Raw genomic sequence first — 139527 nt, forward strand, 5'->3', positions numbered from 1 at the left:
CTAAGGAAGAGGAAATAGTAGAACTAATTATAAAAAAAGTAAAAAAAAAAAAGAAACAAAACAAAAAAAAAAAAAAAAAAAAAAAAAAAAGGGAAAGAAAGTAAACAACCATCTGAAAACTCAGTGTTAAGCTCTTCCAGTAAGTGTTGTCCTGTGGACAACAGAAAGCTAACAAGGTTTTCTTATTCTCTTACACCCCAAAGTGGAGTGTAATGCAGATAAGGAAACTGGGTTCTGAATTCTTCGAGAGGTTTTAACTTGGTGAAAGATAAAATTTTGCRTCTGTGATCTGATTCTGATCCCTTTCTCATCTGATTCTCTATTACGGAAGCATTAAAGTTTGTAGTTGGAAAGCTTTATCTACCACTAAMATTGTGGAAGAGCTATGAGGAGAATGTCCGCAAAAGCAGTTAGTTTTCAGGTGATGGTTACTTCATGACTGTTGGTTGTCTTCCGACAAGCAAATTCTCTCCTCCCTTCCTTCCCTATTTGTCTCCCTTGGCAGTGATGCACTCTGCTTTGTTATTGTATGATGGAGAATCGCCAGAGTTACTGTCAGGAGGTGCCACTTCAGAGCAGAGTATGTGAGAAGCTGTATGAGTGTATGAGTGAGGTGTGTGATGCTGGCAGAATTGATGAAAGTGAAGTGAGATGAYGACATGTGGTTATGAAGGTTAGGGCCTGGTGCAGTTTTTTCATCAATGTATTTTTCACTTAGAGCTATCCTCAYAGAGGTGTTTTGCACTAATGTGAACTGGCTTTTACCACAATATAGCGTATTGCCGCTGTTATACGCACAATGATAACATACAAGAGTTTAAATGCAGCTTCTTTGTAAACCTAGCAGCTTCATCCCCTTAGGGTCTACCCAGTGTGCTATTGGAACAGAGAATATCTGACCTCATTTTATGGCAATGGCACATTTTTAGTAACATTTCTTCCCTTCAAAGTGCTGTTTAAAAATAAATGACACTATGCTCAGCAGTTTTCTTCTTTTTATTGTATTAACACTGTTATAGCCTCAGGTAGGCACTAGGCAGAGCCTTGCTCGCATGGAGCTTACACACTAGCTTTCAGAACTCAATTTGATTATAAACTCTCCTGTACATCTCCAATCTACATAGTCTCAGATGAAACTAACTCTGAGTTAGGTCTTGATTCTAGTACTTCAACAAGTCTGCACCTAGATTCAAGACCAGAATCAGGTCTAATTATAACCTGGGCTTGCTGAAGTTATTCCTGACTTCTTTTGCTGCAAACACTAACAAAAGCACATGCTGAAGCCTGATCAGGCTGAAGTCTGATCCATTGCATCTGTAAATTGCTGTTTTAAAAAAAAAGGAAAACTAAAAAAAGTCCTTGAGCATAATACAAAATATACATCATATTTCCATCATTATTTGCAGCTGTGCCAACTCAAAAGTGCAGTAAACTTTCCATTACAAAAACTGATTTAGCCATTTAAGTAAAACTACTTAAATACAAGTAAAACTGCTAACCTTAAGTGGTTAGGTGATGGATACAAAACTTTACCCAGTGCTGTGCCTTCCCTTTACTCGGGAATAGTTTTGTTTCCAGGCAAGGGGGAAAGTCTTATTGTCTTGGACAAAATAAAATCCAGTGAAGACAAGTGAATTGAATCACTGCTGTCTACTTGATGAATTGTTTAAATTCTCCAAAAATTTGCGGGTGGGATACAGACCTATACCTTCTACTGAAGGCATAAGAGGGAAATCTGGCAGAATGCTGAATTCCCTTGCAAGCAGCACCAGAAGTGAAAGATGGTACCATCTGCTTCACTGTGAAATTCCCTTTCTGGCCTGGAGTGCATGACCCTGGTTATACAGCAACTTCCCACACATATGGGTGTAGGGCTTTGCATTTTTCCTCTGCAAGAATTGAAGCAGATTTTTTTTATCTTTACTTTTAGAGAATTTGCCTTCTGGGTTCATAACTACAAATCAGGAGCTTATTCTTGAAATTTACACAATTGCTACATTTCTTTATTTTTTAAATAATTGCTTTGGCCACAGACTCAGCTGGTGGCAACAATCTTGTTAGACAATCAAGATCAGTATCCAGATTGTTTTTCAGAATGTTTTAAAAAAACTCAAAAATTAAAACATGGCATTTCATAGATATAAGTCCAAACATTCTTAAGACTTTACTGAATGCCGTCCAGTGCAACTGAAAATTAATCACTTGCCAAAGAAGTTGGCTCCCAATTGATTATTGATTAAAAAGACTTAATAAAACTCTTAAGCATGCTGAAGTCTTATTTTTGAAAAGCTCTCCAGAAAATAATTTTAAAGGTACCTCAGCAAAATGAAGAACTAGCTTTGTGGAAGACAAGGCTTGATGTTCTAAGTCAGTTAGGCATTTTTACGTATTTTGCTCCTCCAGTGAATCACCCCTAAGTCAGAAACAATCTTAACTGTAGGTCAGCATACATAAAGACAACACACACTTGTCTCACAACAGATCATTGCTGCTAGCCACAAGAAGGGAGACAAAAGGCCAATTATCTTGACTATTACCTGTCTTAACAGCAGGAGCCTTCCCCAGACTGAGCTGGCACTACAAGGGAAGCAGTGTAATAAACAGAACGTGAGGAATTTGAGATGTTGGTAACCAACACAAAGTCACCCAAGTGCTGTGTAGTTAACAGGGCTCAATCCAGAATAATAAAGTAATTTACTGTTTAAGATGCAAGTTATCTTCTTCCAGACATGGAATCACATGTAACAGGCAAGTTGGTCATATTGAGCCTTGTTCTCCTGCAGGCCACTAAGATGCTAAAGGAAGAAGTGCAGAACACAACTGCTAGAGCTTAAAGCTTCACTCTCCTCAGGCCTAGCAGCAGCTTTCTTCTTTGGTTCAGCATCCACTTATGCTTGGAAAAATCTTCCRTTGGAGAGTTAAAGACAAAATCTTGACTATTTCCCTATTTATGCCAAAAGCTAATCTGCGGTCAGATAGACTGCTAGGTTAAAGCACAGTGCAACGGTATTGCTAGTGCTCCCCAAGATGAAATGTGAAAACAAGTCATAACAGTGCAGAGACCATGTTGAAAGTGGTTGTGAAATTCATAATTTCTTCTTATAAAGACAGTATGCAGAAGGCAGTTATATATTTACCTRACAATATTTTCCAAAAACGGTATACCTGTGATTTAATTGTGACCTTAGTGCAAGGAATATGTGATCCTTTGGAGCCATAACGCCCATCCAGTTGTCCTGTAACGCATGGATAGACATCTTGATGTGCAGTTTCCATTTTGTAGTTTATAGATTAGTTAAGACAAAGGTTTGCTGGTGCAAATCATTTCTCTAAAACAATAAGGATGGAGCTAGKCAATGATATATTGAATTTTCTTCTCCCAGGCTGGAAACAGTATTCACCGCACATTCATCATGAAGTTAATAGAAAATGTCCTTTACACATATGGTACTTGTCAACTGAATTATGAACTGATGCTGCCCCACAATAATCTGAAATAAATTGCTCTGTTTCAATCTGCAGTGGGTCAGGAGAAGGGTTGCTGGCACAATATGTTACTGTAAACTCCGGACCTGCCAGTTCTAAAGGGCTAAGTTTGTTTGAAAGGCAAAAATATACAAGAAAAAGCACTATAAATCATTTGTGGAAAAAAAAAAAAAAAAACTGTCCTGCAGTTACTCTTACAATAGAGTAGAATTTGTAAAATATTTCCATCTATAAAAAAGACACTTTCATTAAAAATGTTTAAATGTTATTAAACTTTAAGGCACTCCAGCTGAAGAACTGATTGGATCACACTACTGTTAGTGGCTCAGATGTCCTCTCTGTATCCCCATCACTGTATCTTCAGTCCTTGTCCTTTGTGAGTTCTGTAATTTCATCCATATCTTCTATATCCTGGGTCATTTTTTCATACTGTCTCTTGAAGAAGCCAAGCTGTAGGAAGATTTAAAATAACATGTATCATTAAAACTAGCTCTCCCTTAGTATAATTGCTAAAATAGGATATTAACAAGAACCATTTATTTAGTCATTTRCAGCTACATTTCTCAATTGAGCTAATGTTATAGTGGTAGAAAATGCAAATCTGTATGTATGTACTCACATGTAGTGTTTAATTTGTTGCACTTTCTTAACTAAAAAGTGAAAAGAGGTGGGACATAAACTGCCTGGCATAACCAAATACCAGTTTATATATTTAATAACAAATACCAAGACAATGCTGTTGCCTCTCTGCTAAAATACAGGAGCCTGAAGACCTCTCCAGGGTGTCTTGGCATGCCATGGAGCTGTTTAAACACCARTGCCCTGGCACAAAGACACATTTTTCCCTGCCCTTAAACTAGTTGCTCTTTGTACACCACATATAGCTCTATAGGCTTTCTCCGTTCTCTGTTCAGTGCATATCCTCTGTCTCCTTGGTCTCCCTCGGTGATTCCTACTCCCCTGCCTTGCCTGCCAGGAGTATCACGGGAGCGCCTGGAGTCCAGCTGGGCGGTTGTTGATGTCAGAAATGCCACTGTCCTTGTTTTGAGCCACTGGCAAGTCAATTAACACCTTTGTGTGCCAATATCTATGGCCACTTAGTAGCTTTTCTCTCTAAATTTTTTAAAATACACGTACATGCTAGCTCCAGCATGCAGGACCACTGCAGTATTACTCTTACTGCCAAACTGCATGGGCAGTTTTTTCCAGCACTAGAGAAAGATTCCAAAGAAAAAAGCCCAAGCGCATTTATGATGAAACGTTATTTTCTGCTTTTCTTTGCAGGAATATAAACACATACTTACTTTCCATAAAACAGCAATCAATGCTAACAGCAAGAAGAGTCCAGCCAATATACTGCCAATCACAACACCAACTGGTATCTCAGCCTTCTCATCCGGCTTCATTATTGTAATTGGGATCTGAAAGCAAACAGATATGCATGTTATGGGTTAACATTAACAATGTCAAAAGGTTTTTCTTTGTAAGGCAAATCCTTTACTTCAARGTTCGCTGGGCTGTACGTATGCCAGGAAAAAAAAAAGCGCCTTTGACACCCCAGGCAGTTGCAGCCCCTTACACTAGTGTCCCCTGGTACCAGTTTGCATCTCTGTGGCACACTGGAATCCCTTTTAAGGACTAGGCTCCCTCATCACTGCTGGCCATACACTGGTAGAGAAGCAGGAACTTCCCATCAGTTTTCTGCTTCTTCAGTAAAAGGAATTCTTTTGGTGTCACCATACTGCATAGACTTTTCCGTCACTGGAAAAGCTGGATATGCTTGAACATACACTGGGAAMAGGATCATGCAGATCCACCATCTGCTCAAAACAGGTTTCCTCTACGTCAGCTAGAGAAGAACTGTGCCCACTGGCTGCTGGTGGAGTCTGATATCTGTGGTGGCCAGCTGTGACAGGGCAACCTAGTTACAGAGTCCACACTCTTGTGCATTCATAGTGGCTGCAGACATTTCTGTCTTTCTCACTGGAGATCCTCTCTCTCTTTTGCCTGCTCTCCTGATCAGCTTGGAAAGGCACTAGCAACTTGTAAGGTTCTCCCTGTCCTTCATGTTAATGTGTGTTCTCTTGAGATGACTGCATGATTTTGCAGCAAGATGTATGATTCAGACAGAAATATTTCTAACACACTTATGCTTCCTGCTGGTCAGAAGGAATAAAGTCAATACCAGAGAGCTCTCATAACAGTATATACAGTACTTGGAAATTAGTTTTCTATCTCTTTGCATTGGGTATTACCAACTATATAGTTACATGTAGCATAGCTGCTAAAGAAGATATTTACCTAATATTTATGAACTGACAAATCTTTGGATTTAATCGTGGAATAACATTCATTCAGCATGAAGATTTTTTTTTTCCCTTCCTGAAACATGATAAAAGGAGRCATGTCGTTTTACTTTGTCAGGGTTGCTTGCTCAGTGCATTTGTCTGGTGTAATTTAATCTCAAGCTTTCTGGGAAACTTGTGCTCAACTGACATCTCAGTGATTTAAGTCATTTCTGCTGGAAGGCTCTAATGTTGTGCTAGGTGTGGCCATGTGTATTCATTTCACAGGGGCAGGCTTTGTGTATTTTCTAGTAAACTGGCCATAATGATGATTATAGCAGGTTAACATACTGTCCTCCAGCTGGCAGGCCTTACAACTTGGAAAAAAATCTGAAGGCTCTTACGCAAAAATATCTAAGCAGCTTCTCCACATCGATGATATCAGTTCATTTGGCTACAYTGCAGCCCAGCTCATCCAAATTAGAAGAAGCAATTTCATATGTGTGTGCAGCTTGCCTAGTAACATTCTCTCTAAGAGAAGATCAAGTGTGTAGACCTCTTCAAAATATATCTTGCTCAGACATCTTTCGGGGCTGCTTGTCTCAGAGCTCTAAGTGTCCCAGCTGCAGATGGCCAGTTGAAGAATTACTTTTTACTTTTTAACTGACAATTTCATCAGTTATTTGAAAGATACAGCTCTGGTTCTCCTGAAATCCCTAACAAAACTGCTAGTACTATAAAATTTGACACTACCACGGTTACAACTATGCAATATTGTGCAGTAATAGATGTTTTGTGAGCCACCTAAAGGCTTGTAGAATTACTCAGAATTTTTGAATGGTGTATAAAGAATTTCCATCTCCTGTAGAAATAATGTCATGAGGCTCAGGGCCCTGAGCACGCTTCCCAATACTGTTATTCTGTTATTCTGCAAAATCATGGCATTATTTTCAGAACTTCAAATATATTCCCTTTAAGTCTTCAGGAACTGGAGATTTCCCTGAGTACAAATGGGCTATTCACAGATTCTTTACAGAAACCGATACATGAGAAAGTAATAATAAAAATAATACTGAATTACAGCCTTATTTCTATTTTGAGATAAGTTAATCAGTAATTTTCCTGGTACGTATTTCACTGAGTTTTCCATTACCTATGACAGGGCTATGCTACCTTTCCTTGCTCTTGACTTCCTTGCTAACTTGCAGCTTGCTCATCAAAGTTCTTGATTATAATTTTATTATCTAAACTCATTATTGCAAATTGAAAAGTGTTACTCTGTAGATACATAAGAGAACAAGGATTTTTTTAAATTACAATAGCACTRTAGCAGAAAATTATTTTTCAGTGCTGCTTAGTTTGTATTTTAGTGGGTGGAATGCTGGGGAGAAGGATTCCAAACCATCAGGGTGGTGTGTTAGTGACTTTTCCTGAGATTACCTGTTCCATATGGTCCACCCACCATACTGTCCGCATTACTGTCATTCTGTATTCAGAAATACTCCACAATGTTTTACAAATGAGATTAAGTACATTTGCTGGTGAGCTGTGCCAAATATCTGTTTACAACTATCAAACCAAATACACTTCCACAAGTAGAGCTATAAATCAGATTTGCTAAAATAGTTCCCAGAGCTCATTTATCTAGGACAATTAATTCTTTTGCAGAAAGAAGTCTCGATTTTTATTTATTTGTTTTTTTAAGAACAGGAAGCTAAAGTGAATTTCAGAAGATTTCAATTGAGTTTTATTCATAGTAAGACAATCTGAGATATGTAGATTAAAATTCAGCTGATTGCTATTGTATACACAAAGCATAGATAAAAAYATTTTGCTTTCTTAAAGGGGATGTATATAGCTAAAGGACACTTCAGTTCAACATATTTGAATATTATCAGCACGTAGTTTGCTATATGCATTTCAGAGACGTTTCAGAGACATCATTTTAATGCACTAAAAGGTAGAGAAGTTAAATGTCTGTTTATCCATCACTTACAGTTAAGCTATTCTCTCCAATTACAAATAACGTAGGGTTATGCGTATCAATTTCTGCCTCTGCTGAGAGCTGTAGTGTCTGGAAAGTTGACTGCAAAAGAAGCGGAAAAGAAAAAAAAAAAAACACACCTGTAAAGCTTTATCAAAGTGCTAATCAACCAGAATATAAATATCCCCCCAAATTGAAATGAAGCCTTCAGAAGTAGGAAAAAATTGCCGCACTGAGAATACTAAAATTATTTTTCTTTATCTTGCGCTAACGTTTCTATAAAAACAAAAATGTATCCGGAAGAATTCTGCTATTTTTATTTATTAGTGATGAAACCTAGGAACTGTCTCTGCTTATTCATCATATTGTCGAGGTAAAACAGAAGAATTTGATGATATATGCATTTTTATAGCTATTTCAAAGCTTTCAAAGCTGTTAACTTTGAAAAGATGGGAAGAGGGGGGAAGAGGAAAAAAAGACAAAGCCCAGTGAGAAGGGCAGGAACAGCCTGACGCTTGAAGGAAGTGGGATCTGGATATTCTTTCCCTGCTTTCCTTCCCTCACCTCTATGCAACGCTACTCCATTTTTCCCCATTTAATTTTCCTATCACTGTCGGTTCCTCTCCACTGCTTCAATTCTGACATCACTCCGTCAAGTTAAAAAAAAAGAAGGAAAAAAGCCTAAGGCCGTTCCCACCGAGAGGGGGCCTGCGTGCCGGACCCCGCTTCCCCTGCAGCCCTGTCCGAAGCAGCGAGCAGAGCCGGGCTGGCGCTGCCAACATTCCCRCGCACTGCGGCCCCTGGGAGAGGCCCCTTTCCTGGGATACTGCAGGACTGGGATGTGAGCAGTGCTGCCAGCAGAACGAAGAGCAGCAGAGGCAGCGGCGCTCTGTCCTTTCACCTCCTGCATCACCTCAGGGAGTGTCCCTGCCTGAGCAGGGCTGTTGGCCTAGGTGATCTCTGGAGGTCCCTTCAAGCTCACCCACTCTGTGATGCTGTGCTCTCCTTGCAGCTGGTTCTAACAAGCCTGCAGCACTGGCAGGGCAAGGCACAGGCCCCTTGACAGGGGGAACACGAGCTGCCTTAACCAGAGCAGCCACTGACCAGGCAGGCAGCGCCCAGCTGTGCGCCCATGCTGGGGCCGTCTCTGCACCCATCCTGTCCCGGGCTGCTGGAGACTCCCCTAGCTGCTGTTCCAAGCACCTGATTAATTCCTAAACACCTCTTCCTTAGCTTTGGTTTGCAAGCACCAGCATGCCTGCTCTTCTCCTCTTGGAGAAAAACTGATTGCCATTAAGTAAAGCAGCTAATTGCCTGTAAGGTTGGGTGCCTGCAATGTTGTTTGTACTAAACATTGACAATTAAGCAGCAACTAAGGAAATGGGAGGTAAGTAGAAAACCGACATGTAATCTTCCCACCTCCCAGCAATAAACAAAATATTTCCAGTCAGTTTCTTGCAAAAGTAGCAGCCTTTTATTCAGACCTCTCACTTCTGTGTACCTGTCAGCACTTTTCCASCATTCTTGATCCAATCCTTTTGAAACCTACATACTTTAGAGACAGGCAGATGCTTTCCTTCAGACACTAGCGTAAGTATATTACACTATCAAACTGACCTTTTCCTTTTTAAAAGCAGAACTTGACAACAACCCCGCTGCTAAATGTCAGTACCTAGTCGTAGGATTTGGCAGACAGGCTACCAAGACTGCGTCATGTTCCTGACGCTCTAGACAACCCCAGGGCTCTAAGACAGTTTGGTCGGTTGCCTAGCTGAGGCGCAAACATGGGCTCATTTCAAAAGTCTGGTAAGTCATGACGAATTACATCCTGGAGGTCACATGGCGATTTAAAATGACAGTCGAGATATTATTGAAGGACATTTTTACATATCCTACAGGATGCTCTTAAAGCAAGGACTCTTTCCTTGACACCAAGTTTAATAAAAACAACAAAATCAATAACAACAAAATCAATAATAATAATTTCCACACCTTGTCTAACAAATGTAACTGGCAAGACTAGCATGCTTTTGATATGATCACTGGATAAGCTGTGAAGTTCAAAACCTAAAAGCAACATTATTTTTGCACTATGACTAGACTGTACTGCTGTGCCACATTGAGTTTTGTGGAAATATTCATTTTTGATTCCTTGAATGAGTTCAAGGGTCACAGCAAGGATTYTTTCTCCCCCAACTATGAAGAATTATCCCAGCATTTTCTTAGGTTTTGTCCTGGACTAGAGGTTATCAGATCTGTTATGCAGACTTACTRTTTATTTTACTTTTAGATTAAAGACACAATAAAGCAAAAGATGATCTTATATTTGGAAGATTTCTTTACCCACGTTTAGTAAGTGTCAGACACTATGAAATATTTGGATATTGGGCCGTTCATGAAAATAGAGCTGATACTCACAGCAGCAAAGGTTCCATTCCAGATTCTGGTGGACACATTCACAAAATACTCCCCCTTCAACACAAGGTCTTCCAGGCTGCACGTGATGGTGCTGCACTTGGCATTCTTGCAATTCTTCCAGTAAAAACAGTGAAGAAGTATGCATTAAAAACTACATCCTTAACAAATTTTCCTTTAATAACCAGGTATATTACCCTGGCCTTTGTGTGCATATGAAGYATTTGCAAGTGGTGAACAAGCACTTCTCCTCCCCCCTGTGGCAGATGCAGTGTGTTTGGAAAATTACACAGGCTCCACTCATGTGGAGTTAGTGAAGGCACCATCACCTCCACAGCACGTCCCACGGGCACAGCAATSAGCTCATAGGGATCAGACCTGTGCCCTCGTCCCATTGCACTATGGTGCTCATCCCTACTCACCAGTTCTTTGGAAGCTCTGAAGTTCTCTTTCTTGAAAGATGGAGAATAAGGTCTTTTTCCTATTTGCAGTGGATTTACCTGAGCTTGACACCTGACACCTCTGGTCTATAAAAGATAGCAGGAATTAAATTAGGTAACATCATACACAAGCATTTACAGATCTCATCATAGTAATATATATTTTTGCAATCAGCCATTGACAGTCAGTGCTGACTGATGGGGTCTAGATTGTGAATTATACAATATATTGTATAATATATTGTATATATACAATTGTATATACAATATATACCGGATACTTTTGGAAAATAAGAAAYTGAATGTGTTTTAGGGCAGAATTACAAAATTAAACTGCTCTTATGATAATTTGTTTATCCTAGCATCCTAGGAGAGTTTTGTCCTAATCTAAAAACTTCATTTGTACTATACTGCTCTTCCTAACAACTTGGAAAAGGACCTAGGTGAAGAGTTCCAGGGTCATATGAGAAGTCAGCTATGGACTGGAAAGATACTTCTGCCAATCCTAGAGACAGCAGAGTGTACTGCTGTCTTGATCATCCTCCCCCTTCCCTTTGTGAAACAGAAAGAGAAGGAAGGAAATAGCTGATGTATATGGTGCCTCACAAAACACAGCAGTTTATGCTCTAAGTTCTTCACCTGATCTGTGCTGACTGCAGTTATATACATCAGTGGGTTGTCTTTGCTAGTACGTTCTGGGAGATGGAGTTTTACAGATGCCCTTTTTACTGGAATACTTCCTGTTGTTACCTGGAAAGCAAATAATTCATGATTAATTGAGATAGTTATTCTCACATAAGCAAGAACTGTTTTGGTGAGCAAGAAAATCTTAACTCCAGGATGAATAAGAAAGAATTGGATTCTTTTGCAACAATCTTTTTTGTATTAGTACACTTACTGAAGTAGCAATTACATTATAGCAATACTACAGCAAAAATTACAGTATATTGTTTCAGCTCCCAGCCTATTTCCTTACCAAGCTCTTATTAATTGCATGAAACACTTTTTTGAAAACCAAATATTCTGTCATAGCCAAAAAGCCTATTATTTAGTCATTTAGCATACCATCTACATCAAATTTAAAAGGGGCCTAATTAAAATCCTCCTCCTCCCCCTTCCCCCTATTGTTTTGGAACCAACATTTTTATGGGTTATATAATAAAGGCTGCATTCAGCCTAGTTCTTCCCTCTAGTTTGAGCATTCAACTCTTAGCCAAACTTCAAATTTCAAAGGCTAAGCCTGAGAAGATTTATTTTTATATATCAAGTTAGCAGAAGACAAATACACACTGTGTTTAGCTGGCCTCAAGTTAAGCATTAACCACGCCATAAAGATATAACCAGTGCARGGCCAATCCCTCCCCAACCCCACTCACGGGCAGGAAGTACAAATTTCATCCTTAAGCTCGTAAAGGCTGTGAGTGTCTATTCCTGAGCTGCTCAGCTGTTTGGCTCCCTCATAAAGCATCAGAAAAAGACAGTGAAATCCGGATGTTTTTTTTAATTGCTTTTGCTACCAGGAGGAGGTAATGCAGCTTCTCAAACTCAAACCAGAAACTTCTACTGACCTTAACTGAAAAGTTGAACGCGGGGCCAATTTCTCCAAAATTATTCACAGTGGAAGGAATGCTACGATCAGAGTACACTTCATAGAAGTTGATGTTGGCAAGCCTAGTTAACAACCGTAAAACAACACATTTCAGCTTGGCAGCTGCTGAGAAAACATATGCAACTGGATACATTTTGCTTTGCTATAAGGYGCTTATAAACAGAGGTCAGAAACACAATCAACAGGAAAAAAATCACTTGTAAAGCTTTCTGAGTTTTATATAGCTGGTTAAGAAGCACGGTGCACGGGCTGGGGCTCGGCGCRGCCTCCTGCTCCGCTCCGTGCCTCGGGATGGTACTGCAGGCTGCTGGCTCTGCTCTCCTCCCCACCAAGAGCTGTGGGGCAACCCTGGGCATAAGGAMTGGCTAGTTCCTGCGGTGCGTGGGTGCTGAAACACACACGGCAGCCTGGCTGGGTGCGTGGTGCACAGCACGTGGCCCCCTCTGTCCTCTAGGCTGCTTTGTGTCTTGTTGATGCTTTCTTCTGCTCACAATTTCCTAAGTAATGTGAAGGCTGTTGCAAGCCACCATGGCATGCAGCTGAGGGTGCATAGTGGAAGGATGCAGCAGGAGGGTCTGTGGATGCTGGCGGRGGCACAGCCAGCAGGACATTGCTCAGACACAACACGAGTGCCTGTGTGCACAGCACATCCATATTGCTTCTTGTGAGCGGCTCCTGGGGTGCCAGCCCGAAACTGCTTCTGCTTKTTATCCTAGGCTAATTTAAGCAGCCAAAAAAACAAACTGGGGAGCAAGTGAATGAGGAGCGTGGACAGYCACGACTCCAGTACATTAGGGCTTCTGGTAGCACAAAGCACAAATCCCTCTTMTTTATCCCTCCCCGCTTAATCCGGGCAACATCCAYGYATACCACTGCAAGTCAACACATTCYCTCTTGCAGCGCTATTCCTGATCAATCCATATTCCTCTACACTGCATCTGGGATCCTTTTCAGTTCTCCATGTTTTCTCCCATGGGAAAAGACAGAAAGGGCCTCCTTACGAGAACTCCCAGAAGAGCTATTTGAAACACTTTTCACTGCTCAAATTTCCAGTCCTACCTGGATGCATCACCAGCTTCCTTGTCCCTGCAGAAGTCATCGACAAAACTGACTCCCAACTTTTCWCCTGGGAACTTACACTGGAAGAGTCTCTTTTTAGGGAGACTCTTCCTTTAGGATGAAAACATAGTTTATCTTTTATCTTTATCATTTATCTTTTAAAAAGTTGCCTTTTGGCTAAATTATCAGCCTCAAGAAGGAACCATGAGAAGGTGAGTTCTTTATCTTCCAAAAGATATTTCCTAAGTGGAGGACAAGGCCAAGCAAAAATGATCCTAGATAACCATTTTCAATTGTACTTTGGCTTACTATGTATTCCCCTTAGTTCTTTTAAACTGAGTCAATTCCAGAATCCAGGTCCTTTTGTGACTGAAGTGGTTCCTTCAGGCCTTGTGTACGAAATTCCATTTTCTTGTACTGCAGGAGATGCATCTGAATTCTAAATGTTGTTTTCCTTTGAGTAACTCTTTTACAGACTCCCTGTCTGGCCTTTTCTGAAGCAGCGAGCTTATATTGGCATTTCTTAGCTAATTAGATTTCCAGATTCAAATATGCATCATCTAGTTTTCCTAGGAGGCTGCTGTGACAGCTGCCATCTAGAAACCTCTGTATCTCTACTAACCTTAAGTTACTACAGTGTCACTGCTAACTTARGTAACAAACAGAACTACTTCTAAACCTCATGCAACTTTCTCAGTGAATTGAAAGAACTTGTGTTGCTGACCCAAATATATACTTGTCCAACTGAAAGAATCTGAAAAATGTTAAAGCACTCCAAAATTGGTGCACCTGGGCGATGTGAATCCAGGGCCTCAGAATATTTTGGAACAGCTGCTGCAAAGCAGGTTATTGAACTCAGCATCAAGACTGGGGTCCACATTCCAATGCAGGTCACTGCATACAGCCTAAAGTTTCCTGTGGTTATGCTAGCCTTTGAATATTCATTTCCCAAACTCGTTCATTTTTAAGAAGCTTCTTCTTTTTACCTCCAACAATTATGCTTCCATTTCTGTTAATCTTTGAATAATTGCTGTTTATCTTCTACCAGTTTCGATTTATAAATTTTGGAATGCTTTGGCATTTCTTCACCAACAGTTGGTGACCAAGTGCATGAAATCTAACTACATATTGTTTATCCCAGAAATTCAGCAATYTGGAAGGATAAACAAATCTTTTCTTTGATTAAACTGAAAACACCATATGTTATTTGAGAGTCAAACCAGTGTATTTTTGTTTCAGTTCTAATTTAGCTAAACTGAAATTACTCRTTTGGAATAGTAACAGACTGATTACTCCTCCAATACATCCCAAGTGACTGGGAAAGTTCAAGGGCTGAAGAGATTTCCAGGGCATGAAATGCAGGTCAGTCTGATAGGGATTTCTGTCCGTCTCTTCCCTCCCTGTCTCCTTACAAAATGCCCCTCTTGGGCATAATGGACCTCTTGGGCAACAAGTTAGTCAAAACATGCAAGGCGTTGAGAAAAGGATGATGCCAGAAGGCAAACGAATAAGTGAGAACCAGAGGTTGAAGGAAGAGTGAGAAAGTTTGTTCTTTTTAGCTYAACTTAGCTTCAGATTTGATTTAAATTCAGTACATTTTGGCCTAGAGACCCATTTATAACATATATTAATAAAGTATATATTAATTATATTATTAAAACCACAATTAATGGTTTTTGTTGTTGTTGTAGCCTACATTCAGGTCAGCAGTTGATCCCCTGTAGCAATTATACATGTGGATCAATAATTGCTTCATACACATTTTATTATTCTTTACAGGTAAGAAGAAATGTATTGGAAGAGCATAAGTTTCTCCTGGTGCTGATGAAAAGGGAATTTCTTATGACAATTAAAAAAAAAGCCAGTCAATCAAACAAACAAACAAAAAGGCATTATTTTTCAGAGGCTGTTCAGATTTTTCAGAGGCTCTAACTATATTTAAATACCTTATAAAAATGTCTTTTTCATTATTTAGCATACCTTGTGAAGTGGATTTCTGCATCATACCGCAATGGAATTGATAAATGGACCTCGTTGTCCAAGTCTTGTTCTTCCTTACTTTCACTGTTCATCAAAACATATTTAATTTTTAACATATGTTAAAAATCATTCGATATAAATTACAACATTAATAACCAATTTGCTTTCATATAGTAACATAGGTTACCTTAATGCACGAAAACTGAGAGTTGCCACATTCTGAAGATTTTTCAGGTTAAAATCAAAACTAATATCAAAAGAAACCTACAGAAGAAAGACAGGGAATAAACAATAAGTGAGTTTTAGAACATGCAAAGTACTTACAAATAGAAACATAATTATATGTGCAAACACCKGGAAATTTCCTGCAAAACTGAATTCTCTACTCATTTCTGTGTACTATTACAATAATCTCTATTACTACAGAGTTGTTTTGTTCTCACTTTTACCTGCAAATTAGCAGATACATAAACATTAACTATTTTAAGTGTGAAACCATCTGCAAGCTGCAACAAAAGGTGTTCAGGGTGCTTTGAACTATCTRCTTTTAAACACTAACATTGACACATGCTTTGTTTTCATTCTTGTATTCATTCCAACAGGTCCACTTTCACCAGTGACATTAAAATTATCTAATTAGAACAAACTAACGTTTCATATCTAATTAGGTGTTTTGGTTTTGCTTTCTTTTCCTCTGCAGAACATCATCTTTTTGTTACTTTTTGGCAAGTTTCTTATTGCTCCAGTTGATTAGGTTAGAGGCTGGAAGTCTGTTTCTGTTCTGCCCAAGAGGAATAAGAGATTAAGTTCCCTAAGACCATGGATATCATGAGATTTATGCTGTATATGACAAAAAGGATATACGATCCATGCTAGGGCTGTGCGGGCCACCCCTGTCCTCTCAGGACAGGTGTATTTCCTTGCAGCAATTACATTCACAGAGCAGGAAAGGGACAGAGCTCCAGGCTCAGTGAGCAGTAGGAGCTTGACTGCATTTCAGTTCAGGTCCCTGGAGAGTGTTTTTCATAAGCATTTTCCCCTTATTCTGGTAAAGATCACTAAAGTTCATCCCTTAGTTCGGTTCTTTTAATGTCTCTGAAAACCAAAGGGAATTCAACCACAGCTAAATCTAAGAAATCCTCACCAGCAGTGAACGCAGGTGGTGGTGTGGGAGGTAGAATATAAAGCTTATTTAGACATGCTAGCTGTACCTGTTGTCCTGTTCGGAAAACAGGATAACTGATTTGGCAAATTACTGTAGATTGAGCTGTGCCGGTTTGACAGGAGACTTCAGTCCCATCGCTCTGCAAAAGACAGATGGAAAAGTCATTTTAATATCAGTTTTTGATAAAACAGATAGGAAATCCCCAGGTTTGTATCTTCAACAGGGCATCTATTACATTAAGGAGCAGCCCAAGCAGGGGTAGATTGCAACTCCTGGACGTGCACCCAGTGGGGCTTCAGAGAGACTAGCGAGAGGTGGGAAAGGCCCAATGCTGTGCAGTTTCTTGTGGGCTGTCATGGCCTTGTGAGATAGTTTGTTGGACAGTCAGCATCACAGATCACRTTGCATTAATTGGTACAGTTTTTCCTTACAGCACTTTTATAGAACTCRTGCTTTTTATAAAATTTGACTGAAAGTTAAGTACTCTCAGAGTACTTAGAGTACTTAAAGTACTTTACAGTACTCCAAGAATACTTAGAGACTCAGCTAAGTACCATAGAAGTTAATGTGCAATTAATGTACCTTTGTAGGAAAAAATTACAGTGCATAGGAGCTTATATACCACTTTACAGAAGATTTAACATGTCATCATCTCATACCAAAGGAAAGAAAACCTCAAAGGCTATAAGCAGTTATCATCACACTGAAAAGAATTTGTTAGAACATACTGTCTTTTGACAAAATACATCCCCATACATTCATGAATTATGTCTCCTCCCTGACACATACATTCTCAGATAATTCCTTTTTTTCTGCATTGAAGCAGGCACATCTGGGGGCAAAAGCTTCACTTGCAGGCTTCTAAGTGAGAGAGCTTTTAAAGCAGAGGAAAATCCTAGCTCCAGTGTGGTCTTTTGGCATGAATGGAATGAATAATTCTGCTGTGCAACAGGAAGGGGAGGTAGAGGGGCACCCTCAGTGTTGTGCAGAGCACTTCTGCCAGCTCATTGTTAAGAAAATACTGCTCTTGGGTGGTGATGAATGCTCCCATTCCCTCTCCCTTCAATATGGGGATTGCTCTGGATTTCACCCTTAGTACTATCRTGCACCTCTCCAGTAGCGGCCTGACAAAATAGGCCAAACACTGATGTCTGGATTTCATCCTACATCAATTATCCAGGAGCAACAGTTCAGATTAAAGATTTACTGCACTCCCCAAAATAGTCTGCAAAATGCCTTTCTTTTCCTTTTCTAAGATAAAATTCATTAGAAGTCTAGCTTCTGGTAGAGCGATATAAGAAATCACTTCAACCTGATTAACCGTCCAGTTGGAATACATGGCCTTGGCCATAACACTGCTTCTAGATCCAAAGTCTGTGCTTTAAAGCTTTATCCGTGCTGCATGCGTGATTTATCATATATGAATCCCCTCTGGCACAGCAACTGCGTTCAGATGTTGGGAGTCAAGCAGACGACATGGATGCCAAATTCTAAAGCAAGGAAAAGATGACTGAAATACTGAGGTGAGGTCAAGCTCAATGGATGGCCAGCTTTACGCTGAGTTGGCAGTCTCTCTCCTTGACCTAAATAAACTGATATACTGAAGGGAATAATTTTGGTATTTGAAGAAATAAGTTGGGAGAGGTGTGTATACATTCCCTCCTTTTCAGGCATAGGCCCTACTAGAAAGTGAAAAAAAAACATTTTCTCTAAGAAACCGGAAAAGCAGTGGCAATAACACAAACAATTAGGGCGGGTATCTCTACATACTGGTAAAGAAGATGAAGCAAAAAACAAGTTGTCCGAAAAGGTAGCCTGGATTCTGGTGTTGTATGCATTTTCCTTTTTATTTCTCAGTTTCACGTTGAATGTCAGCCTTCTGTTTTTGCTGCTGACAATAAACTGCTGTTTGCTGTTAGAAAATAAAGTTCAGTGTTGTAAACAGAAGTACTAGAACAGTTGTGGAACATGAAATGTATGATTATTTGATTGACTGTAGCCAGCAACAAATGACAAGCAAAGCACGCTCTGTTTTGTAAATTCTATGCACCTAGATTCTCTATTGTCAGAGAGTTTAGACATAAGAAACTCTGTGATTGTGTTTCTTAAAGTTGAAGGGAACGCATGTTTTCTTAAAATGAAGGCTCTTAATTATGTACCATTAAAATAATAGCATTGAATTTACAAAGGTTCCACCACAGCAGAAACATTGGCATAGCATGGGCAGCTACTTAAGATGACATCTCCAGGAAAAGCAGCTGTATTGCTGCAAATGCAGACATATATTTGTGTACTGATCGGGAAGATGTGCGGCCCAAGCAGCTGATCTCTGCTCTGGAGAGGCACAGGCCTTTGTGAGCATCCCCACTGCTCCCTGAGAGGGACGAAAACGGCCACTGCAGGGGCTGCTGCTTCTCCCAGGACTCTCCCCTTCACAACAGCAGCCAGACAGACATTACAGCTCCGAATGATTACCGTGCCTTCATCCCTAAGGGACCGAAATCGGAATTTGTCTACGTTGATGAAAATCCTGTGCTTATACACAGGATCGTCAATAAACTTGTACTCCTGACATTCCACTTTTTACCTGATTATAACATAAATACCCTTTCTATTCCCGTTCCCCACTCCGACCAGCTAATTTGAAGTAGGCATTGAAATGGAAAGTCATGTTCAACCAGAAATTCATCCAGAGTCTACAGACAAACCAACTTTTGAAAACTAACCGAATGCCAACCCCAACAATTCCCTTTATTCATCTTACCTGTCATCCGTCTTCTGCTGAACTTTAAGGATAAGATCACAGATACAAAGTTCATCTTCACCACAGTCTTTAATAAAAGGAATCTATGACAAACAAAAATATTTCCTGAATAATAGGGCTCAATCTTAAGACACCACAGTCTGTAGATAATTTTAAACTAAGTAGCATGTTACTATGTCAGATGATCTAGACGGGTGTTCTTAATCATGACAAAGATGATGTAGTTGAAGGAACTACCTCGCTTTTATCGACTCATTTACTGTAGGTTAAATTAACTCTAATTCCTTCATCTTTGCCATCAAACAGCAGTTCCCATGAACAGTTGCTTGATCTCAACAAACATGCTTTTTATGCCGTTCTACCTGATGGATGTGACTGAGTATATGTGTATGAGCAAGCCACGCAATACAGACAGAAGCATAAACGGAACAGGGAAACACTCTCAGGCATGTGTTTCATGTGCTTYTTTGGTGCTTGTGAGGTGCTACACATTACATATCTGTGTATAGCCATTTGCTTTTCAAAAGGAAGACTATATACTTACACTATAGGCCACAGATGCAGGAGAATATATATCAAGAACAGGACTAGAGCCAGGATTTGCAAGACCAATGTCAATGCGCATATTGAGCGAATTTACTGCATCAGAAGGTTCCTGTAAAACATGTGTTCAGATGACAGCTGGCAGCATWGCAAAGTGTAGCTTCAGTAATTCTATTGTAAATTGATGATATATAGCAAAATAATGTTTAATGTACTGTAAATAAGACAGAACAACTAATAGGAGACAAGTCTTGTAAGATTACCTATTTTGACAATGCTAATCTGTTTTTAGTGTCAGTTTCCCCCCCCCCCCAAATATTCTTAGAAATGCTTAGAAATGGATACATCACAATTACTTCTAACCCTAGGAAACATACAGATTCTCTGAGACTACAGAAGCTAGTCCTCAGAACTAACCATCAGGTCACTTCCATTCTCACCTGGTTGCATAAGTCAAATTTTCATTCCGTTCTGCATTACTATCACAGACGGTAGCTAGGCCTCTGAACAACACTAAAAACGAATATGTTTCATGTCTCCTCTCTTTCTTTGCACCATTTGAATTCTCTTCTAGTCCTATAGTTCATGGCTCCATAACAACACAAAATGTAATCAACTAGTTCAAGACATAGTKATACTGATACTATTGATACTGATACTATTCAGGAATGCAGTAGAGAGAGAAAAAAAAGATATTTAAAAGGGAGAGAAGTAAAAATGTACCTGTTTATTAATTTGCCTGATTTGTAAAATTTGGAAAGCAAAGCAGGAACTAACTGCAAGACTCTGTAATTACCGAATATAGCCTCATGGACAGGGCTGACAGTTCTCTGGGCTGCATTTGGTTTCTGGTTCTGGGGAAGAATGGAGTTCTGATTCTTTTCATTTTTATTTTTTCCAAACACTACCTGTACTGACCATAGGCTACTATGAAGTCAGCAGAAGTATCAAATTTTCAGTCTGAGATGAAATTTTGCATGAAATGTTTAGTTCCTAAGGAAGAGCCTACTCAGAGTAAAATTAAAAACTACTGAAACTGTGGTCTCTGTGTTAGGGCAGACCTGAAGCATGCAATTACAGTGGCCTCTCCATCCTTGAAAAAAAAGGAAAGTCTGTCCTGTGCTGAATAGGAAAAGGTCTTATTACTTTCTTGGACATCAGAATCTCATTCTGCATTTTTCAGTTGCGGAGAATTTGAGAGAAGTAAATCACTGAGAACACCATGCACGAAATACTTCTTCCACATGTTCAACTTGTTCTTCTGATCTCTTCTACCAAATGAAGCTGTTTGCAACTGCACTTACCTGTACACTGAAGATGTCATGAACACAGTTCTCCTCATGACGCACCACAAGATCCCTCTGCATGTACCGTTCATTATTTTCCTTGAATAATCCTCTAGAAGTCACTCTAGAGGAGTGGAGATCAGCATCCAGTGTTGCATTGTATCTTATAGCTACAAGAAGAACAACAGTATTTCTTACTGGAGTCTGACTGCCAGTGGTCTCACTACTGCAYTCTTCTACATTATAGAACAGCCAAACTTTCCAAACCACCCTCAGTATTTTACTTTTTCTGTAACTCACTTAACACAGAACATTCTCAAAATGATAAAGTTTTCTCTTGCGTTTTCCAAAGCAGTTAAACAGGTTTAAATCTTGAAATAAGTTCTCATCCACAGAGAGCACATTAAATGGCAATCAATCCAGCCTGCACTGCAGATGTCTGAGCCTGTAACTTGGGCAAGGAGCCAGTCAGCAGGGCCAGGATTATACTAGATAAAGAGGCCTTACAACCACATCCCTGAATTCTAAGGAGACTATAAAGAATCTGCATCTTCTCTTCAATCACATAATAATTCCTGTCTTCTCTTCATATTATGACTAATACACTGTGGAAATTCATTGTTATTTTACAGCTAACATTTCTGAGTTCCTAAAGGCACCGTATATTGCAYTGAAGCAGTCCAGTGTTACCAAAGCTGTGTACATTTAACTCAATAGCTTCATGAGTGGCCAATGTTAGTCTCAGAAATATTTGGTGCTTTTGTGTCCTCCAAAAAAAAAGCACTTCTCCCCAGTGACATCTGCAGTGAGTTTATGGAAACTCTTTTTTTTTTATTGTTGAAAAGTGTGCAGTCTGCTGTTGTTGAATCCAGCAGTTCACAAAGGCTCTCTCCCCAGGAGTGGCATCTTCCAGGGATATCCAGTTACCCTTCCTAAAATTTCTTGGGGTATCAGCCAAAAAACAAGACTATAGAATTCGGTGAGCAGAAGATGAAGAAAAATTAGTTTCTCACTAGCGATATTTCCTGGGGTTTGCTGGAGAGTGAGGATATAGTGCTCCTGAATGTTATTAATCCCTCAATTTTCTAAGATTAATGAGATAGTGATGACAGTGAGTTACACTGATGAAGTCAAGTCTGAAGTATTTCCTCAAGCATTTAGATTTTATACTGATTACTCCTATTCTTGATATTCAATTCAGTATCAGAATTTCTGCTACCTATTTGAATAATGGGTTTTTGAAGAAATTAATACAAAACATGCCATTGAAATAATCTTACCCACTTGATTATTTCTCTTAGCAGGTCTAAATGTAGCCTCAAAACATATTTTGACGGTTATTTCTGTGTTCTTGTTCAGCAGACTGATTTTCTCAGGTTTAAAGGAGGCAATTATGGACACATTTGCAATGCTCTGTGACCTGAAAAATAGTTTTAAAAAACTATGTGTGATTTTTAAAAGGACCAGCTAACTTAAAAATGGTTTTCTAAGGTATATTTCTAAATGCAGCATTAATATGGCTCCCCACGTAGACAATTCTAATGCTACTGATTGATGKTTTTTCCTTTACATGTAACTGCATTTGTTATATGATAGCTTTCAATATTGACAACAAATCATTTATCATKTCAAATCAATAGATAATCAGTAACTTCTATTTTAATGTCCTAATCCTTTTGTTATGATAACAGGAAATAAAACTGTTGCCTTTTCCCCCTCCAACAAATAACCTTCTTAAGCTCATTCAGGGAAGTCATTGAGTTTCTCTGGAAAAGTGAAGAAAAGTTATTCTTCATTTTTAATTGATACTGTACTTTTTCAGAAAAACAACTTCCATGTAATTAATCAAGATTTAGAAGAATAGTTGCAAAGGAGCCCTGCATGTAAACACAAACACTTCAATCAAAAGTGAAACCCATTAATCAGATCAAGTGCTGGAGYGAAAGTGAAAAACGAGCATCCTCATTAATCAAGTACACATAAATGCTGGAATTCTAAGCAGCATCATTTTCCTTAATGCAATTACCACGAGCACCTGCAGGAGTTCTGCTGCGGGCCAAAGGTCCAAACTGTCCATTCATTTTTAATAACCTTGTTTTATTAAATAAAGTAGCAATTTAGTGATGTTTTTCTTGTTACAATGGGAGCCTCGGGTGAGAATAAGGGTGACAGATAGGAAAGCAAGCTGTGTTTTAATTTAGCTCCACATGGAAGTAGTGGAAAATACACAGCTCGGGGAGCACAGGTCTTAGGTTTTGAGAAGCCTTTCTTCCTTCGTTTGTGAAACTACTCAAATTGCTCTGGCAAAAACGCAAACCCACATGCCAGAAAAGATGTTTCCTGCCAGGGACGGGTGCCAGCTCTTTCACTGCTCCGTGACCTTACCCTGCAGGACAAGTCGCCCATACAGTTGCATGTGTCAGCTAGCAAAGGTCACGCAGGCGGTGGGAGAAGTGTTTGCACTGTCAGTGCTGCACACAGCAGACCCGGCCCGCAGAGTTATAGCTTGGCTGTTACAGGACCAGCTGTGACAAGTAGTCCTGGGCAAGCAACGCTGCCCGCAGCAGCCTCACGTGCCTGTGTGGTGGCCACCAGCAGCTTCTCCTGGCCCTCCCCTGCCCGCTGGATCTCACGCTGGCACTGCCACCACCACCACCTAGCTTCACCCCACGCTCTCCCATTCCCATGCCAAAAGGGGCTCTCTGGGGCTTGACAAAACATGCTTAAAAGCAGTTTAGCCCAACACTGTTTTTCAATCAGCTACAATAATAGCAATTAGACAATAACTGTTRGCCCTGAACACACAGATGGGAAAGAGCTGTTTGGTTTGTTTGTTTTGCTGTTTAATTAACTAAATGCATCTGAAACATGAAGTGCTGCCTTTCCAAAAGGGTGTACTAACCAAAGTAGAACCACATTTCCTTCAGCACCAACTGAGACATCAGTAATGCCATCGTCATCTAAGTCTCTATGGCCATCTACTGATCTTCCAAAGAACTGGAGCCGTTGTCCAAAGGCAGAATCCGATCCTAAAATTTTCTGTAAAAGAGAGTTTGATTACTGAGCAGACACAAGAGTGCTTGAGCTTTTAGACAGCAGCTCAACCAATCGATTTTTGCATATATTTTCTGTATATGGAATGTACTGTTCAAGCAAAATACTTTTGCAGATGTTTTCTCAATTTTTAAGCAGTTTATTACTATTACATGTAATACTGTATATTTATAATTTACAGAGCTGATTTTTATTTAATCTTCTTTGTTGTGCAACAGCCCTAAAAATARCAGCTTGTTTAAAATATGCAGGAAATTAGTTCACTTCATACACAGGTACCAAAAAAATATATAAACAGGCTCAGATGAAGCATCCGGCAAGTCATTTTTCTCTGTACACTTCAAATGTAAGAACCATAACATCATTCAGGATATCCTGGCAGCTGAAGTAAAGAGAARGGCAAAATGTGAAATTAGTCATGAGAAGAACCATATTCTTTTAAGAGAATGAAATAGTAGCCGATAAGAACGCAGCAAATCCTTCAGTTTTCCTCTAGCAGATCTGAAGGCACTGAGCACAGCATTAGGCAAGTTATTTACCTGAGAATATTTGGTACGTATAGTCTTTTGGTATCCATTGTAAATATAAATTGCTCCAGAGTTTTGGCTTTCCAGCGGCGCGCCTATTACAACATCATTAAAGCCATCTAAATCAATGTCTGCAAGTGTTGTGATCGCTGATCCAAAGCGAGAATTCTCCAACCCTTGTGGGCCTTCCAAGAGTTCTTGTTGATCCAAAATTCCCTTTGGGAAAGAAAAATAAAGAAAAAGAAAAAAAATACAACTGTCACTGCAGAAAAATAGGCATAGGAACAGTATCTCTGTGCATTGTTTTTTTTTTTTTTTTTTTTTTYCCCTAACGCGTTCCCCTTGGACTCTCAGCCCCAAATTCCTTCCCCATTGTATTGCCCATTCAGTTTGCATTATATCTCAGAATCTTGGCAGATATTGCACACCAAAATTAAAGCATGCTATGCAAAGCTGCAGTAACAGCAAATATAACCATATGTATGAAGCTTAAATGCTCTCACTGTCCTCATCTGACTGTTCTGAAAATTTCACAATACATTGAAAAATACAGTTTCCAGTTTTGGATTACCAGTTTTTATGCAGAGGGAATGGAAATTATGTAACTGGACATAATTCTTTGAAATAGAAATGGAATTTCCTAACTGAACTAATGCAAAAAACATGTGTCCAAACGTTAAACTCCTGACCTCTCTAGTGCCAATGAGGAAAGAAAGGTTGGAGAACTGTAGAGTTAAATAGTCACATTTACTTTAGCCTAAATTCAGCAAATACCTTTCTCATCCTTAACTTCACTCATCACACTACTTAATTTTAGAAATATTAGCCAAACTATTTATTCAAAATGAGTTGAAAAAAAATTTGCCCAACATGGCAAGTTACACAAATATATATTAAATAATAATAATAATTTAAAAATCCTTATTTTTAACATTTCATTTTAAATAATTTTAAATCTACATTTAACAAAAACTACCCTTATAAGGATAGTCTTCTTGTTCAGTTTCCAAAATGGGGAAAGAATCCTTCCATTTTTCTTTTCTTCCCTATTTTGTGCCCAATGACACAGTCACAATGACGGATATCTGTTGCCAATAGTTCAGCTTCCAGTACTTCTCTCTACCCTGAATTTCTCCAAATTGCCCAGTTTCACATAGTTTGAGGATAATCTAGCACTGCACTGCTACTGAAAAAGGTGGTSCTTCCTCTCTACTTATTTCTTTGCAGTTACCTAGTAGAATATGCCATGTTCTGTTTTTCCTGATTAACTTCAAGTGTTAATTTACTTCACTTATTCAGATATGCATGATTGTTTGTGAGGCTGTTTAAAGCTGCCATCACATTAATACAAATATTATGAAAATCTGCTCACCAGGTCTGAATAAAACAGTCATGCATCAGATAAAATAACATGGCCTTGCTGACAACAGCAGCAATGTGAGTAAAAGCAACCATTTAGTGTGAAAGTCTGCTAGCAGAAAAGCACTCATTAGTACTGTTTCCAGAATACTCCTAGGTGCTGAACAGATTTGCCAAAAACAATTGGCAAACAATCGATTAGCTTAAGCTAAGCTTTTCAGAGAAGTGGTCAGGACTGTGTTTTATTTGTACATAGCGTATATCACAATGCCTAAACTCTAACCACTGAACGTTTAGTTATGTCTATCTTGCTAAATAAAAGGGAGCTAGACCAGCAGACTGGTCTGATCACTAATATTGCTTAGCTACCAGCTTGGATAGTGGCTTCATTCTGGACTGCTCCAGCTGGCTTATTCCTGCATTATACACACAAGTGTTTCTGGGGAGAAGCCACTTGCTTCTAGGAAGAAGGGAGGAGACTGCACTAGGAAGATCTCTGTGGACTGGGAAGAGTCCACAGGCCTCTATCCCTTTGTAGACTTTGCACCATTTTCCCCTAAGATCCATCCCTAGGCAAAGTGCACACTTCATTTCTCAATATAAAAACACCATTCACTCTTTAAGCACTTCAAACCAGAAAAAAATAAAAATAAAAAGTGGTCTTAGGGTCACAGGCCCATCACTGGGGTCCAGGAGAGATCTGGGGCCAAAGTCGGTGCTATAGATGTGGTCAGTCTGTTTTGGAAGACAGACATCATTCTCTGCTCTTCTGATTTAAGAGAACAGACAAGGCTGGTAAACACTATTGAGGTTTGACCTGCTTCTTCCCTGGCAAGACTTCAGTCCAGGGGACACCAGCAAACCCCTTCAGCTGCTAAGGAAAATACCTAGACTTGTACCCGATCCCAGCATCACAGTAGTTTCATTCCTACCTTTGTTATGGAAAACATGTACACTCTTCCTTCCTCTTTCTTCAGGTCATTCATAAACATTGGTGCACCTACGAGCAGCACATCTGTAACAGAATCTCTGTTAATGTCCACTGAACACACCACACTGCCAAAGTAGGAGCCAATCTGAAATCAATAATAAGAGAGTCATGTTTGCATATGGACTTTGTAAAGCAAAATGTTTTAGCATCTCACCCTGCAAATTCTTACACTCAGAAAGAGTCAAACAYCAATAAATGAAAGTGCTCATTGGAATTAAATTGTCATATAATATCCTAAAGCATCTGAAGATGCTCATCCATCCACTCTTTTCACCCAGTAACTACTGCTATAGTTTTACCACTAAGCAAGAAGTATGTAAACAGAGAATAAGAAATGCAAGACATACTTTTTTAAAAATTGAATTGTACACATAAAACTACCTGGCTTCTGATTTACTCTCAGATTTGTCTGATTGAAACAAAACAAAAAACATAACCTTCTAGACTTTTATCCCATTCTCAAATGTGGAAAATAAGAAGAGATTCCAAATCTTGCTTTTACTGTCATCTACTTCACAACTTCCTGGGCAGGGTGGAGGTCACTGAGCCTCTACTAAACAGAATCGTTGACAGAATAACACATTAAGTGGCCTATTACTTTATCTTTGACACTAAATGAATAATTCCATTAAAAACCCATTTAAGAGCTAGTTAACCTCAATGTAACAGTTTTGTCAGAGAAAGTGCACATAGGATTCTACAAACTTTGCAAGAAATACGAGTTTTCAGAACAAATGGATTGCTATTTACTCCTGTCCTGAGCAATGTGATCTTGAACAGAATGTACTTGCCTGCTCGCCTCTCTGGGACTGCACAATGGTGATATTACCACGGCTGTCAACATCATAAACCACAACTCTGCCAGTGTAGTTGGATCTTGGTGCACCAGCGACAAAATAGACAGAGTTTTGAGTTGAGAGAACAGCAACAGAATAACCTAGGGGAAGAAGCCAACATACAACACGTGTGAGAGAATTAGCTACAAGTTGTCCATTTGTTATCCACAAAAACTGAAAAGATTAATCAACCTGGCATATTAGTGGCAGGGGATAATACTTCTATGGCCTAGCTGAGTAGCCACACATACTTCCTCTTTCCAGAGAGAGGACTAATGCAGAGATCGAGTTGAAGCAGGTTCACAGAATAGCACGGACAACAGTCTAGCCTATTGAGTACACAGCACACCACAAAAATGTCATGCTTGTGAAGGAGACAGGAAAAAGACTGCAAAGAGTAGCCTTGGAATGAAGAAGCAAAGAGAAACACAAGACCAGCTTTTGAGCCAGTCTTCRTATCCGAGAGGAACACCTGACTTCTACAAAGCCCTCGGTGCATTTTCCCACAGCACACAAAACCACAGCCCAGCTCTCCGGCTGAATACAATTGGCCATATTAAAAGCTTGTCAGCTGAAGGGCTTATATTGATTGAGCTTCTTTGAACATTTTAATCCTCATCCTCCGTATTATAACATTATTTGCTTTCAAGCAGCATCATTTAATATCTGCAAATATTTTAAACATGAGTTAGCACTCTAAAGCTAGTATTACTACATATTTTACATTTCTGTGGTTTTAGCACAGTTCGTTTATTTTAACAGAAGAAACAAATCCTTTCTAAATCCTACAGTTAAACTGAAGAACCACATCCCAGTAAACGGGCAGAACATACACATCTTTAGGCAGGCTGCCATACAAAGTGAAGAGTACAGTCTAAAAGGATTAAGCTTTGGTGATTACAAATACACGTCTAACTCTGCGCAGTCACTATGCTTTTCTAGGGACAGACCAACTATACTGACTAGAAGATTAAAAATTAACAATTGCATGGAATTTTTTTTCTGGAGACTAAGCAAACGAGGCCTCCAGTCCCTCAACCAAGAAGGTATAAAGCACTACAAGTTAAAGGGTCCGGAGATGAATTGGGTCCACACTAGCAAGCTGGGCAGAACATTTTAGCTTGGGCTCGCCACTCATACGGAGAGCTTGTGAATGAGCCAGAGGAAAAGGAAGAGAAATGAAGACATAGCAAGAGTGCCCTGAGCAGTGAGAAAAGGCAATGACATTTTTCGCACCCAAAAGATCAGGGACAAAATTCTAGAAAGTTCCTGGTGGAGAAGTATTGATAGGAAATGACTGAACATTGTAAGAGTTATTCTTGAAATGGGAAGAACAAAAATTCAAAAGTATTAYGCAAGCAAAAGAACTAGAGCCAGTTAAACTGGGTTTATTTTTACTTTGTGTCAGGTAGAAGTACTACAATAAGGGTACACATGAATGGGAAAATATATCATTAAAAAACTTCAGGGATAAGAAAGCCAAAGTTGCTTAATGTACTTGTGCTACTCGAATGAACTGCCAGGACAAGCAGGTTGTACTTTTACAGAGATTTCACGCTATGTGGCAGATAAATGAATTGAGAAGACAAGCTGTCTTGCTTTATGGGGTCACAAAAAGCATATGTTGGAAAACAAATGAGGATTACAAATAAGACTTAAGTTAAACTGCAGCAGTATTCCTAAAATGATAAATTGAACTGGAAAAGGTAAAGAAAAGAGAGAGTACAGATGAAACTGTGATACCCAATCAATCAATTTTTGATCTGCATGTAATTAGAGAAGTAAATAAGGAGTATGAAAATTAAAGGTACACAATATAATCAACATGATGGAGTAAGCAGTCTTTCTTATGTCTTTGTCATAAGGCCCCTTTTTCTTTTTTTTTTTTGTGCTTTTGCACTTTGGTACTAGTAGAATAAAAAAAAAAAGTTACATTTAGTGATCAATTGACCAGTATATAAAATGTTTTCAGATGCAAAATTCTTGTTTTCCCAAATCTGCTCTTAACTGGAATCTGTCCATAACAGCATTTTTTACTATCTGGAGAAATATCTGATACCTTTCAAGATTTATATTTCAGCTCTTTACCTAGATATGAGCTATGATTTCTGTCCTGTAGAATCTTCTCAAATACATGACTTGGAAAGGTGGTCACTTTGTTTGAAGCCTCCTGAACCACTGTTCCACTCCAGTCGTAAGCGCCAACAGCACCTAACAGCAGAACATCCTTAAAAAATAAAAGAAAATAAAATTCAACATTTTAGATGTACATTTCTAAAGAAAAGGGACAGAGGCAGCTGAAGTTACCACAGATATATAACTCTGAGTTTTATCTAGGGCTGTAGCCTAATTAATGTGAACTGCTGAGTGGAGTACTTTATGGTATTGCAATCTCTGTGCTGGAATTTACTACCGTATTAGGTGGAATTATTATTATTTTACAAGAAGATAAGTAACATTTTTTTAGCTCCCAGGCCATAACAATTCAAGATAAAATGAATTTAAAATCTATGATAATCTCTTAACTTGTCCACCCTAGAGTTGGGCTCGATACCTTTTTTTTTAAATAGGTACTCATGAAAAGTACATGTACACAAACATGTACACAAAAAAATAGAATAATTTTTATTATTAAAATTCTTGCATTGCTTAACAAAGATTTTGTGCAATAAAAATAGGATGTGCTGCTTTCCTGATCAAATGCTAAAAGATTTTTTAACTTTTGTATCAAGTGCTCAGTAAAACATAACATCAATTTGTACTGACATGAAGAACTTTAAAAAATTATTTCACTATTTTTTAAGGACAGTGGAAGAAAGCATAAGACTTCATATATTTTCAATTGAAAAATGCTTGAAYCACAGTTGGAGAGAGTCTATTTGGTCAAGATAGACTTACAATTGATTATTGTGAAAAAATAGAAATTAGAAACAATAATAAATCAGATATAAGTGAAATAAGCTTTAAACAAATGTTATTAACACTATAAATACTGGACAAAGTCTTTTCAGACTTGATTTAGTTACATCCTGGTCAATACCCAGAACCAAGCCGGTTTTACAATATTGTTTCAATTCTTCTGAGTTACTCAACTGCAAAATGTCAGTTTGGAACAACTAAGCTTTTCACGCTAGGTGAACTCAGTAGTCCCTGAATTCCTTGGATTAACTTGTCACAAAATCATTATAATCAAAGAAACTATTATTCAGATTAATTTATTAATACATATCTTCCTCAAGGAAATACATACCATCAGCAAACATATTAGAAGTATTTTTTGGTGTTTAAGTGGAAAAAAAAAATCAATAAAATTTGACGCTAATCTGATGTTATGATTTCTTTGACATTTGACACTAATCATAAAACAGGGTCATTATTTTTATTACTCCTGTTCTTTTGCTTTTCTACGCATTCATATCTAGATAGTCATATCAATTTATATGATTAAATAATTAAATTCACATACCTTTTTCTGTGAGTAATATGCACTGAAGCCCACTTGTGACATTTCCATTTGGAATGTATCCCCTTGATCTGTACCTGGCATGACAAGTATTTGCATATGGTTAACCTTACAGAACCATACAGTAGACTTTGAGAGTGTATCTAATTTGTCTACTTCTCCAAGCCTATCCACTCAAATTATTTCCAACGTTTACAAACAATGGAAATTTAATACTTGATAAATGTGTTTTGCTACAAGTCTCCTCCAAAACAGGCAGAAGATGATAGGCAGAATGGCTTGTAATAGTCATGCATTATAAATGCACTTAGCAAAACCCAGGAAGYAAAAGGAGCTCAACTGATCCACTTTATTTCATTAGCAGCATGGGCCTGATTAAGAATAAAAGCAGCTGAGAGGGAAGGAAGGAAGAGATTTCACCTTAAAAAGAGTAAGGCTGTAACCATAAAAGCTTCTCAGAGAAGGCTGAAGGCAGGTCACAACTCTCACAAACAATGTCTAAAATATGACTTTAAAAACCTGACTTTCGGGATATGAACCGTCGCTGAGTTATCTCTTCAGCATGTTCCTGCAAGTTGYGTGCTGACGACTCTAGGTAATGCTAGGAAAGCGGCACAGTAGCAGCTATACTGACTGCACTACCCTAACYGCAATTTTTGATTTGCTTTTTATCTTTACACTTGCTTGGTTTTAACAGTGAAACACAGGTGAATCTAACAAAGAGAAAAGACACCTTTTCCATTGATATAAACTCCGAACCCATATGAATTAATACAAACCCTCAGAAGATGCATCAAACCCAGGACTTCAAACCCAGGAAGCTTTGAGCAACCGAAGGGCAGAAACTGACTTGAAGCAATATTAGGTGGGGGGAATAACCTCAGGAAACTCCCCCCAAACCACAGCCCTCTTGGTGAGCACCAAACAGTCCAGAGTTCCAGGTGCTCATACMATCATAGAATCACAGAAAGCTYAAGGTTGGAAGGGACCTCAGGGGTCATCTAGTCCAACCCCCCTGCTCACGCAGGGTCACCTAGAGCACGTGGCACAGGGCTGCATCCAAGATCTCCAAAGAAGGAGACTCCACAACCTCTCTGGAAAGCCTCATGAGTTTCACAGTTGTGTACTAGGATGAAGCCAAAACAAATCCTCAGCTACGAGATTCCAATCTGAGTATTTTACCTTCTATGCTAAAAATGCGCTCGCCAAGTGTTCCTGCTTCTTCTAGTAGTGCAGCCTCGGATGAGACATTAAAGAAATATTTCTCTGTTGGATGACTAGCAATTCCTTTGATTTCCTTAATTAAGTTTTTAGTATCAAGTTCATGTCTGATTAAGTATCCCAGGACCTTGGAGGGAAAAAAAMCAACAACAAMAAAAAGGAATAAAGAAGAAAACTATGTTGTTATTTCACTTTCTTCTGTATTACCTAAGTATTCAATACTTACAAAACACTAACATGACTTGCATTCATGTTACCAAACTGCTTATCAGATTATATCTCTATACAATGTACCATTCAAACAGTATAAGATAACTTCAGCAAAGGAGGAGCTGCTTATAGTAGATTAGTTCTGCTTTTTCAGTTGAGAACCAATATCCCCCTAATTCATATAGATCAATATCACAGTTTCAGTGTCACCATTGTAGACCATAAATGCCTTATATACAACTTATAAACAGAATACACACATTCATGAATATACACCAAAATGGTCACTCCAAAACTGCAATACTATATATAATTAAAATTACTTACAGCAATGCCAAACCTGGTTATATTGTCTTCATTGCATCTACCTATCACCGTTTTCAAGTTGGAGCCATCATGTGATTCACCATCTGTCACGACCACCATTACTTTTGTAGCTGAGGGGCGTCCTCCCGATTCAGGAGAAAAGGCATAACGTCTGTTATGAAATATTAGAGGTAGCAGATAGAAAATTATTTGGACGGAATTCTGCCTACATATTTAAACACACATGTTAATCACCAGCTTAAAAGAAGGAGCATCTGTAGTGATTTTTTATTTCTAAATTAAAAAACTTAATAATATATAATATTGCTCCTGATAGTTTCTTCTCAAAGCACTACTCAGAGAATAGCCAAAAATGTAAGTTAAAAAGCGTTTGGGGGAGAAAAAAATCAAAAGGTTTTTTTTTTTTTTTTTTTTTTCTCCAGATCCTGCATAGATATTTTTGTGACACCAGGGTATTAAGGAAATGACTCCACTAACTTCAAACAAAAGGCGAGACAGACTGACAACAGCTCTCTTTATACTTTGGAAAATTTTCATTCTGATTAAGAAAAAAAATCCCTAAATAGGGCATTGATTCTGTTGGTATTTAAGCCAAGAGCATAGTCCTTGACCCAACTGCAAAACAGCATCTTACTAATGAGGAATGAACCTTATTTGTATATGTACTCAGGGTAAGATATGCAGGTAAATTTTTAATATATTTATATATTTAAACTATATTTAAACTGAGTCTTGCTTGCAAATACAAGTGTTAACAGACTTACTAAATCAATGGATAAACTTTGGTCCTTTCAATGATTTTCTATTTTCCTTGAAGATTTTCTGCAGTGTTTGGTACATATCAAGTTAGACATTTGGGACAGTCCAAACAACTCCCTTGGGTACCAGAACTACTTTAGAGCAGCATTTAACCCAACAGGATATACTTTTCAGGAAGCATCCTGTTCAGCACTGAGCCTGGTGAATGTACCTGGTGGATTCTGCCTGGTGATGGGAACCTCTGTAGAGGTTCTGGGCACCTGCAGTCCCAACAGGACAGAAGTCAGCAAATGAAATTCAGGGCATGTTCATCTCCTTGCTGGACGCTGTGACCATAGTACAACAGAAATGATCACTGTCTTTTACCTTGCATAGTCAATGGCTTTGAAAGTATTAGTCAAATCTCCTCCCTTCTGATAGGTTCTCTCCATTGCTTTAACAACCTCAGTCTTCGTTTTATATTCATTCAAGTTGAACACTATGCGTGGATCATTACCATATTGAATTAAACCCACCTACAGAATAAAGACATTATGAGATTAGATTAGAATTAAATACCTTACTGTTACATGAAATCATGATGTTAACCTATTCAGCAGGCTGGAGTAAAAGATCTACAGATGCACATAAGGTTATCATTTTCTTTCAATATATACAAAACCAATTAATAGTAATATGCTTGAAAAGTTAAGCTAAATACTCTTGCATATTATGTTACTTAATATGTATTATAATATGTTAATGCAAGCAATCCGAAATTGTCATTAACCAGTTGTTCCAGTTACTTCCAGAAACATTTATGGACAAAAATAATACTGGGATACACCCAGTGAAAAATAAGAAAATAGTAAAAATTCTACAAGCTGAAAGCACCTTGTGTTGATCTTTCCTAAGAAAATTCTAATGGTTAGTTACTCCATAGCATGGCAAAAAAATGCTGTTTTTTAGTACAGGTGAATGCAATGAAATATGCTAAGAAGATGATAAAACTAAGGTTCTCCCCAACCTTGGGGAAAGAGATTTCCAGAATCCCAATCTTTGTTCCCAGAACTGTTTCTGGAAAATATACAACTGCAAAGATAGAAAAAGAGTAAAAACAGGAAATAAAGCTTTTCCTAATATCATCAAATTAAAAGAAAAAAAAAAAGATCTTCTCAAAGTTCAAAGAAGTAACTAAGCAAGAAAAAGTCATCTTCTAAAAATATAGGGCTTCAAAATTAAAAGTCATATAAAATCTCATTAGAGACTATTAATTCTATTCTACTAATTCTACTCCTACAGACTACATTTTGACGATTCTTACACCTAATACATGAAGGAGATCTGATCCCATTGGGTATATCCTAGATTTCTCTTTCAGATGACCAAAGCTCTAACTCAAATTGTGAATTCCCTTTGAAATACATTAGCTGTGAGATAGAAGTCCCAGTCTGGAAGCATAGTAGACAACTGCATAAACTTCAATCTTAAAGGAGATGCTGTAGTTATGCTAAAGCATAATTGGTTTTCTTTAAAACTGCAGAATTTGCCAATAAAACCCATTCCTTTTTTTTTTTTTTTTTTTTCTATTTTTTTCATTTTCTCATCCTTTGCTCCTTTTTCTTCTCTTTGTCTCTTTGTCTTTTCCAAAGACATCTTTGACTTACCTGGGTTTTGGTGGGGCCTACATCTAGGCTCTGCACAAACTTTTTCAAAAAAGCACGGACTGCATCCCAGGGATAGATGCTGTTTGACTCATCACAAACCACCACAACATCTACGACAGAGGAACATTCTAAAACAAAAACAAGCAACATAGATTAAATGTACTTGCAGTCTTAATTTACTTATAGCTCTTGAGCTAAATCCGTAAGTGCATTCTTAGCTCTTACATGAAGGTTTTGCCAGAATAAAGATTCAATAAAAACATATTCAGATTTTTTAGCTTGTTTTCAGTTTCACTGCTCCAGTGTAATGCCTCTGACTTCAAGGTGAGCCCAGATTCACATCAGCATTACAGAAGAGTGTGTCAATCTTTGACTTTGCTCTTTGCACATACATATTTTAAAAAATCCTCAAGTGTCTCCAAACCTTGATTTTTAACCTTCAATCTTGACTTTTTTTTTTTTTCTTTTTTTAAATGAATCAGTTTTGCACACGTTGCTTACTTTGAACAGCAGGAGCAAAGCTTCTTAGGATCTGGAAACTTGGACTGATCTCAGAACAGACTCCTGTTGCATAGTATTGGCTTCCACACTGCTGTGCCCACAGGGGACCACAAGTCTTTAAAAATGACAACAAAAAGAAGCTATAAAAATAATAAATACATGTCTCACTGTATCCATATACAAAAACCTAATAAGTTGGACTGTGAGAATATAAGATGGGATGAGCCTACTGGGGTTATTAATACCAGTCTCCTGCTATCACCATGACGTAACCTTGTTTTGTACTTTGGTTTCTCATAGAAAAGACTCTCTGTTCTTGATCATCCTTACGCCCCATTCTGCGAACCACTCAAACCATTTCTTCCAGGCTATGCACAGTTGTATCTTCTAGAGAGTGTAAATAAGTTTGCAGGGAATCTGTTACTTTCATTTGTCTGCTTTACAAACCACCGGATAAAAAAGTAGCCTTTGCTCTCTGTATATATATGCATGAGAACAAGTACTCCCGCTAGCCAGGAGATGGCATCACACCCACGAGCGAGAGAACAGGTTGAGCTCCGCTGGATCTGCCCTGTGGTTGCAGCACAGCCAGATCTCAAGTGGAAAGGAGGAAACCCGTGGTTCGTGAGGGGAAGGGAGAGCAGTGCTGTCGCTTCACACAGTTTTCTCACATAAAGCCACAGTGTGAAACCTCCCCAGAATTCAAGTATCTGATATTGGAGGGATTTTTGCAAAATTACCTACAGGAGAAAAGACAAATACACAGGCACTATTTTGTTATATAGTTATTTGTGGGATTTTTTTTTTTTCTTTTTGAAGAAAATCACTTGAAATACTTAGGGAAAAAAATACATAACCTCTGTCCCACAATTCTGAAAGAAATGACAGCTTCATTACTAACACTTTCTTATTCACCTTTCAAATGAGGGGTCCTGGAAAACAGAAGGTGCCACCACTATGTAGAAAGTGAAGAGAAACTGAACAGCATCCTTATTCTTTTCTCAAAACTACTGAAAAAAACAGCTACTTAAAGGCAGTGGGAAATTAAAAATGAGCTAAATGTGGCACAGGTTTACCAGGTTTACATTAGACTATCCTAATATATTTGTCAAGATGTCTTAACTCCTGGAAGAGAGAAAAGAAGTATATTTCTCCTTTTGTCAAAAAGGACACCTCACCAAAGAAGGCGTTAGCTAGCAGGTGTTAACATGCAACTGTGTCTGTTTTTAGTGTGTGTGTGTGTCTTTATGATATTTAGGTCAATCAACACTGTATGGATCAGGAAGGCCTTTTTAACTGAAGGAAGTTCAAGTGTAACTAGAAAATGACAATTTTCCTGCATGAGATGCAGTAAGTTACTATAATTACTGATTCTAATTTAATTGGAAATGTGATGGCATTAGCACTAATTAAAGATGTCACCCTTAATAATCAGAGACATAATCAAACTTTAAATCTATTTTCATAAGCCAACAATCAAGAGAAGCAGTGTTGCTGCAATTTAAACTTATGATTATCCTTACTGACTTCTGAAAGCAATGAAGAAAAAAGCTGGAGAGCCTGGAGTTAGACATTCTTTTAAGTACTTCAGTGAACTGCGGTACACGATAGTAAAGATAAATAGTTGAATACTTGTATGATCGCTAGCAAGATGCAGCGGAAAAGATAAAACATTTAAAATGAATGAGTAGAGGCCAGAGCCTCTGAAAATTGGAGTTTTCCTGATTTTGTAGCCTAAATAGATACATGGAATATTTTAAAATAAACACACTACGTATTAATCCTTGCTGCACAATAAAACAAATTCATTTTGGACTTAAGTAAAAAGTGTGTAGAATCGTGTCTTCAATTCTCCATAGGAATTTCGTGTTTATTGAACGCATTATTGACACATACCAGAAATCCTCCTGTTTTTGAGTTTTGTATCAGAGTCAAGCCGAGGTTCATATGTTCCTTTATCTCAGTCACATTTGGAATGGTGGTTAAAGCTAAAATAAAGTGGTTAAATAAGGACACAGGAGTAAATAAGATATACAAGCAATGTAGAACTTCAGAATTTCTTTTCTAAAAGCCTCATTTCCTCCCCATGATCTAAGATGCCTCTTCTAAATGCCTGTATAAAGTTTTGTGAAAAAAGAAAACTAATCTCTGTGAAAATTCTGCTAAATATGAATTTTAATTCATATAAATGTGTAGAGGTTAATTAAGTGTGGTAAAAAATGTAATTTAGAGTGCCTTTCCTCAAGAGCTAAAGGCAACAGAATGGAAAAGACAATTTCTTCTTGTAAGTACTTTTAGTTGGTTGAGTAGCTACAGTTGGGTGGCTATTGTTACTGTCCACAGGGCATCAGATTCCTGTGATTCTGTATTACGCTTTAGACAAAAATGTGAAAGGACTCATGAATGACAGAAATGCTTTGCCCTATAAAGGAAGTTACAGTAGGCATCTCAACATACTGTACTGCGTTCAGAATAAAAACGTTACTGTCCTCTATCATTCTTCATTTTCACTGCATATGAAAAAATCTCATGTGAAACTTAATCCATAAGGACACAGAGACACAAAAGGCAACATACAGGATGCTAACTAAAAGCCTTCAAAATGAGGCTGTAATGAGAACTCTCAAGTATAAGGTAAATATATTATAAATATTACTTACATTGTTAATAATAGGGAGGATAGAAATTTCTAAGAAAGATGAGAGCACTGACAGAGGCAGAATAAAATGTTTTCTCAGAAAGATATAACAAATAGTAATAATGGTAATAAAGATCTAGAATAGGCTAATTCTAGAAATCAAATCCACCTTACGAATTTGTGAAACAAATGAAAAAAAAATCACATGAGCTGCTGTAAAGAATGATTATGTGCAAATTCGTTTTACAACTTAAATATAATTGACAAGGAGAGGGAAGACTATTAGAAATGGCCATATAAAAATTTTTGATATCTGTATTTTATTTTTCAAGGGACCTAAGTCAAAAGAATGATGACCTTGTCAACAAAACTGAATTTTTTTCTGAATGCCAATACAACAAACACGATCCCCCCCAACACTAACTTTTGTTATTGGATTTGCTGCTTGCTGATTGCTCTTTTGACATACTAGCCTGATACAAAAATGAAGAAAAACTGAACAATTATTGTGAGACATTACTCATTAAAGCTTACCTTGTAAATTTAATTTTTTGCATGTAGTTTTGGATGTACCAACGGGACATGCATAGATATCTCCGGTTCTATTAGCTGGATACCCGCTCCAAGGTGAACCAACCAACAACCTAAAATAACAGGAACTTCATTAGTTCTTTAATGACACTGGGAAAGATCATAGGCAATATTACACAGTAACTGAAGGTGACAGGTAAAGAAGCTTCCCAGAGACCTAACACATAAGGAATTAAAGGGTTATCTCTAGAGCTGTTCAGAAGGTGAACTTTACTCAGGTACTAATACACTGGATTCAGTATGTGAAGGGCAACTTTGGTAGAGACTCCTCCAAGGTTTAGACTGGCTGAAACATATATAATGTTGTTATTGTGATCTCAAGCTAAAATGTCAGAGAGATCCAGCAAAGTATTAATATATACTAATATATAAAAAAAACAACAACAACAAAAAACCCAGATACATACACTGTGAATCAAAAGACATCAGTTTTATTCTCCTGCCTGGTAACAGTTGACTGATTTCTCTTAAGTTATTCTTTTAACTGATAAAAGGATCTACTCAGTGATAACAAAGCACTTACGCCTTTCAATCCTACCACACCTTGAAAACACTGAGTCAGAAAGAAAACACTGCAGGTGACTGGAAACTGCAGCACGAAGTATATTTAATCCTGAACAAGAGCTTTAAGACTTATGAAACTTTCTGCATATGGTATCAAGTGATTCACCTTCTAGCAGTCTTGGTTTGCCAAGGCGTGCCCTCCTCAAAACATGATCGTCACTCTAATCCCATAAACTTTAAAAACATCTAAACCACTTTGTGGGAATGCTGCTTACCAGTACCTATGGTTCAGCAAAGCTCTCTAAGAGACCGAGACGGAGTGAAAGGCATGTAAAGAAGAACATGACCAAGACCTTCAAGAGATATGAAAAAAATGAACCATCTAATTAGAAAGCAGGGTCTGTGGGTATTTCCTCTCATAGCAATGTAGGACTTGCTGTTTATGCAGCAAAATCTCTGGTAGCAGACTTAGAAAGGACAAGCAATGGGACGTCAGTACAGAATACGGAGTTTCATTAGGACTGCTAGACGCTCAGTTGGCCTCCCCTAATACTGAATAAGTAACAATTTTAAACACATTGCACCATAATAACAACACATTTTATAAAATGATTACGTTTCAATGTAATTGCTAGATGCCCCCACTAGATTTCTAGGGACCATCTCATTTCATTCCTGCATTTTAAAATAAATAAAGTTAGTTTAATTAAAATAAGTGCAATAAAAAATAGTTTTAGATGCAGAAGCAACAGTTTCATTCAGCTTTGCACTATGGAAAATACCACCTACGTTTTAAAATTTTATTTCATCTCAATTAAACACAAATTTAACAGTGCAAGTAATATTATTCCATTTTACCAGTTCAGGTAGGAGAAAATTCACATTTTATTTTCTTGGCATACAAATAATTTAAAAATACTCACTACCTTCCTAATTACTTGAAAATGGTAATTATACAGGCAATAGGAACAAGTTTTGTGCAGTGTTGGCATCTCCAAACCTGCAATTGAGGTTCACATAAATACCTCTCTCTAAAAGCAGCATGTGTTACAGTTGCTGTGAGGATGCCTCTGACCTTGTACCTCTTCTGCACAGTAGAAACTAGAACCATCGCTGGTCAGGACCAAACAACCAGGGCCCATTAGAAACTCCTCCTTAAACTGGACACCGGCAGACCACGCAACTGTCAAACACCTGCAGTAGCACGTAGGGCTGGAGCCTCTGATGACAAGCTGCTATAGTCTCTGTTAAGTATTATAGAGTAATATACCGTAATAAAATGATAACTGGGGTAACAGCAGAGGGAAAAGGGCCAACTGTTTTCTTAGAAAGAAGAAGAAAAAAAAAAAAGGGAAAAGAAGAACACAAGGGAATGAGCAACACCATAAAGTTATTCCACCTCCAGACATTAAGTTTCAAGTTGAATACTGCACTGCACACATTAGCAAATATTGGCCTATCTTTCCCAAAAGACAAATATAACTGGGAATCCACGCAGGAGGATAGTTGCTATTTAAAAAGATGCCCTTAAAGAATTGTGGAAATACCCTTACGTCACAGTGTCCTGTCACATAGTTTGCTGTAATAGTCTGGACTGCGCTAGAGTCATCCTGCAGCGATGGGTTATCTTTAAGTCTAAGCACACTGTTTATACAGACCGAGTGAAAATGTGAAGCAACAGGAAGCTCTGCTGTGATGATCTCACTCCTCAAACAGTTGAGCTGTAATCATTTTCTTGCCCACATCTGTACATTTAATTAACCAATGGTTGATGTAAATGAAAGATTCCCAACTTGTACTTCTGCGGCCGAGGGGACTGGTGTGGTCCTGTCCCTTAGGCCTCTCCCAGGCCTGCCAGGAAACGGCCTTTGCTCTGTGGGGGCCGGGAAACAGAAGCCTTCCCCCTCCTCCAGCTATGCCTACAGTAGGGAAAGGAGCCCCGGAAAACGAACTTGAGAGAAAGTGTCTTTAATTACTGTGATGTTGAAAATTATAATGTAGCTAGAGATAGAAATGTGTTAGAAGTTTGTTCTCCTGCCAGCCCTAACCTTCTGCTTTCTGCTGTCAACCTTTCTGCACCTAGGAGATAATTTAATTATTATTCCTCTTGCAGTTTAGGGTTTCCCCTAGACTAATGCTGACATTACAAATATTTGCCTTTTGAAGTTAACATGAACCAATACTGTTACACGATGCAGCTCTGGGAAAATATATGCACATGCATCTTCCTAAAACACGGGAAATGAAGAATGCAAAAGAATACCTGGATAGCAGCCTGCTAGTTACAAAAATATCTCTTTACAAAACGTGTGTGAAGTAAAATGAAATTGAATGCATCCTCAGAGATAGTCCTTACATAATACTACACTGATTAGTGCATGATACTGCTCAGACTTTATTAGTCAGCTAATCCTTAATCAGTCTCCTACACTGTACACAAAGCAACGGAACTTCACGAAGTCAAATAAAGTTCATAGGCAACGTCACACCACACAGGCTGCAGAGGTGGCAGAGCAGAGTCGAATGTGAATTATTTCTGGGAAATTACACCATGACAAAGCTAATAACTGGCAAAGTGTCCCATAGCAGAAAATAAAATTAGAATTCTTGCTGAAAGGCTGAATTCTCAGCTGTTGTCGGAATGGTTTATATTTTTTAGTGTGGGTTTTTCTTTTTTTTTTTTTTTAAATAAAGGTGGCCAATGAAATAGGAATATGAAAGTAGAAAGGACCTCTTGAATCATCTGCTCCAGTTCCCTACAATTATGGGAAATGATTATAAAGACTGGAAAAGTCTTCATTCTCATAGACCCTTCTCTGAAGGCCCCAAACCCCATATCATCAAAAGCCTAGTAGCCTTTGACCAAAAGGCCAAAGAACTCAAAAGCTAAAGGCAAGTCACAGCAAGAGAAGTTTAAAAGGCAATGCATAGAAAAAACACTGGTGCTTTTCAAAACAGAGACAGACAAACACTCCGGTGAGGGAAACACCGCTGGGTTAGGAACTGTGTTTGCCTGTACCAGGGGTGTGGGCATTTGAAAGCAGAAGGTATAACGATAGCAGCAAATTGTTCAAAAAGAAGCTGGGCAAAATGTGATATCTTCATTAAAATCAGGAAGATTTCAAAATTTATTGATTTCCAGAAAAGCTACTGTAGAAATGTGTCTTTGCATCAAAACATTTTATTGGTCCAAAGAGGTAAAAGCAGTTCTGAAGAAAAGCTACCATGCTTTGATCAGTAAAGAGCAGTTTGCAACAATTTTGAAAGCCCGAAGATTATGCTGATACACCAGTAACTGTAGTGCTTATAAAACTGTCTTTACATGGCAAGAAATAAAACAATGCATGTTTAAAAGGAGAGAAGAAAAAAAGCCAAAACTAAATTCAAAACAAAATTCAAAAATTCTGAATCCTAAACATATCCTGAAGACACACATACATAGATAATAATCAAAGAAAACAAACAAACAGTTTAGCAGCCATATACACCTGTCTTCCTCATTTGGAGAGAGATACAAATAAATAAACAAACTCAACCTTTGAAAATATCAACATTGCTGGTTTTGCAGAATATACTATGAGCTGTTGTGCTTGACATACATATTTAAGACAAACTAGAGGCAGGCTACAATCCACCCTTATAAAATATTAGCTTTTCGAGAGAAATGCCCATTTGTTCTCAACTTGAGGTTTCAATACAGGCAATCTCATCACAGGGAGAAGCAGAGTGTAAACAGAATGAGGTTTCTGTTGTGTCTAATTACTGGTATGGGGCTCTGCATAGATTTTTCTATTTGATGACCATGTTTCTTTGGCACTCACAATTTTCTTTGACTCCATCAAAGAGCTCCAGTTCTGAAATTGCCACCAGGCACAGCCAGAAGCTTGAGTTCTGCTTGACTTGCAAGTTTGTGCTTATTTGTATTGCACTGTGTGCCATCAATGCCCTCGGTGGCACAACAGTGTCCAATTATCCTGGGCCATCGGACTCTGCACACAAAGAGCTCCTTGCTGGTTTGCATCACAGCTTCCCCGCACATACAAATCACCTTGCAGTCCTCAACTCCTGGTTTGATAGTCTTCCCTTTCCCATCTGAACTCATCTCCCAGCAGAAGCTGATACATACTGCTGTGTGCAGTCCAAATGCTGTAAAAATTCTTCTATCCTCATCATTTTCTATAACTCTCATTGCCTCAGATAGGTGCCTCCCATAAACACATTTAAATAACTTAGCTGTTGTTTTCTCTCCTTTCTGCTCTTTGGGAGAATACAGACAGAATTTGAAAGCTCCACATACAATACCATGAGATTTTATTAACACAAACAAAGTCAAGGAAATGTGGAATCCACTTCAAATAAGAAGCGATGACATTCCTAGAAGATCATAGATTCTGGATAGTGTCACTCTTGCAAACAGCCACCACCCAGCATGATTGATGTGGTGAGCAGCTCCACTATTCCTGAACGGATTTTTCAAGTGCACCACACACATGTTCCTGAATAACAACCCCTCCATAAAGAGATGAGTAATAAATGCTCCTTTTTGTCAGAAAGCAGCATCACAACCTCCTGTAAGGCCCGTTGCTCTTTATCACGCTCCTAGTTTAGCCATGCCAACAAGCCAGCCAGCCTTCCATAGACAAACTGCAGTTGTGCATCTCTTGCAGTAAAAACATGTTATTGAACAGGTTGAGCGCCTTCCCCCCCCCCCTTTTTTTTTTTAATAAAATGCACAATAAAAGTATTGCTCTGCTAAGAGAAAGAAGCTAGCCTAACAGTGAAGAAAGCAAGAGAGCAAACAACATTTTTAAGCATGTCTAATGATTTTTTTTTTCTCACGAGAAAGCCTGAAAAGAACTTTTCTTCACTAAAACAAAAGCCCCTACACTTCTCCTGACTTTTGGGATGCTGATCAGTGCAGGACACTGAAGTGAATGAATGAATGCTGACAAAGAACTACCTATCTACCGAAAAGACTCCCAGATTCTTCACATTCATACACCTAGAAGAAAGGACATACAAGTTATTCCAAAATTAATTTCTCTAACATATCTTATGAAACCCTAGTATGTATTATGAGAACTCCTTCATTACCATTTTCTTGAATATTGGGAATATACAACAGGGAAATATAAAACAAAAATAAGCTGGGTGAGTTTTGAGCCTAGTGCTCCTTTTGTAAATTTAGAGAAATAAAAAAGGTGCAAGAAGAACAGAGCACAGCACATAATTTTCCCCGAAATACCAGGTATGAGCTGAACCTTGAACCATTCAATTCACTTGAGGCAAATATTCTCGTTCTCCTTCAATAGCTTCACACAGAAGTGTGGGTTTTTTTTTTTTCTTTTTTAAGAAAGAAAAAGGAAAGTCAAAAAAGAACTCTGAACTATGGGAGGCTAAGCACATAATTAAATTGGGGAGAAACAGTGAAAAACTGCCATACGTCAGCCAAGGAGAAAGGAAAGTGTGCCCAAAATGGGAAGAAGATATCTCAAAATATTAGCTCTGAGGATACAGCTGTGCTCTCCTCTTAATCAGCTGGTTACTGTGCATGTAAACAAGTTAATGCCAGAGAGGCAATGAAATCTAGGTAGTCTTACATGCACAAAAAAATGCAGCTGCAAAAGTATTCCTCTGGGTAGGGGAGTATAAGCATCTCAGCTAGATCTCTATTATCATATGGACATTTCCCAAATGTTAAAGGCATTTTGCATGTATTTCCATAGTTTTCATATTTTAATATCTTTTCACACAGAAAAGTTCAGCTATTTACTACCTGCCCATTTTTACTTAAATGAATATGCCAAATTGTGGCTTTCCTGGTTCTGATATTGCTTCAATCAATGGAAAATGGGGCATCTAAAAGGCACCATTTTAGCTTGTTTCAGCTTGTTTCAGCTTAAGATATAATCTGTACCTTCCACTACACATTCAATAAATATTTAAGGCAGTTGATCACTGAAGTATTTATAGATGTGCAGTCCCTGATATGACAAGACACCTTAAACTCTGCCTGCAGGGACCCCAAAGGAGAAAAAACACATTATCTTCCACTAAATGGGCTTACCCTACATTAATACTCAAAGTTTTTGACAACCAGCTTTACTAGAGAAAATATTTCACTAATTACTCATCAAGATCAATGTTTTGACAACAGTGGATTTCGTATCAACTTTTAAGACTGAAGAAACGAAGCAGAAACAAGGCCCTCAGATTTTGTTACCATATACACTCAAACACATGGCCCCTGAAGAAGGGAACACCTAATATTGTATCAGAAACAAAACTACCTAGATGTAAGTTGACATTATTTTAACATAAATGACTGACTTTAACCTCAGCAATATCCCAAATATATGGAATGTGTAACAGACAGACTGTTGAATGGAGAATGACTGAAATCAAAGTTAAAACTCTGCATGACACTGAGTTTTAGGAAACAAGTGTAATGTTGAGAAAGTAAAAGCTTAGCCGGACCATATTATTTCAAGGAAAAAAATATGTTCATATGCGTTTCTTCATATGAATATAAAAGTGAATATCTTTTTTTTAATATAGTTAGTATTTACTAACAAAAAGGATAACTTTTATATACATATAAATAGGAACTCATTTAAATGAAACTTTTAGTTATAAACATAAAGCAAGTTGCAACATTTTTCTTTATGCTAATTGGACATATAACAAGGTATTCAAACTGCTTACCATTTGCCTTGTTCATTTACAAACTGTTGTACTGCATATCCAAATTGCTCTCTTGATGGACCAGAAAATATTTTTGCTCCCAGAAGCCCAACGTTGTAGGCTTCACAGCAATTATGAAGAATGCCTGTTAAAAGAAAGATTAATATTACCAAAGAAGCAATTAAAGAAGAATTTTGATCCTAGTGAAAAAAGCTTTTATCTGTGCTAGCTCCCCCAATTAGGAAAACAAAATGTCGCCTTTGACACGCGCAATAAAAAGCAGCCTCTCTCCTAATAAATAACAATATTCATCTCCCCATATGCAATGCCTGTATAGCACACATTGTAGGCATTGTGCAGGCACAGATAAATGATTCATTCACTATTTTGTTTAACAAATTACTAACCATTACTAATACGAGTGCTTTAGTTCAAGAGAGAAGAAATACGATCACAGGTGTTTTATCTTCTACCTGAAGGGAAGAACAGTAACCATGTCAATGGTGGTGGGTACATGGCTATATGAAGATGAAAATCTTAGTGATAACTGTTAATGCTGTTTGTATTCTGCTGTCTATCCACAGGTTATTGTTTGAAATGCAGGAATAAAATTCAGACTGTCTACAGTATCAGAAAATCTACATTTCTGAGTCATTTCATTATTATACCATAGTGTTTGTTTTCTGTCCAAACAGTCAGAACAGTTGTCCAAACAGGAAAACTTAGAAATATAAACATGAAAGATTTATTACTGCATTAATATATTGTGACACTTAATCCTGAACCTGCACTTTGCTAGGATCAGGGTACTAATTGCTTTTCGTTGAGCACTCCAATGCCTAGGAATAAAGAAATTTTTCTCCATTTCATGTGATTTCATTTTCAGGCAACCAGCAGAGCTGGTGATAAGGTTCTGAATGTCTCAATTTTGCAAGGTGTGCAGCTCAAGTTATTAATTCATAAAGGACCTTATTTCTTAATAAATGGAAGTTGTTTATGGACATCAGGGAACATAACTATTATGAAAGCAGCAGGAAAAGAGTCCGAGACTCCTAGTATCTATGAACAAAATTTCTTCTGCCCCTGCTTAGGAGTGTAAGAACCGAGACTATGGTAGCATCCCTGGAATAAGCTACAGATCAGCTGCAGACACTTTAGGGCTGAGGAAAACCTGCCAAAAAAAGGCAATTAAGGAAGAAATCATATCCATCATTCTACTGTGAAGTTATTGCCTCAGGTTTCCTGGTGAGATGAGTTCACAGAGTTGCTCACTGGGTAAACAACATCCCTCTCACTTCCCACCCTTCCTGTGTGCCCTGACAGGATGAGTTTTGTCTGTTCTACATGTGAGATATATCTCCGTTATTAAATAAATGTTACTGCAAGGTACTGAACTTTAAGGCTACTACATATAAAAGCAGAGATGCGTTGAAAGGATGTGCTATCTTTGACATCCTAAAAACTTCAGCTTAAAAGTTTAGATAACATCAAATAACATCACAGTGATAAAATATTATAGTCACAACTGCATTTTACCAAGTAAAGCTCACTACATTTAAAAAATATCAATGAACTTTATAACTTAGCTCATATAAATGAGACTAGCAAGAGATTAAATACAACTCATATGCAGAACTTCTACTTTCTGGCCATGAACTTAAAACAGGAAATCATATATTAGTCATTTCAAACAACCACTGCCTAAAACTATAATTCCTTGAGAAAAAACATTAGAGATAAGAGTTTTTCCCTGGTCATGTTAACCAAGATTGGAGAAGGTGAGCAGAGTCACAGCAATCAGGGTATTTTGCAATACTTTTGACACTAATTGCAGCCACATAAATTCATAGTTCAAGTCTGGGTTTTGGCAGGAGGAGACACTAACTATGTAAAAATCAGAATATTGTAGAAATTTTGCCAGCAATTCCTCGGTCATTAATGTACTTGCATTTTAAAAACAATAAGGCACAAAAGTAAACCTAGAAAGTAGTATAAGCAAAATATTTTGATAAATTGCCTTATCCTCAGGCAGAAAACAAGTGTAATTTAGCAGTGCCTGATGCTTAGAGGCCACAGGAGACTGCTACCGGAGTCAGAAACTGTTCTGGCAGGCAAGAGGGATTGTGGTTGTCTGTTCTTGGCTCTTTATAATCCGTCACATCTACTGTTAGCCACCAATAAACCAAGCAAGGAGAGGCGCTGTCCTGCACAAATGCTCCTGTGGTTCCAGGTATGTGCTATACCGCCTCGACTAGCCAAATTCCCACTTTCCTGCTTGTGCTGTGCCTGAGTGCTGCGGCCAGCGGAGCTGTGGCGAGAGCCTCCCTGCTGCAGGATGCCCAGGGATTCCCAGTACCTCGTGCACCTCTGGGCTCAGCAGCAGCCACAGCCGCCCTGCCCTCTGCCTCCTCAGTGGCCGTTGCAGCAATCTGGACCTTGCTGCTCCGTCTGGAGAGTCTCCAGGACAGCTCTCCTAAGTTCCCCGCTCACTTGGAGGCAGGGCCCGAATCTCAGCAATGAAGGCAGCACCTTCCAGAAGAAGCCCTGGGGACACTTTGATCCCCACAGCTCCTCTGGGGCACAGGATGAAAGGCAGCATTTGCTAAGAGAAGCATCTCTGTCTCCCCATGCATGCCCAGCAGTCAGCACACGCACACAACCCACACCCATCCACAGCGGCCAGGGCCTGCAGGCTCAATCTCCTGCTCCTCTTCCTCAACCAACCTCCCACTTCTGCAGCTTCTCTCCATTTCCCAGGCTGCACATCAGGGAGAAAACCCTCCTGGCTGGCCAGGGGAGGCAGACCCCAGGGGTGAGCGACCCCAGCACCACCTCCGAAATAGCGGCGCTCCTCCATGACCCGCTCTCGTCCAGGAGCCACCAGGCTCTAGGGGATGGGGAGCCGCTGGACAGAGCTCAGCCATGGAGCAACCGCTCCAGCTGGGCTGAAACGAGAGGTCAGGGTCTGGGGTATCCACAGGGCCTGCACAGATGCAGGCAGGGGCCAGAGAGGGACCCCACAGCTCTCGTGCTTGGCTGCAAAGCACCTGCACCCTTCACCCTTCCTAGTGCTTCCTCCACCTCAGCTGTTTTAAGTGCCTTACCTGACATGACGCAGTGCCAGGGGACAGAACTGTCTTCTTTTTGCTGGCAGAGTTAGCTCTGCTTGCACCCATTTTAAATGCCAGCACTTCTTATGCTGTTAACTCTCAGTTATTGTTATCTTTTTTTAGTGTTCATTTTCATTAGCTCTTAATGTTCCTTTGTACTACCTCACCATGTCTTGGTTTTATTCTTTTTAATCCTTTAGATAGCCTCAGTATTAAAGCATTGCTCTTTAGGGGTAGAAAGTTTTACAAGGAACAATGAGGAGAAAAAAAAAAAAAATCAGATCACAATGTTCAGTTCTCAAAACTGCCTCCCTCATTCCCTCATCCTTTCTTTCTGGCTAGACAGCCAGTCAAGAGTAGCAAAAAGAAAAGGAAGAAAAACAAAAAAAGCAAACAGGAAGCCTACCTCGAAAATACACTGTCCTCTTAAATGTGCCTATGGATCTGCTTTGCCTCCCACTTTTGACTACTTTGCAAAATCAAAGTTAAAAAAAAATGGTAACCACACTCTGAGTCACCACAAACATTATCAAGCAAACGATAGTGTCAACATACTTGAATCACAGTCATTTTAAGTTCTACATTCTGATAATTGTTAGTAGGTTTTTGATTTTACATCGATTCTGCACAAAATACTTGTTGCACTGGGCTTTGTGAGGTCCACAGAAGAATTATCCAGAAGACAGTTTTCTTGTCTTTTTCCTCCATCTTACACAGTGCCTACTCTATAAGTAGACCTTTTATTTCTTGCTTTCTGCATCTGTCTAAATACAGTATTCAGAATCCAAGTATTTGTAGCCAAAAAAAGAGAAAATGCTGTTTTCTCCAAAACTATTTCAAGCTTCTCCCAGAATAAGAGGCTCTCTTATGCATTAAAAGGGCGCCAATCCTTGAAGTGTCTAGATTCAAAGTACTGTATATTACAGGCTGGAAAAATTCAGTAGCTATTGCTGCCTGGAGGCAGTGAACTTGCACAGAGAAAGATTCCCAAAACAGAGAGAGTTAAAGCTCAGGGTTTTAATAGCTTTTGATGACAGAATTCTAGTTTGTGACCTAACAACCATGATGAGGGATTAAGACAAGTAGAAATCTGCTTCCTAACTTCTGTCCATAAATGCTGCTTAATTCAGTCAAATAAGCAGATTGTGTGGAACAAAGGAGGTGAGACCAAGCCTTGAACTTCTGAAGGCTCCTCTGGAAATTTCAAAAGCTGCTCTTTCTCTCCACTGATTAAACAGAGAGCCTGGATGTGTTGGTTTAAAGAAGGTTGCTCCATTTAGCAGACTCATTCCCAACCTATGTTTTGGACCACAAAAAAAAAAAAAAAAGTTATAGAAAATATCCTTAGTGGGACAAAAGGAATCTGCAAGCTTTCCAGTAAAGCTCCTGTATCTCTTTGCACTGTATTTTTTCTGGTATTGCCCATACTTTATCCACTGAATTTCAGTATAAACAAAAGGAGATGGAATGCAAGAGCACAGCTGCTTTTTTAAGTTTGTATCACCATTTTCTTGCTGCTAATATGATGGAAAGCAATACATGTTCTGACTGGGCACCTCTAAGTCTGAACATGAGGGAATTCTTCTGCAACTATAAATGACATTTCTAATGATGGCTATAATGACTTCTGCTTACTGCTGTTAAAGTACAAGCTGAAGCAAGCTTTTTTGAAGTAATAGCTCATGTAAGGAACACACAGCTTATAACTGGATTTTCTATGCAAAATTAAATAGAGCTCCCAACTCACATTGAGCAAGCAAAAAATGTATCCATTGGATAATCCATCATTTGATGTCATGATTAACCTAATTGTGTAGTTGTAAACCTTTATTCAGATTAGGCAGTATAACAGAAAAAGCATCTTTTTAACGGGATGAAAAGCTACAAAGTGAAATAAGATTTTTGTGTGTGCTTGCTTGATTTACGATGTAAGCTTCTAAACTTGTAATAAAATGTACTAAAAAGATTGTTAGTCTGCCTTTAAAGTCTCTGAGACTTTAAGATGGTGGAAATATATCACGGAATCATATGAACACAGACTGATACCAAATCTCTACGTTAATTAAAATAGCTGGTTAAACAGAGGCATTTGCTGCTACTATCATCTATAGTTTGCATTACAGAGGTCTAACAAACAGTTAAGACAAAGACTAAAAAGTGGAATTCAAACACTCAATCTGCAAGGATCCATTTTATGCTACACATTGGTTATAAATTTACTTGCTAATAGAAACTTTATGATGAAGGTAAATAACTTTTTCCTTAGTGGTATGGTGTTCTCTTCAGCAAACATCCATTAGGTGCGTAACAAAAGAAAAAGCCAAAAAGTTTATTATATAATCGAGCTAAAGCCACAACGTGCGTTTTAAATTGAGCATTCCCTCCACTAATGAACGCAGGAAACAACCCACTGTGCAAAGCTGCACAACAGGAGCACAGCTACAAACACTGCGCATTGTGCTGCAGCCCAGCCTCAGATCTCCTTCCAGAGCAGGGAAAGCAGACACTGACAAACACCAAACCAAAGTCAACAGCCCTGCCTCAGTCAGGGTTTTCATTACACGTTAAGGATTTTCAATAGCAAAAATAAGGCACTAGAATGAAGTCTCCCATGTCATAGGAGATATGCAGAACAGTTAGATCTCACTTTGGAAAGCAGGAAAAAGGGAAAATAAGGGATTAGGGAGTAGATGGAGTAAACACGCTGTCACTAAAATAGAGAAATGGCATAATCTACCTTAAGATAAAGACATGATGTTATTACACACATTCTTAGATTTTTTTGAGATCCTGAATTGTTTTGGAAAACAAAATAAAAACAAAATAACAAGAAAATGCTCTCTGGGTTACTGTCTGCTTCCTGAAGCAGTTTCATAGACTGGCAGCTAGCAAGAAGTGTACAGCTTACTTTGCTTTAATTGCTCAGCTTTTCTTCCCCCCCCGCCGCATTTAATATTTCCTAAAGACAGCCTTAACTTGTCTTTTAAGTCTATCTGTTCCAAGACAGTCATTGCAATGTAAAGCATGTTCCACAAAGAAAATATTCACTCTTGGTCTCAAGAATTTGTTACTCCAAGTAACAGTCATCAGAAGGGCCTTGAAACCCTTTCTTCTCTGCTGAAGCAAACAAAAGGAAACTAGGCAGGGGGGAGAGAACTAAAAACCTCTTGCTTCCCCCTAGTTTTGTCTCCCAGGGACTGTGCACTCTAGCTGACGCCACCTCCATGCCTGCAGCATTTATAAGGGTTCTGTCTTCTCTAGCATTTTGAATTATTGCCTTGCATCTTTTCTCAGGGAGCTTGAAAAGGCAGTTTTGTCTTACTTGACGACCCAGTGGGCTATTCTTTTCATCCCTCTGCAAGAATTAGATGAACCTGGACAAGCTGAAAATTTAGCAAGGGAGCAGAGGCACCTGCAAATAACCACCACAAAATAATGGCCTAGTGTCCTTGAAAAGCCAGGTAACAAAAATGTGAAATGAAAGCAAAAAGGAAAAGCAAGAAAGTTATAAAAAGAGAACAGTCAAACAGGACTTGTTTCAGATTTAAATATATTCAGTACTATTTTATTACAATCTATAAAATGGCATATTTTGCTGCAAGAATAAAGCTACACTTCTATGATTCACTGGCTATGTTTTCAGTGTTACAATTCAACTGGAATTAGCCAACTGTTCTTAAAGAATTAACACTGTAGTTTCACCACCTTTTGTAATACTACATTTTTGTAAGTTTTATTGACAATAATGTAGTTACATAAAGGACAAAACAACAGGTATGCACCTCAGCACAGGTATTCATTTCAGCTTATAGAAGTCATCTGATAATTCACACTGCAATGAGCTTGTTTAGGTAGCAAATCTGCCCCCCAAATAATGCCCTTCTCTTCCCTCAGTGCACATGCTACTGTATTACTTGTGCATGTATGTAGCATGTGCACGGACAGCATGCTGCAGTGACATCAAATAAATTTGATGTCATCATAATTTTGATATCATCATTTCATTTTATACAAGCATATTTTATACAATTCAATATACTTGTTCAATATACAAGTATATATTTTATACAATTCTATCTTCATCACATTGCTTTGGAGGGGCTTTCCTGCAAATCAGTATGAACTTTTTATTACTACTATTATTTTTAAAATACATGCTCTTTAGCATAGTAGACAGGAGCAACTTGGACAGGGAATCCCAGCTACCTACCACAGAATGAAAGACTACTTAAAATTTCCACAGGAAAGACATTCCAGCCTTAACCTGCTATGGTCAGAATAAGTGAAAAAGTAAAGGCTATTTCTCTGTCTCTCTCTGTCTCTTCCCCCCCCCCCCCCCGACCATTTACTTCTCTATGTGCCTTTTTTTTTTTTTTTTTTTTTTTTTTTTTTTTTTAAAGTTTCTAAGCTTTTTTCCCCCACTAGATAAAACCCCATCCACTAATGTGTAGCCACACAAGGGCAGTTCAAGATGTCCGGCCCATGCACATAAACACAATTTTTACAATCACAGGTAATCTGTTTTTATTTTAAATGGAGCTGATTTCCTATTGAGAATAGCCCTCCAAATAAAGACAATGCAGACCTCAGACAGGAAATCAAAAAGAAAAAAGAATGTGACTGGCAAAAGACTGGATTTTTTGTGCAAAAAGAGTATCCTATGATCCTCCTGATTACTTGTTCTACTCTCTCCTCTATCTCATGTAGTCTGTTCTATTGAGACCGAAGTTTTCTTCACATCAGCTAAATTATCTGAAACTATTTCAATAATTATTAGAGATTATAAAGTTTAGCAAAGAAATGAATTAGAAGCCATTACCAAAARGCAAAACAAAAGTTAACAATGCCTGACTTAGTAAGAATTCATCCCTTCCCCTCCTCCTCTTGCTCCCTCTGCAAAGTTTTCTTGGCTCCTGGCTAACTGCAGCTTCCTGGAAGTAGGTCAACGTGGAGTTTGCTTCAGTGTGTGAAAGTCTGAGTCACTGCCTTTGAGTTTCARCTGTTTATGGCATGAGAAGCAGCACTGAAGTGTTACCAATGACCTGTTATGAAAGCAAACAATATGAAATAACACACAAATTGTGAAYGAAAAGCTGAGGAGACTGGGCTAATACTACTAGGTGCTGTATGTTTTGCTATTGTCACTACTGCAGGGTAGCAAATCTATTTGAAAATACCCACAGCTGCATTAGTTACTCAGGAAGAGCTGCCTTTCACATGATAGCTCTCTCTTTGTGAGCCGCATGGCCCTCCYTTATTCCAAGGACAGATTATTAACCTGCCATTTATCTGGAATTAAGAAATCTCAACAAGCTACTGTACATACAGGGTCAGATTGTCAAGTCTAATTATTAAAGAGAAGTTTCTGCAGTACTGACAGCTTCCTGTGTGTTTTTAATAAAGACACCACGTATTCAAACTTGTCCAGTTTTATTATCCTGGCATATTTCCATCATTAAGTTCAGTGGGAATAAACTGCTTTTATAGAAAACTCACACAAAGTGCATCTTAAACTGACTTCCAAGTTTTGCTCTTTCTTCCTTATCTTGGTAAAACAAACAGGAATATTTCAGCTTAGTCCTTAAAATACCACAGTTTGTCCTCAACTATACCACAAAGCTTAAAATGCATATGGTTCAAAAGCTTTATAGACATAAATACTACATATGTGTGTAGATTACTAGCTTCACAGGCAACGTGCATTAAAAACTTGTGCTTCCCTATGATAAAAACTGACTTCTCATGTGGCATTTATCTCTTGCAAATTCTCTTTTCCTTCAAATTCATGTTATCAGTTGTTGACTTTTTTTTTTAAAGTGATATTTCCAAATATAGGCAGAGAAGCACGAGCTATATTAAGACTGAAAGACAGGAAATGTATGCCATGATACAGAAATCAATACGACTTAAGTCTCTATACCTTGCTAACTGCATTTGGTCTTAACTGCTGTGAGAGATCAGTTTTGTACACAGATGTCAAAAAGACAGGAAAGCAACCAAAGCGCTCTCTATTCCCTGAGCATTTCATCTTCTAGACTATATGAAAACCTCACCATACTCAAACACCAYGATTAAACGTGACCTAAGAAGGCCCTATTTGGGAAAGCCTGAGGGATTTGCCTCAGGATGACTCTGACGTTTAGGCCTGTAGCCCGCAGCACAGACCCCCAGCAGCACGGAGGCAGGGCTAGGACCCTGCTGCTCCTGCAGATCCAGCCTGGAGCTCTGCTTTACGATGTGTATGTAGACAGCAGGGTAGCAGGAACACTATTCTCTGCAACAAGCTTGCCACATTGGCTTCCTGAAACAAGCAAACCTCCCAGGGATCACAGGATATATAATACAATAGTTGGAAGAGCTATAATTATCAGAACTTTTGTTTTCCTATAGGAAAGTYAAGGAGTATTTCTCTATAGTGATTGTAAAAGGACCTTGTAGCCTAGAAGTCTGCACAGTATGARGTCTGAATAACCAACCTGCAATTCCTCCTTAACACACATTGAGATTAGCGACCCTGGCACCACATGGGGCTTGGGCAGAAGGCGAGCTCCTTAAAAATCTGCYAAAGGACTGATGAAGCCCAGACTTTAGCAGCTATCTAACCCCTAATTAACTTAAATTTACCCATCACCTATGTTTCAGAGCATGTATTATCAAAATTTGAAATATACTGCCAGGATAGAAGTGTCTGTAAGAGTGAGGTATCCTTTCTTGTGGCCCCCTGTGATATGAGGACCAGAAGTGATGGTTTCCCGGGGAGAATAACTCCTGGGGTGAATAATAATAAAGTAATTGAATCACATAATTTATTTTTATGCACTACTGATCTGTCAAATGTAAAATGCCAAAGCAGTCCTAAAGAACAAACTCCTCCCAGCTACCTACCCCAAACATTTTTCCATGGGCAAGATCTGCCTTCACTTGTTCCTCTGGATATGCTAATGCACGTGCAGAGCAGAGCTCAGGTAGATGCCACCTCCAGGAAGGACTGCCCATCCTAGCAGAGGCACCTCAAGCAGGGACCCTCTCTGCCTATGACCGGAGGGCTATTAAGGCTGGAGCCTTCCCGTTTTGCAAATCAACTCTTTTCCGAGCAGTGTAAAAGTCCTAACTACTCTACTTGTGTCCAGGCTACCCAACTTGGCCATCCTGAACCACCTGAACCATCAGGGCAGGGCGCCTCAGTTTTGGGTGCTGAGGGACAGCAGCATCCACTCTCCCAGCCTTGAACATGTACATGTATCCAGGTGCCTGTGGTCAGGTGCATGACATGCTATCTCTAGTCACAGTTCAGAAAGAAGTTATCTTCTCTGTAGAAAATGCAGCCATTGTACATTTTAGGGACAGAGAGAAGGGCCCATGTACATTTAAGAAGTGTTTCCTGGAGATAATACTTGCTTCCACAAAGCAAGAAAAAGCACACCGAGAACAGTTGCTTTTTGTATTCAGAAGAGCAAAATCCTTTGTAACTGTAATCAATCTCCGAGAAAGACAACTCCAAAGTCTCTCGTAATACTTTCTCTATTTATTCAATATGATGAACTGGTTTTGGASAGTTTGCAAAAGAAAAGAAATGAAAATAACAACAGTAACAAAAGACACAAACACAAAACTCCCATGGAGATAGCAGAGACAGTGAAAAAAAAAAAACCATATTTGGCTGGAGTCAAATGACTATTTATAGCAGTTATTAAAGGATTACTATCCAAGCAGTGCTGCTGGATTTTGTTCTCTACTATTGTTTTGCCTATCTTAAGACAGTTATTTCTTTTACAGCCATTTCTGCTATTCTAAACTTGATCTATTTCCATCTTACCTAAATGTGAAGTCCAATTGGTAGGAATACTTTGACAAAATGTCAGTCCAGTTGCTAAAATTATTTTTTCCACTTATCAGAGATTAGGTGAATTCTCATTTGAGAATTCAATATCAGTTACATCTGAGTTTAATAACTAAAAAAATTGTACATGTCCATGAAATATGGCATATCCTGATAATCCAATTTTATAGCATGCAGAAGGATTTCAGGATTAAATTGCTCTCTTGTTGTTGATTAGAACATTACTCATGGCTTAGTACAGTTTTCAGTTAAGAAAAAAAAAGTGAACAGCATTATTAGGAAAAACTATTTCTTAAAGTGTTGTGCTCTCTTCACAGAACAATTACTTGTTCTCCCCACCTTGAAAGAGAAAATGCAAATATTGACMTAAGTATAGAAACCTTGTCCAATTTCCTCCATTCTTTATTGCAATGCTAGTCTGTAACAGCCTAGAGTTCACTAGTTCATCACGGACAACACACCATCCTGGCCTCCACTTTAAACAGATGTTTTTWAAGGGATTTTTTTTTCTGTATTTTATTTACCTTACTGCAGGGCCTGAGTATTTTAGAGAGTAAACTAAAGACTACCTATTTCAGGACCTAGTTGCCTTGATTCAGGCACCCACTTAGTCATTTACCTGGTTTTAAGCATGAGGATAACCTCACTGCATAAGCAGGATGAGCCCAGCGTTGGTTTGGATTTAAGTAATTTACTGATCTGCTATTTTAGCAGATTATGCAGCTAAGTAGGATTTCTCATTCAATGCACTTGCATAGCTCAAGGAAAACTTAAACCAGCTAATGCCTAACCGAGCAGTCAGAGGAGTACTGAGATGATCAGATGTGACCAGGACACAGCACGGGTAAGGTCTGCAGCTCCCTGCCCATTTGGCCAGTGTCCCTGGGGCACATCAGCCTTGCTCTGGCTAGTACGGAGCCTGGCACAAGCACAGCCCTGGCTCACAATTTCTCCTGACACGAGCCAAGCTCTGGTTTACCATTCCTCACCCAAATAAAAACATGAATATTGCTGTCAGACAAGATAGTTCTGATCTGATTATTCAAGCATAGTGATCTGCAGTCTTATCTCTATTGATTTAATGCTGTTTTGTATCACAATATCAACCACTGCTGGCTTTTTTGTCCTTGGGTCACAGACAGACCTATATGTGACATACATGAACAGATAGATAAATGGATGAACAAACACCAAAACCTAGTTCAGCCTTTTTACCTCCACACCAACAGAAAATGAAATCTTAAGGAAATATGGAATCCAGGAGTGGCTTTCATATTTCCTCAGGTAATTTTCTCAAATGATCCCTTCGCTGTGCCATATGCTCCCATGCAAAAAGATGTTCACAGCAGTTCCTCAGAAGAATTACTCAGAAATTGTCAATAATAGCTGAGGAAAGGTATTTAATCTAAAAATAAAATTTTAAAAAGTATGAAATACAGGAAGAATAAAGAAAGATGAACCTGGAAGCAAGTTTAAAAGGGCAAGGTGAATTGGGAATAGGCAAGAAAGTTCCACCATGGCTCYGAGTAACCACCAAGCTGTTCACTCTGCCTACCAATAATGTGAAAGGACAAGAGTATCTGTGGCACTCATTAGACATTCAAACATGCAGATGCAGTTTGGTTAAATGAAACATGGATAGTTCATTTTTAAAGTCCTATTCATTTTTTAAAGAACATGCATCTCCAGAAGAAAACAGAGCTAACCTAGTCCCTGAACAGCATTTCAGGATCCCCCAAGGAGCAATTCTTACTCAAAGCCACAATTACCAAATAYAATTATATTCTCGGAGCTGGTTACTCAGAACTACTAGTCTGAAGTTGACAATGCTCATACAGCTTATATCAACTTTACTGGATGCTTTAATTATTATCCACCTCCAAAAAAGAGTGTAGCATGAGGAGGAAGAATTTTATCTCCTACTGCTTTATAGCAAATCATATTTGTATGAAGTTAATATAGACAGAAGGCAACATTAATCCAGAAGCAACATTAATCCAGTCTAATTCACAGTATTTTTATTAATCCTTCATCCATTGATGAATTGTTTTGTACAGCTACACGCAAGTCTTTCATTTAAAGGCTATAAATAAAAAGCCTTCTCCTGTACTGATTTCAACAGAAATGAAATCCACTAGTCCTCCACTAGTACAAATGGGAACTGTACAGCCAATTTATTTACAAAAAAAATTAAAAAAAGAGCTTATCAGCTTGTTTTGCCCTCTGTCACAGGACCAGGGATTGCTCTGTGAAGAAGCAGCCCCAAACATGAGAACCTGCTAAGGGGAAGGTGCTGGGCCAAGCCGAGGGCACGTGCTGGCACGCAAGCGCACGGCCGTGTGGCTGCGGAGCCGGCCTGCGCGCGGCTGCATTTYGCCCCGTAACCATGGGGATGGGAAAGGGCCTGCGGGAGCCGAACAAAGGCAACCTTCACACGCCGCTAAGCCKGGCTGAGAGAAGGCCCCACATTGCTGCTCAAAGGGACTTGCTTCGCTCATCTCTGAACGTATGAACTGCCTTCCACCTGTAGGCCCAAAAGGAAAGGGGTTTATTCGCGTTTAGCTGTTTGGCCAGTTGTCCATTGCACTGCGAGTCCCTGGTCCTAGCCTTGAAGAAAAAAATACCATTCCAAAGATACGCAGATGTGCAAAAACCGTTTTCATTCATTTTAAATCAACAGTGAAAAACACCACAATGCATAACATTTATAGAGTCTAAAACAACTAAAACCCAATAATAATAAAAACAGTCTCAGCCTTTTAACTTCCTAAATAAAACTCCTATAATCAAATCAAAAAAGTAAAGAACAACTAAAAACTGTTTCAGAGACAGGCAGCACACACACATGGTTAAAACTTTTCTGCAATGCCTCCTGTTTACTTTGCCTAAATTATGCACAAATAAATATTAACTGTTAATGTATTTAGGAGTGTGAAGGTAATACCCTGGACACTTGTTAAAATAAACATCATTTGTACAAAATGCAAGTCCAGCAACACAGTATGAAAGAGCCCTTACTTCAGCATGCCATGCTGTGAAAGGCAAAACTCCAAGAATAATATATAATAACGCTCCTGATATCTGACAAACTTTCTTAAATTAGGAAAAACTAGAGATACTTCTGATTTCAAAAAAATTCACACTTGGGTACTGCTTTTTCAACACCCAATCTTTGGATGCAAAAGAGGAAAAACAATTTTCTTGTATGTTAAACTTGTTCACAAACAACATGCTAGTAAAACAACAAAACAACAATCATAAGAAAGGGAGAAAGACAAAGATAAACTAACTTGTACAGCTTTAAGTTAGCACATATGTATGTTTTACAATCACATACYGCATTTTTACATGGACTTTTGGCTTCATTTATTGTACAAAGTGGATAGTACAAAGCGGATAGTTTTCACTTGTTATTCAGTTATCAGCTTTCTCTGTGTTGTTCAGCACATTGCCTTGTACTTTCGAGATACAGTTTTCTAATTTACTGAAGTAGCAGTATCCTTGTGGATAAACCTCCACATATTGCATCATCTATTTGCAAATGCAAGGGAAATTATTTTTGAACACTGAGAAAAATGAGAGATTATCTTTTCTCCATTTATAGAGTGGAAACAAAACATGAAGGTCAAAAGTACTTACCAGTTCTGGATATCTAACTTGATATAATTAAAACCTTATTTTTTCGGAATGCTTAACACAGTCAAAGTGCAAATTCTTTTGACTTCATTCACGGTTGTGAATGCACAGCAGCTTTGCCTATAAAGATGCAGCTTCACTGCTGTAGCCCGTGCAAGTTCTGGCTACTAGGAAAGCATCTTTGCCAGCTTCCCTCCCACCTCTGGCCAGGAGCAGCACTGGAATAAATTGCACAAGTGAACAGGCCTAGTATAGCTAATCCCTAACAGGGACCTAAAAAAGGGAGAAGATGACTCCTGGAGCTGGTAAGTCCCTAGCCTTTTTCTCTAAGAAAGCCCTGGTGGCAGCGCGGGAAAACTGGTGGGGAAAACGTAACCAGGAGTGGGCAGAAGTCCTTGCAACAGCAATCCCACATTTAGGTCAGCTTAACCAGATCATGAAAACACAGCTTCAGTTTTGAGAACCCCTGGCTGAGCAAAGAGAAAGAGAAGAGCACAAAAGCTCCAACCACATGTCAAAGATTTGATTTAAATGACTCGCCTGAAACTGCACTAGGCTTTTGTAGCAAAAAAAGTCAGAGAAAGAATCCAATTCTAAAARAAAAATATCTTTCTCTTCAGCCTACCCTTCTTCCTTCTATTTCCAGCAACAAGTGAGGCAAGAGCATTAGCTGCTTTTCTGATCAGCAGCCTTCCACAATTACAGAGGCTACAATTACCTGTGGCCAAAGCAGCATAAGATACATGAAAGACAAATGCAGATCAGTAACTTATTTCTAATACTCCCTAACTCTTAAGKGTTTGTTCTTTTATCACAACTTTCACCTATATAGTTCCCTAGGATAAAAAAGAAACACAACTTGAAGAGAACAACTACTGCACAGTARTATTAATAGGGTCTTCTCCTATCTCACCATACAGTCCCACAGSCCACTGCCTACAAGGCTGATGAGATGCTACTGGTTCCCTGGAACAAGAAGACACTTCATTAGCAAGAGTCAGATATTAACTGAATGACAACSAAGACATTGCACTGGGAGGAATCTGATTCTGCCTAGAGTTTTGGAGAAACCTCTGGACGTTTACCTATAAGGCTGCTTCCTCTTTGAGGCTGCCTGCAGCAGTAGCTATTGCAGGGGGCTGGGGATGCTGTCAGTGACAGCAGCACCTTGCTGAGATCTCTTTTGACCCTCAAATGGTACATCTGTTATCATGGGCTAACAGAAATCCAGGATCCAGAAGTAAAAACCAGAGTGCAACACAAATTTTTGTGAAAATACTAAATAAGAACAYGACAGGTATCATTCCTGTACGTGCAGGTACAGACCCAGACTTCTAGTGGGGAGCAGTGGTGCCTACATGAACTCAACTGCACAGGAAGCCCAGCTGACCTCCATGCAGAAAAAGGACCAAATTTATAATAGTAAGCTGATAAAAATCTATTTCTTTCCAGAGGAATGTATTTTTCCTTTCCAAAGGTTTGTTACTTAGCCAAATTTGGGTAGATTTTCAAGATGATGCAAATATCACCTTCCTGCCAAATTTCAAATATCTGTTCTGAAACTTGAGGGCACTGTAGCTTCTCAAAGAAAACATTACCAGAAGTGAACCCAGACAAGGCACTCTATTTTGCACTCACTCTCAGAAGGAGCTGGAATATTTTGACTCCAATTTTTGTGAACAGGCTTAAGGAAGAAACCTGATGCTGAAAAATGCACTCCTAAAGAATAAAATACAACAGAAAAGACTGTCTTGCAACAGAGAGCATCATGCTTTGTTGTATAGGCCGTGCTGTAAAGTCCATCTCTCAGTCATGATTATTTGTCATAAAATAATCAACMTCCATCAGCTACATAATTTTTTGCCAGCAAATAGGTGTGGTAGCACCGTTACCAACAGTTATCAAAACAGCAGTTTTATGGTATTTCTATCTGTTCTTGTATACGAGAAGTCTCAATCATTTTCCAAACAGAAAAATACACTCCAAGAGTAACTCAACTCACACCTAACTGTTGCATTACTTGAGCGACAGCCTAATACTCTTACACAATATCTTTAATATGGCTGATAGTGCCAAAACGAATACAAAAATCCATCTTGAAATAAACTTGGCCTGTTTGCTTGCAGGATCACTTAATTCAGCTAAACTAGCTCAATCAAATTCATGCAGATTGCATCTGCAGTTAAAACAGTTCATTTAAAGTGAATCAATCCATTTTATTGAGAAATGATTATGGCAAAGCTACAGTAACTTTCACCACAGCAACTCCTTAGGTTGCTTGGTGAAAATGCTCCCTACCCAAAACTTTTTTTTCTTCCTATGGAAACCTGCAAGATCAAGGAAGGCGCAAGCAAGTAATAATTCAGCAATTACATCCACCAACATCAAACGTCACGACATCTGAAATCAGAATTATGGCAGCTTGAACTATATGAATGAAGACAAGTCTGTCTGACCTGTACATCCATGGCCCGAGCACGGCTGACCCATTCCCTGGAGGGAGCTCTCCTTGCAGGGGAACCCTGCGCGCAACGCTCCTCGTCTCCTACCTTAAACACTCCTCTCCAAAACCTCMCAAGTCTCAAGGCTTGAGTTACACCTTGAATTACAAAGCACATTTATGTTCTTGACATGCACTGACTGTAACCAGGGGAATAAAGGATTAACGAAGCAAAAAAATCTTGTGGGTGTTTTCCACTTGGATGTTTTAAGAGTTCTTCCTTTAGAAAAGTTACCTGGTTGTTTGTACAAAGTATGCCTCATCGCAGGTTAATATTTTTGCATTTGATTTCATACCCTGCAGCCGTACATTCCACTGCCATGTTTTCTATAGTTACTGGAAGAACAAGTTGGAACAGCTCATCGGTGAAAACTCATTTTTGTTTCTTCTTCAGTAACTCGGTAATTAAAGGTTCATGAGAGCATATAGAATATTTAAGCCCTGAAAGTGCTTGAGAATTTGCTCATGGCAAGTGAATATAACAGCTTATGGTTCCCAGGAAAATATAAGTAATGGCAATTCAGTCAGCCAAGAGAAGGAGATGTTTCAAGTTTCCCTGTCCTTTTCCAAGGAACATCTGCCCAAGAGGGTGGGAACGAACCTAAAGATCTCTTACGAACCAGGAACAGAATTCATAATAAAGAATAAAATCTTCCTTTTCAGAACAGCACAGTCACTATATAAGTTTATACAGCAAACTGCACTCACTTCTCATCCTTTTTTTTTTGAAACACAAGCTCCGTGCCAACCCAGGGGCTCCAGATTTTGACCGCTCTAAAAATGCAGACTTTCTGCTTGCCGCCCATACATACACACATATGTACATATGGGCACATAGACACGCTCCCGCCGCCCGGCTCCGTGCCCCGAGGCCGAGGAGGAGCAGGGGGAAGGACAGACGCGCCCGGCCCGCATCGCGCCCTCGCCCCGCACCTGCGGCGCCCGCGGGACCTACCAAGAGCGACGAGCAGAAGCAGCGGCACCGAGTCCATGGCGCGGTGGGGCGCGGTGGGGCGCGGTGGGGCGCGGAGGGGCGCGGAGGGGCGCGGAGGGTCTGCAGCGGCTCCCGAGCTGGCCGCTTCCCAGCGCGGCACTGAGCGCCACCTGCTCCTCGCCGCCCCGAAATACCCGCCCTCCTCCTCCTCCTCCTCCTCTTCCTCCTCCTCCTCCTCCCTGCGCCGCTCCTCCCTGCGCGCCGCGGGTGCGGAGCGGCCCCCGCCCCGCCGTGCCCCTCGCCGTGGCCTCGGGGCGGCAGCCGCCGTGCGTGCCCTGAGCCTGCGGCGTGACGGGTAGGGACCCGGGGTCCCCTTTCCAACCGCTGTGAGCCYTTTGAAGCTGCTGGAAACCTAGGACCGTGGAAAAACCGGTTAATTTACAGARCTGTGTAAGAGTGGGTATCTTCCGCATGTATTAAGTTTCATATTCAAATGTGTGAGGGCTGTACCTTCCAGTCTTAGTGAATTTGGCTGCACTGAATATTCTGCAGCATGTGAGAGCACCACAGGATCCGGGACGCTTCCCACACGGCTGATGGGAAGTTTGCCCTGATGCTGCCCACAGGGCCTCAGGTGCCAGGATGGTATCTCGATTCCCATCTGCAAGCAAATCAGAACAACATGTACAGTGCAGGACACCCCTATTCTGTGTCTCAGCCTACGTAGCACTGCAGAAGGCTACAGACTCAGAGTATATGAGAAACAAAACTTCTCCAACATGGTTCTCCACGTTCCACAACTCCACRGTTCTCATATGTGTCAAAACCTGTGCTGCTGCCTTTTCATGTTGGAGATATTCTATTTTGCAACAGTGATTTTTGGTGAATAAGTGCAAACTTCCTGGTATTAACCTGGAATAAATACAGTTGTCCGAGAAATGTTTCCCTCCTTCCCCCATCTTGCCATCTAGGCCATGGYCCTCTCACTGTGACACAGACCATAGCTTTTGTTTCAGCAGTAGTATAAAAATACATGTGTTTTCTTCAGTTTCAACTTCTTACTATTCCAAGTATGAATTCTAAATTAAAGTAAGCAAGTCTGCTCAACAGGCAGATTCAACTAATCATTCAACTAATAATTGTGTGGACACTGCTTCTTTACAGCCTAGCATAGTTCAGGAAAGCTCTTTCAGGATGCTGCCGTCGTTGATGAATCGTAGCATGGACCTGTCATTTTACAACACACATTGATTTCTTTCATGTATTTACCTTCTTAGGACACACAATTACTAACTCACCCTAACCATATGAACTTACACATGGCTTCAGTCTCTGTGAACACTTCCCAGACCATAGTCATTTCCTCACTCTGAGATATTCCCTCTGCACTTAGTCAACCATTTACCAAGAATGACTCACGTGTCTCCAAATACCATCCCTCAATTTCCTCTTGATGGTATCGTTAAAAAAAAGAAAAAAAAAATCAGGCAAACAGACAGTTTAAGGTGCGGCTACCTAGGGCAGAAATGGCAACATGAAGAACACACAAATTAAGACTGGGGAGCAGCCCTGGTGCCTTTTCTTCCAGTCCACACTGAGTGCACGAGCATGTCCACAGCTCCYGGACACAGAGGAAAATCTGCTTCCTTGAAGAAGACAAATGTTAATTAATTAACACAAACGAAGGAACGATAAAATGGGCACTTAGTGAAATATACCTAGAATCCACCTCCGCCCCGCCCTAAAATAAACTCCRCAGAGTAACCAAGATGTCTGCTTTTCCTAAGAAACAATGTCGTTGATTCAGTTACATCATTCTAATTATAAATGTACCCTAAGGTTATGAAACTTTCTTCCTCATCCAGACACAATGTTCAAAAGCAGTTTCTCACACACAAAGGCCGTCTCCCAGAGTTTATATACATTTATCTGTATATACAAAGACTAAATTGTGAATTATTATATTCTCTTATACCTTGGACGGATGGTTCTGTTTTAAACAAATTGAAAGGAGTTTGATAAGAACAGTCATTCTGAATTCTGAGTTCTGAATACAATTCTGAACTATATAATGCATATTATGAAAATATTATTTAAAAAAAGATTTTCTGTAGTATGCAATATTTCATTTTTTAAAAGATCTTGGTCTATGTTATGCATAATACATGTATTCTGAAAAAAAAAGATCTTTTTATACCTCACCAATGCTTGGAAAAAAAACATCCAGTGAACAGTTTAGTTAGTGCTGTTTATCTTTTGTAATTCAAAATGGGGCCTTGTAAACATCCTTTGCTCTACATGTCTTCACCATTTAATGATGCCTTTTATAGCACCCTGTTGTGTCTGCTTGTTCAGTGATCATAGGGACGCTTGCCAAAAATGCCGTATCTGTCTGATCTGATTTGTAAAATGTCAGTCTTTCCTTTATACAAATATGAATTTCTTGTACATTAAAAGAATTATTTTATTGCTAAGTGCCAAAGTAACTTTCCTTTTTTTCAGTGTAAAGACTGAGGGAAGCAAGTAGCTCGGTCCATTCCACAACAAAAGATGACTATAATATTTGCAAATTTCAAGAAGAACAAAAAACTGGAAAGGGAAGAAGCTGAAAAAATATTGAAACTGTTTTTTCATTTTATTTTTAGTGAATACATACTGAATCATCTGTTTTATCGTGGGAATTTATAAGTAATGTATATTTTCATAGCTTTTTAACATGATGACCTATTGCAAGCTTAATGAGAACCTTCTCAGAAAAAACATACAGACATTTTCATATTTGTAATTCGTGAGGGGTGGCCACAGACTCACAGTTTCTGTGGTATGCAAAATGGATGATTTTTTGTTAATGCATTTCTGGGAGGGGCTCTCACAAAGGCCACCTCTGAGCACATTGATGATCACAGTTACCCCAAGCTACATGGCTCCAAGATACTCGTTTGATGGGATCTGTCTGAAGGAGGGGTACAACTTATTGGAAGGGTTTACAAATAATGATAATCAAAGATTGAAAAGTCATGGATGAAAACAGAAAAACCTACCTAAGAAAAAACTAAGAAAACTAAGAAAAACCTACCTAAGAAAAGAATGTCAATCCAGAATAATATAAAAATTGCGTATCTCCCACCTTGAACAAGATTGAGCAGAGAAAGTACCCCCACAAAATGCACAATGCCCCAGAACATCATGGGCTGGTGTCCTGGGTGCTCCTGACCTATGTCCTGTGAGCATTCAGAAGACAGTGAGAACCAAGTAGCTTGTACCTCCTTTTCCTCATAGTCCCTCTGGCTGTTATTGCTTTTATTTTAACTAACTTCAGGCTGTTAAAAATCAGATTGGGCTTGTAATGTGCATCTGTACACAGATATTTGAGATAGAGAATGTATAAAGAAAAGTCCTTCAACTTYAAAAACTCTCACAAAATACTCAGGAGTACATTTTGTGTTTAATGAACACATAAAAATCTACTGCTGGTTACTTATTATTTTTGGCAAATAATAGTTGTATCAGACCTATGCTCAAGAAAAACATTATGTTAGGTTCTGTACAATAATATCTCCACTACAGGAAAAATCTAAAAAGGAAGTGTTAAAATTAGCTGTGAGGATGTCATTTAGACACTAGAAGCGGAAAGGCTGAAACGAGTTAAGGATGGTGTGAAATGGCCTCAGTGCAAAGGCTAATTAAGTAAAATAAGAATCCTTAGTCTGGGAAAGAGGGATCTTAAGAAGAAATATGGTGGACATACAATATTAGAAGGGGCAAGGGGCCAGCTGGTGGGGTCACCTGTATGCTTTCACAGCATAGATTTAGGGTTATCTGGTGAAGGTGGTTAAGTGGCAAGATCAGCACAGGCCAAAGGCCACTGTTTACTCAGCACATGTAGGTGAGTGCCACAGAATGTTGCTTACATTCAAAGTTAACCTGAATTCCCCATCACTGGCATGGAAGAGGAATCCCCATGGGTGACTAACTAACACTGAAGCCTTCTTGGCCTGTGAAGACCTTCAGCTCTCGCTCTGGCCCCCTAAACCCCTTTGGAGGTAAATTGACTCCTCATGGTTCAGCTCCTAGCTCTTAGCTTAGTCATGCTCAGTTGAAAAGTCACTAGCATCTGAATAGGCTTATTATCACAGCTGCATATTCCTTCATTCTAGCTCTTTGACTGGGCTTTTGCAAAACCCGAAACCACTGCACCTCYTTTCCTAGTTATATGGTCCTACCCSCAGGCCTTATGGYGGCTCTGCCACCTGCACAACTGCCCCATGAGGGCCCAAGGGGACTCCAGAATCACRCTCACAACAAGAAGCTGTTGTGGCATTAATCCTGACCAAAAGCAGGTGAGTTTGGAAAAGGGTGGAGCTCCTGTCTCCTTCACCTCCCCTTGCATCCAAATCACTCTACTCCATAAGAAGAAGCTTATTTTCTTACCAAGTAGTTAAAAAGATCTTTAAATACAACCCAAATGCAATCCAAGTAAAAAAAAAAAAGCAACCTAAGTCTTCTGTTTTCCACATAAACTGATAAAACTGAAAAGAGCTGAAAGAAATGATAAACATGCAAAATAGAAAATGTAAAATGTTTTTAAGTCTGGTTGTCAGAATGTAGTTGATTTCTTAATAGGGAGATACTAGCCTTGCCGGGACTATAACACATTAAATACTGAAGATGCCAGAAGCTCCTGAAGAAGCTACAGTTTAATGCTTGTTTCACTTCTGCCAAGAGATGCATACCCATGGCTTGATCTGAAGAGCAGTCATGCAGCAGTAAGAGTCAGAGCCTTCAAAGTGAGGCTTTTCKCTGAAAAAATACACGTGAAATTGATATTCAAGCCGCTAGTGGCTAATCACTCTGTGCAACAGGACTTCAGTTTGTCCAAAGTAAAACCTACTTTGCTTCCTATTTTGTAGATGTTTACCAACTGCATGTTATTTCAACTAAATCTCACCAAATATCTGTATCCGTATCTATATGTACACTCTTCATTAATTAATATTCCATTTGAGCAATGTCTGTGATCATCAGGAGCAGATTATATTCTCAGGAAATGAGGTTGCCGGTGAAGAAGTGTTCCCATTCACTTATGGTCCTAAAAGTGAGGCACAGGACAGCAGCCTGCTAATGCAGTTCACGTAATCTCATGCTCTCGAAAACAGAGTGTTCCCCTAGCAGATTCAACCTGCTTACCAAAGCATTAACCTTGAGACAACTCCAGTCACCACTTGAACCCATAACAATAGTGGATATCTTCCTCCAAATATTTCTCAGACGAGAGTTTAAGTACATGATGAGAAGACTAGCACTTCTATCTGTTCTAAATATTCTTTTATTTACATTTTTCATAATTTTTATTTTGAAACCACATCAATAGTTTTCCAGTTTGTAGTATCTATTCTTCCTTTTTATCTGTTTGTCACAATGAGTTTATTAATCATTTGGTAGGTATTTTTTAACCCAAACTTGACAATCTTAAAAATTCCCACTGAAGTACATGACATTTTTAATTAAGGTGAGATGGATTTAAGACTTAGTGCATGGTTGTCTTTTTCTTTATATTGTTTGCCTGTAACCATCATGGCCACTTCCATCTGGCTCTGAAATGGAGTCAAATAGCCCACTGTGCACCAAAACTTCACTTATTTAGAGGGCATGGCAGAGGAAATGAGTAAAAAGGTGGGAGTGGTGGTAGAAAAGAGGCAGAAGCTCAGAGTTGCAGATGAGGGCATGGATTTTCATTGTGTTGCTCTTCACGACACCAAAGCACCCAAGCTGAGCATGACATGGGGCAAAAGCAAGAGAGTGGAGACTAAGAAGGTGAGGGAATGAAGAAAGGGCAGGTTTTTCTTTCCCTCGAGATAGGAACATTTTTTGTTTGTTTGTTTATATCTTCTTGTTCATGCTTATTTACTTGTTTATGACTTGTTTCTCAATACCTCAAAAATTATGCTTTGCAATAAGTGAAATTATTTGAGTCAAGGCTATTTTGCCCATGACAACTTGTCAAGAAAAAAAAATAAATAAAAGCGGATATTCTCTGATAAGAAGAAAAGACGCTATGACATTAAGAATATATGAAGGAAACCGTCAGAGAGACACTGATCCCGATCTATTAACTTGGAGAAGGAATGACAGCACCCTTAATGTGAATAAACCTTAAGAATCATTACTGAAGCAGCTACATGAAGCGTTACAGTAAATATGTACTCAGTATCTTCCAGACCTAAATCAAAAATTATAAACTGAGAAGCAGGATTTCACAGTAGGCACCTTGGAAAGCGAACAGATAGCTCAGAGAGAGGAAAGCAGCAAAAACACACTTTGAATATTTCTGCTCTCTCCCATTTCACTACAGCAGCCGAGGAGGTGCCACATTCAGAGAGCTCGTGAGGAATGTCTGTGGTTTCTGAAACGGCTTAAAACACTGAGCAAAGGCCATGGGGTTGTGCATGTGAGAGGAAAAGCAGCAAAGAAGCACAAAACCCTGCCTAACTGTGCCAGAAGCAGCTTCTGGAGAACCTTTTCATCACCTTTTCTATTTTAAGACTGGATAGGCCATGTTCAACATCTCTAGTGTATCACCCCTGAGCTTTTGTCATTAAAACAAGATTGTGTCAAGGATATCCAACTTCATCATCCATTTCTTCTTTAAATAGAACATAGTTGTGCTTTCTAAGTTCCAGTTAAAGAATTTCAGTAATTCAGTCAATAGCTCTTCATTATTTCAGAATCAAACATATCCACTGCATGAACTGCTATTTCTCTCTAAGTATTAAGATCATCCAACTAGATGTTATGATTTATTATGATTAATTAATTAATTATTAGTTGCACTTTTGTGCAACTAATACACTATATGGAACAAATCTTGCTGTTAGATCTCTTTTTTATTATCTTTTTATATGTAGTTTACTAAAAAGCAATCTAAGATATTATAATTAAAAAATAAGTGGCTTTTCAGTGATAATTTTTCAAGTACTTCAAGGAAAGTTTTCCAAAAAACTGTAATTACCAGATATACATGGTGTAGTATATTTGGTAATGACTCCCCTATGACTGGGCAGGATGTTGTTAGGAAACTTGTGGTTCACCATCAAAGCCATATTTGACGAGAGACTAAATACACATTTTGTAATTTTTTGTTTGTTTTACACTGTGATATAAAAGGTGTCATCTGTGTTTTCTATGAAGTCTTGATATAAGMATGTTATTAGGTAGTTAAGGAAGCTGATGGAACTAATTTAAAATTATACAAGACAACTGAGTTGGATTGTGTGTTTGTATATATATATATATAAATATATATAAAATGGGAGTATAACCTCCATATTTGGGTTACAGAAATAAATTGTAGAGAAAAAATACAGGATAGGAAGAACAGTTAAATGAGTAGATCTGAGCTTCTACTTCTTGTCTATAATGTCTTGAAAACAAATCTTTGCYGTAAAATCTCATTATGGTTATTTGAAAAGCATGTGTACCTACAAGCAGAGAATCAATGGCAATTATTAATTGCCATAGTGGTGATTAATAGCAGTGTCCTTTGGAAAGTTCAGCAGCATAGTTTAGTTGCAACATTTTCAAGAATTCATTGATATTATGCTGTACAACAGTACTTATTTTTACAATAACTTTCTATTGAGATGTAGATGAATTTGGTTTTTAGGTACTCAAATTCCCTTTATATTGATTCTGTATCACTGGGAGGCAAATAAATACATTACAAAGGAGGTTTATTAGCCTCATTTTTTATTTTTTTCAACAATAAAACACAAGGAATAATTTTACAAGAGAAAAAATGCAGTGCAGAATGTTGTGATTTTACTTTCTTAAGAGAGGATACAAAATTCAATGCTATTCTAGTGAAGTAAAATAATGAGCAATGGCACATTTTATTCTTTTGCTCTGATTTTTTTTTCCCTGGATGGCATCACCATATAAATAACAGTCAATCCAAAAAATTAAAACAATTAGATAATGTAGGACCATAGGCTCTATACATGACCCTAACTCCAACCTATCTGCTCCCCATGAGATGAAAGATGTTGGTTCCAAGTGAAGGTGAATTCACCTGTAGCAAGGGCCCCAAATGACACCGAACAGGCACTGTAACTGAAGCAGCTGCCAAGGGGAATTGCTCTATTGCAGATGGGGCTTTCCACGTCTTCCTGAATATAAAGGGGAGATCAACAACCTGTAGCAACAGCTTCAGACTGAAGCATTTCAGTGTTCTTGCTTTCTTCCAGAAAAGCTCTGTGCTGCAGAAAGCTTTGGCCTGTGCCCTCTAACAAGGTACTGAAGTGCTGAAGTTAGGACTGAGCTGGGCTGGGCTTGCTCCACAGCCAGCAGCCTTGATTACACATCCAAACTCTCATTTTAGTTTTTATTTGAATGAAAAAAATGCTTAATTCACTGGTTATTAGAACCCTATTATGACCCTAGTATTTCCTTTTATAGGACTAAATCTTACTACATGCTGTTTTATATTACTTGTGCCTGCCAAATTTCTATGAGATGTTCTAGAAGTTTGCAATCGTGATTTCAGTAGACTTTTCTGTTGCAAATTGTGCAAAGGAATACAATACAGGTCTTGCAGTACGGTGTAGAAAGTGCTTTTAGTAGTTTAGTCTGTGTGAGAGTAACGTGCTATTGTGATATTCCCTTTACATACTAATACTTTAAATAGATACTACAATTGAAAATGTGATAACAGGACAAAAGTGAAAATGGAGAAAGCACCATGATATAAAACAGGAAAGCAGTGTGGTTACGTGAAGCTTTTTGTTGCTTTTACAGTGCAAAGTGGAACTAAAAAGAATGGAAATCTGATCTCAAACATACTCTGCAATGATATAATACTACTGTATTTTTATGTAGTCCTTATCTAGAGAAATGGCCTRTTCTATTAATGCATACTATTCAGTTAGGCTGATCCTGTGAAGTTAAAACATGAAATTTCATCAGAAAAACTAAAAAGTTCTGTTTGACAAGCTATCGTAACTGAAAAGTAAAATGCTTAAAAAAAGTATGCTACAAAAAGATGTGAGCTGCATAAATTAGAGTGATAAATTTTATGAAGACAGGAAAATAGACCTTATGGCTAACAAACAAGGTGAATAATAATAATTAAAAAATTCCTTTTGCTACCACAGACTTTTGCTATTTGTCCATAAGCAAGTCCCTTCGCAATTCTGTTCCTTCACAAAACCAACAGGATAATATTACTGCTGGGTCTCTAGAGAGGTACTCTAAGGCTAAAACATAACTGAGGCATTCAGATCCCAGGGTGATATGTAATTATGTCAGAAAAACTGTCATAATGTTACATTAAAAAAAAAACTGCATCTTGCATTAGAATGAATATATTTCTGCAAATATTAATTTACCTTCACCACTTAACAAGTAGATTTTTGCCTTCCTTCAAGAATRACCTAATTTGCATTATCAGTGAAGCAAGGATCTTATCCATGACTCTTCTACTTTATTTTTTGCCTCCATTTAAGCTGTCATTCCATGCACAGATCCCSGATAACACATGTTGCCGATGGCTGCAGCTCGGGCACCCTTCCAGGTGCGTGTGACTCAGGTGCAGCAACTCTGGTGACCTCCGTGCAGCCCTCACAAGCTCTGCAAGGAACCCCCAGAGCTCCCTGCCACCGAGGACTTTGTCCTCTGCTCCGATTCACTCCACTTCATGCAAACTGCTGCTAATAACCGGGTTAGACACAAGCACAAATTACAAATGATTTCAAACCCTGTCATGCTTGTTGTATTCACACAAGTTTCAGCCTTTCGCAGTAATTTCTAATTCAGGAACTAGATAGAAGGGACTTAAGAGTGACAACATCTTTTAAATAATAAAACACCTTCTGGCACATTTCTAGAGTTGCAGTCACAAGAATGTATAATGCAATCTACCGCCTATTCTTAAAAAAATATATATATATTACTACATCTTAAACTATTACAAAAAGTCAGTGGAGCCTATCAATGGGGAAACGAAGAATTTTTTCATATCAGTGAGAATTGTACCAAAAAAGGGAATAATTTATGCTGRCTTCAGCAAGACAAAGGCATTCCCACAAATAAGTGTATTTATCAGTGTATTTATAAGTGTGCTCTTCATTCTTTTTTATTAATTGGCAATCTTGCATCACACTGATGCAACACTGCACTTTGCCTGCTGRCCTCCACTTTCCATTGCTAATTTTATGTTTCTGAAATGAATGTGAGAAGGTGTCAAGGACAACCACATAATCCATGAACCCTTGTTGCAGAAGGAAAACAAGTGTGTGAAAGAAAGGAGGCAGAAATTTGCTGTTAAACTAAATGTTCTAAATAGATTTAAAGAACTACTATCTACATTTCAGTGTTTTGTTATATAATTTTTTAGTCTTTGACACAAAATAAACATCATGTGTTAAGTGCTTAATATGTAAATYCTTCATCACTTCTTAAACTTAAAAATGACAAAGATGAGGTGTGACTGATAATACTAGAATAAGCTTGGCAGTGCTAAGTTTTCTATCTGTGCTCTTTTGTTAATTATCACTTTGTACACTTTAAACTTCGATTAAATAGATACACAAGAAATTTACAGTGACAGTTCATGAAGCACCCTACTAGCTACTCCAAGATATACAGCAAGAGTCAAACTTTCAGGGTACTTCTTAAGCATTTTCTCTATAAATACAGACACTTCATTTTGCAGATACAATTGTGTCTTCGCTTCTTTAAGTACAGTGTGCAATCACATGGGTTTGGTTAAATTTTGTGCATACATTTTTAGGCCTGCAAAAAATTTGTTTCAAGTCCAAACAGTTATGTGATTTAATGGCTCAATCCTTAATCCTTTTGACAATAAAAATCTTTCTTGAGGTATCCTGGGTATAGCTGGACACACTAAAATGAGCAAAAGAGAAGTCCATAGAATTTCAGTATTTTTTTTCCACACATAATTATGCAGATGCTTCTACTTTATGAATAATCATTGCAAMAATATATCATTCATATAGCTTTTGATGCATTCTCAAAGTTTGAGCTTTCTGCTTCTAGAAACTAGCAATAAGATGGAAGTTTTGGATATAGTGTTTTTTTCCTTTTGAAAATCATGAAATGTGTTAARAGATTGCATTGCTACATACAAACATATTTGATGCATGATTTGGGATGAAAAATGATTTGACCTATATGTATATACATATAAAAATATGAATAGGCATTTTTCCCCCATTAGAAAAAAAACTTAGAATCTTCGAAGTGAGTTACTCTCCAAAAATGAGTAACATAAAGTTATGTCCTTGAGTATCACAAAATACCATCAGGCTGTTTCCTCTTCCTTTGCATCATTCACCTGGGTGTTCAGGTTTTTTGCTTGAAGTTGAAGTCCTGCTTGCTTTCTTTCTTTTCTTTCTTTCTTTTTTTTTTTTTTTCCTCCTTCCTTCTTCTTTCTTTTTTATTTTAAAGCACTGGAGTTTAGAAAACATTGTGAATACTGAATGTATATTTGAGTTTGTAATTTTAGAGTCACATATTTGTGGCAGACCTGAGAAAGAATTTATTTATTTATTTTCTTCATTTCTTCATTTTCTTCTTAAGTGGTCTTTTGAAAAATCCAGCCTAAAGAAGAGAAAGTAGTATTCAGTAAATAGGCTACTGAGACCATACAACTTGGTACGTATTATTAGCATTCATATGCTGCTTCTTATTGCTGTGTTAATGTTTATCCATAAATTAGAAAGTCGTTTCATTCTTTATCTGTGAAGTACAACAATGTTTTTCCTGGAACGGAAAAACTAAAGGGACATCTCATGAGAGCAGGAAATTGAGTACAGTTTGTATACAGTGAGTGATTGCTGAATCATTGTTATTCTAACCAAATGTCGCAGACTAACCAGCTTCAGTAGAGCTGATACTCAACTGAATAAATAATACTTTATTTTATAGTTGTTAGTATTTTCAGGAGAGCATGCATGTTGAAATTTGTAAGAGGTAGCCTAACTAAGCATTAACTGTATATTTAGCTTGGAGAAGACTGCCCACTTGTGGCAATCCTTAAAGTACAGGCTTCAGTACCTTTAGTGCAAAGAGAAAATGGCTAGGTTAAACAAATGTCACAGCTCGCAGTAAAACAAGAATTGTTGCAGCACTAAAATCTGTTTATATTTGTCTATTTGTAATACGCTGCCAGCAAAGTAACATCCTGAAAGATGCCAAATAGAGAGCACTGCATATTGCACTTCAGAAAAATGAAGTTTTATTCATTTACTGGTTTAGAAGATCTCATTCTGTTAATAGATAATATTAGTGTCTGTGAATAAGGAAGAGAATTTAAGAATATTCTTTATTGTCATGAAGACAAGAAAATGCAACTTACCTTCCATAAAGCAAATATCAGCAGTGCAAGTATCAGGAGTCCAGCAAAGACACTCAGAAGGATAACCCATAACGGGACAGAACCCGGTTGCAGCTCTTTAGAAATCTTAATCATGGTCTGCATGGCGTTAAGAGTGTAAAAAAAAATATTATTTTCCTTTAAAGTATCAATAGAACTTTAATCAGTAGATACCGATTTTCCAGCGTACCATTTCATTTTAAATTAAAAGATTCTCAGATATCAAACTTTGTACTTATATCGCTCACAGTATATATTAATTTAATGAACATAGGCTCCTCTGCAAGTCAGTAATTATTACTATAAAGGATTGAGGGAAGACACTTAAATTATGAGTATTAAAACTATATATTACAGAGGTTTTTTTTTTTTGGATAGAGTCTTAATCCCTCAATGTCTGCATTGTAAAAGATGGCAGTAATTAGCAAAGCCTCTAAACAAAATAAATTAATATAAAAGGTTGTATGGATACTATCTTACTTTTAAGACAGGAGTGTTTGATGTAAACTATATTGAAAAAAAGGAACAGCATGTACCTTTACAGCATGTAGCAATCAGTTCCCTAGCAGTCAATGATAATGAATGATTCAGTAGGATAAAACCTGCGAAGAATAGATCTAAGAACTATCATGTGCTTACCTCTAGTTTTTCATGGTCTTTTCTCAAAATCAGTGATGAATTTTCACTTCTAAGTAATGCTTTTACAACAAGGGTTAAGCTGTGAATACTTGCCTGAAAGTAGAGAGAAATGCCTAGTTGATATTTTGTTTATATAAAGTTTATACTTGGTATTTTGAAGTAGACAGCTATGTAGAAGTATCAAGGGTGAAGGAAGACTGAAGGATAAACAATAAAGTTTTGTGATGGRCACATATATGGGGGGGGAGCTTTGTTGCCACTGTTAAATAAAATCGGACAGATCASCAATTTTACTATTGAAACTAGAAGAGTTTCAATAACTATCATAGAAACAAAAAAAAGGGCATACAGGGAGCTCTGGCCCACCAGGACAAACTATCCAGAATCCTCAACATGTGCAAGGATGAGCCTCAGCAAGGGACTGAACTACTGGGACTGAAATAAGAAGCCTGAAATTAAACTTGAGAGGGTTTTTGTTTTTAATTTATTTAAATTAGGAGTTTAAAATTAAACCTTGTGCTGCTGCGGCAAAACATGCGTGTATAAATGTCAGTGAAAGTTCTCCYATGTGCCAGCACACGCCACAAGACAGCAAAAACATTTTGAGAGAGCAAAGATCAGAGATGTCAGAGAAACACTGATGAATCTTGACTCCTTTGACCACAGAGATGGGCTTCTCAAAAAACCTACAGTTTGGAGATTCCCCTCCCACCTGTTATAGTCCAGAAAAAGCCAAAGATTTAAAAGCCAGTTTAGTGTCAGAGAGTCATCAGCTGAGCAAAATAAAGTGCAGGCTCGTGATTATCAGAACCATTAGACAATTCTGAGCTGAGTCCACTCTGAGGTCTCCTTGCTCTCCTTTGTCTGCTCCTTTAGATCATAACCTCTTTTTAAAATGGAGAAACCTTTCCAGATTATAACTTAATAAAAATAGTAAGTTTCTATGCGCATCCTCCTTACTTCTGATGAATTATAATTTTTGGATGCATAACTAACCAATAAAACAAAACCAAACCCCAGCATTATAGAAAATATTAATCCACATGTTCTAACAGGTGTTTTCAATGTCATGTTAAATTTATAAAACAGCWAGAGAAACAATTTCAAATTCTAGGGCACTGTTGATATCTAAATTGATTAAAGATATTATTTCAAAAGGACATTATAATGTCTTAGTTTTTTCAAACCCAGGAGTATTATAAATGCAAATGGGATTTACTTACTTTTATGATGGTAGCTTTCCATACTCTGAATGAAACATTCACTTGAGTAATGTCMGATGGGACCAGGGCACAGTTTATAAATGCACAGCCGAACGTATCACAGTCCTGTTTAAAAGTTACCAGCATGAATTAATAGTAAAATATTTTTCATATTACTAAAATAAAAACATGTAAACACACTATGAAGAAATAATCAAGATGATGGGATGTCAACATGAACATTTCTGTACCAGTTGTCTAGAAAATCTCTCAGATCACAATGGTAGCATTTAAAAGCATTTTTTAACTGAGTAACTTTTAAGAGAGAGAGATGAGAARCGTTTAAAATACTGTTATTAAACACAACAGAAATACAGAAGGTGAAGATTTACTCAGCTATCAAATGTGCTACCATGATTTAAACATGTACTAAAAATTGGTCCAGAATCCCTCTCCACATACGGTTCTGTAGCCAGAAATAATAAAAAATATATAGTCAGTGCTCTGTCAAAGATACATTTTCAGGCTACTAAGACAAACAAAGTTTGTTTCCATGSAGTTTGAGAGACATTTTTTGTATATTTACTGCAGAACTAATCTGCTCAAAAAATCTGGATTAATATCTATAAGAAATATATACACTTTGTGCAGGCTTACCATAATTGTATCTTTCATAGGTTCTTTTATTTTTTGCAAGACAAATGGTCTCCTAGGGCTGATCTTTAAAGGGTCTATAGGGTGACTAGTTTGGCAGAAAGCATTCTGTTAGAAAGAGGAGAAATATTATTTTATAACCTAAATACCAAGTCTTAAAAAAATACCACACAAAAAAAGCTTAAACTTTAAAATTTCCTGTAAAGTCTAAAAGCTGTGTGTCACAGTGTGCTCTTTCCCCATTATCCCAAATCCATAAACAGCATATAAACAGGGGCTAACTACACATGCAGCCATCCCAATACTGCTGRTACAAAAATATGGCTATGACTATGAGTCAACTCTCTTACTCCATAAATAGGAGGCAGCCCAGAACTGCCTCCTGTTGAGCTCTCCTTGCTTCTTGAGCAGAGATGCCTCTCAAGGCTGTGAGATTCCTTACCCTTGACAGATGCTCAGTAAGTGATTAACGGCATGCCAAACTTTGCAAACTTTGCTAAATTGCATCTCTGATTGATTGTGCACATAATCCTTGAGATATAAACTGCTGACCAAGTCTGGGACGAAGATTGGATCCAGCTGCAGCCAGACTCCTCTGAGGAGGCGTTTGTAGAGCAAGGAGGTCCAGTCTGAACTTCATGACTCAATGAGATGGTCCCCTTGACATTTTGGTCTGACCCTGCTCTCCATGCAGTAAATAACTGAGTGTGTCTTGCCATCAAATCTTGTTAAATCACTGTTTTATCTGCCATCAAACTTTGTTAAACCACTATCTTATCTCAGTAAAACATATTGCTGCCTCTCTTTTCTGAGTGAAGCACATCACTCATCTGTGACATTCTGTAAGCAAGTTAACATTAATATTTACTAAGTGTACTAAGTAGCTACATGCAATAAAACTGCACGCTGTGGGAGAGAAGAACAAATTCCGATGGCATAGCTACTGAAGCACCATTTTTAAATAACTGAAGATAATGAGGTAATTTAGCCTATACTCTGCCCAGCTACTTAAACACCTACTGTAGAAGCCAATACGAGCTTCCTCCAAGATGACTGCTATATGAACCAGCAAGAGCTGGCTAATTAAGAGAAGTGTTCTAGATTTAAATACCAGGACTAAAGCAATCTCAGTAAAAACTGCTAATAAAGGAGATAACAAAACAGGCTCAGTAGGCAAAGCAAAGCAAGAAACTTCCATCCCTAATATCCCATCTCTTGTCACTTAATATATCAAATTAATCTCAGTATCTCCAAATTAGCATTCAACGCTTTTTTAAGTTTCCTTGCTTCCATTTGAGAAACTTTATTTCTGTCTTCCTAGGCAAAACTTTACTTTCTATTAAAATACTAGCTGCTTGCCTTTTAGAATAAAATCAAGATTAACCTTGAAGCTATGCATAAATCTAAGTCCTTTTTGCAGTTCCTTGCAACAAAAAATGTTTCAAATTTAAAATATCAATAGTGAAAACAAATTCCTAGCTTACGTTGGAAGTTGACAATGCAGTAAGGTAGAGAAGTGGGTTCTTGACTGACGTTTCATTGGGAAATAAGATCTGCAGTGTAAGGTTTGGCATTGGAAAGTGTTCACCTTTTTCAATCTGCAAGAAACAAGAAAAATATATAGTTTTTGGACTTAGTACTTTCCTTATTTTATTGTTATATAATTTTGGGGTTTTCCTTTTCTGTGGTGTTTTTTCTTTTGTGTTTTTTACCCCCTCTACCTTGACCATCAGTCATGCCAAAGTGAGTGTGATGAACGCCCCTACCTTTTCCCCAAGAGCAGTCTGTATGAATTAGCAGACACATTCTCTTACAGTCTTTGCAATAAAATGTTTTATTCAAGGAAACAAAAAGAACAGAAGGGAAGGGCTATTTTGACATCAATTCCTTCTTTACATCTTGTTTATTGTATCTGCTTAAAATCTGGAACTTCTAGCTAAACTAATATCCTTTTAGTTCAACCACAAGTGTGCTTAGGCAACATCCTGCACATCCCCTCCTTTCCCCCTCTTTTCCCTGACAAGACATGCATTCCCCAGGCCACAGGACATAGTTATAACCTGCAGGTCCTTCTTAGCAGGCCCCCATTCTTTTTTTTCCCTTCCTTCTGATATCTTAGTAATGATTAGGTGCTTACAGAKATGAGCTACTCTTACTAGATCCTAAATTATATGCTCTTCAGTCCAACAGCTCCCTTTTATATTCAGAAAGGAAAGATGTGGAAATCAGATGAATGTCTCAAACATCCACCAAAAGCCTTGGAATTACTGGATTTAGACTCTTAAACTAAAAAGAGAAACTAAGTAAACATTATAGCGGAGTTAGAATATACAATAAAACTTTTAACCTTGCTACAAAGGTCCAGCTCTCTCTRTGTATCTCATGTTTTATAGACTGAAAGTTTATTTTGGAGAGACTTCCTCCTCTTTGTATATTGGATCCTTGTTCAGCTTTGGGAAACAGGGATGCTTTTGAAATAACTAAGTTCAGTCCTATTTCCCCTTGAGACACAGCTTCTAGTCTACCAAATATATTTTCCATTCCAAATTATTTTAGCTTATAATTTTCTGTCAATTAGGAAAACCACATTMCTAGAGCATTTTATTTCTCTTTTTAAAAGCTGATAGGTTTTTGAAAATATCTGTTCCAAAGTGTAAAGAATTTAGGTAAAATTGTAATTTATTAGCAAATGCTTTCTTTCCCCTGTGGAAAGCAGCTGCTCTAAAGACCTCTGGAATTATCCCACRGAAAAGGGACCATACTGAGAACGTGTGATCTGCCTTATTCCTAAGCAAGATGGGGGGGGGGGGAAGAACAAAGCACTAAATACTTATAAAGAAGGATTAATATATTGCATAGCTGCTACTTAAGTAATAGCTTATCACGTTAAGTGAAATAAAGTAGATGAAAAGACACCCATATCATGTAATTTTAGTTGTTTCTTACCCTATAATGCAGAGTAACTTCATCCCCAATGTTCTCAGTTGTGTTAATAGCAGTAGGGACAGTATCATTTGCAGCAATTATAACATGGTGCTCTTTGGAAACACTGCAAGTTAAAAAACAATCAATCAMTAAGTACAAATTCTACTAGTTAATTATATAATCTTTTCATTATTTTATTAATCTTTGAAGGCTAGTTTTGTTACTAAAGTAAAATTCACCCATTTTTAAGTAGTGCTGTTTTTAAACTACTATGTATATTTCGTAAGTTTTCAGCTAAAACTAGAAACAGGAAAACACCGCTCCAGAAATGATGCATCAGGGCCTGATTATACCATCCTTACTGTGCCATTCCTTATTTTAATATCRTCATGTGAAACAGGTAGATTTTAGGAAAAAGGGGAACAAAGAAAAAGCAGTGCAAAACCGGCCAGGCTCAACCTTGTCCCATAAGGCTGGATTTGAACTCTAAAATGCACCCAAAATGTATTTAGCTGAATTATTCACACTTGTACACCATGCATAGTGTACACCATGCACATTATTTATATATACACTATACCTGTTTTTCACAGACAGAATTCAACTGAATTCCAGCTATTTTTGAAAACAAAGCACACTGCAAGACCTGCATTAAAATTTTTATTTGAGTTGTTAAAAAAAAACCCGGTAAGACACTAAAATCAAGGATAATTTTTGAGGCTGGGAAAAAAAAAAACATCCTATGCATTACCACAGTGATAATAATTCCTGGCCAGCAGCAAGGTGGAAGTGGGCTTTCTTATGTGCCTGAAATGCTTCTGAATGAATGGAGCAAAGTACCAGAGTCAACAAAAGCAAWTATTGTACTTTCAAACAACAGATACAATTTAAATAGATAAGGAGGAGTCTGACAGAGACAGTGACTGCTCCGTTATTTCATACAACTGCTGTTTTCAATTAAGCCTGTGCTTCCTATTCAAGAGGCTAGAAGCTGTCATTTGTAGACACTTAATTGAGCATAGCTCAACAAGGAAACAATATTACATTTTCTTTGAACACTTGCTAATTAATATGCTAGCAAATAGAAGCATGGAGAAGCATGAATACCTTACAAATATCAATCCTACTTCATATTTCACTGGAATTGTAACGTGTCCTCTGTTGTCTGCCAAGGTCTCAGGTGGTTCTTCACTGTCACTGAAAGAAAACATGTGCCACTGCAATCAGAGTGTGATGCTCATCTGCACATAGGACTACTAGACAGACTGAAATACTTACAGCTTTAGGTTTAAAAAACACACTRGTCACTTCCAGTTAATTATTAGCTACTAAAAATAAAATCAAAAATGCTATAACCAGTATCTAAAAATCTAAGTCCTGCATGAGTCCAGCTCAGAGGCACATCTCTGTTAAAAAGAGGATACAGATACTGCAGCTAACGGAATGAACTTGGGTCATGTCCCAGCCACCACTCTTGCACCAATCCTACATTTTCCAGGGACAGCAAACACAGAGGCCAACCAAGGTCCATTGACCATCCCAGCTCTATCAAGGCAAACTTCCACAATGCGGCACAGTTTAAGGGCTGAGCCTGTCCACTGTATCAACTGCACTTTATGCTAAAATCAATGGTAATCTTTTAAGCGATTAAAACTTTTCAGAAGCTGTTTTAGCTACTATGAATTCTGACTCATTTGTGACTCRCAGGCTCTTGAGACAGACAGCTATTTAGTCTACTCGACCTAAGTCTGCTTCTTACCCTTCATTCAGTTCATCTTTAAAGCTGACCACACAGCAGATTACTTAACTTCTTCTGTATTTTGCCATAAAACACAAAGTTGCAAAGTTTTTTTTAAAAAAACAAAAACAAACAAACAAAAAATCACAAGATAGAAAGCAACATCTGCAACTAACCTTGTTGCATATACATGAATAGTAGCATTTTCCAGTAAATAAGATGCATTGAACTGGAATGATATTTTGAAGGAAATCTGTTTGAAGAAACAAATAGCACATTTTTAAAGGCAATCAATGAAATAAAAGCACACTGTTAAGGTTTGACATAAGGAAAAATGAACTCAATTTTGGTATCTGTATCTATGGTATATTTATTCACATTTTAACCCTTTTCTAYGAAGGAATCACCTTTTCTGATATTGCCCCAGAAAAGAAAGAAGTCTAATAGGCACCACTTCAGTAAACAACAGCCTCAAATTATCAGAACCAAGAAGTCTCAATAAAACTTCTAGCACACTGTATTAGAAATACATTGCTAAATGATTCTTAATCAGCAGACTCTTAATACAAACCAAAAGCATTTTTTTTCTCCACTGCCTGAAGGAGCTAAATGCCAAAGCCTGGTGACTACAGTGCAGATGAGCCACCTAGGAAAAGCTCCTGGAATTTCACACACAGCATATAACAAAATGCCTAGAATACTGAATAAAACTTCTTACAGTGTCAATATATGAGTCCTGGGTCCCAAAAAAATTCCTGGGTCCCAAAAAAATTCCCTCCTCAGTATGGCCTGTGCTGAGTTTAGAACAACACAGAGCAAGGAAACCTTCCCTGCATGAGACATTTTACCTCTTGTGCAGGTTTTAGAAATGGATATCCCACTTTACAGGTGATGTTGTGATTGGATTCGCAACTATCTTTCTGAATATCCTAAACAGAAAAGAAAGTGAAATTTTTTTTTAATAGTTTGACCATCATCATTTTGACCAAGAAAAGAAACCATCAATAGTTTATTGCTGCCACTTTTCATCATCAAAACACTGTAAAAGTCAAAGTCTTAGCTGAAATGGAACTAAAATAGGAAGCCATAGCACCAAAACAATTTCAACATAGGGACACCTACATCAGCCATCAGTTAGTTGCCATTGGCCTCCAGTGAAAATGTTTGGAATGGAGGCTTTTATTATATACAAATACATCATGTTAATTAGTCTCAGAGTCTAACAGATCAACATATGTGTAAGTAATTTTGGAAAGTGCATACCTAAAACAGGAACAAAAAAATGACATTCATGCTTCATAAATTAGGGTCATTAACAATGCTATGGATTCTTGGTTTCTCATGATATTCTTAGGTAACACGAGGACTGCTGACAGSAAGCAAACTTCTCAAGTTTACCACCTGAGCTGGGGTGAATACTCAGCCAGTATAAGAAGTCAGGCCCTTCAGTGAACATAGGCAGAAAAACAGCTTCTTTGGAAATGCTCTCTGAGGTAAGGATGATCTGCATCCCCAAGCCATGGCTGCCCTTCCAAGGCAGTGCTTTTTCCTGTACAATCACAAATTCCTGTAGGATTTGTGACTGTAAAAGGATTTGTGATTTTTATATTCATCTCTTATATGCAGACACTCTCTGTCTTAATGTCATAAAATTATGTCTGTTGTTAAGGAAGGAGCAGCCATAGGTGACTCAGGAAAAATGAATAACACTTCCCTAGATTTGTAGGTGAGGATGGCACTCCCAATGCCAACTGTTCCAGTCGACTGAGAAGATGCCAGAACAGTAAAATTCAGGCCTTACTATACAGGATTCTTCAGATCTCCCTAGCAATGTAGATTATGACAAAGATAAAAGTGAAAAATTCCTACCTCAATTCCAGCAAAAATAATATTTGGAGAATATGAAACCAAAACTCTAGTATTATAGGCACTGTCTTTTTTATTTTTGACAGATAGTTGGATGGAGAATTTATCATTGCGTGACTTCACAATAAATGGAGAAGAGCTGTAAAATAAAATAAGTTTTGTTAGACATCTTAACTTCAAATCTGTTTTCTGATTTGGAAACAATGTCATAGTGTTATCTTACTGGAATACAGAATTTGTAATTTACATAGAAATTTTGCACAGATATCAAGTGGTGTAATAAATCCAGTGTAGTTACCTGTCTCCAGCTATGCTTGATTTTACATTCAGAACAAGATCTGAAATGCATTTGTTCTTGGCTCCACAATCTTTTGTGAAAGGAATCTGCAACAATARTATTTTCTCAATGTTACTACATTTATTATGGAAATTAAATACTTGCATTTCATTATCTTGTTTTATATCATAAAGTCTTCTCTCTGTCATAGAAGTGTTTCCATACCAGTAAAGCGTGCAGATGTAACATAACCTTACTACTCATTCCCTTATAAATGGCAAACATCTGGGTTACAAAAAGAGTCAATAATAACAATGAATGATGTCCAGCACCCCCGAAGTATGTGACTAACATTCCCCCATTTTATCCATGTCAAAGAGACAAGAAATTTGCTTGTGCTCTCTTTTATCTTCTGTTAACTTTAGGCAGCTTTAAAATACAGTGCTGGATCCCTCAMGCGTACTGAACTGTGCTCTTCACTCCTGGAGATTTGCTTGAAGAAAACTTCTCCTGGATAGATCCTTTCAGACCTTTTGTGGGCTATGAATTTTACCTTAAATGCTTTGGGTATTAATGCAGACTCTTACTACTTACATATTCAGACACTGAATTTGGCAAGTTGCTATCAAGTACAGGTCCAACCTCTGGATCAGATAAATTAAATTCCAGCAAAACCTTTACAGAGTCTTGAAAGTCAGGCTTATCCTAGAAAATAAAGAAAATGAGATGACTGTTATGGACGTTTACTTTAATATCTTAGTGACTGAAGGAAGATTGAAGAAAAAAAAAAAAGGAAAAGATAAAAGAGAAAAAAAGAAACAAAAAAACCCCACAAAATGCTGAGACAAAGTATTTCCAGTAATGCTGCTGTCATCCTTACTATGTTAGGAAAGCATTCAAATGCCTGTAACCAATGACCAAGCATTCAGTGTGTAAGCCAAACCTTATAARTACCTACTAAAGTTTTTGTGCGTCTCATCATAAAAATGTCACATAGCCCAAACAATTCCAACACTGATTTATTTAAGAATGTCTCAGAAATGTCAGCCTGACCTTTTTGTGTGTTGTCAAAGTATAAGTAAGATGAACAGAAGCACTATAATCTTTTATGAAGTTAAAATTAGGAAACGTGGTACATATTCAAACACTATCATTAGTTTTAAATTTGACCACAATTATGAAACTGCTAATGTTTTAAATGTAGGTAGCTTATAATAATCATCTCTGTTCACTCTTCACATTGGTTATAATTTGGACAATTTCATACCTACAGCCTAATTCCACTGTTATTTTACAGTGTATTCTTTATCCCAAACCTAATTTGAGAGTTTTTTTCATTCATGGTTTTCCAACATGGATTCTCACCAATATGCCTTTCAGCCCCCTTGCTCCTGCTGAGGACTGAATGCACCTAAACTATTAAATATTATGGCTATAGGATTCACCTAAATGTTCTGTGCTCTTCCTGAAGACAAATACACAGCAGGGACAAAAGTAAATATCTTTACACATAAATAAATATTGTACAACTATATACAAATATATAAAACCTAAATAGTAAAGGAATTGCATGTAATTCTAGATACAGAATTTTCATCTAGTTAATAATTACTACAATATATTAAAGGCCTATTACAGTATCAACAYGAGAAAAACATAGCCACTTCAAATGATTTACTTGCCAACATGTAGAAGTTATGTTTAATACAATCTGACCCTTTGATGGTAATATTTTTTTTCATTTTCCTCTCATGGCTCTCTGTGAACAAGCTTCGAGATATTTGTCTTTGCGAGTCGAGAGTAATCCAATACTGTAGACCTGTAAATTAAATTAGGTCAGGATTATGACCAAGGGTATCTCCACACTTTTTTTTTTTTTTTTTTTTGACAATATTACAAATGAACTTTGAATACTGAATTCCAGAAAGAATTACAATCCATTTTTTGAGAAGTAAAATACTGTGAGCATATCAGTTATATATGAAAACCTCCTACAGCTTGGTACTTTTCTACTTACCCGATTCAAATGGATCTTCCTTAGATTTTAGTCTGGCTTTAAAACAAATTGTGGCATTGATGCATATGGTTTTTCTTTTATTTATCTGACAGTTTTGCTGTTGAATATTGATACTTTTGGGTGTAAATTGCATTGAAGCATTTACTTCAGCCACATCACGAGACCTTAACAAAAAGCAAAAAAGAATTCCATGAAAATAACAGCAGCCACTTTTGTAATTTTTAAAAACTGAACTTATGTTCAGTTATAACTGAACTTATACTAGACATTGAAATAAACATATCTGACAGTGCAGACAGGCAATTAATGACACAGTCTATACATAATACCAGTAAATATATATAAAAATAAAATGGTCACAGAGTTTCTCTCCAGTGCTGTACTTTTTACATAATGGATACCAGATGAAAGGAAAGATCTTGAAAAGAAGTGTTTAAGCAATTATAGGGGCAGTTGTTTTCCCAAAAGCATTTTGACACTTCAGAAAGCTCCATTTTAGACCCATTCTCCATAGGAGCTACCAAGGAAGATGTTACTACCATGGAGGACAGCCTGTGGCTCTTAGGTGATGGGCAGAAAAACAAGCTGAGATTCTCTAGCAGTGGTTAAATCYGCAGAAAAGCAGCTGGCTGCCCTGGGAGCTGTGGCAGTAGTAGGCAGGTCCCAACCCAACTGTCCTCTGAAACGGCTTGAGCAGTTCTTGCTCTTGCTCTTATCATCTCCTTATCTTAAAGGGTTGAACGTTTTGATGCTGCTGCATGGTGACCAGACAGAGGATTGGGTCAAAGTTAAAAATTTACTTTTGAAAATAACGGGTGAAGGGGAGGGAGTGATCTTTGCTCTGCCTCCATCGGTTCCCTGTCCCAGCTCCCTGCTTGGCCGCACAAGCATTTGGAAAGAGTGCAGGGAATGGGGGGGATTGCTTAGCCGGCACTGTCCCCGGCAGGTGAGAACACCAGGCTCTCTTGTGTTCCTGTATTCACAGCAAATAGGAAGCGGTAGGCAGCAACTTGAATCTTCAGTAATGAATTTAAGCAAAAAGCCTTTTTACCTCCCACTAACCATGGCCAGCTACAGCGCAGCGACTTGCCAAGCTACACTGACTTCATTCTGATGCCTTTAAGCACCTTAGACACTAAATATCACAAAGAAACAGTGAGATTGTCACTTTCTCCCCAGCCACTAAAAATATTGTTTAGAGAGTTCAGAACTTCAGGAAAAAACATCCCAAGCATTTATTACTTTTGATGCCTCCAACATATAAACTGCCAAATTTAAAATGCTGAAGGGGCAATAAATTATATTAACGTAAAAGAGCAAAAGCTGCTGTTAGTATTACATATCGCTGGCAAAGTTGCAAGAAAAATGATTTTTACGTGTCTCAAGACTTACTACAGAACAGATATCCACTGAACCAAGCAGTAACAACCTTGCAGAAAATATCAATTTTCCCCCTGGGAAGGTTCTTGAAGGTTTTATTGCAAATAGTTTCTTACTATTCTAGAACCGATCAGTTATAGAGAATTTTCAGTTCTTAAAAATAAACTAATAATCTACCTCATCATGATTTTAGGGGGAAAAAAAAAAAAAAAAAGTTTGAGGGTAGAAACACAACTGAGGGTAGAAACTTTGAACCATGAAATTCCTAATATYTTTTGAAGATATTAAGATTCAAGGCGCATTTTCTTTCTGTGAGGACTGTGGGTCATAACTCTTAAAAGTCTGGAGTCAGAAACATTGAGTTTCCTTCCAAAATATCTCAGAGCCTTTGAACCTGCTCTTACAGAGACTTTGATGCATTTTTCTCTGTACTGAGAGCTGTCCTACTAATTTTGTGGAAATGAAGTCCGGAAAGGGCAAAACGTTTGGGAATAGCAAACTATTCCCAAACTAAATACTAAAACTAAATAAAACCCAATCAACTAAAAGAGTGAAGGACAAAGGGAGCGTAACACAGGGCAACAGGATGTATTTAAAAAGAATTAATACTTTGTGTGACACTTCTCATATGTTAGGCTGCAAGAGCTAGAAGTCCAGGGTAATTGCACAATAGCAAAAGCAATCAGCTGGCTTAGCAATTGCTTTGCTTTACTTACTCGGGATAAAGCTGTGAAATAGCCTTAGTTCTGACTTAGGAAAGACAGATTCCACATTTTCATGTTCATTTACCCTTCTGGTGTTTTTTTCCTTCTCTCTTTAATAACACATTGCTCAATTAACCATCTAAATCATGTGTTTTTGTAAAGAGAAGATAATCTGCTGTTCACCAGAATTAATTCACCAGTTCAATATTTTCTAGTTTCTCAGGAGGGAGTCAAAATAAAATTTTTCTTAGTAAGCCCTTTACATTTGAACCAGCCACYGGTATTGCTAAAAAGATAAGAAGCAATATAATTTAATAAAGAGGACTTTTTAAAAAATATACTCTGTGCCACAGGTGGAGTAAGTWTCTGTTCTGAAGCCTGTCTAGGAGACGCTCTTCATACCTGGCTAACRTTTCTAAACATTGATGTAATTGTCATTATTATTCATGAAATTCTATMTCCAAGTAGAAATTTAAATATTATGAACAAGAACCTGTGTTAACGGATGAAATCTGGTATCATTAATAGGTATCATACAGTAAATTACTATTTTCTACCCTGGCAGATGATGTTAGTATCCATACCAGAAGAGGGCAGCACCACCAAGGCCTCCGATAGTGACATCAATCAGCCCGTCATCATTTAAATCCATTTCTCCATGCACAGACTGGCCAAAAAATTTCACTTTTTCCCCATCTCCACCTGATGCAATACGCTGTGGAAAGCAATAACAGGTTTATGCAGTGTACATTGGTGAATATTATAAATACCTTCAAAATAAATTTGTTTGCACTTACAGGGCTTTTAAAATCTTTAAATAYGTTTTCATTAGGGCGCTACTGAAAGGGTTACCAGGGTGATGAACACATTATAAATTTTCAGAATTATAAAATACCTTCTTTTCTGGCTGAATATTTTAGAAGGTTTCTAGCAAAACCAGGGAAATCTATTTTATAACAATATTAGAGTCAAATTTGGTTAAATGAGACTGAGTTTAAAAGAACAGAGCATTTTCAAAAATAAGCTGTCCTGATAGCTGAAGCAGTTTGATCCTGTGTTGAAAAGACACAGGAAAATGAGGATTGTGCTACATACTTATATGACCTGCCAATCCTTAAAGTTTTATTCCATACCTGAGTGTATTTTTTACTGATTGTGCTGCCATTCCCATGATAAATATAAACAGCTCCGCGATGGTCATCCTCCAAGGGTGATCCTATAACAATGTCATTATATCCATCAAGGTTGAGATCCTTTACTGCAGCGATGGCAGTGCCAAAGCGGGCACCACAAGGCTCATTCTTGAGGACTTTGCAGGTGTCATGTTTTAACGGTGAGCAGCACGTTTGCTTTACAGGTTCGAGACTCATCTGGTATTCAAACTTAGTCTGTGAAAGAATAAATATAAAACTTGTGGATTTCCATCAACATTTTGGCAATGAAGACRTTTAAGAGCTCTAGTACAGAAGACAAGCTGATGAATTAAATGAAAGATTACATCCCRTTCATAATGACAGTGTGCTGGAAAAACTCTAATTCTGGAACTATAATTCAAATGTTCTCTTTGAAAAGCTGATGGGAAAGACTCTTCCTCCCTCTCCCTTTCCCTTCCCTTTCTCTCTCCCCATCTTCTTCTTGCTCCCTCACTCTTGCCCTCTCCCCACTCTCTTCCTCTGTATTTAGATGCTTACACACATTTCTTGAAGTTGCAGGTTCACAGGAAAACATGGTATCAAAAGAATATTTGGATGATACTATAATTAAAACACTTAATTTTTAGGATACTGTACAGATTTTTTCCAAAGACAGTCTCTTAGTCTGGAAAGTAAGCCAAGTTTATGATGGATCACAGATGGCAGTACTGCAGTTCCAGAACAAAAGGCAGCATTGCTCTCACAGAGGCTGAATTCAGTCCTCAGCGCGTGCACAGACTCAGGCAAACACTCTCAGCACATACACATCCTGTGTGCTAACATATGAATTCTTCCGGCTAAATGTCCAATGTGTGTGTGAATTCTAGATCAATGCCCCAAATACAGTATGTTATGTATCCCGTCTTTCCAAGAAACACATTGTCCCCATGGGTTACATGTTAAAAACGAGCAGCAGGAAGAGGTTACTTCATCTCCTTTGTTTGGAGAGGGATAAAAGGAATCACAGGGAAAACAAATTTCAACTCCTTGCAATTACTAGAGGACATGGAATTCTGGTTTTCTTGCCAACCATATTCACCAGCAAGTTGTTGTTAGCAACATGCACGTACAAACTGGAAGAGTTCCTTGTCAAACAGCTCCAGTCCCGTCAGGCCTTTTTCCTGTACGTAGCATTTTTGAGACCACAGCTGCTTGAACCTACTTTAGTAGCCCTTATTAGCAACACACCTTAGTACTAGATTAAAATAAGAAACAAAGAAGAAAGAAAAAGCACTCGTAGACATTGAGATGGAGGAATTATCTATCCAGGCTCTAAAGCAGAAGTGATGTACTGAATGCCCCAATTCCCTTCAGACACTGTAGCAGAAAAGAGACTTCATATTAAAAAGAATAGTACTTTATTACACTGATTTATGGATATATACAGGGAATATATAGGAGGAAGCTAAGTGCAGCTATTACTTACAGATACTATTCTGACACAACTGAGTCTTCAAGAGCCCTCTAATATGTGAGAGCAAATTGAAAACAAGAATAGAAATTAACACTATAAATTTGCATTTATGTCCCTTTGCAGATTGCAAAATATACTGCTTGTCTACCACATATACTATTTGGGAAAAATACAGATGGGAAAACAAGAGTTTGARAAGAAAATTTCTAAAAATAACACTGTATTATACTTTTGCAATTGCCAGAGTTATGTTTCTTTGTTTTCAACAGATCACCTCCCCCAGCTCTAATTATCACATTTATTTAAAACAAGGCCATAAGGATAGACGATAATAAGGAGCACGTTCTGTTCCTGGTCAGTAAATGTCGTGCTTACCTTGTTCAGAGCATACACATACACTTTTCCTTGCTCCTCTTTTTCTGTTCCCATATACATAGGAGCTCCAACAAGAAGAAGGTCTGTAAATGAGTCCCTGTTGATGTCTATTGTGGTAATAACACCCCCAAAATATGATCCAATCTGCAGGAAGATGTAAGGTATAAATCAGAGACAGCACCATCACAGAAGATTTCCTATTCGGGGATCTGTTTTACAGTTGTTTGCAACAATGTCAAATTTTAGTCATGAAGGCAGAAATCCATAAGAAAATCATGCTTATCACACCCATTTCCCACCCATGATATATCCTTTCCATTCAAGGGACAGACAAAGTTAGTAGCCCAGAGATGGCTATAATCACTTTGATATCAGCAAAGGTTTACCCCACACAGAAAATTTCCAAGGAACTCTAACTGCTCTAAGCCAATTTTCCATTTACCATTACATACTAGTTCAAAGACTCTACCTAACTTTTGTTTCTGATCTTGCTTACGACAAAAGTTCATTTCCTTTCCTGGTACAGAGTTCTCATTTAAAACCATTCCCTCCCACTTCTCATGCCAAATTTCTCTTACGTGTGAAGCATAAATACATACTTACTTGTTCTCCATTTAACCTTTGAAGAACTTGCACCTCTCTTCCTTCCATTTTATAAATGATAACTTGGCCAGTGTGATTGTATCGAGGTTGCCCTGCTATGTACAGGACACCTGCAGGTGTCGATGCCGAGTTCACAGTATATCCTGGGACACACAAAAGGGTTCAGGAGGCAGTGCACACAGCACACATCAGGAAAAGTCACTGTGATTCAGAGCTTTTTTAAGGCTTGATTCTACAATTAGACATTTAGCCTTATTCTAGATAATGTTATTAAAGTTAAATAAAAGGGCTGGATCTGTGGATTTGCCTGCAGTCTCACAGAGTCATGAGCACCACTGAGTCATTAAACCTGCTGACAGGCTGGTATGTCCTAAATTCAGCAGAGTTTTTGACACTGTTCACTTTGCTATTCTTACATATTGTAGGATGTTGAGAGTACTGGTGAGCAGCAGACTGAGAAGCTGCTTTCAAAGAACAGTTGTCACTGGCTCGATGACAAACCAACAGAGCCTTCCAAGCATGTTTCTGGGGCATTTCAAATCCCTTCTACTTAATATAGTCACTAACTACTGCATAATGGATGACTTAGAAAATTTACATATGCAACAAAACTGATATGGGGAAACAGAATCATGAAGGGTATGAGGCCCCCTCTAGAGAGGGGGTAAGGCTGCTTAGTTGCTTTTAGTATCTTTATATTATCACTACTTTATACATCTTTTAGCCTTGTAAAGGCTGAGCACAGCACTCTGAAAATACATAAAACACAGCTAAAGAGTGGTAATCTGTTATTCATGTTCATTGAATGAAAGAGAAAGAACTTAACTTTCAGTAAAGAAGACTGACGGAATACTATATGAACACTTTCTAGCACTGAAAGCAGAGAAAATCTTGAGAAGAATACTAGGGAAGTCTGCCTCCTTGAATAGATTAGACATCACTACTGAGGACAGACTCTTTAAATTTAGGACTGTATGTTTTTGTACTAGACTTTTGATTGCAGAAGCAATGTGKTTTTTTTCTTCTAAACAGCAAAATATTATACAGATTACCCATCCACACACTATACATTTTCCAAGACTCCTAAAAAATATGATAATATTTTGTAAGAGCATCTTTGTTAAAGAGATTGAGAAAGGACTTGTTGAATTTCTTGAGAAATGTCATAAGATACATATTTCTCTTACCTAGATAGGCTGCAAGGGGTTCATTTTTTTCTGAGCGTCTGTCACGGAAAGTGCTATTAGTTGGCATTGAAATACTACTGCCCTTCACCATGAGCACTGTGCCATTCCAGTCATACGCTCCAACAGCTCCAAGCATGACCCAGTCCTTTTAATAARGAAAACCAAAACATCTCATTCTTTACATGACTCATCTCTAGATCTGTGTTAGTCATGATGCTCATGTTCGGCTAATCCTTCCTATAGAGGTACAAGATTTAACCCTGCTTTTCTTACTACTGTATAATCTCCCTCAGTCATGATATATCTCCCCCTCTTTATTAAAAATAAACCCAACTAAAAAAGCATGAGTCAATCTGGAAAACAACACAGTGAAATATGACTCCTATAACTTCAGACATTTTAGATAAATTAGAAGACGAAGAGGAAGTAGCAAAGTTCATTAGTTCATTAGAATATTAAACACGAGTCAGTTTGCCTCAGATTGCCCAGKACTTTGCTCAGTTCAGCTACTCCCCTATCATGTTCTTTTCCTACTGTCACTACTTTTTATTATCTTTTAATATCCTCTTTAGAATTTCCATTTCATCTGTGTATATTGATCAGATAATCATAACCGGTACTTTCTCTTTTTCAAAAAAAAAAAAAAAAACAAACCAAAACAAACAAACAAATCTCACAGTGTATCAATTTCTATCATTAAAATTCCCAAGGGTTTTTGTATCCTAGTTTAACAGTTATTTACCTCTTGAGAACTGAGGTATTCAGTATATTAATGAAACTAAGAATATGTTGTTACTAATCTCACAGTAATTTTCATTACATAAACTATCCATTAAATGCATCTTCTGTTTAAATTTCAATACAATAACTACATAGTTATATTTACATTAAGTAGCTACATAGCTATTAATATTTTATAGAATAAGTTACTGATGACAAAATGCTAACCGAACATAAAATTTAAAATTGACATGAACAAGTTATTTATTCTCCTATGAACTATTGTTTRTAATTATTCTTTATTTACATTTTATAAAGCTTAAGTAAATTATAGGAAAATCTAAAACTTCTRACAACAAACAAGTAACAGAATTGTATGAAGAATTCTGAAATACTCATACCTAATTCATGCCATTATCAATAAAAATCTACATTGAAAAAGTATTGTAATCGTTAAACAGCTTGCTTACCTGAGAATAATGAGCACTGAAACCAGCCTGAGACATTTCCAGTTCAAATGAGGCTGCTTGCTGGTCTGTTGTTGCTATTAAACACAAATATTTGTTTTAATATAAATAAATACCAATTTGAAAAAAAAAATCTACCTAATATAATGAAAATGTTGACATGGAGAACAAAATTAAACAGAGTATTCGAAGAGAGTAGCTTGATGTGAAATTTTACAATAAATACAGAAAGTGCATTGTGTATTAAATGCTACCACCAAGTATGAGAAGCCATTTCCATTTTAAGGCCATGTATTACAACTTGTCCAACAAATATTTCTGGACTAAAATTGACCAGATTTGACCTCAGACTGATGGTAAATATGTTTGGAATGTTTCATTAATATGGCCAAGCCATTTTCCACTGGAGCTAAGGGAACAATTAAACATCATCCATGTAACACTAGCCTTGCATTCATGTAAGTAAAAATTTGTAGGCAGCTGGTTAAATTTAAATTAAAGAACATTTGATGTTTGGATTGTATCAGCCGCTGTGAAAAACAAGGTAGGAAAATTTCAGCTGTCCAAGAGTCATAAGCTTCAGGGAGGGGCTTGGAAACTATAATCCTTCTCAGAAAGCTGCTGCACTTTCTGAGCAGCTCCATCTCAGACAGATGGAAACTTTCCAGTTTTTTAAATATCTTTGCATCAAAAAAACAAACAAACAAAAAAAAGGTAGTCAAATGATTTAGCCATACGGTCTTTTTTTTTTTTTCAGGTAGTCATATGCTCTAAAGGGACTCAATTTTTTATTTATTTTCTCTCAGGTACATAGGAAATATCTTCATGAAAGAGTTTTGTCTTTTCCTCTACTCAAAAGCAATAATAAATACCTGGAGCTAACTCTATAACGCATATTGATTCCTCCTTCCGAGCAACCTATGGAAGCAACAGGAAGCAGAGAGGAACTATGAAGTCTATTCTGGGGCTTATCCAGGCAGAATTCACCAACTGTTAGCAGTTGAATACTGAGGCAAACTTTCAACAGTGTGAAGGAACCTGACGCCTAGCAAGCCATGGGGGCATGAAGTTCAGACTAGTGAGACTATTAAAAAAAAAAAAAAAAAAAAAGTGTGAAATTTGACAACTGAACCACACAGGTTGTTTACTTGGATGTGGTATTTTGCCAATTGTGGGGATTTATGACTCGCCATCGGAGGCAGGCATGTTCTCAAACACAGAAAGTTTGACAGTTTGAAAGTTTGAAAGTTTGAGTCCATCAAATTTCATAAGACATAACTGCTTTACTAAGACTGAAAAAAAATAAGGATAAATATTTAATATAAGTATAAATTAAGGATAAAATTCCTTAGTTATGTATTTGCTTATAAGCAATATTTTTCAGTGACAGCATTAATCATTCCATAAAGGATGTTTTTTAATGATCTGAGAGAGACAGRATTCTTGTAAGTGCAGGCAGAGGACAATGCTGCTACTGTTAGTACGTGCAGATCTGACTCCTGCTTAGATAACAGCCCCCAGTCTAACTTTCCATTGAGTTTTAGCCTGCCAGGCATTTTACAAAGAATATTTTGTCAAAAACATTTGTGCCAGCCTCTATACTGGATAAAACATAAAGCTCTTGTTAAAACCAGAAGCCCATGCCATTAGACACAGAGACATATGAAACAGATTATGTGTAAAAATGCACTGGCTGTCAAGCATGGGTTTTTGTTGGATTTGATTTTTAAACTCTCTCTTCTTTCCTTTGTTGATTTTTTTAAAGGCCAAAACCGAAAAGTAAACAAGAAATCATAGGAGAAAAAAAAATCAATGTACTATTACATTAATGGGAGGCTATTCAGGTCGAAATTTTAAATGCATTCAGATACAGAATTCCAAGAATCAAGGTTCTTAGGATCTCTCTGTTACGAGCTGAGTAACTTAACTCAGCTATAAAATTAATTCATCTTTTCCAGATTGCACACATCCAATGGTCTGAGTTTGTTGTAAGAAAGCTGGGTGAGACAGAAATGATCCGTTTTTCTCCAGAATAACGTATCTCCTACTACTTTGGATGGGACAGGAAAGCATTGCTGAAGAATCAACAAAAATGGATTTAATCACCATCTTTTAGCTCAAGTCTGAGCAACATTGACTACAATTCAGCCTCCCTAAATTTTGACATAAAGCCAAGATCCCATATTTCAATTCCATTCTGATTTCCCATGCAGCCATTTCTGGGAATTCCATGGGAACAGTAGGAGGCATCATTTCTTGTCTTGTATCAGATATGATGCATAGAAACCTCAGTGTAAACGTCAAACTCCTAAAATAGAAAAGGGAAAGCCAAGGAGTGTGGTGAAAATACCTAGCTCCTCCTCTTTTTTTTCCCCTCTCTTTAATTTGAATGTATATTTTTTGTAATATCACCATGTTTATCTAAAATAAAATTAAAAAAGGCATCTATATCAAGTCATAGATAKCCTAATAGCTTATAAAAAGTTTGTTAAACAAAAACAGTAATACACAAAAAAAATGACATTTGCTGTAGCATCTTCTTCTGAAAAAAGGTGTGGTGGGAGGCGGGACAGTCTCTCTTAGCAGCATCTAACTGTTCTAGGGGGTTTAGTTGTAAGGTGAAACCAATGTCTGAGTGCAGATGGTGTGACCACGTCCTGAAGTTCAATCACCTCAGATTTTAWAATCATATCCTTAATTGTCCTGGACTAGTAAAGCAGTTGATTAAACTTTTATTATATATCCAGTATATTGAATAGTTATAACTAACATATTTTACTCATAAAAGACAATGAATCTTTTTACATTAATAATACAGAGCACAAACTGAAAATTTAGACTTTTTTGTCCCCTTCCACTTGAAATATTATTTCTAAGTTTCAACCAACTATTTCTTCCATAGAAAGTTAATTCTGCCCATTAAACAGCTACTTAAGGCGGCCTCTATTCAATGAACTTGAAAGTATTKAATGAGCTTAAATGGGCTAAACTGATCTTTAGAGAGATTAAATTCTCTTCAAATAAATTTGTTTTACAAGTGAGGAAACAAAATACTTCATGAAAGGAACTGTAAAAGAATATATACATACACTAAAAAAAAAATCTTTATTAATAGTCCACTAAAAATACTAATAACTGATCAAGCACATAAAAAACCTAAATATGTCTAAGAAGTATACCTACAGTTTAAAATCCTTTAATCTTTTATTTCTTTATTATTTCTTCATATTCAATCAATATTATCCTTTGTTCCAACTATAAATTGTAGTATTCCAGCTACTTGGAAAGCTGAGATGTTGAAAAGTAAGTTCCAACAGACGTTTTCCTTATATGACACTTATCCTCTCAGGGATAGCCAGGATAATTTGTAACTACTACATTTAGTCTTCTGTCACTGGTAGCATGCTTGAAGCAGAGTTGGACAATGTTGCYTAAGTTGGATGGCGAATGTAAGCAGACATTACAACACGGAGACTTTTTCCTGTTAAAATTTGGGCATCACAAAAATTTCTAAAGTAAAAACACCCTACTATCTTTACATATCATGTGCACGTTAACATATATTGAAGTATATTGCAATCAAAAGAAGAACTTAAAATGTAGACAGATGAATATACGATCACGGTGTAATCAGGATATGATCCTACAATGCTCTTTTACATAGGTAAAGGTAACMTTCTATTTAACCAGTGTAAAATGATGATTTTTACTACATCAGTCCTTTTTCTCCTCCTGGGCTACTGTCCACATCTAGTTTAACTCATCTAAATGTGTTTCACGACATTATCCATCTTTTTTTGATATTTATTCCTAAATATCTTTATGATCAACATGGTAAAAATATATGTATAATACATTTTATGCAGCACAATACCTTACAAAGGAATACTAGATTAGTTACTCAAGTATTTAGTCCAGTTGTAATGCAAGTGTGAATTAAAATGTAAAGAAATGTCCTACCTTCCAGTGCAAATATTCTCTCTCCCAGTGCTTCAACAATAGTTCCAAGAGCTAATTCATCTGAGACATTGAAGAAATGTTTTTCAGTGGGCTTACTGGCAATTGATTTTATTTCCTCCACAAATTTCTCTGTACTTAAATTTCCTCTACTATAGCTGCCAAGAATCTAAAAAGAAAGAAAAAATAGAGGATATATTTTATACTTGAAAGATAGGTTTGAGGCAAGCTGTCAGAGAATACTGGAAATTGTTCTTAACCTTAATTTGTTCTATTAACGTCTCCCTCAAATTTCTAGTCTAAATTCATTAAAAGTCATTCTTTGTTAGTGAGAACAGAACTGTAGGAGGTCTCGGCTCTTTTTTTGTGAGAATACCGACCATTACACCATACAGTTGCTTTGGTTGCTATGTCTGCTAACCTCAGCTGTCCTTTTATCCCCTTCCTTTATAAAATTCTAATGACTTGCTCACGTAGACCTTAGTTTGGRAAAAACAAAACAAAGCAAAACARAGAACAGATTATACAACTGTAGTGGCTTCTGCCCACTGCACTGTTTCACCAGTTCTCCTCATAATGCAGTATGCAGACAATTAATGACATGCCTAATTAGGCATAGGAGAGTTTTTCTTTGTTGCATGCAAATCTAGAGCCCTATAAATATATATAACAATACCACTTGCATTCACTGTTAATGACTCCATTGGGGTTAAAAGAYTTCAGATTTAGTTCCCAGCTTTCACACTGCTGTCATAAAAACTCAGCATGCCTTAGAAAAAAATTACTTTAATTCCCAGACTGAAGAATACTTAACTGAAATTCACAGGAAAAAAAAAATTGCTCTAAACACTTTTTGCTTTGTGAGAGGAGTCAAAAATTCCACGTGCTAGCATTCCTGGACACTGCAGCAATTGAAATTTAGGTCGAGATAAGAATTTTATTGGCAAAAAATATTGTGTTTCAGTAAGAAACTTTTATTTACTGACCTCTGAAGAAACCTACTGAAGAACTGTGAGCTACTGCAGTCACTTTAGCTTTATACTATTTTTTTCCTCTTTAATTTAAAGCTTACGTCTTTTTTCTGAAAATGTTCCAAAATACCTCTTTGTAGCTAGTAGTCTCAAGCAGCTGGTTACGATACTTCCAGAGGTTTAAGGTAAGAGATGAAAAGGACCCTTACACTGTTTTATTTGCTTTTAAATTAGAAATTATTTGCTTTGCATGTCAGAACAGGGAACATTGTAAGAGAGGTGTTCTTGTTAGAAAATTGAGAGATACAGAGAAAAAATCCAATATAGTATAAGAATCAACCAGAAAAATAACAACAAAAAGATGATTCTTGAATACAATACAGAAACAGCAGAGTGTTCACACAGAACCTTAATCCTTAATATCTCCATATCTATGAGTTAAAATTCATGCTCCTCCTCCCATTGAGCTACTACGTTTGCTCAACATGAAAACAACCTTGGAATCTGAGCACATAGAACAGCCACGAATAAAACTATTATTATTAAAAAAAAAAATAGTGGGTAATGTCTCTTCAACAAATGCTCATAAWATTTAAACCAATCACTCTGTTTACTCTTGTGGTTAACAAAGATTTTATAGGCCCCTCAATCTGTCTTTTTCTTCACACACACACCCCACCCTGTCACCATCATAAAGACAGATAGCTTTTTAGGTGCCATAAAATCAGAAAGCAAATCTTTAATTTTTTAAGCTTTTTTATCCTTTCATGTTACCTCTCAAATGATTATACTTCTATAAAGATTCCTTAAAAGGCTTTTTTTTTTTTAAAGCAGACATTACATTTGCAGCATAAAGCACACTTTTAAGCTTCATATTTTTCACATTACTTTTCACTTACAGCAATAGCAAATCTCTGAATGTTTTCCTCTTCACAACTATCAATCACGTCTTTTAACCTGTAGTTGTCATGCGACTCCCCGTCGGTCACAATAACCATTACTTTTTGTACTCCTCTTCGCGCTCCGCGAGCCTCAGTAAAAGCCTCTTTCCTATTAAAAGGTTTGAAGAAGGTCAAAGCCAGCGTTTAGCACACACATAATTTTTGCAGACTCAATCATACCCTAAAACACTCAATATAAATTCAGGAAGCTGGAAAAGGAAATGAATATTACCCATGAACAAATGCAAACAACAGCAACTGAAATTTTTATTACAGTTTGCACCCGAAGAGGTTCACAAGTATTCATTCATTACTTATACATATATTACTGATGGCATAAAACAATGCTGGATGTCRAAGAACTCTTCTCCGACTCAGATAAATTTTTGGCACTGTAAAAAAAACACTCAATTTTCCTTCCCTCAAATCCATACACAAAGAAAGAGAAACTATTTCCACCCTATAGCAGCMTTTTAAGCGGTCAGGTTATTTAGATCAGCTCTGACACTGTCCACAGTGATAAAAGATCTACCTTTGACAGAGGCTAAAAGTGGATGARTAGCACAAGTGCAAGAACAGAGGAAGCTTTCAATCACTCCTCTCCATACAAGTCTTCAATCGTCTGTGGTGCTCAGAGACTTTGAGTCACATGTGGGTTTCTATGTATTTAGCAATTCTCAGTTGTCCCTGCTTTTATGAACTTGCCCAGAGTCTTCCTGAAGCCTCTAGTTGTATCTAAATTAAATGGCTRCTAAATACGTTGGAACTTGATTAAACAGTAATATCAACAAAACTTGGGTCAGATAATTAGAATAGTTCTTCAAATAATGCTGCACATTTAAAATATATATTTTTTGGGAAACGGAAGAGGTATTCTTTTCTGGAATAAAGTCATCCCRTTACACCAGACATTAGAAAGAGAAAAGAAGAAAAGTAAAAAATAAAGATATGAAATCTATAACAATGCAGAACATTGCTGTATTGATGCACAGCAGTGAGTTGTTCCATTTTTAGATATYTTTTGTTAATACAAAGACTATGAATATTTTAAATGACTATGGAAGCGTATTTGTTGAAATGGAAAATAAACAGCGCAATTTTTCTTTGCCCATTTCAGCAAATGGTAGAAACTAGTGATTTCAGTGAGTGCAGAATGAGGTCAATATTTTACGGTGCCTAGTGTCACTTTCTTGTTTCATAATTGTACGCTGCTTCCTCATCTTTCACACAGTCCACAAGCAAGTTTGATTAGCTAGATGTGGAACAGATATCACTCATCTGGGAGTTTGATTTGGCATTTATTGTCTATTTTGYTTATGAAAGAAGCATTCTTATGTAATACTGTTGATAACAATRGCTTTTTAATTTCTCAATACTCTAGAAGCTTTATGGATTTGACATACAGTATTTCTAGACTTGCTGAGAAAAATGTCTCAAACGCTACAGTAATCTTAGCTTCAAAAGGAGGATAAATTAGCACTAATAAGTTTTCATGTTTCCTATACAATTCTCCTCTGAAAGACATAATTTCCTCTCTGCCTTTACACACAAACACATACAACTCCTACCTGCTCTGTGTGCACTTTTCTTAGGACTGCAAACATGATCTGGGTCTTTCTCTTCCCCTATTTCATCCATTCAAGAGACAGCTGCCTTTTTGATGTGCTGTGCACAGCTGCTGTCTTTACTGGCATATATCTAAAGTGCGAGGCTAATATACTACTGTCTTTCTAAAGCCTGTTTGCTTAGCTAAATGAAAGTCAGACGCCAGTCACACCTTATTTTCAGTTTATAAAAATCCAAAAAATCCAAATTATCACCATATCTATTTATATTTGTTCTTTTTTTATTCAGGATTTCCTAATATTTTATGAGCATACCTTGCTGTATCAATTCCAAGGGCTGTCATAGTCTGTGTACCACCTCTCTGGACTATTCTTGTCGCTGCAGCCATCACGTCTTCTGTTGTCGAGTACGTATTAAGGAAAAATTCATGGACTACAGTTTGTCCATACTGAACAATTCCAACCTGAAACAGAGAGTTCATGTTAAAAATCATTCACCTTTAAGGAAAAAGTCTATTCATTGCCAGCCTCTTTCAGAAAGAAAAATGTCTTTCTATATATACATAAAGCCATACTTACTAGTATCTATATGTAAAGCTATATTGACTAAGACAATTCAATCTCATTTTTGAAGTCCCTAAATTCTTTTTAATAAAAATAGGAACAAAGGAAGAAGTAGACTTAACTGCTTATTGTTCCTGACTTGCAGTCACCTGACATGCAACTCTGCTCTCCTCTAGGCCATGGCAAATCAATGCCCTAGCCATCAATTTCAAGTTTTTAAACAGTTTTCAATATAGCATACAAGGCCATGTTTTACTCACACTCCTTTTTCTTTCCAAATACAGTACTCCTACATCCAACAGGGTTTTTATCCTAAACTTAGCCAAGCACTGCAACGAGAAATCTAGGTCCTCCTCCCAGCAGGAGGTATGCCAAGATAATAAGCCCAACAAGCACTTGAATAAAATGATGGCTCCTGGAATGGAGCAATGAGACTAAAACTCATGATGACCCCAACAAGACAAGTCTTTGTGTGAAAGAACAACACAGGGGACTGGAACCAAACCACAAGAGCCTGAGGGAACCTACTGCAGCTATGAAATGTGAACTGAAAGATAAGCAATATTCTTAAATACTAATTAATTTCTCTCATTCATCTCAGTCTGTTTTAATACTCTGGCAGGTTCTTGACAGCTTTTACCGGGAAGATTCCACACAATGTTCCATTAGCATATTTCAATTTTATGTTATACTTGACAATTTATAGGTGTTATTTAGGATAATGTAGTATTATGTGACATATTTATGTCTCATTCATCTATTATTAAAAGTTCTCTAGCATTTAGGTATTAAAGATCAATAAGACCTGTGATGTTTATGCAGTCATTTTATTTTAGAGGTGGCTTAGGGCATACTTGGCAATTGCTTTATAGGTTTTTTTTGAGCTGCTTTCATAGCATCTCAGTTTGTACTCAATATTTGTTGGCGTTCATTGCTTGCTTTTAAACTAAAAGCTGACTTGTAATAAAAGCTTTAGAGTTGGATAAATATCTGATACTGAACAATGTTATCAAGCTTATTATAAAAACTTGTTATAAAAACTTGTTATGAGATTGTGGATATGTTTATAGCAGTACGTAATAGYAAAATCTATCCACTTGATTCTTATATCCTTTCAAAAATATAATCAAAACTGAAAGGACATATGTAAGTCCTAACTTACAACACATTGCATCCTTTTAAAATATTTTAGCTCTCAGAAACATGCTCTCTTCACCTATAACTGAGAACGCCCAGAGGTTGTTGTGTTCCTGTGGAGAGCAGCGTATGAATTCTGCACAGTCTGCATTTCTTGCTGGGTTTGCACCAAAAGACTGGGGCGCACACAGTGTCATTGCTCCCAGGAGTGATTCTGTCTGTATYGAAAGATAAAATTTTCAACCCTTTGCCTCCAAAGCACCTATTTTGTGGCACATATCTAAAGTGCGAGAAACTCCGAGCAAACTTGCTGCAAACATTTATGTTCTCTAGATTAAGTCCATGCCAGAGTTTTCTCTCCTCTTCTACCTCATGCAGTAGCAGTTAGCAAGACCGTGCTTATCCCTTACACACACACACACACACATACATCATTTAAAAATATCCCCATTAATTGATGATAAATGACAGGTTTTCATCGTGCTTGCTCTACAGGAAGAGTGCCTGATGTGTTCTAGGAACATGCACAAGTGTAGCCAGACACTGGTGTGCACCTGCAAACCACATGTGGAATCACAGACTCCCAATCTGCAACTTCGAGGATTTATTGGTACCAAGGATCGACTTTTAACTGCTGCCAGGACCACAGCAGAAAGTAACTGYCAGCTTCACGATACACGGAACCCATAGAGATTTCATCTTTTTCCTAAAAGAAGGTTTAGAGTCTGAGACACTGAGTCATATCACTTCCTATTTGAAAGGAAATGCTGTCCATGATYCCAGCAAGTAAGCATTTTGAGCATTTCCTTCTCAGGAAGTGAGTAGGAAGAACATCTGAATCTGGAAACGCAGTGTGCTGCAGAGCTTGAAAATCAGGAAGGAAGCGGGTGGGGGGCTGTGGCTATCTCATGGGATACAATTGTTCTGAGGACCCTTTACTAGGGCTAAGTCTGAAAGCAGAGATCACCACGTTCTGCATATTTCAGGGCATGAAAAAAGAGTCATTCCTTAGAATGGATAGTGTAACATTCCCTGGAAATGGCAAAATGTGACTAGTTACCCAGTCTGCTGAAAGACCCCCAGTCTGCTGAAAGATGACAGAATGAGGTCCACCTTTTAAACTTAAGGTCCACTTTTAAGAATTATATTCTGATAGTTAGCATTTGACTATATTCTAATGATATTATATTCAAGAATATTTAATATCATATTCAAATATATATAATCCTGATTAATACTATATACTGTATTATCTAATAGCAAAGGGCTATGGGATTTCTGCAGCCTTTTAGTATAACAAAAAGCTCTAAGTGACACAGAGACAAATATTCCCTAATGGGACAGTAAGCTTGTTCAAGCTCCATTATGGCATGACACTAAAACTGCTAAGTACAAGCATTGCTTATCTGGAGTGACTCGGTGTAACTTAAACCTAGAAAACCTTCTKTATTACACAGAAGGACATAAGTTTATTCTGCTCCAGGAAGCCTAATATTTTTCCCAGCATTACTAGCCACAATCTAATGATTTTCTATTCCTAAGTTTATGTTCCCTTCCCTAACATTTCATGGATTTTATATTACACAAGGGAATAATTTTTAATTATCTCAAATTCCTGTGTGTGAAAAAAGTGTTGTAGGAGAGAACAGGCAAGTGAAAGACTGTTCTACTTTGAGGAAAAAAAAAACATTTTTGAGGTCAATTATTCTTCTATTATTTCTTTCTATTAGTGAGCACAGCCCTTATTTGGAAAACATATTCTGGCTTTCCCAATAAATTATAAAACAATTCTATTTGTTCAAAGAGGAAAAAATAGAAAAAAAGAAAGAGGGAAAACATTTAGTATCAAGCAACATCACTAAATACTCTCAGTGGAGAAGGAGAAATCTTTTTGTCTGCAGATCACTGAAATCATAGTGAAGGTAAAAGAAAACCAGAGAATCCTTGTAAAACACTGAGAGACTACATATTAGATGACATGGAGATCTTGATAAAAAATTCTTAATCAAAGCAAAAAGTTGAATTAATTTAGTTACATTGTTTGGTCTATGATGGTCCCAGAAACTTAGACAGAAATTACCTTTAAACCTTTCTAAAAAAAACTTTCTTCACCCTGTATTCCCTTCTCTCCTAACTTAGCCTTTGCTCATGGAAGGGGTAAACAAGAAYGGAGGAAAAAAAAAATCCCTAGCCTCTAATCAAAACATTACTTTGAACAAGTCACACCCAAGATGCCAGAGAGTTATCCTGTAATCACCTGATTCCTTTTCCTTGCAAGAAAACACAATCTGTAGCCAGTGGAAGTCCACTTAATTCCAATATGCTCAAAAATACCCATGGTAAAAATCAATTCTAACAGGCAGAAAGTAAACAACTACTTTATTTCTACACCTCAGCATTCCCAGAGGAGAGGAGACAAGCCTGCTCTGTCTCTGTCTCTTCTTGTCCCCCCACTCAGTAGTCTCTAAATATGATCTGTGAGAAAGCAGATGATGTGGACGGAGAAGACGGTATAAACTTTTTCTCACTGCTTTTGGCTATGGCAAGATTCTGAAACATGGTGTAAAGAGAAAGGCCACAGTGTAGGAGTCTGGGGAGCAGGAAGGTAAGAAGTCCCCAAAAAATTCCATCTAGCTCTTGCCTTTTTCAGTCATTTTCTGCCCTTTGCCATTCTGACCTACATCTCAAGAGTTTCTTCTTTAGCAATCAGTTGGTAAAGACCAGCATGTGCTTGAGTGAGTGAATAAGCATGTGTTTGAGGAAAGGGGTACTTTTCCCAAATCATGGAAAGTGGGATTCTGTAGGTGTAGATGTTTGGAGGCTGCAGCGCAGATCATCAAGTGACCCTTTGGTATGTGAGTTGCACAGACAAGGCTGGATTCCAAAAATAAAAATGAGAGGTGTGGCAACGTAAAAATCTGAGAATTGCAGGGTGAGGAAGAAGGGTGAATGTGCAGGAGAACTGACTGCCCTGTGCACAACTCAGAAAAAGCCCTTTGGGCAGAAGGCTGTGATGATTTCCATGCAACCATTGCCCTGGGCTGGAAAGTTCAGTTTGAAATATTTTCCCAAGATGCCACATGTTTGAGTAACCACCAATTTTATGGATGAAGAGAAATCCTTCTTTTCTGTTAAATTTGACAAAATGCTTTTCCCTCTTCCTCAAAATATATGGAAGAATAGTATGTTTAGAATAACAGGACCCAATCATCAATCTGAAAGTCTATAAGCAAGCAGATAATTTTATAAGGTCAATATAGAGTACAGCCAACAGGAGAACTGGGTAGTAACTCCCAAATCTCTTAACTTTGAAGATGAAGGAGACACTCTCTGTGGATTAAGGCATCCTTGACATCCACTCACGTTCTCCTTTGGGAGGCAGTCTAAAGAGATTTTGATGTGACCTGGAAATTTGTAGTGAACCTGAAGCTGACACTGCACTAAGTAGTGGCCCATGGCATGTGAAATATCATATATGCCCCCAGAAAACCAAAAATTCTGGGAGGGAGGAAAGGGAAGAACGAAAAGAAAGCCTAGTTTCTTCCTATACTGATAGTAGGATTTTCTGTGTTAAAATGGATTCACATCTGTTATCCCTTTCCTTGCTCACATTGCTATTTTCATACTCTGCTCAACAGACTGTGAAATCTAAGTCAGATCCTCATCTGGGATAATTGGTTGTAGCTCCATTACTTCTGATGAAACTGTGCTGATTTATAGCAGCTGGGAATTTGGCCTGCTCCATTTATTATATAAATGCAGCTTCTGCCATTAATAAAAAAGACATGCTGCTTTGCAGACACTTCACTCATTAATTATGATTTCAAATGTTTAAAAGCTATCCATGCAGTACTCCATGATACAAAATTTTGAGCATTGCGTCACAGATCTTGCAACCCAAGAGAATTTGAACCTTGCCTGTGGGCCCCAGAGGAGCAGTAGAGACCTTTCTGCTATGAAGAACAGAGGTAAGAAGTGGTTGTGGAAAGGATGGAAATGGGAAAGGGTAATGTTCAAACTGCCTCACTTAACTTTTGCCTGTAGGTTAGAAACTCAGTTTCTCCAAACAGCCTGAACAGCTGGAGAGAGAAAACCTCTTAAGCAAGTTACTTTGGACATGGACTTGGTTGAAATTCTAGCTATTTTGTTTCAGTACCCCACTGCCATAAGCTCTATTAACCACAGATGTTGCTCTCATCCAATTTCCTGTAAATCCTATGTTTTTCCTGAAAGATAAACACAAATAAGATATGCATCATTTTACCTGTGTTTGCTGGGGACCTATATCCATGTTTTTCAGGAGGCTGTTTAAGAAGGCTGTGACACTCTCCCATGGATAGATACTGTTGGAACCATCAAGCACTATGACAATATCCAATTGGGTCTTACACTCTGCAACACAAATTGACACATAAGAATTGACACAAACGAGGATCAAATACAGACTCACAGCTCCACTTTCTGTTGTGATTGGTAAGAGAAAGATGCCCTTCACTAGTGGGGCTGAAACATCCTGTTTCATGCAAACTGTAATTCAACAAATTTGCATATTTTACATGGTTTGGCACTCCCTTTATGAGCAAAGCACCTTTTATAAGCAGAAATTTAAGAACAGGATTACATAATCACATAATTGGAATACTTATCAGTTAACCCCTGCTTCCTTCAATTTTGCACTCTTCCTGCTTGATTTTCCAGTGGACCAGGTCTTTAAGATTTTATCTGTATTACCAGATTGAGTATTAGGTCTTGACAGCATACCGTCATTATTTGAAAGGAATCTTTTGGCCATAAATGAAAAACATAAGCAACTATTTTTAGCAGTTCTGTTTGGATATTGCATAGCTCTCTAATGATTGTTTATACTGAGATAAATTCCAAAATTAGCAAGAATTTAGGTTATATACTGACAATGAAAACATTTACTCAACTTGGTAATGCTGGTAGCTAAGGAAAGTGGTTCATGCTTTTTGGTATGCCTATGTGTATACATTCGTCTCACTTGGCACTTGGCATTTTCAGACACAGAAGAATTCCTGTGGCATGCATACCTTGCACAGATGGAGCAATGGCCTCGACAGTTTCAAAAGTGGAGCTGACATTAGAGCAAACTCCAGTTGTGTAATGCAAACGCCCACACTTATAAGCATAAAGTGGTCCACATGCCTTTAAAAGATGAAAAAGGATGAAATGTTTGATATGATACCTGGGGAAAATACAGACTTATTTCAAAGCTGGCAATAACTCTTTTCTTACCAGAAAGCCTCCTTTTGGGTTAGTCACTAAGGTTGTTCCAAGAGTCATGTTTTCTTTTACTTCCATGACGTTAGGAACTGAAGTAGCAGCTATAAATAGATTAAAATGTTAAGCATTTGAGAACGTGAAAACAAAATGTTAAAGTATATATCCGCTAATATAGAGCTTCCAGATTCTAAAATAAAGCACAGACTGACATTGGTTCCATCAAGTATTTTAACACCCTTCCTCCTCCCCTTCAATTGCAAAGAACAAGAAAAAAAATCCAAGACTGGCTTTTATCCCAGAAAATTTGTCTGGGTCGCTGTCTCAAATAGTTTTCTTTAACCGCAAAAAAAAAAAAAAAAAAAAAAAAANAAAAAAAAAGAGTAAAAATAACAGCACAATGAAAGCAAGAGATTACTGTTCACAAAGTTTTGTTCATTAGGAAAAAAAACAACACAAAACGAAAAAGCCACATCCTGTCCTGGTATATATGAATTACAACTTAACTTATATTTATTTATAAATTTTTGTTTTACATTGCTGACACTATTTTTTCAAAGAAAAAGAGGAACTAGAAAATAAATGAAATATCTTTATAGTGGAAAGTTTCAGGTTTGTAGGAAATCTCTTCTTGTCTGCAGGAAGGATCTCTTAACATGAGCAAAAGATTGGTGATTCCTGAACTTTACTAGGGTTTCTCCTGCCTTTTCTGTCTAGCTGGTTTCTGAAGAACTTACTGATGGCATTTATGGAGGCTTTTGGCTTCAAAAAGCCTTGAAAAGGGTAAGCCATGAAACTGTACTCCACAGCATTCCTGCCAGGACTGCTGACCACAGTCAATTAATGCCAGTCATAATAATGTTTTGGCAGCAGAGGCCACTGTCCATTCTAAAATTATCAGCATGTTTCCAAAGGCCAATGAGATGCTTTAAAAGAAATATTTTTTGATGTTTACAAACACAACTTCCTTCAGATTTGGTTCAGGAGTCCTAAAAAAAAATTTGCTACAGAAACAATATTTGAGTCAAAAATCACAAACGCGGCATACATTATTCCTCCAGATGACACAACTTTTATTTTCTTTCATACCTGGTAAGTTCAGTTTTATGCAGGGTGACTGGCTGCTCCTTCCTACAGGGCATTTGTATACATCTCCTGTTCTTTTCTCAGGTTGGCCAACTAATGGGGAACCAATAAGCACCCTGCAAATAAAATATATTGTTTAAACATTCTTTATTCTTAAAAAGCATGTGAGACAGCAAATATAAAAACTTACAGAAAACACAGCTACTACAAGCTCTCTGAAGAGTGCCGGATATAGCAAGAAAAGCACCTACTATGTCAGCTCAGGTGCAGGGAAAAGAGTCCTTTTTATTTCCCCTTTAAGGAAGGACACTGAAAGGAAGCTTGCTTATATAACATATGACCCAATAGATAACACTAAAAAAAAAAAAACACTGGAAAATAAAAGAAGTGTTAGTGGATGAAAAGTACTACAAGCAATAAAGAAAATATCTGCTTTATATAATATCTCCTCAGTCATTGCCGTAATTTTAGAAAATAACGTGTTTTTAATGCTAGGGAGAGACCAAATGCCAAGGAAGACCCTAACAGGTACCTCAGGAAAACTTGTCTCAAATAATGTAAGCCAGCAGTATAAGATATATTTTCCTTCTCTCTCTAATGATAAAATACTATTATCACAATTAATAAAAGCAATATTTTCAAGGCCTTTTTACCCTGCGTACAATGTTAATTTCTTTTTTCAAAATGTGATATGATCAGAAATTACTTTTCTCACTTCTAAATCCAGAAAAATTTTTCAGGGGGAAATTCTGTTGTTTAAAGATGCAGACTGTTTCGTTCTCAAATCTTCATTAGCTATATGAAATATCTCAGGAACTATCTCTCAACAGATAACTGACTGCACTTAATGTGTACATAATTCAAATTAAGTTAGAATTCACAGCATACATTGGAAACATAAAATCCATCCATTGAGAATATTTCAATAGGATTTGCTTCTAGACATTCACTTGATTGCAAAGAGTTACAGAGTGAATAATTTCTACTCTTAATCATACTTTTAAAAGTCCAGATAGAAGATATTTTAATAAGATAGGTAAATATATGTAAAGTATAGCCTGTGAAGACATAGAAGGAAAAGTTAAACTCAGGATTCAGTTCAGCCTCTAAATAAACATACTGGAACATCTCATGGTGTTCCCTCAGGATTTTTTAAATTAATAACTTCTAAAGCAAAATATAATGCTCTGAGTATGGTTCTGTCTGATTTTTTCAGGTGACATGCTGCAACATATGTTTTTACACTAAAACTCAGAAGTGGGCACCACACACTTTTAAGCATCCCTGCTTTCCATTTAACCACGGAGAAGCCGAGTGTGAATGACATTCCAGCAGAGATCAGTGCTCGGGAGGACTCTGGTCCCTGCTGCTCTTTTCTCAGAAAGAAAGAGCAAGTCCTATGAACAGGTGGAAGTGGTTTGAAAGATTATTTTGTTTATTAGCACTGGGGGTATTTTAGGAGACTTGAGGAAAAAAAGAGAGGTTTACCAAACTCTTATCTTTGCGATATCTGGGTGGTGTTTTAACACCTGAGGAAGTATCTCAAAGCTTTCCTGTTCTATGCAGATTTCCTGTTCCGTGCATTACTGTAGTGAAAGAAATTTCAAAGCTTGAWAATTTAACAGCAACTATAGAATTTAATGTCAGAGACGCTTAGGTCAAGCAGGTTAATTTGGAATATTGCCTTCTTTCAAGTATTGGTGCAGTAGCCATTTCTGGCTTGTATTATTTTTTGCTTTTGAAAGGTTTAGTCTGCAAAATCCCAGCTCCTAGAATGGATGAAGTTTCCTGAAGGCCTAAATTAGCCAAAGATGATCAGTATCACTCATTCACAACCACAGTGCACATCTGTATTTAAGKATCCTGCAAGCCACACAATCAAGAACAACTATATTCAAAAGCAGACAGCACTTTCACTCTGTAGGACARCCTCTGGGACAAATAGCAAGGGCTGTGTCATCATGGCAGACAGACAAACTGCCAGACGCCAACAGGCCTGGCCCTCGCCAGGGGGAATTGCTCAGGCCCGGAACGAYGGTCCCACCTGCAGCCAAGCCTCGCAGTCACAGGCTGTCCGGAGGGGTCATTGGGTTTACAGAAAATGTGAAATTACTGGAGCAGCTCTTGCAAAAACAGAGAAATCTGCATAAAGTGATGTCTCAGGATTCCCCAGCYGTTTTATCAGCTGCTCCTTTACTCAGCCCTGCAGCCTGGCAATGACCCATGAAGGTTCGTCTGGTTGTTCATAGGAGCAAAAATCCTCTGGAGCTGCTTACTGAGAGACTGAGAGGCAGTGATAGCGAGCACGTCAAAATGCAAGGTCTAATTTAGGAGAACAGCTACAAGGAAAAAGGATGTTAAGAAAGCCCCAGGTTCTAGTAACAAATAAAAGGCATTATTAGCCAGGCAAAAGGGGAGGACAGAGTACTGTGTCAGTAAATACAAAAAAAAAAAAAAAAAAAAAAAAAAAAAAAAAAAAAAGGAGAAGATAACCACTGACAAAACCCATTGGAAAAAAAACAGAATACAGATAAGTAAAGTAGAAGCAATTTCACTCGTGATACATTAACATAGGAAGAGATAAATTATTTTATTCAATAAATCAGGGTGGGGAGTAGACTCAGACACGACATAAAATTTTCCTTTCCAACAAAGTGATGTTTTTTCTCCTTTTAGTAATTTGTTATGTCTTTGAGGAAAGGAATGAAGGTACATCTTTCAGTTTCTCCAGTCTTCTTCAGGTTTCTTTGAGATTGTCAATCAGCTTAAGACCAAGACTAACAGAATCCAACCCTCATTTACAAAGAATAACACATAAATACTAGTATAATGCTACCAATAGCATATAAATAATTATATAGCATCTGAATTGCAGAATATCTGGYAATTTGGAGCTTGCACTTAAGAATGACTTACCATTTTCCTTCCTCATTTTCATATTGTTGAACTGTGTACCCAAACATGTCTTCAAGAGGCCCACTGAAGGTCATTGCATTTTTCACATCAACATTGGAACAGCTGATCAGTTGAAAGAGAGCTTAAAAAAAAAAAAAGAAATTATGGGTGTATATATATACAAAATGCATATATGTATATACAATACGTATAAAAATAACTTAATAATATGCATAAAAGCCAAGACCTTTAAGAAAGCAAGGATCCATTATGCTTAATGATAATATAAGACAGCTGTTAAAAGTGGCACTTTGGACACAAATAGTTTTAGTTTTCTAACTTCCTCTTGTAACATTTAAAACTTCCTTTTAAAAAAAAATGCAATGTGAATACTGTCTTTGAAAACTTAATTTCAGATTTCAGTAATTTTGTTTCAGCTCTGAAATTATGAAAATCTGTAATAGTTTAAAGGAAGAGCTGCTTGAATTTCAGAGAGATGTAAAATAAGCAAGAGGGCCTTTTCCTCATTAATAGCTAAGGCAATAAACTGTACTCTGAGCTAATCCACACACAAAGTTCAGTTATTTTGTATTTACTACAGCTGGTAATGACTTCAGGGATTTATTTATTTATTTATTTATTTTACAGATATAAGCCACTGGTCTTCTGTACCCTGAAAAATTGTGTTACATAAGGTAGCATTGTTTCTCATTTCTTAAACATATTTACAATAATATTAAAATAACATTAACATTAGTAAAATGACATTTTTTTACCTTTACTCACTTTTCTTCCCATTCATCTCTAATGTGATTAATTCCCAAAAAATTGTTTCTGCTCATATTCAAGATAGTATTTGAGAATTTCAGAATATTTTTCAGAATATTTCAGAATATTTAAGGTTGGAAGGGACCTCTACAGATCATCTAGTCCAACCTTCCTGCTCAAGCAGGCACACCTAGAGCATGTAAATTAACTAACTTGTTTTCAACTTCACTAAAAATGAAGGAAAATCTTTAGCCATTTAGGAAATTTTACTCTGTATTGGAGAAAAAACAGTTATTTTAACTGTTAATTCTATTTTAGTGTGCCTGTAAATCTTTCATATTTGGAAGACAGCACAAGAAATATTTTGTATAAGCAGATGTTATCTCAAAAGTGTCCATATGTGACTATTTACAGAAATCCATAATCTACCCACTTAGGGAAAGTCACTTTAAAATAGTGTTGGACTATAATTAAAGATCAGTCATGAAAGCAGTTTCCTCTTTAGATTGATTTCCTGTACACTAATATTCAATGACAATGAAAATACTGCAAAAATTTGCTACACAGCAAAGTTTAGCAAGACAAATTGGATAGTGAAAAATCTGAGCTAGAAGCAATAATGATATCCCATTGTGAAACTCCTTAAAAAGCTYATATCGATATAGATATGCATAGATAAAAAATACAGTTATTTAGCAATTATTCAGTCTATTTTTTTTCCCTGCAATTATCTTTCTACCCTTGTGCTGTTGAAGTCAACTTCAAAGCCAGCTATTGCACTCCCTGCTGCACAGCTGGGCATCCTCAATCTTGAAGAGTCAAAAAGTAGCTGTATTTGTAGAATGACTTCAACTTGTCATAAACATAGGTAAACAAAACTTTAATTTAGAGAACCATTTCATGATCATTTGCTGACATTAAACAGCTACATTAAAATATGCAAAACTGTAATATTTGCTCCATCTCGAAACATCCAGATACTAAAATACCCCGTCTCATTCATCGCTGAAGTGACTGTTCACACAGAGAATTCACTACTATTTTTAAGCTCCCAAATGGTTGGGGCTAATCTGCCTTTCTTAACATTTTATTTCCTATGCAATGTAAAATTATCACAAAGGACTATTTATCAGTTAGTAGGTATTTCTGGTTTCACTGAACTGCTAAATAAATAAATAAATGTAAACCCAGCAACAACAAAAAAAACACTTGTGTTATTTTAGTTTTTCTTCCTTTAATCAGAACAAGGAAACATAGAGAAGTGAATAAATTGAAACAGAGTTCACTTTCATTCCTCAGAAAAAAATCATGGCAAGCAATAAGAATATTCCCCCAAATAGGCAAAGAGAAGTAATTTGCTGGAAAACGAATTCCTGCATTTATTGTCTTCCTTAGACCTTAAAGATTTGCGTTAAATAAGTTCTGCTCTGCCTGTACAYGTGCAAGTGTTTTCCTCTGACATCAAAGGATAATTAAACTGACAAAATCTGCCTTTCAAAAATTCAGAGTTAACGTTGGTTTCAAGACATTCTGTTAAACCTCAGGCTACTGTTATTTTTGATCCTGTGTTGGGATTCAGTTCGCTTCACATACACTCCCATGCTACCTCTTTGACAATTAAACAGTTCTAATGAAATATATTGCTAAAAGAATAATTTAAGTTTCTTATTTAATCAAAGAAGAAAAGTAGATGCTAAAATGTCATCTTGCCTCAAAGATCTCCAGAACCCTACTCATATTATTCTCAAATAACATGGATAGAATCTCCTCCAAGGGGTCTTCAAAGATGTGTTCCCACTCCCCTGCTTACCTTATGACATTTAACCAATGGCTGTTTGTTACTACCCATCAAGCCCTCATGATTGAGTGAGGTCAAACTGGAATTTAGAAGTAGTTATAATGGTAAAGAGCATCATCCTCTCCTTTCCAGCCCCATCCTCCAAAATAGATAAATAGATAAATAAACAAACAAACAAACAAATAAATAAATAAAAACAGCTAGAGGAGTCAGGAGGGGCTGGAGGGGAGGTGGGTCTCCACCCAACACTCCAACTATAGCAACTATAGGTGTGGATGAAGACCGTCCTGGATGCGAGCTGTGACGTAGATTCAACGGGTAACTGAGCCCATGAAAGGGAAAGCTACTGCAGGTTACAGAAAATACATCTGGCTAAGGAAATCCCCYCAGCTGGAAACATTCAGAAGTTGGAAGAATACGCAAGGGTAATATTACTCATGCTTGTCTACGTCTTTTTCCTGTCTAGGCATCTACTTATATTTACTGCTAGAGAGAGCCTAGACTAACGGCAGTCTTGATTTGATCCAGTATGGCTGCCCTCAAGCTCTCTCAACTTCTTATTCTACTTCAGGCAAAAATCAGATGCTCCAGAGTCTGAGTTTGTGTGCAACTGAGGTAGCATGCTTTAACCTGAAGATGTATTGTATGATCTTCCATGCAAAGGCACAAGGAGCCAAAAGGTTTTGAATAAAAGCATCACAACCAGAAGTRTAAGATAAGCTTATAAATAATTAACAATTTTAAAGCTTTCTTACTACATTTTCCACAGATTCTACAACAGGAAATCCTGCTAGTCAAACATGCGTTCAAATCCACAAATGKTAAAAAGAAAGTAGAGTTACAGTCACCTCCCACCATTACATAGTCAACTGATAATGACTTATATCCTCTACCTACCTAGAGTAGCCTGGCATTCACAATTTGTTTGATTTTTAGTGCAAAGAATAATGCACAACCTAAGATGATAATTCATTTAAAAACATTAATGACAAAATCATATTTTATATTAACAACAATATTTAGCTTGTACTCTTTCAAACTTGCAATTTCTGTCTGATATGTACGCATTCTCATCTGTCTCTAGTAAGGCTGTGTAGACAAAGTGCAAAGACTATTGGCAGAAGCAGTGGAAAATGTTGAGCTGAAGAGAATTCTTTTGAGATTTATGTGGATTAAGGAGAAAAAAAAACATTTTTGTGAGCCATGTAGCATTTAACTACATACTTAATCACAATAACTAAAATTATCAGGATTTTGAAATGCATCACATGGTATTAACAGAATCAYTAGTACAAAATTCAAAGAATTACAGAGAAATGCTGCAAACGAATGTATATCAGGATATAAAACTCTCATCTCAGTTTGCATGCTCTTGTTGAGTAAGAAACTGGGCAGCAAGAAGACCTAGCACAACCTCCCTCTCACTGCTGAGTAGAAACAAATTAGACAACTGTCTAGTGCATGAGGCATTCCTTGCTGAGCACAGTTTGTACCTACACCCCAAAGGTTAACAGTCACCGAGACAACAACCCAAATATTATTTCTATTACAAACCTAAAGTAGCAGCACATACTTGTCCAGTAGCCACTAAAACAAGCTTTTCAGTTACGGGATCTTTTAACTAGGCTTTCATGCTGAGCCTGCCTGGTTCTTCTGCCTCTAAACAGTTCGTGCAAAAATGCTTAGAACTGAATTTCCTGGCACTTGTCTGTGTGCATATGGCCCAGTCACTGTAATCTCTAGCAGAGCACTGCAGAATAAGTAGTCATGCTTTCCCAGAATAGATGCATATAAACACAACCAGCACAGTAGCGCGGAGTCTAACATTTGGCTCTTTTCTGATGTAAAAAGCACCACAAATCACCCACAATAAGTGACATCATGTTTACTGACCCAGAAAAGAAAGTAAATTYAGGATAGTTTATTTTATCCATGTACTTGTACTTGTATCCATGTATCTAGGGCAAATAACCATTGCATTCTCTGTAAGTCATGATTATTCTGAGAAATGCCTTTTTTTTTCCTCCAAAACTTGAACATCAAATGCATTTTTTTTCCCCTTTCCCCTTTACAGGGTTTACGTGGGACAATACTTCCCAATACTGTTACCTTTGTTCTATCTCTCCTTTATTAGAACAGCACTTCAAACGCCTTAACTAACTCCTCYGCATTTTGCAAGAAAAAAACATTATTATAAGCAATTCTGATTGTAATAAAGGAGGAGAACAAAACAAGTAGAAATATCTTGCAAAAGTACATATAACCGGAAAATATTGGGAAACTCCCCAAAAAAAGCTTTTAGAAGAGAGGAAAAAAAAACCCATCTTACATCCATTCCTGGCAATAGAAGAGGACAAACAAATTTAAGATGAAGATTAAAATATTTTATAGAGTTCTGTTATTCATGCATCTCTTACAAAAGAAAATACCTCTATAGTATCTTGTGTAGCACACAGTACATCAAAAAACACGGCAAGCACATTTTAAAGACCTGCAAAGAGAGAAGTGAATTTGACAAAGAGGTAATAATAGTTAAGTAATACTAGGAAAGATGATTGAGTTTGTCAGTTAGTCATTGAGTGTCTCCTTACAGTATATTATGCTGATAAAGAAGCAAGATTATAGCATTGCAAAAGTCTGCCCATCTCAGCTGTGCTCTTATGAAAAACATGAAGCAAAGAGCACAAAATCTTGGTTATTGGTGAGATGTTCAGAGAGCTGCACAGGACTGAACATATTGGCTCGATCTTCTACAAAAGGATAAGGTAGCAAACAATACCATGCGTTACAATTAGAAAATTCTTCCACGTAAGGAAATTGATAGCATTGAGTATTGCTGTTCCCAGTGAGCTGGCACCAGCTACAGAAAAGCGACATCCGTCGGGAAGGGCAGCATTGAGTGCAGGTAAATGAATTCTCCTGGAATTCGGGTCTTCTAGCTATAGCAACACTACATGTTGGATTTTGCTTCTGGCTGGTAGCATGGTAAGATTAAAGTGCACCTGCATATAAGGACATGCCTGTAAAAATGCTACATGTTAAATGATGGGTTGAACACATGAAAAGGGATTTTTTACTGATATAGTAGTGGAAGAACCTTCACATCATATTTTTTACTTCAGATGTGATAATGCCACTATGAAATTATATAGTCTTGTCTTACGAAAAAGAACTGCAGTCATAGATTTTCTAGGTGGAAAAAAAACATGGACGTGCAGCACAATTACTGTTCATGAGCTCACAGGCCAGAATACGTTGGCTTTACTGCAGAAGGCCAGGAAGGCTGCGGTAGGAGTTCATGCTGCATTCAAATCTGACTGGATAAAATATCTGGGTATTTCAAATAAAGCTGTAGATTAAAAAAATAAAGTTCTCAACTTGTCTAACATTTTTCAGTAGACCTTGAATCAAGCCTTTATTATTTTTTTTTCTTCTGTACTACAAAACAACTTTTGTATAACTTTGCCTAGAGCTTTTTTCTTTAATCTTTAACCTTTAAAGAGCAAAAGACTGACTGTCTGGAATGAGTTCAAGACACCAGAAAAAAATAAGATAAAAAAATCATTATTAAAGTAGATAAATATCCTAAAAAAGACAAAGAAATACATATTTCGAAGTGGTTCCGGATTCAGTATCCACAACCTTTCAAAAACCAGTTAAATGTTTTATGCAATCCATTTAATCAAGTTTCCTTTGCTGGCTTTGGACCAAATAATTTATACCGAAGAACAGCTTTAGAATGCCAGAAAATGTACTGAATCAAAGCTTTGTAATGTGGTTCAAGATTAGCAACACACTATAAAAGACAAAATTTTTGAAATATAATAGTAGCGTCCGGGAATACATGCCCTACTCAACTGACCAACAGATGAATCAAACCATTTCGTTTTATTAAAAAAAAAAGGCGTGCAACGGAAATTTGGAAGAAGTCTTCTCATCAGTACAATTCTTACTGCTTTATAGTTTCTCAGGGAAAGGACAAAAATTCAAAGACATGCAGTCACATATGGAAAACTGTATCAGGTCACTTAGACTTGTGCAGATGTAYGTAAAGAGCTTTGAAATACAGGAGCCTGCTGAAGGCCAAATAGCAACTCCTCATCAATGTTTCAGCTCATCTCCCGTAATCACTAGTCCAACTTTTGGGTAGAGCCTTTCCATCAACACTTACCTCCATTCAATTCCTTACAACCTTAGTGCTCCTCTCGAGATCCTCCTCCTTTGGTCCTAAAAATATTTCCTATTGAATATCCCACTATGACTTCTGTTTTCTACCATCTAGCTGTATCAGCAAGACCATAGAAAMGTTTACCTAATGACTTTTTTCCCCTCCTCAAGTATACAGCATATTTACAGTCATCTATAAATAATTAAAAGTTCATATAGAAGTTGYGTTAAAATGACTGTGCAACCATTTTCCTGAAATAAAACACAGAAGATTAAAAAAAGATTAATTTCATGCAAAAGGTTAAGTGGAGAATTTAACCTAAAGAAAAATGCATTGTTCAGTCTTCTCTGAAGCTGCGTATGGACCATGCATTTGCAGATTCCCCTCCACAAACAAACTTCTCTGCGTTCATAAGAAGATGAAAGTGTGATGTGTCAGCTTGTTTTATACAGGCTTTCTTGCAGAGTTCACTTTTGCTGAATCTCCGTTTTGCTGCTGCTGTAAAATGTTTCCTCTCTGCAGCCTTTTCTCAAGCAGCCCAGTAAGGCAGATGCAGACGTTCCTGCAGGATACCTGGTCTACCCCTTAGCAAGCCCCACAGCTAGTATCTCCTCTCCCATGGTGATTTTTTTCATCCAGCTCTGCATCATTAGCAGGAATGCTCTTTCTAGATGAAAAAGCATAGTTCTCTAAGCATGAATGACTCGTGTGGTTACTATTATTTCTACTGTGCTATAAAATTTTTGAATATTTTAAACTATTCTTTTCAGAATCCCTAAGAAATTAAATTCTACAACACTAACTTAACTGGAGGAAACAAACGCGACATTTCACTCAGAAACAAGTAGCTTCATACATTCAAAAGCTTATATATCACATAAATCACCTCAAGCAATAGTCTCTTTAGCATTATGTCTACAATCCAAGGCAAAATGCAGCTAGCTAGGAGTAAAACCATTGCGGACGGTCAGCTCAGCAACCACCTGCTAAACATCTGACTCTCCTTACACAGCAGCCCTCCATTCTAGTTAATAATCAGTTAGCTTAAATGTATCGTTGAATTAGGAAAGTGTTCTACAATTTCCATGATATCCATGCTCTACAATTTAGCATGATGAAAGCACAGGAAAACTTACAGGAATATATCAGAAATTCTAAGGCAGAGATTTTTGAAGGATGTTCAACAGTATTAGTTATGTCTATCCTCTAGCCAAAGGAGATTTTTTTGTTGTTGTTTTTTAGTAAAAGAGAGAATGATGGTTTTTGTCATTTTGTGGAACATGCTCTGGATATTTCATGAGCTGAGTGTATTAGTACAAATGGAAGGAAAGAGAAAGCACAGAACACCCATCACACTGTGGCCAAACCTGTAAGCTGGTAGATTACCACCTGGAATCTTCAAGAGTGAATTGMAAATGTCATTTTCTACAAATTTTCAAGTTTCTTCAGAATCCATGCTTTGTACTTATGCTTTCCCTTGCCAGTTAGAATGCACTCTTTGAAAAATGAAGTAAAAGAAGTCTGTCAAAAAGCAGGGAAAACCAACAAATATTGCAGTCAAATTAACATACTTCTGAGGACTGATATATTGCCACTATGCTGTATATTAATAAAATACAATTTTGTTAATATAGTAAGAATATGAACCATAGCACAAAAAAGCTCTTTATCACTCTATCCAAATAAACTTTAAATTATCCATCTTTAAAACTTTCCAGACAGAGAGAAATTAGCACAATTCCCTTTGGACATTTTGGGAGATGTAATAATCCTAGAACTGACGTAAAATTAATGCTTAGTTGAAAATTCATGTTACTATATTCAAACCAGGACGAAGGGCACTTTTGTTTTTGCCTTCCTGACCTATTATTTGTTTATTAATTTCCTCAATAACTTTTATGGATTTTGGGGGAGATTTTTTCTCAAAGGTCAGCAGTCTCAGGGCAAATGCCAGAGTGGAAATGCTTTGGTGGCARTAGAAGCTTTCTGAAAAGCAGCAATTTTTTCCATTTCTTCACTTCACATTCACTATAAACTCATGCCTTTCATTGCCTTGTGCTCAACACAATCACTGGCTCACTCTCAAGTGAATCACTAAAGACTTCAGGAAGAGAAGAAACCCTTCAAAAGGAAGTGCAAATATCCTGACATGACCCTTAACATTCAGTTGGCCAAAGCACCACAAAACTTAAATACAAATTAGTTATTATATAGTACTATAAAAATATATGCAGTCAGCACATATGCTAAAAGCTTTTAGTCCACAGGTTCTGTCTATCTGATGTCTCTAAAAAGCATCAATATCAATTCAGCTATTATACAAGAAAACTGCAATAAGTGCAGTGGAACAGACAAGATGAAAATGTACAAATATCTATTTCTTCCTTTRACCTTATGTAAGACTTCTATGTGGGTAAAATGCACGAAATCCACTACTTTTGTGTAGTAGAAAGACTGCCAACAGGCAGAGAGCTTGGCCATGGAAAAACTGAAGGGCCCATTGAGGCTCTGATAGCCACAGCACAAATCAAYCTCAGATATTAACATATATTAACAGCAATAACAAAATCAACTTGCAAACTATAATCAAGTTGCACATAGAATGACTTTCCTAATACTTTTGATAATASATCTATGATAATTTTCACTGGAATATTTCATTGGATTAGTCATTTTCTTAACTGAGACACTTTCTGTTACAGTAATAGAGAAAGATTATGCCACTCCATCTTTTTGTCTTGACTACATAGAAAAAAAACCATTTTTCCCCATTAAAAATATTAACTTCCCTTAATAGTGACCTGAAAACTATTACTTCTTAGTATTAAGACTTTCTTAAGAACTTTGTATTCAAAATGCAACTAATAAAAGCTGTAGCAAAATGTAATCAAAAGGATTTTACAAAACTGAACTCTAGTTGAACTGCCACAGAGACACTTCCACAGCATGTAAGAGAAAGCATTTTTGCAGAACAAAATATTCTAGTTAAACTGATATTTGCAAATTTAACTAATGTTACTTACAATTTTCCAACAGCACAACTGGAGAGTGAGGAAATTTGTTGTGGCTAAAACAAATTTTGAAAAGTTTAAAGACTCCTTGACATTGAGTTTAACCTGAAAATGGACCATCATCCAAACAGACCCTATCATCTATTGCTTTTAACTCTTTGCAAGGAATAAAGTGGAATCATCAGTAATACTGTTCAAGATGTTGTTTAAAGCACTTTCTCAGATCAGTAACTAGAAAWCATGCCTACAGTGGGAAAGTATTTGTTAAGACGTTGCTACAAGCAGTACAGGGAAAGAAAGTCATTATTTGTTGCAACCTTGGAATTCTGCCAAGAAAGAGCCCCAGATACCAGCATTTCTCATATGATGAGGTCAGAGGGAAGTGCYTTTTTATCCCCCAAACACACAGCAGATAAATTCCAGCATAGGATAGCCTGCTCTATGGTGTGAGAACACAGCAGAGCAGGCACCGTCTGTTTAGAAGGGTCAATATTAATCTACTTAGTATACTAAGTCTGAGCTATTCTTAAGCAAACATAAGCTTGGAAAAATCATGGTATCAGTTCTCTAAAAGACTTCTAGAGGTCTCCTGGTTTGTACCTTTTTCCTGTTTATTGGGGAAAGGGGAGATAATCCTCAGCTAGTCTCTCTCTTTACACTCCTCTTCAGTTTTATGCTCCTGRCCCTATGAACTGTTAAGTGGAATAAGAACTTGTGCTTGCCCTGCACAGTTCAAATCTCTGGTTCAGTCTTAACATACACTATGCATTTTTAACTGTGAAACCCAAACATTTAGGAGTGTGGGATTGCAAGCGACCACAGCATCCATTACATCTTATCTTCCACGAACMCAGGCAACTGCTGTCTAATGTAGAAATAGCCACAAAAAGCACTTCCACATACCACAAGTCACAAAATACACTGYACTCCATGGGAGAAGAAGAAAAAAGGCAACAAAAAAGAAAACACMTTTAGAATAGCAATGCAAAGCTTTTTCATTGTTCCACACTCCATTTTGACAGAAAATGACACAACTGATACTGCACGGGGCAGTTCATAAAGTGCAGTTACCTAAGCACTTTAATGTTATTCTTTTCTCTGTTGATATCCGCATATTTTGTGTTTCAAAATACATTTTCCAAAACTAGAATAATGCCATAAATAAAAACTAGAAAATGCCGTAAAAACAACATATAAAATATGCACATGATAATTACATCACTGACCACATCTACTACGTTTGAAAGACGAATAGAAAGAGCTATGGTGGCAACAAGAGCACACACACCTCTCGTACTCCTGGTAGCTGCATTTCAGTTGGATTTTATCACAAACCAGGTAAAAGCATTACAGAATTTATCTCAGGCCTTATTACWGCAAATGTTCATTTTCATTGGTCACTAAACAATTCAGGGAAATTTGGAACTAGCCATGAAGAGAAAATAAGGGGAAGGTTTGTTTCCCGCCCCCCCAAAAATATAGTCAGACTGTAGAGGGACAAAAACATCCTGCTTTTTAGATGCAATTTAAGATAGAGCTTTCTACATGAATGACTGGCGCTAATACCTACATTTCCCTCCCACGGCACAAGAAGTACACCCGTGATTTCAAGATAGCTGTCCAGCCCAGGTCTGTGCAGAAGTGTTCTAGAGTTAACAACCATTTGACAAAGTACTGGGTGTTCCTTCTTTTAAGGATCTGTGTCAACTTCACAGAAGCACCAATGGAAGTTTATCAGTGAGGAAATGTTATTTTCTTGTGTAGACCTCTCTTATTGAGGGTAAAGTTTGAGAAGCTGAGGTCAGCTACTCCATTTTTGGAGATAGTTAATCATGATACTTAATCGTCCAAAGTCAACAGGAGCTGCAAGTATTGAATGCMTTTTTTAAAAAGGACTTTTAGAAGTGGCAGAAAGAGCCACGCAACCTCTACTTCACAGTGCTCCTAGAACTTATGCAAGTATTTGCTTCCATATCAAATACTGCCACCAGCTTTCCATAAGCAACAGCTGATCTACATCTCCAGCAGCAGTAACAGAGCTGCAATCGACCACATCCAACCTGCTGGAGCTGAGAAACAATCCCTGCTAATCCGSTCCTGCTGCGAGCTCTGCCCTGCTTTGCAAGCTGCATGGTCCTAACCCGGCCACTGAGAACTGGACTGATACAAACTGGACAGACTCAACATGCCACTAAAGCAACAACAGCCCCAAATTCCCTGCTTCTGTTCAGAGCACAGGGCTCAGAAACGCAGAGTGGATGCCATACTTTGCAGGGTAAACAAGCTCCACACTAAAGAGACCTTTTGCTCTGATTCTTACTGGAAGGCTATTCCCACTTCTCATTTTTTTCAGTACTAGACATTTTATACGCTYCAGCATACAGTCATTGCTGGCCAGTTCCCATGTCAAAATAAAAGTATGTAAGCTAGAGAATGAAAGTTTTGCAAGAGTCCTAGAAGTATAAGTGAAAACACTCAATATCAAAATATTACCATCTCAGGCTCTAAACATTTTTAGTGACAAGTCAATAAATGCATCCTTGTCTCATTCCTTAAAAAAAGCAAAACAAAACCAAACATACACTCAAAAAAACTCCACRCTTTCAAACCTGCATAGGCCAGAGACACAGGACTTCAAAATCAGGAACAGTTACACTTGCTGGTGTCAGTGCAACATCAATTTGGTTCTTTCTGAACACTTCATAGGATCTTCCTGTCATTATAAAACTAGCACATGAGCATGCAAGTAAAACATGCAGATGACTTGCAGTGGCGTAAGCAACCAAAAAAAACTCTTGTTTACCAAAATCAGAGTATTTGTCTGTGTGACTAATTATCTCCTGCACGCCAAGAGTTATCCCACATGAGTGGGACAGTTCTGGTTCAGCTGTCTCAACTAAGATGTATTTAGTTATTTATACAGTGTGGAGTAGGTCTTACCGAAAAGACCAATTAAAAAAGGAAGCATCTTTAGCCTCTTGCTAACAATGAATCAGAGAACTGTGTAAGGCTTCATGTCTTTTGCCCCATATGAGTCCTTTGCTGTTCTAGGCTTGGCTTTCATTAGATATTTCATTAGGGATCAGAGGAAAACCTGTCTGGTGTGCATGTTCCTAAAAGGACTAGTGTCAACTAATTAAGATTCTTTAAAGAAAAGGAGACTTCCAACAACATACCTTATCAACTCCAAGTTGAATTCTAAGTAATTATTAGAGTATTATAACAATAATTATGTTACTTGTGAAMATCGCATTTCCAGAACTGAAAACAATACATTAAAGATCAATACAGAAGAATTAGACAGGAGCTGGCAGTGGTGGAAAGTCGCTGCTTAATGTTGCGTTTCCAGCAAAGACACTGATTTGGAAGCAAGCGTGGCTCTGGTATCTGCTCCCCTCTGTTTCTTGTACAGTGGAACAAGAGGAAGAATTATTTTCAAACACCAGAATAAACAAACAAAAAAGAATTCAGAGACCTTGGTCTCACATTCTACTTTACACTAAGACACCTTAAGAGARAATTTTTGCCAGAGAAGCTAAACTGCATTTTTAATACAGTCAAACTTGTAAGTTTAGAGAGAATGTGTTTGACAGCTTGGTTGTTATAATGGACATATTTCTTACCTTTAGCTACATTAGGCATGCATTAAACTTCAAATCAAAGTCACTGAATTATGTGAGTCAAGTACAAAAAATGTGGCTGCACTAAGCATTATGTTTATTAAGTCACACAAGCAASTTGACAGCCTATGTTTACTCTTTCCACCGCTGAAAAAGCCCAGGCTTAGCTCACGTCAGAGCCTGACTTAAGACCTGTAATAATAACCACAAGATCCAAGCACTTTGGCATTTGCTTATATCTAAATTAGCAGAGTTGTGGGGTAGTAGAATATTGTTTCCCTACAAAAAAATTGAATGCAACAGCCTCTTTACACAAATTACGGCTGTTTTATCTTAACACAAATTATGGCTGTTTTATAAGAGAATCACTGATGCTTCAAAATCAAATAGGGTCATGTTTCTCTCTACCATTCTCACTATAAGCAAGGCAAACTAAAATTAAAAAAAAAAAAAAAAAAAAAAAAAAAAAAAAAAAAAAAANGCCCCAGCAGCAAACAGCCCTGTTACTTAAATGATATCTCAAAAGTTTGCAGGTGCAGATTTAATAAGAACCTAGGTGGGAAAGGCCACAAGAGCTGTAACCTCCCCACATTAGCAGAGCTTGATGAAGAAACGTTTTTTCTTGCTCTCTGATCTACCAGTTGCTTCTATCAATCCTCATCCTTAAGAACGAAGTTCTTAAAATGTAAAACCAGGTGGATATAGAGTGGATGAGACTATTAAAAAAATATCTTCAGTTTTGCCTTATTTAAAAAGTATGGAGCTAAGTGGATTTCTGAAGCCATTCTTTTTATTTATTTTTTAAATTATTCTTCATTTATCTGGAAAGGATTCAAGTTTTTAGTTATAAACAAGGATTCTTAATTGCAGGCTTTAAAACTGCAGCTTCACATTCTGCGAGTTACTTTCTTAAATCCTGTGTAGAAGAAACAGACCTGACAGTGCACAGAAGCTGCTGGGAATAAAACAGCATTAAAAAATTGAGGACATGTTTTTCCATAAACAGAACGTCTAGTGTTATAGGAAACAGACTTATTTTCTTTAAAAACAGAAATACAAAAACTTTAGAGGAAAGGAAACCTCCCAGCTTGCCATTATAGAACCAAACAATTTCCAGATGGATGATGCAGCTTCCAGAGAAAACTTAAAGAAGCTCAAATTGTAGGTAAGATAACTGAGAAGGTAACTGTAACACAAAAGATGGCAAATGAAGGTCAGCAGCCTAAAATTAAATTCAGTATATCCTCAAAGGGGAACCAAATTTGCTTTCAGGGCTACTTAAGCTTTAAGAAAATAGTGGCAAACAATCAAAATTACTTCTGACATTTACATGGCTTTAAAAATAGCATACCAGGTGCATCACAAATTAAGCTGCATAACACAGGTGGTCAGGTGGGTTTCTCTTGCAAGATCATTTATTAGCAGTATTTTACTATAATAGCCTACACTAGGCAATGCAGGAAGGAGGAAGACAGGGAACTCCCCAGGTCAAGTGAAGTACTTACAGATTTAAGAGATTGATATTTTATGTCGCTATATAGCTAAGAAGATTCTTTAGTCTACTGCTTGTGATGGCTGTATGTTTTGCAATGAACTTTATCCCATAAACACTCCCCAAAAGAATGATATAGTCACAACTGGGTTTAAATGCCAGATGTGACACAACTAAGAAAACTTGGCTCTGCTCCAAAGTATGAGGTTGCAAGAGAAGCTCTATGACCTAAATCAGTGGATCTTTGGGGCTAAATGCAGACCAGACTTCAGGATCAAGCAATTTTTTTTTTTTAAGTTTCCTTTCCATAAAACTTTCTAAATATTAATAAGGGGATAGCTATTTATTTTGAAAAAGGAAAAAAAAAGATAAACAAGTTCATTAATCCACACAATTATATCAAAAATCAAACAGAAGCAMAAATTAGGATATTGTTTGAAGTTACTAAAGACCTAAGGATTAGGAGAACAATTCTCTTTAGCATTCAATTTTACGGACAGATTTTAGTTTATCATTTAATACGTCTATTTCCAAAGAAAGGTCAAGAAAAGTATTTTCCCATGGCTATAGCACTTACTGATTCAAGCTGCAGATAATACGCATCTCTGTAGGTGCTATTGCAAACAGAAGTGACAGAAGCATTTTTGCCAATCTGGACTTTACAAGTCATTCAAGATTCCCTTAAATATAAAAGATATGGACATCTCGGGAATTCTGCCAGGTCAAGCATCTGCAGTACTGAGCACAGGCTCCTTTCAAAACCAAGCCCTTAAGCTGTTTCCTGAAACCGGATGCATTTGTCTACATAATGATTGTGCATCTATTTTACTACAGAAGTGCTTGGAAAAAAAAAAAAAATCCCACCCTTCCATATTTTAGGCAACTAGATATAGTTCTTTCAGAYACTTAAAACAATGATAATACTAGCTAAAAAAAAAAGAAAAAAATGGACAGTTATAAGTATTTTCAAAAAAATCACTACGAAGACATTTTCTTACCAAATACTTTCCATTATACCTTAAATATCAAATAAAAAGTTGTATTTTTTCTATTGTAACAAATAAAAACTTACAGAATAGTTACTGCAACCTTCCTACAATTTGCAGCAAAACTTCCTCACCGTTCCTTTTTTAAATGGAATAACTTGGCTCAAGTTGGTCCAAAAGAAAAGCAAACCATTCTGCAATCTAGAATTAATAAGATTCCAAGTTAAAGCATTTGATATCTCTTTTAGTTTGTTGGGAAACAAATTAAAGAGTTTCCTTCTGTAATACAGTTTTAACCTTAGAGTCTATGAAAAAGAACACGTGGAAAGAACATGAAAAAGAACATGAATTAGAGCTGGACTAATAGTATGTGAAAAACAAGATGCAAGAACAGTTTTAATTCAAAAAGCCTTCCTCATCAGGGGGTTAGGACTAAAGCTTCAGTAGGGATGATTTAGCAATACATGATAYTGTCAGCATCATGGGAGCATCTTTATAAAAGTTTTCTGAAGTTATTCTGGCTAGACTGAAAGCTTTAAAACACTTTAAAAAAAAAAGGTTATCATTCAGTTCTTGTCTGTATTTCACAAGACTTAAATTTACTTAAATTTGATTTTAATTTTTGGCAACTCTCATGTCCTTCAACTTAAACAAATTATAGCTTATTTACACACATAACCTACACCATCAACTCAGAGTTTAAATTAAACAATCCCCTTTCAGGGGAATCTTGTCAACAGTTTGTGTTTCTTCAACGTAACATACAATGTTCACTGGAGAAAAAAAAAGGCATCATAGTTCTCCAAGTGCTTTTGTTATATTAAACAACCAGAAAAGCAAGACAGTTTTAGAGTTCAGTACTCTGTGTGTGTATATATAAATTACAGTTTTATAAACACAACAACCCTACAAGCTRTAAGTTTTAAATGAGTAAATGATTACATCGGTAGTGAAATAACAGGTTATGAAATTATCTGAACTATTTATGGTCAAAAGATTCCTAACAGAAAACAAGGAGGTTTTGGTAAACCATAATTGTATGGATAAGGTTCTGAAGAACTAGAGAGGAAATAATCCTAATGCCATTGGGATTCCTCATTAGAAAACCCCATTAGAAAAAGTCAATTGCAAAACAGCATAGCTTGTTAGCCCTCAGAACTATCTTCCAAGAAATCATCATTTAAGAGATATCTCAAGTGAGCTTACTGAGCTCCACAATTTGTCCTGCATCTGCTTTTATATTTGGGAAGAAATAACATAAAAGGTCTAATTTCTGAAAGACAGCTTCAAATAYCTCCAAAGTATAAAAGTATACACATGCACCAAAGACACCCCTGAYATGACATTCATCACGTTCCTCTACCCTTTTCCTAAGAAATGGAAAGTAAGAAGTTCAGAAGATCAAGCTGGAAGTTGTAAAGATCACTGCTGAGGAAGTTTAAGATTTTAATACTACTTGCCAGCATGTTAAAAACAAATCAACACCTAAAACAAACAAAAAGATCTCCACAGAAATAAAGACAATTTGGTGTGTTTCTCCCTCTTAATTTATTATCTTTTCCTACACATTTCAAAATTGAATTGCCAATCTGCATGAATACACAAGAAGAACAGCTTTTGAGATTGAAATCAATTTCTTGCACTGTTGAAACTCCAGTATGTAAATTGCAAAACCAATCAGCTCCAAACCACCATGTATCCATAATTTGTCATAGAAGAGGTATCCTTTAGAACAGAGATTTAAGAAATGCTACCAAAAAAAGCTTAAATTATATGTCATGGCACATCTTCACAGTCTTCAGGAAGGGAGGCTGTCTTTTCWGCGTGAACTGGGGAAAAATAAGGCTGGAATGAAGTCAGCATCAATCTTCTTCGGAGCTAGATTCATCTTCCTGGTCAGAGAGCTCAGCAACAGGGAAGCGCAGGATGGCAGCCACCCCCGTCAGCTGCCCCAGCTGCTCCCCAGACACGTGAAGGCTGGAGAAGATTCGCACCGTGCCCATGTTCTCCCGCACACTATCTACCAACTTAACGTATCGAGTGCGGGTAGCCACATCCTGGTGCCGGAAAAGCTCATCACTGATCAGCAACGTATCAATAGCCATGGCTTCGTTGGCCTTCTCCACGTGTTTTAGACCATAAAAAGCCCGGTCTGGCTCATGCTGCAGCATTTTATAGAAGTCATCTAAGGCTTTGACCTCACCAGCTGCCTTCGTGTCAGAGAGGCGGCTAGTTACAGCTGGATCACACAGGGCTTCCTTCAGTGCATATTTATGTCCAGAGGAAGAGTGCACCTACAGTAAACACAGTTAGAGGTATGTATTTTAAAACAAAAAGACCGTTTTCTTGATTAACCAAGTACAAACAATTTCCTCTCTACATAATATTTATCTAGCTAATTATAGGTGTAGCATTCATTTGATACACAAATGACTTTTCCCAGGGGAGCTCCTCTTCTGCAAACCCAAACCTAACCCTAATTCCTCAAACTTAGTACTTTAAGAGGTATAGGAAAGATGCTTCTCTTACTCAAAAAGTTCTTTATATAAGCAAGGTACTGTACAAAGCCCCGATGCAGGAAGAACCACATAGCTCTACCGAGAAATTAAGTCTTCTTTAGCCTTTAAGTATTTGAAAAGAGAAAGACCTCTTAAGGTTGCAGAGATACAGTGCAAAAGCATTAAGCCATACCCCTCAAAAGAGGTCTGCAGACATACTAGTCATGTAGTTGTGTGCATAAAAGCCTTTCACGCTTTCTGCTGTCATTTTGCTAAAATTTAAGAAACAGGTTTCTATACAATTCAAGACTCCTTAACTTTGTGTTCCTCCCATATGGGGACACCCTCCATAGTTTGGAAGGCCTAGATTACAGCCCTGCTGTAATTCAGAAGCAACAGCCCTAAGAAACTTCTACTTTTTGTGCTGGCTTTGATTTTTTTATTTTTTTTTTTTAACAGAAAATAAGACACTCAGACAACTAAGCAACAGGGGAAAAAGCTACTGTACTGTTTGTATAATCTTTAGCCATTTACTGCAAAACTAGCAGCAGTATTAACTAACCTACATAACACCCAAACTCTTCAATATTTTTCTTTTTTAAAAAGTTTGAGAAAACTTATTTCATGCATGTCCCACATTATGAGAGAATAACAGTACAGGTGTCAAATATCTAGCATTTTCTCTATTCCCCTTCAAGCTCTTCTAGAAAGAGTACATCACTGTCCTGCTTACCTAGGCCAAAATTTGAGAGAACAGTTTTCTCACAATGAGAAAAAGTTCTGTCCTCTAGAGATTAAATTATTTCCTACCCTCCTCTTAACTCTCTTCCATTACTACAGGCAGCTCCCAAACCTCTGTGATCATCTACTACACAGGTGGTTTGGCCCCTTACCTGCAGGAACTTGGACCTGTTCTCCAGCAGGAGCTTGTTGTCGGTCTTGACCGCCTGCTGAAACATGTAGTCACAAAACTGCTCCCGCACGAAGCCCGGGCTGGCCACCAGCACGCACTTCACCACCTCAAAGTTGATGTGCCGCTGGATGGCCTGCACCACCTGCTCGTAAAACCTCTCGAGGGCCCGGTCGTGCTGCGAGCAGTTCCCCCTGCGCTTGCGTGGGATGTTCACCTCCACCTTGGCGCGGGTGAGGGTCATGCTGGGCGTCACGAGGCAGACGTGGGCCAGCCCCTCCTGCATGACCACGGCGGCCACGTCGGCGCTCCAGGCCGGGTCGCAGGCCTGCTCGATGCGCTCCAGCACCACGCTGTCCCACTGCTTCTTGGCCAGCGTGAACTGCCGGTTGGGCTCCAGCTCGATGGTGTGGTAGGCACCCATCTTGACGTACTCATTCTCCTGGATGTTGGTGCCCTTGACGCGCAGCTGGCAGGCCTGCGAGTCGAAGTCGATGGTCTCCACGCAGAGCGTGAGCGTGGTGCGCACGCGGTTGCTGCCCACGCTGCCCGTGGCCGACTCGGTCTGCACCTTGCGGATGGTGGAGGCGCGCAGGCTGTCGCCCACCTGCAGCAGGTTGTACGTGTGCCACATGTCCTCGGGYTCCTCGGGGATGAGCGTCACCTGCCCCGCGTTGTCCTTCTCCAGGTCCTTCCGCACCAGCCGCATCCCGACGGCTCCCGGCGCAGCCGCGCCCTCCGCTCCCCCGCAGTCGCGCCGGCCGGCCCGGGCCTGGCTCCCGGCTTCACCCCTGGCCCCGGCGGGCCCCTATGCGCTCCCGGACGGTTACCCGGTCCCGGCGGGCCCCAACGCGCTCCCGGACGGTTACCCGGTCCCGGCGGGTCTCCGGTGGCGAGGCCTGAGCTCAGCCGGGCCGCGACGCGTCGGCTCCGCCACGCACAGGCCACCGGCTTCTCGCCCCTTCTTTGCGCATGCGCCCCCAGCCCAAAGGCGTCCCSCCTCCCCTGCGCATGCGCGCAGCCCCACCGAAAAGGCGACGGCGCCACGCACGACTCACTCCCCTGCACCGCCGCGCTCGACACGCATGCGCAGTGCGCCTCCCGGCACCGCGGCGGGCGCAGCCGGCGCATGCGCGGTGGCGGCTCCAACGGCCGTTGCGAGCGGCGGTAACCGTCGCCCGCGCCCGTCCCTGCGGGCTGCGGAGCCAAACTGATATTTTAGCGTTGCGCTTGAACCAGAACCAGAAATGAAMTTCAGCCTGAAGCTTTTGGTTAATTTACAACATCCTATTTACACAGCCTAGCTACAGTTACCCCCTGAATCGGTACTGAAACAACTGAAAACTTGAGCAGCTTCCTGAACCTGCAGGTTATTTCAGAGTTAAGTCTCGAGAGAAGCTTCAGAGACAGCTAAGCACATTGAGGTTAACAAAAGTAAGTAATATTCATTGGAAAAAAATCTGTAGTTATCATTAAAATGTAGATTAGCTCATGGATGGTTGCACGGATGAGGAATCTGAGTATTAGCAATACGCAATGTGCAACCTACCAGAAATCAAAGTCATATATAGGATGTCTGTATAGATCAAAAATGCATATAGGTCAAAATGCCCATATAGATCAACATTGCTGCTTCTTCTGAAATACAGTATATGATACTAGACACCCCTTTTGAAGAAAGAATGTTGCAGATTTAAAAAGGGGAACTGAAAAGCATATGAAAAGAGGATAGAAAATATTTAATTCAAAAAGTAGACAAGCTGATGTGCCAAAATATGCACATAAAATGGTGCCTGGAATAGAGAAAATGAAGTGTCTGTATATTCAGTCTGCTAATAGAAAAGCAAATTTAAGTTTTTTTTTTTTTTTTTTTAACAGAGAAGCTTAGGAGTTCTCTTTTTTCTTTAATAATAATAATAATAATAATAATAATAATAATAATGTGTGGACTGGCATAGAATGGCTTAGAGGTTAAGAACTGAATAGGATATAGCACTATGGTAAGTAAAGCCTATCCCATATCTGCCATTGTGATGTATAGGTTTCAATTATGGAGCACAGGTCTGTAGGAGGGACAGGACACTATCCACAGGTCAGGTCCAATAACGTGCATTTTGTGTTTCTAAGCTCAATACTGATACACAAACAACTTTATCACATATTGCATAAGAAGATTTATTTACGAGTCCTCAGACTCGCTTCCTGTGAACACACACGCTTAACTCTGTTTKCATGGTTTTACAGAAGGAAACAGGACCACCCAAGGGAAAATAATATAAGCATGTGCATAGCTGTTTGTTAAATTTGGACTTGTGTACGCTTGTTACTTTGTGTCAATATTTTGTAGCTTTTTTTTTTTTTAAAAAAACTGTCATTTATTTTTGTAAATGCTATGCGGTAAAAGCATTTTGTAAATGCTTTATGGTTGTAAAATTGCAAAGGTAAACCTGAGGCTACTCTCTCAAGTGAAATTAGCCATAGTGCCTATTAACCTTTCAAATTAATATGTCTGTGCATATTTTTACTATCCAATTACAAAGTTTTCTCTGATCATGGTTCCAGTCTTCTACTTCTTACATGCAGCCTCACATTTCTTATGATGCTATGTATTTCAAATAAAGGTTTCAAGCTGGCATCCAGTGCCAGCAGACAACAGACATTCAGCTCATGCAAGCAGGTAACTTACTGCCAAGGATAAATACATTAAAACAAAAATGTGCAAACAACATTACATTGACTCTTGTAGAAAGAGACATTTTAAAGTGCACTTGGGCCCTTTCTGAAACAGAGGACCACAAGYTTTTAATACAATTGCATAAAGTGATCTCCAAATATACTGTAGCAACCTTAAGCTTGAATGATGCTATCCTCMATTAGCAAGACTATCATTGCCTTAAAAAGAAAAATATTTTTGAGATGATGATGCYTTCCCTGCTCTGGTAAAAAGTAGCTTCTATTCGTTGTTATTCATTTAAATGTTGAAGAATGAGCAGTAGAAGAAAGAAATGACGTATCCAAAGATTTAAGAATAACCTTAAGTTTGAAAGTTCATGCTAATTTTGGTGAGGCCAAAGAGGAATATGTATTTGATTTCAGTAGTGTCAAAACAAGTGGATCCTGTATCAGTATTAACACAGAAGTTCAGAATTACCTGCTCTGTTCCTGTCTTGGTAAAAGACTGCAATTACATGTAGAACCCAGGAGTTCTTACCCTTCATCATTTAAAAAAAAATAAATTTTGAGATAATAATACCTGCATCAATTTAGCATCTCTTTTCAGACTTTAAGCACTGTGCAAGACAAGGTAAAATACTGACAGCATATATTCATAAAATTTCCCTGCCATGCTATTTTTGCAGTATTGTTGTTTTAAAAACCTATGAGACACTGCCCTAGRTCTTCAGGAGTTTGGGGCCTCCTCTGTGGTAGGGAAGGCTTGATCTGCTGTTTTATGAAGAAGCTTTTGTACGCATCTTAGAYGAGACAAAGTAATTTTAATACCTCCTAACCTGGTGTTAAGCCATTGTAACTAGAATTCATTAGTAGATACCTTAGTCCTGTTAACCAATGTATGCAATTCAGAAGAAATGMTAGTGGGAGAGAAATCCGCTGGAAGGTGTTCCTAAGACAAGGATAAGTACCCTTGATCAGTACCAGCAACAAGAACATCAGCAGCAGAAGGGAAAGAGTTGAGAACAAAAAGATGGAAGGGGAGTTAAAACATTAATGAAACTTTTGGGAGTTTTCTTTCTTCCTATCTATTGATCTACAGGACTAGGAGATACTTCAGTTGATCCCTAGTCTTAGCACTTACACTGAAGTGAAACAAAATAAACCTCAATCATCCCTGATAAGTGTTTATCCTCCTTCACTATAAGTTTTTATGAAGTTAATTATGCAGTTCTGGTAGGTAACCCCAAGTCTAATGATTCATTACCTGAAGAGTGAGCAAGTTCTACTGCAAGTTTGACTAAACTTTCTGCATAGCAATTAGGTAGATTTCCACTCGCCCTTTGATGAATAAAGGGAAGCAACTATTAAATAGTGTCCTATTAGCTGGCATTTGCAACTCAGAGAGAGAAAAAAGTCGTGAATGAGTTGTCTCACTAAGGGAAGCATGTATTGCCTTGGAATAATATTCTCAGATAGTTATACTTCCCTAATGATGCATATTTGCATTACTCTCTTTGCCCCTAGATTTCTCTTATGTAGATAAACCCAATTCCTTCATCCTTTCTTCACAGTTATATATCCTTGACTTTTATCAAGCTTGTCACTCTGTACACCCTCTTCTGTTTGTCAATATCTTTTATTAGCCTTCCTGTCCACCAAACTGCCAGAGGCTTCACCAAGTAGAAAATAAGATCAGTACAGAAAATACAGAAATCAGTACTGCAAATACAGAAAGACACCTCCTGCATAGCACTGCTTATGCCTGCCAGAAYGAGATTTTGTTTATTTAGAACCATTAGTCTTATTTATCAGAGACAATTTGAATCTCGTTCTAGTCTTATGTAGTGTCCCCTTGGATTTTCAAGTATATTCTATTTCATAGCAAGTTTTAAAAGGAGAAAAAAAAAAGAAAAAAGAAGTAAGATTTGGATGGGACCCCTTTGAGGTGTCTTCCTGTCTGGGACCCCCTTGAGGTGTCTTCCTATCTGTCAATGCAACTTTTTGTCTTTACTGATGAATCAGCTGTTGGTGATAGCGGTGGCAACACTGCTAGTCTGGGAGGAAGCTGTGGCACACCAGATTGTTACTGCTGTACAAAGCCCCCTCTGTAAAGCAGAGCCAACAAAAGCATATTTGGGGGAGAATATCATTGTGGAATAAAAGTAGTAAATTATCAGTGAAAGAGGGCTAAGCACAGAAAGACCAAGTGCTGCGTTCAGATTTTCACATGCTCCTGTATCCTGTCTTGCCTGACAGGCATGATATAAAAGCCCCACGTAGTCCTGCTTTTCCTTTACTCACTTTAACTTGCATTTTGACTGGTCTTAGGAACCGGTTTGTGTCCCTTGGTGCAGCTCAGCCCTCCTCAGGTCACAGCGTGCCCTGGTTGCCAGCGCCAGGGCTATTGCAGAGCTCAGTACCAGCCTCTGGGAGCACATGAGCCTCAGCGCTGCCCTAACCTCTTTCCGACTTCTTGGACTGCCCTGACTTCAGATCCAAAATGCAACCACTAGCTATGAAGGACAGTTACTTCCAGCATTTGCGTTGCTGTTTTGCTTAACAAGAAGAACAATCTCCAACAATATACAAAGCCCTAATAGGAAACGTTATATATTTGATTCCCAGTCTTTCTGAAGGGAGCTGGGTGCAGTTAACAGTTCCTCACTTCTCTTTCACCACTCCGAACCTCGGAAAGCCAGAGGCGCACAGCTGTCCCGATGAAATAAGCCAGTTTCCAGCGGCACTTCTTTCCGCTAGCAAGGTCCAGCGACCGTGTTTCTTCCCCGCCACCCATCATCACCATCATCCCGCACCCCTTTCCCCCGCTCAGGGCTGCCAGGCAATTTCAGGAGCCCGAGGCGCGCTGGGGGGGCAGCCCCCACGTCCCCGCGGAGCCGCCGCCACCCCGGGCGGCGCATCCCGCGCCAAGGGGAGACGGCGGCGACGCGCGGCAGCCCCGCGCCCGCGCAGCCCCGCGCTCGGAGGAGGCTCCGCGCTCGGGGGAGGCTCCGCTCACCTGCGAGCGCGCAGAGGGAGGCGGCCATGGCGGGCTCCGGCGGGCGGGCGGGCTCCGGCGGGCGAGCGGCTCAGCGCGCTGCGCCTCCCGGCCGCCGCGCAGCCCGCACAGGCATTTCCTGTTTGCTAGGC

The 139527-nt window shown here is 37.9% G+C and overlaps 3 protein-coding genes across 3 annotated transcripts; all 3 read right to left on the reverse strand.

Annotated features, from left to right (window-relative positions):
• Window positions 1-3775: 3775 nt before the first annotated feature.
• ITGA2 (integrin subunit alpha 2) lies at window positions 3776-64417 on the reverse strand. The gene is made up of 30 exons (XM_026037538.1): window positions 64369-64417; window positions 46349-46472; window positions 39083-39192; window positions 37807-37898; window positions 35911-36025; window positions 35410-35537; window positions 34130-34278; window positions 33005-33155; window positions 32429-32594; window positions 31250-31323; window positions 29872-30010; window positions 27739-27884; window positions 26889-27032; window positions 24610-24813; window positions 23919-24055; window positions 22297-22436; window positions 21035-21186; window positions 19732-19842; window positions 19188-19270; window positions 18194-18335; window positions 16470-16562; window positions 15446-15522; window positions 15259-15342; window positions 12179-12281; window positions 11250-11360; window positions 10593-10697; window positions 10174-10287; window positions 7768-7857; window positions 4791-4907; window positions 3776-3936 (listed from the first exon to the last, which is right to left on the reverse strand). Exons 1-30 carry the CDS (start codon window positions 64403-64405, stop codon window positions 3847-3849), a joined length of 3528 nt encoding a protein of 1175 aa, XP_025893323.1. The 5' UTR covers window positions 64406-64417; the 3' UTR covers window positions 3776-3846.
• Window positions 64418-75849: 11432 nt separating this feature from the next.
• Window positions 75850-139417, reverse strand: ITGA1 (integrin subunit alpha 1). Its single transcript, XM_026037551.1, has 30 exons — window positions 139397-139417; window positions 114478-114598; window positions 111565-111677; window positions 110491-110579; window positions 110286-110400; window positions 109499-109626; window positions 103849-103997; window positions 101927-102077; window positions 100060-100225; window positions 96103-96176; window positions 94913-95057; window positions 93726-93868; window positions 93123-93266; window positions 91274-91528; window positions 90725-90855; window positions 88057-88220; window positions 87722-87858; window positions 86634-86744; window positions 86061-86146; window positions 85766-85901; window positions 84745-84825; window positions 84073-84149; window positions 83266-83355; window positions 82180-82282; window positions 80718-80831; window positions 79237-79341; window positions 78601-78705; window positions 77378-77470; window positions 76721-76837; window positions 75850-75963 (listed from the first exon to the last, which is right to left on the reverse strand). Exons 2-30 carry the CDS (start codon window positions 114549-114551, stop codon window positions 75919-75921), a joined length of 3441 nt encoding a protein of 1146 aa, XP_025893336.1. The 5' UTR covers window positions 114552-114598; window positions 139397-139417; the 3' UTR covers window positions 75850-75918.
• On the reverse strand, window positions 131075-134439 carry PELO (pelota mRNA surveillance and ribosome rescue factor). Its single transcript, XM_026037564.1, has 2 exons — window positions 133691-134439; window positions 131075-132593 (listed from the first exon to the last, which is right to left on the reverse strand). The coding sequence occupies exons 1-2, from the start codon at window positions 134414-134416 to the stop codon at window positions 132162-132164; spliced, it is 1158 nt and encodes a 385-aa protein (XP_025893349.1). The 5' UTR covers window positions 134417-134439; the 3' UTR covers window positions 131075-132161.
• Window positions 139418-139527: the final 110 nt, after the last annotated feature.

The sequence above is a fragment of the Nothoprocta perdicaria genome, unplaced genomic scaffold (assembly GCF_003342845.1).
Source record: "Nothoprocta perdicaria isolate Ctin4 unplaced genomic scaffold, notPer1 scaffold_1, whole genome shotgun sequence".
In the NCBI taxonomy this organism is placed as follows: domain Eukaryota; kingdom Metazoa; phylum Chordata; class Aves; order Tinamiformes; family Tinamidae; genus Nothoprocta; species Nothoprocta perdicaria.

Excerpts from the sequence above, each read along its gene's own strand:
- ITGA2 (XM_026037538.1), bottom strand. The coding sequence starts at position 64,405 with ATGGACTCGGTGCCGCTGCTTCTGCTCGTCGCTCTTG. Across the intron at positions 24,056-24,609 it reads TACGTACCAAATATTCTCAG|AAAATTTTAGGATCGGATTC; the intron begins GTAAATAACTTG and ends TCTCTTTTACAG. Across the intron at positions 15,523-16,469 it reads TTTTCCGAACAGGACAACAG|GTTTCTTTTGATATTAGTTT; the intron begins GTACAGCTAGCA and ends TTTCTTCTGTAG.